This window comes from Aotus nancymaae, unplaced genomic scaffold (assembly GCF_030222135.1).
Source record: "Aotus nancymaae isolate 86718 unplaced genomic scaffold, 86718_ANA_hifiasm-v0.15.2.pri h1tg000058l, whole genome shotgun sequence".
NCBI lineage: Eukaryota > Metazoa > Chordata > Mammalia > Primates > Aotidae > Aotus > Aotus nancymaae.
In genome coordinates this window covers 43,209,851-43,331,166 of record NW_026988472.1, presented here as the reverse complement: position 1 = coordinate 43,331,166, position 121,316 = coordinate 43,209,851, and the positions used below count along the sequence as shown (strand labels likewise).

Sequence of the window (121,316 nt, the reverse complement as noted above, 5' to 3'; positions counted from 1 at the left end):
AAGGTGATGAGTCCTGTAGAAGCAAGAAAAAATAGAGCAGAGAAAGGGAGACTGGAGTGCTGGGTGGAGGGTGAGGCTGTAATATTAAACAGGTGGTCTGCATAGGGCATTAGGAAGATGCCATTTGAAACAGAACCTGGAAATGAGGACATGAGCCAGTCAGATATCTGGGAAAGTTTGCCAAGCAGAGGATACTGCCAATGCAATGGCCCTGGACTAGATGTTGCTCAGAATATTGGAGGAGTAGAAAAGAGGCCAGTTTTAGGAGTGGTAAGATGAAATAGAATAATCATGGGATGATGTTAGACAGTCCTAAGGGACCAGAACAGGGGGGACAAGCGAAGAGTTCAGACTGGAGAAGTGCTAAGATGTGACTTATATTTAAAAGAATCACTCTGGCCACTCAGTGGAGAATAGACTGCAGGGACAAGAGTGGAAGAACAATCAGATACTAGTACAATATTCCCCCGGGGATGGTGGCAACTCAGACCAGTAGGTGGCAGTAGAGGTATTGAAAAGTGGCCCAATGGGGTACATTCGAGGATAGTACTAACCTTATTTCATGAAGGATTGAACGTTTGGTGCAAGGGAAGGGTAAAAATTAAGGATGACTCCATATTCTTTAGCCTGAGCAACTGGAAGGGGAGAGTTCCTATTAGCTGATAAGAGGAAGACTGTAGGAGAAACTAGTTTGGGGGATGAATCAGGAGGTCAGCTTTGGACAAGTTTGAGATATATATCAGATACCCCAAGTACAGACGGACAAGTTGACAGTCAAATATAAGTCTGGAATTCAGAAGAGACGTCCTAGCTCTCCTAAGCATATAGATGGTGTTTAAAGCCATGAGTCAAGTGCATTTTTTAAAGTGAGAGAAAAATACAGGTCCGGCACAAGACAGAAGGACTCTGATTATCTGGTTTTCTTTCTTCCCCTCTCTCTCTCTCAGACAATGGATTCTCCAGGTTCTTTTTTATTTTAAAAATGTAAGCACACGTAAACAAGTTTGCTCACATCATAAAGTCAAATTATCCCATGCCCTGAACCTTTAATTGTTGCTTGCTACGGGCTTGCATGAACAAGCTTTGGAGAAAATTCCTAAAATTCTGAGTAAAGGTGACAGTGCAGCGTATAATTTGAGTAAATTAAGTCATATTACCAAAATAGCAGGTTGCCAAAAATTAGGATGTAACTAAAGTCATGGAAAATACAGAGCCAAAGAAACAGTCAAGAGAAGTAGCAGAGGAAGTGAATGAATAGAATAAGTAAATAAATCTGTGACATTTTGACTTAGAGGAAACCACTCCTCCCAGCTGCCCTTGAGTGTTTTACACCCCAAGAAGGGATGGAAATCCCAAGAGATTGTGCCCAGGTGTTTCCACATTTATACCAACTATATTAGTCCATTTTCATGCTTCTATGAAGAAATACTTGAGACTGGGTAATTTATGAAGAAAAAGAGGTTTAATGGACTCACAGTTCCATATGACTGGGAAGGCCTCACAATCATAGTGGACAGTGAAAGAGGAGCAAAGGCACATTTTACATGGTGGCAAGCAAGAGTGTGTATGCAGGGGAACCGCCCTTTATAAAACTATCAGACCTGGTGAGACTTAATCACTATCATAAAAACAGCACAGGAAAAACCCACCCCCATGATTCAATTACCTCCCACTAGGTCCCTCCCACAACATGTGCGGATTATGGGAACTCCGATTCAAGATGAGATTTGGGTGAAGACACAGCCAAACCCCATCACCAACTCCTCCTTCCCTTACCCTAAGTTTACTTTTTATTCTAGAATCTAACTTTTGCCATATTACCATATATAAGTTGTGGAGTAAATACAAATCGTCATGTGCAAAAGGAAATTAATTAGCAGAGTGTAGAATTAATTTATTTGGCCAGGTTGTTATGCTACTGTTGCCCTGCTTCACCCTTAATTTTTTGAATGACTCCCTACTATATTCCTAAAGAATGGAGAGCTATTTGGAACCCATCGGTGGTTTTAATTTGCTACCAGAATGTAAGTTACACTCTTTTGAATTCTTCTGAAGGACTTCTTGCCCTTCCCCAAATTCCAGTTTCCAAATTGAAATATTAAAAAATATTTCTCCCAAGTTCTTTTTCCCACACTCTACTGTAATTAAACCATTACTTGTGGTTCTCCCCCGCTATACATAAGCTCCTTGAAGATGTAGGCTGCCTCTCTTCTGTAGGTTCTTGTGTCTCCAGCCCCTAACAGAATGCTCAGCACATGGCAGGTTCTCAAATAAGACTTGACTGAACGAATGAATAGAAATGATGCTAATTCCATGTACACTCAAAAGAAAACCTCTTTGAAAGTCAGTAGCTTCACTCTCCTCTGCCAATCCAAGACTTCTTCACATCATAGATACTAACAAATAAGTTGCAGTAATCAACAATTTATAAGTAAGCACAGTGTGTCAACGCATGCCAAAAGGATGATTCCTTTTCTTGTCTATCCATAGCGGGACATAAAATATGTCCTTAGAACTTTACAAAAGAAGACATACATGAGGCCAACAAGCATATGAAAAAATGCTCATCATCACTGGTCATTAGAGAAATGCAAATCAAAACTACATTGAGATACCATCTCACGCCAGTTAGAATGGCGATCATTAAAAAATCTGGAGACAACAGATGCTGGAGAGGATGTGGAGAAACAGGAACACTTTTACACTGTTGGTGGGAGTGTAAACTAGTTCAACCATTGTGGAAGACAGTGTGGCGATTCCTCAAGGACCTAGAAATAGAAATTCCATTTGACCCAGCAATCCCATTACTGGGCATATATCCAAAGGATTATAAATCGTTCTACTATAAGGACACATGCACACGAATGTTCACTGCAGCACAGTTTACAATAGCAAAGACCTGGAACCAACCCAAATGCCCATCGATGATAGACTGGATAGGAAAAATGTGGCACATATACACCATGGAATATTATGCAGCCATCAAAAACGATGAGTTTGCGTCCCTTGTAGGGACATGGATGAACCTGGAAACCATCATTCTCAGCAAACTGACACAAGAACAGAAAATCAAACACCGCATGTTCTCACTCATAGGCTGGTGTTGAACAATGAGAACACATGGACACAGGGAGGGGAGCACTATACACTGGGGTCTGTTGGGGGGAGGGGGGGACAGCGGTGGGGTGGGGAGTTGGGGAGGGATAGCATGGGGAGAAATGCCAGATATGGGTGAAGGGGAGGAAGGCAGCAAATCACACTGCCACGTATGCACCTATGCAACAACCTTGCATGTTTTTCACATGTACCCCAAAACCTAAAATGCAGTAATAAATAAATAAATAAATAAATATGTCCTTAGATTTATTACAAATGGCCAACCAGTATGCACCAGAGAAAAATGGTGGAATAGGGGAGGCCAAAAGTTGTGAGGCTGTCATAATGATGTCAAGAGACACACTTTTTCATTGTGATCTGGGTGTACCACACCTTAGCAAAAACAATCTCTTTTCCATTTCTGGATTTCTTAATAATTTAAACTATATAAAGAAACTCCTTTCCCATCATATGAACTGTTCTTACATATTCTCTGGTCTTCCTTTGTCCAAGTGTTTAAGTTTCATTGCTTATTCTCTGTGTGCTTTGGCATTACCTAATGGTTTCCTGGCTCGTGTGAGAGAAGTCAGCGTCAGCAGTCGGGGCTTGCCGAGATATTTTCTTGTCCTTTCCAGCATAGCGCTCTACAAACAAAGGCAGGGGTTATCACATGTACCCGAGAGCTGCCTGGGAAAAGTGGGAGCTATAGTTATCAAAATTGGAACCTTCACGAAATATGCTTTTGTCTCCGTTTTTGTTGCGTTCAATCAGATCAACAAGTGTTGGCTAAGTGTTGAGCGTGGTTTCCTGTGGGATTGTGTAAGGCTCTGTAGGACAATAAACGTGTTGGGGGCACTGAGTAATGTAGCCATTTCTGACACAGCAGCCAGGAAAATGTGAAACAATTTGCTTCTGCTGGAAACAGGACAGCTGGGGCTTTGTTCCTGCAAGAGCAGACCAACCACCGCGGCAGGACCCAGGCAAGCACGGAACAAGCCGAGATGGTGCGTTTAAGCGGCAGGTGGCTACTCGGTGTCATATTCTATGGGGAAAATAAGTTTAGTTCCTGGTGTTGTGGGGCCTGAAGCTTACAAACCTTGGGTAGTTCATCTTAAGCAAAATAGTGCAACATTTTGAATATGAAATTGCTAGGGCTTCCCCTGGGACTTTAGATGGGACTAGGTAATTTAGAGGCCAATGGGTGAAACTGCTATAATTTCACCATAAATTCACTCCTTGCTCAAAATCTCAGTTAGAGAAGCTATCAGTTTCTGTGTATATCACCACCAGGTCTATCTAGCTTTGTGCTGTACTCTCTGCTAATTTTCTCCATCCTCTTCTTTAGGTATTGCCTTTCCACAGCCTTTCATATTGGCCTCATAACTGCTTCCAAAGAGACATAGAAATGTTCCTCATACCTTCTTTAACTTTGTTTTTATGGTGTTACTTTAGCTACAAATATTTGCTCTTAGGTTCCTGAAGTCTCCCTAAATCAAGTGCTTAGTGTATTTTAGATGGAGATAGATGGGAGGGAGGGGAACCATACGGTCGCACTCACATCCATATAATTTTGAAAGATTTTGTGGGCCACAATGATTTTATTGGATTTGAAAAGTAGTACAAACTTTGTGATCGATGTAAGCGCTTCTCAAGCTTTCTTGTGCACATGGATCACCTGGGAATCTTGCTAAAATGAAGATTTGGCTGCATGAGGTCTCAGGTGGGAACTGAGAGTCTGTATTTCTAATGAGCACCCGGGTGATGCAAGTGCATGGACCACATTTTGAGTCACATCCAAGTATTTACTTGTAGGAAATATGGTGGCACAAATATACAGTCACTAAGGGGCTGGTTCAACTTCATTTTATAGAAGCTCGTCTCAGGATGGAAAGTCTGTGACAAACCTGCCAGGGACCAGTGCTTGTTGACATGACAATATATGAGGAGGTCTTCCTGCCTCCCATTATCTCCTATCCTCAGGAGCTGGGAACAGAGGGATGGGAAGTAAAATTTTATCATTAAGGATCATTATAATTTCATTGTGTTTAGTTCTTTAATTTTGCTATGGTCTTTTTTTAAAACTTTGCCTATGGAGTGATGAAAACGGACATAAATTTTGAGAACATCTACTAGGGTGATGGGCATTAGGCTGCCATTTTCTCTTGACTACTCATAACCCTTTGAAGTGGTTATTGTTTTACTCCCTTTACAGATGGGGAAGCTGAGGTTTAGCTGAATTAAGTAACATGACAGGTTGCACAGAGACAGAGCAGGGATTCAAACACAGCTTGGTGCTTTCACTCACACCAACCTGCATTACATAAGCAGTGTTACATGTTTAATTCAGCAGGAGATGCTAGCTCATGGATTTATTACTTTTTGCTTTTCTCCTAAGAAAGATGCCCAGAGAGAGTGCCCTAGGCAGAAGAGAGGGAGCAGAAAGAAAGAGGTTACTGAAAAGAAGAAAAGACTTAGAAAAGCTCTATGGGGCACTGAAGATTAATCTCACACCTAAAGCAAAACTTAGCTCTAACAGGACTAGCATTATGATTCTTGCCTTCTTTGTGAGAAAGTGATCTTCCCAAAGTGTCTTTATACATTCATTTTGGAGCAATTAAGATATGATGCTCCAAAATGCTGAGAATTAAAGTGTCAATGTTAAAAGACTTCTATCCACATCATGCCAAAATCAACTTTAATTTTCCCTCTCCTACATAATATCATGTGAAATAAGGATCTGTCAGGTTGTGTGAAGCCAGGATTTGTCTCTGGCCAGCATCATAAGACTTTTTTGAACTACTTTACTTGATTCTCAGTCAAACGTTTTGTTCTTGTTTAAAGTTACCATCACAATGTGTTCAGTTATTCAGCAGGAAGATAAGCAGGCCTGGCATTTGGCAAATATTTGAAGATCAAGTTTGTCACAGGGCCCTCCATTTCCCTTCCCGATCCCGCCCCCCTTGGAGTGTCTTTCCTTTCTTTCCCACCCTTCCTGCTCTACTGCCCTCCCACCACATGTGTTATTTTAACATCTTGACACCTACCGAAATCCTCAGCTCTATATGGCATGTAAAGTAAGAGAGGATAACTAAACCAAGTCAAGGGGTAAGGAACTGCTATCCTTATCTCTCAATTCTAAAGGATAAATCTTTAAAGGCACCACCCTCAGCCAGTCAGAGAATACACTACCTGGTTGAGGGAACTATCCAATGGCCATTTAACGAGATATCCCTGTCTCCCTTTGTATCTTGTCTACTGCTCCTCTTCTGTACCAGTGAGAATTTATTCCAACTTTTGAGGTTGTGTGTTCTTACCTATTTTGAAAACGTGGGTTCAAAGTTTGCTATTTAACACTGCCTTTCAGCAGCAGGTTCCTATTGAAAGATTATAGGTAACAATATCTTTCTGATATTTTCGGTAAAATGTCTCTTGCACGTGTCTGTTAAGACTCAAATTTATGGGTAGTCTCACTAAACTATGCCCTTTAACAAAGCTGTAGTATGTTTGGCTGAACACACAAATATCTCCTACTCTGTTTACCGCCAACATGGAGTGGATAGGGTACAGGCAGGACACGTGAAGCTGGCTCCTAGGACCATGCCTCTTAGGTCACTGGTTAACAGTTCTGGCTAAGACACCTAGGCTACTGGGCTCGGGGTTATATCTGTTAAATGGTTTCTAGGGTTCCTATCAGATTTGACATCCTATGACTGCCTTCCTGTTTTTAAGTTAGAGCATTCTCTGGTTTAGGAGGGTCACACAGCCGGCATGTCCTTCTCTAGCATTAATATCATGGTCACGAATACGGGCTGTGGAGTTAGACTGATGGGATTCAAATCCAGCTCCACCCACTAGCAGTGTGTCCTGGGCAATTTATTTATCTATTGCAGCTCCATAATCTATTAGCAGGAAATGATGTTACAACTTACTCTATAGGGTGACTGTGTCACAACCTATCCCATGGGCTGGGAGTATCACAAAATATCCCATAGGATGGGGGTGTTCTGGCCCACCACATAAGGTAGAGGTGTCATGACCTACTCCATAGAGCAGTTGTGACCAGTAAACTCTAAACAGCCTGGCACATAGTGAACCCTCCTTAAACATTGGCTAGGGTCATTATTAGTAAAATCACTCTCATCCTTCAAAGTCTAATTTCAATGTGGCTCCCTTCTAAAATACCTTATTTGGTTACCTTAAGAAAAAAACAGCTTTTCCTTCCTTGGCCCTTTCATAGCACAGTGAATGGACTCTATTCTAGGACTTGCATTTTTCCCCCATCTCTTCTTTTTTTTTTTTTTTTTAATTGCATTTTAGGTTTTGGGGTACATGTGAAAAACATGCAAGGTTGTTGCTTAGGTGCATACGTGGCAGTGTGATTTGCTGCCTTCCTCCCCTTCACCCATATCTGGCATTTCTCCCCATGCTATCCCTCCCCAATTCCCCACCCCCCCGCTGTCCCCCCCACTCCCCCACAACAGACCCCCATGTATAGTGCTCCCCTCCCTGTGTCCATGTGTTCTCCTTGTTCAACACCCGCCTATGAGTGAGAACATGTGGTGTTTGATTTTGTGTTCTTGTGTCAGTTTGCTGAGAATGATGGTTTCCAGGTTCATCCATGTCCCTACAAAGGACGCGAACTCCTCGTTTTTAATGGCTGCATAATATTCCATGGTGTATATGTGCCACATTTTTCCTGTCCAGTCTATCATCGATGGGCATTTGGGTTGGTTCCAGGTCTTTGCTATTGTAAACTGTGCTGCAATGAACATTCGTGTGCATGTGTCCTTATAGTAGAACGATTTATAATCCTTTGGATATATGCCCAGTAATGGGATTGCTGGGTCAAATGGAATTTCTATTTCTAGGTCCTTGAGGAATCGCCACACTGTTTTCCACAATGGTTGAACTAATTTACACTCCCACCAACAGTGTAAAAGTGTTCCTATTTCTCCACATCCTCTCCAGCATCTGTTGTCTCCAGATTTTTTAATGATTGCCATTCTAACTGGTGTGAGATGGTATCTCAATGTAGTTTTGATTTGCATTTCTCTAATGGCCAGTGATGATGAGCATTTTTTCATATGCTTGTTGGCCTCATGTATGTCTTCTTTTGTAAAGTATCTGTTCATGTCCTTCGCCCACTTTTGAATGGGCTTGTTTGTTTTTTTCTTGTAAATCTTTTTTAGCTCGTTGTAAATTCTGGATATCAGCCCTTTGTCAGATGGGTAGGCTGCAAAAATTTTTTCCCATTCTGTTGGTTGCCGATTCACTCTATTGACTGTTTCTTTTGCTGTGCAGAAGCTGTGGAGTTTGATTAGGTCCCATTTGTCTATTTTGGCTTTTGTTGCCAATGCTTTTGGTGTTTTGGTCATGAAGTCCTTGCCTACGCCTATGTCCTGAATGGTTTTGCCTAGGTTTCCTTCTAGTGTTTTTATGGTGTTAGGTCTTATGTTTAAGTCTTTAATCCATCTGGAGTCAATTTTAGTGTAAGGTGTCAGGAAGGGGTCCAGTTTCTGCTTTCTGCATATGGCTAGCCAGTTTTCCCAACACCACTTATTGAACAGGGAATCCTTTCCCCATTGCTTGTTTTTATCAGGTTTGTCAAAGATCAGGTGGTTGTAGATATGTTGTGTTGCCTCCGATGCCTCTGTTCTGTTCCATTGGTCTATATCTCTGTTTTGGTACCAGTACCATGCTGTTTTGATTACTGTAGCCTTGTAGTAGAGTTTGATGTCTGGTAGTGTGATGCCTCCTGCTTTGTTCTTTTTGCTTAGAATTGACTTGGCTATGCGGGCTCTCTTTTGGTTCCATATGAAGTTTAAGGTGGTTTTTTCCAGTTCTGTGAAGAAGGTCATTGGTAGCTTGATGGGGATAGCATTGAATCTGTATATTACTTTGGGCAGTATGGCCATTTTCACGATATTAATTCTTCCTAACCATGAACATGGAATGTTTCTCCATCTGTTTGTGTCCTCTCTTATTTCGTTGAGCAGTGATTTGTAGTTCTCCTTGAAGAGGTCTTTTACATTCCTTGTTAGTTGTATTCCTAGGTATTTTATTCTCTTTGTAGCGATTGTGAATGGCAGTTCGTTCTTGATTTGGCTCTCTTTAAGTCTGTTATTGGTGTATAGGAACGCTTGTGATTTTTGCACATTGATTTTGTATCCTGAGACTTTTCTGAAGTTGCTTATCAGTTTCAGGAGCTTTTGGGCTGAGATGAGGGGGTCTTCTAGATATACAATCATGTCGTCTGCAAATAGAGACAATTTGACTTCCTCCTTTCCTAATTGAATACCCTTTATTTCTTTTTCTTGCCTGATTGCTCTGGCTCCATCTCTTCTTTTTTGAAGCATAGTTGGCACCCACAGTGTGCCAAGTACTTTCACATAAGTTTTCTCATTTAAGTCCTGTAAAGTAAGAGAGTTGTTACCTATCTTATTTTACAGATCAGAAAACTGAAAGTTAGTGCAGGGAAGGGGCTTGGCCAGGATAATACAGCTTATAAATGACAGTTCTGTAACCTCCCCCTGCCTTCCAAGTCTGCCACCCCACAGCAATCTTGCATATTAATTAGTTACGCAGCCTATCTCTCAAGCTTGTACATCGTCACTCAGGGCCACGGACAGCTGATCTTTATTTCTGGAACCAGTCGCTCAATATTGGACACACTGTAGGCTCAAAATCAAGTGTGCCAAATAGAACTGCCAGCCTGAACTTCTTACTCTCATGCCATTGTTTCCTTATAAATTCTAAATAACTACAGTGATTACAAGTCATGTTAATTCAACATGCACCTTTTACGTATGTAAGAGGTTACCTAATGGCTGCTAGCCTCCTTATAAGAAATACTATGTTGATTTCTGCCAGGTTTTTCTTTGCCTCCTCTGCGCCTTAATCTCTTTCTAGTTTCATCTGTTTATGAAAATAGGCAGCCTGGGCTATTTGGTAAGCAAATTGATATGTCTATTCTATGTGGGTGGTAATATGAGAGTCCACCCAAATCCCACCAGCTCCTCTATGGAAATAGATTTCTTGTTAACACTGACTGGGTTTAGGATCTCATTTTACTTTAAAAGGTTTTTTGTTTCACTTTCCCTACTGAATTTTCCTTAAATAAGGGTAACAAGAGCAGGGTTTGCTAGTTGTTGGTCACACATTTGACTTAACAGTGAACCCTGTTTACTTATTGTCAAAATACAAGGGAGGAGATACTGCATTTCTAAAAACTAATCATCAGCAACTATCCAACTACCCTTCTTATCAAGAGATACCACCATAGAAATGTTTTCAAATTAGAATCTAGGCCATATAGAGGAGAAAGAAGTATAAGGAAGGGGCAGAAGTAAATAGAAGGAGAAAGGCAAGTCCAAGCCTGAGCAGAAACCACATGGTTTGTCTTAGAAGAAACTGATACAGAAATGAAAACAGCTTGAGTCATCAAGGTGGGGTTCTTCAAGATTGTTAGGAAGCTTCAGTAGTCCAGGTTAGGGAGTGGAGCTTTGAAGGACTGTTCCTCTTGGATAGGGACCTCAAAAATGTGTGGCTTCAGGTGTTTATTACATGAGAACAACAGATTACAGACCCATGTGCACAGTACGTGAACCTGTCTTTGAAAAAGTAAGCATGTGCACATAAATATTTCAAAAGAAAAACATCTAGAGATGTGCTGTGTTTTTCTTTTCCCTGTCTGTAGCTCTGGGCTTTATAGAATAAACATATATTGCATATGCATCTTAAAATGAAAGCAAAAAATGTATAAAGGGCAGGATTTTGAAATGAACAATCATGTTGAAATTTCACAAGTTATATTTCATCAGATGCAACAATGCTTGTTAACCCTTGGAGGTTTACTGGAGAAGGTGCTTGAGGGTTCAATACTTTCCTTTTTACTCGATGTTCTTCTTCCTTTCAATATACAGAGGCGACTTTGTGAATTTGTCAGTAGTCTCTGCGACTCATCTTATTATTTTTTGATATAAAATTCCAAAAATTCCCATCTTTAGTGTGATACACGTAAAATTTTTCTTTTTCTTTTCTCTTTCTTTCTTTCTTTCTTTTTCTTTTTTTAGAGACAGGGTCTCATTCTGTCGCCCTGGCTGGAGTGCAGTGGCATGATCCTCCCTCTTCACCCTCCCGAGTAGCTGGGACTACAGGTGCACAACACCGTGTCTGCTAATTTGTTAAAAAAAAAATTTCTAGAGACAGGATCTCGCTATGTTGTCCAGGCAGGTCTCAAACTCCTGACCTCAAGCGATCCTCCCTCCTCAGCCTCCCAATGTGCTGGGATTACAGGCGTGAGCCACTGTGCCCTGCCTTAGTGTGAAAGTTCTATAAACAGAAAAGTATGTATATCGGCACATATACTGGGAAAGACTAAATAGTTACTTGATTAGGTGTTTCACATTTTTAAACAATGTTAATGTCACAAATTGATTCAGCATCTGAAAAAAATCAAAAAGTAAATTTTCTATTCAACTAATCAGATCTATTTAATTAGCACTCTGCTTTGAGGAATGACATTTCAGCTATGGATATAAAAAAAACTGACAAGAGTTTTCACAGTTTTCTCCTTCTGCGTCATTAGTAAAAATAGAAATATATAAGTACCCTAAAACTATGTCCGGTATGATGTTGCCTGCCTAAAAGAGGCTTTCCCTCACAAACACTAGACCTTCATTATTTCCGTAAGTCTCCGAGCAAATTCTGTAGAAAATGAGCTTATCTGAGCACATGGATATGTAGAGTTCACAATGGAAGCATACATAAAAGGAAGGCATGCTACCTGCCTCTGTAGGTCCTGCAGGCTCTACTGTACCCTGATCTCTGCCCTGTCTTTACTGGGCAGAGAAACCAGTGACCATGGCAAATAGCACCCATTGGACTCTAAAGAAACCCATTCTTCTTTTGCAAAAGAATTATCCTTTTTAAATAGCTAAAACAATATCCCAAGCAAAAAGTAACCAAGACTTTATTATATTGAATGGATAAGGTTTCCACTACTTCTGTCTAGAAATCAAATAATGCCCTTGGAGGACATTTTAGAAATTAATAAACAATCTTTTGTTTTATGTAGTAAATAATAAAAGCTGGTTTTCTTAATTCCACTTTGAGAGTTGTGTGGTCTATGTCAGGAGAAAAGCTGGCTGGAGCCAACTGTGGTTTATTCAATGCCGGGCTGTATTTCTTAGTCTCCCTTTCATTTCACTCTTCTGCCATAGTGAGTCCATCATACTCTCGGGCCAGTGAGAAGTGCCCTCTAGTGATGGGATGGGTTCACTTAGCGCCCGCCTCCATGCAAACAGAGTAATGCCTGTGTGAGTGCTTCCTGATCAAGACTGATAAGTGGGATGCAAATATCTTCTTTTTAATGCATGTCCCTGAGAGACAGCCAGAGAGAATATGAGTGACGGTGCATCAAAGCGGTAACTTTTTGCTTAGAGTTTGAGAGTTAAAGTTAAGGACCAACACGTATACTTTGGCTGTAGTGAGTCTAAGGTGAGTGAAACCTTCAGATTATCAATAAAGAAAGATCTTAACTATTGGGCATGTGAATGCAAATAATGATACAATTTCACAAAGCAAAGAAGAACGTAAGAAAGTTTGTCTCTCTGGCCTACTGCTCAACATTGCTACTTTTCATGGTCAGAGCTGATAGCAGATTGAGGGTTGAAGCAACCATCTTACTCGAACTAGAAAATTAATTCATTTATTTTTCAGAAATACTTTAAGTTTTAATATTTTACATGATTTTGAAATAAAAACAAGGGTCTTTTTACTTTGTAAATTTACTCATTTTTTCAGTTCTTTTAAATCTCTTTTGATGGCATCTGTTATTGCACCCTCATATATTTTTCTCATTTTATTCTATCCTAGGCATTCACTTTGATTTTAAATTCTCATAGATATTGAAAATTATACCTGTGTCCTTTATGTTAAAGATCTGGTCATGATCGGGGCTGCAGGTGTTATTGACAATAACGTCAGTGCCTCATAGTGGTTTGGATAATTTGATCAAATTACTGGCCATTACTTCATAAATTGTGAGCTGTGTGGAGTTAATTTTTAAAAAATTTTATCATATCCAATTCAATCCAACCAACACATACGGAATGTTTAAAGAGTACAGAGCATTTTGATAAGGTGGTCTGGAGAATGGTGCAAAGATGATGAATTTATTATCCACAGCGGGAGGAGTCAAATGTAGAAAGTGCTTTTTAAAAATCAACATATTTATAAAATCCAAAGCAAAGGCAGTAGAAAAACTGTAGCTACTATGTCATTTATTTTATAATCCTAAATCAGTCTCATTTTTTAAAAAATTAGCATTTATATTATTCTTTAATAGGAAATAGTTGAGGAAATGATACGAAGGTTAGAGAACTTACCTAGATGCTGCAAATACTCATTTTAATTATTTATTTTGTTTAGGATGATAATATGGATACAAAATCTATTCTAGAAGAACTTCTTCTCAAAAGGTCACAGCAAAAGAAGAAAATGTCACCAAATAATTACAAAGAACGACTTTTTGTTTTGACCAAGACAAACCTTTCCTACTATGAATATGACAAAATGGTGAGACATTTATTTTATTGTTTTCATACAATTTATTATTTTTCCTAAGTCTCCACAAAGTACCTGATCATAATGAGAGAATATCAGGTTTCTTAGCTTACACAGTAAAGGTCCGCTTCTATCCACTCGTCACATGACCTTTTCTTAACGAAGGTATAATGAATTCAAGATAAAGGACTTTAAAACATTAGTTAACTTTACTAAGGTAAATTGTAACTTTAGAACAGTGGTTCCCAACGGAGGGCATTTTTGCTCCCCAGGGGACATTGGGAAAAGACTGGAGATATTTTGGGTTGTCCCAACTGGAGGACAGGAACAGTAAGTGCCAAAGGCATCTAGTGAGTAGAGGCCAAGAATGCTAACCATCCTGCAGTGCACAGGACAGTCCTCACAACAAATAAATCACCCAGCCTTAAATGTCAATAGTGCTGAGGATAAGAAATGCTGCCTTAAAACAATGCTAGAAATAAGACTATTCCTGCACAGTTGAGAATTCTACCATAGTAAAAATGCTGAAATACTGTCATAAGATTCAGCCAAAATGAAGATGCTTTGCAGAAGTTAAATCTTGATTTTCCTGAGTATATTAACCACATGGTAGGTGATTTGAAACACATTTCAAGATAATCAAAGAAGATTATTAACCACTGGAATATATGTGTTTGTGTCCACACTCAAGGAATAGATTCTGTTGTCACTGGATTTTGACTATCACAGAGTAATGGGAAGTGGTTCTCCGTTGCCCACCCCCTACCCTAATCTCCCTCTCAAGCATAACCTGAGCTTTATCTTTCCTTGTGCACCATGGTGTATTGCATGAAGTATCTTACATTTTGTTTTTTAATTCAGAAAAGGGGCAGCAGAAAAGGATCAATTGAAATTAAGAAAATCAGATGCGTGGAGAAAGTAAATCTAGAGGAGCAGACGCCTGTGGAGAGACAGTATCCATTTCAGGTAAAGGGAAGAACGACATTGCATTGGGTGGATAGTTATTCCTTTAATTTTTCTATTGTGAACTCAGTATATCTAGGAAAAATAATGATATTTCAAAACAACCTATTAAGACAACAACAAGGCTTGGAATATTCCCAAATGGTAGTTGGGCATTTTGCTAAAATTCTGTCCACCAAGCTGTCCTCCCTGGAGGGAAGGGAAGCAAGACAGGAGTGTAAGTCGCAGAGACCTGACCTGCCTCAGGTCTGATAATCTCTTTTAACAAACATTGTTGAGTGTCTCTGATGTGGTACACAGTAATAGGCATACTATAGGGAATAAAACATTGCCCCTGTCCCAAGGCATTTATAGGGAAGTGGGAAAATAGACTAATACACAGACCATTACAAAGCAGTGTTAAGATGGAGGTCGGCAGAATGCATCCATGGAGTCCCAGGATGTGGAAGCTTCATTTCTCACTCCAAGAGGCTAGAGAGATATTCTATTGGAGGTGACACTCAGGTTGGGAAGGACAAGTAAAATTTAACCCAGCCAATATGAGAAGGGCAGTAGGACAAAAGCAGCCGCAGGTATCAAGGCACTGATGGGTGAAATAGTATGACATGTTTAGAGAGCACTAAGTAGTCCCTATGAATAAAGAAGCCCATGAGACAGTGAAAGAGATGAGCCTGGAGAGGTGACCATACTAAGGAGTCTTCATTTTACACTGATATGCTATGGAGTGTATGCTGACGGTACCGTTTGGAAGTGGCCTAATCTAAGTCATGCCCTACTTTTCTTTTTCTTTTTTTTTCTTTCTTTTTTTTTTTGGAGACAGAGTCTTGCTCTGTGACCAAGCTGGAGTGCAGTGGCGTGATCTTGGCTCACTGCAACCTCCACCTCCCGGGTTCGATTGATTCTCCTGTCTCAGTCTACCGAGTAGTTGAGACTACAGGTGTGCGCCACCATGTCCACATATTTTTTGTATTTTTAGTAGAGACGAGGTTTCACCATGTTGGCCAGATGGTCTCGATCTCTTGACCTTTTGATCTGCCCTCCTCGGCCTCCCAAAATGCTGGGATTACAGCGTGAGCCACTGTGCCCAGCCCCCTACTTTTCTTATATCACAAAAACTTACATTTCTGATCTAAAGGTAGATGGATTGTCTTTCAGATGGCCTGACTACCCTATGCCAGTAGTAGGAAGCTGTGGCTAAAATGACATACAATAATCCAGTTGATTAACAAACCATACTTCCCATTTGGAAAAAGTATTACCAGGCCAGGCACAATGGCTCTTGCCTGTAATCCCAGCACTTTAGGAGGCCAAGGAGGGAGGATCACTTCAGGCTGTGAGTTCAAGACAGCTTGGGCGACATAGTGAGACCTCATCTCTACATAAACATTTTTTAATTGAAAAAAATTACCCAATTGGGAGAACCCAGGGGACAGCATGCTCATGAAAGATGCTGCAAACTCACCTCACAGAGGCATAAGGTGGTCAAAAAAACACAGGCTTTGGAGCCCCACAGAGCTCCTAGTCCAACATTTATACTTGTATAGCCATAAACACATACTCAACTTCTATTTCTCATAGAGTTGAAATAAGATTAAAATATTGAAGTAGCTAGGAAAGAGCCCAGCAGCTAGTAAGTGTTCAACAAATGCTGTGGATATTTACCAACAAGAGTTGAATAAACTAGAAAAGGATCTGGAGAAGATATTGTAATATTCAAACATTTACACATTTGTCTTAAGAAATAGAAAATGATATATTCTGGGGATTCCTGGGATGCCACATGATGAAACAGATGGAAGTAACAGGGAGACATATTTTTACTAAATGTAAGTATGAACTGTATAATGATCAGAATATATGGATATTGACAGAGATGACATAGCAAAGTAAAGAACATTCCATCCCTGAAGGTATTTTTAAAGATAGAGCAGTTAAACATTTTCCACTGGACTGTAAGGAAATCATGCACTGGGTAGGTGAATGGACCAGATCAATCCTAAGACACATGTAATGTCTAACATATTATAATTATCCATGGTCCGGGGCATCCCTGATGAGAACTCATTGTTCATCACTACTATTAGGGGCATATTGCTATAATTTTCCAAAGTATAAGACTGTCTGGGATAAAACAAATTGATGGCTGGAGGATTTTTTAAGCAGATTTTTTTTTTCATCTAATGCCAGAGCTGATGTATACTATATAAGCAAACTCACGGTTTCTTTTGAATGACAAAAAGTTTTCAGGTGCACCAAAGTGAACTATGGTGCAATTATATATAAACACACCAAATATTTTACTTTCCAGATTGTCTATAAAGATGGGCTTCTCTATGTCTATGCATCAAACGAAGAGAGCCGAAGTCAGTGGTTGAAAGCATTACAAAAAGGTAATTCAAAAAAGAAATGTTGAAAGAGGAAGGTCAAAAAAAGTCATAAAAGAGAGTAATCGAGTTTTGTTTTTTTTTGAGGCTTGGTGGAGGAAAGATATGGCAGTAAAAAGACTCAATGCCAAGAAACAATCTACTGATTTTCCTACCAACCTCAGTGAATGTGTCAGACTCATCCTCATTTTTGCATTCTCATTGTTACACACAGGAAGCCTGTGGATCGCATTCCCTGTCCCACACAGAGCCAGCATTGTGCTTTCCCAGCAGCTTAGGGGACGCCAAGCCACCCGCTCTCCACTCAGTATGCTTGCCTTTACCAGGGGAAAGTCTAGGTCATCATGGGGCTATGTGCAGTCTTGTACCAGACTTTTGATGTTTATAGCAAGTTACAGCTAATACTTCTACACTGAGCATTTCCATTTGCCAGCTACTTTATCAAGTACTTGTAAAATATTTTCTTAGGTAACCCTCTTGACAACTCTATGGAAAGGAGTAATATTATTCTCTATTTTTCAGACAAGTGAAGTTTTAAAATGTCATAGGTACAGTAACGAGGGACACAGAACTCAATTCCCTAAACCTGACGTTTTAAGCAATGCACTGTAAATGCTAGGCAAAACTGAAGATTTAATGAAGCTTTTATCCAGTGATTTTTAAGCTGCCCTGGTAACAACTTTTGGTAGAAGGGAGAGAATCATTGTTAATAATTTGGCACTATAGTATTTCCCTCTGTGATATTTTAAAGATGGATAATAATGTGAAGACAATTATTTAACTCAAATGAATGGCTCCATTTGTGAAATTTCAGGTATTAGGCTCCTAGATGGAGGAAGATTTTATTTTATTTTATTTAAGTTTTAGATTATGATTCTTTCTTGGTACACCTCAAATTACACACACTTACTCCACTTTGATGCAAATACACCCTTTTCACACATAGGGCTTAATTTTTCTCCTTGCATAAAAAGGTTTAGCAACCCACTCTTCAGGTAGCAAGTGGTCCATTGGGGGACAGAAGCTTCCCTCTACTCACCACCGATTCATTGAAATGAGAAAGGCAGCCCCCCGCTAGAGTCAGATACACCTACCTCAAAGTCCTGCTTTGCTCTGTCACCTAATAAAATCACCTAACATCTCTGGGTTTCAGTTTCCTGACCTGTCAAATAGAAAATTACCTTTCTTTTCTCCTAGAGCAGTCATGGGCCACAAATGAGACACTCATAAATATATTAAAGTATCTTATGCACAAACAGGAGTCACTGTGGTTACTGTAGGGTTTCTAGGAGGAGCTCTAAGATTCTGCTTCCCATTTCGTCTCCTTTGACGGAATTTCCTGAGCAGTAGGTGCTATGTCCTGTGTGCAGCTCTTGGTCATGCCCTGCTAGATCTCATGTGCCTGAGCAGCTCATGTGAAGACATATGAAATGTAAAAGAAGAGCAGAGAGAGAAGCAAAAACACATCTTCTAGCCCCTCACAAAACTGCTGCGTTTCCATCACTACAGCTGCCATATGCACAAAAAGTGGTTTGTCGCTACGCACAATAAGTGGTTTGTATCAGCTAGTGATGCTTTGGGCCGCAGGTGAAAAGACATCAAACAGTTGCTGAAACAAATCGACTTTTGTTCTTCTCCCACAGTAACAAATGCAAAGGTACGCAGTCAGTCAAGGGCTAGTGCAGCAACTCAATGAAGTCAGTAGGAATGCAGGCTCCTCCTAGCTTTCTGCTCTGTTATCCTTACAGGCTGCTGGAGAGATTCCAAGCCTTCCCATAAGCTCCTTGCAAACCTGTGCTTATGTCACATTATCCAGTACTATGTCTGATGGCCATTAATATTTACAAAGGAGGCTGGAAGACAGTATCTTTTTTTTCCAGCCTCTGTGCTGGAAGATAGTGAGAAAGAAGGTGAGTGGGATTTGCCATCAAGTTGGCCAACCAACCTGCTGCAGGAAAACACAGAGGTCCTCCTGCTCAAATATTCTCCCCTCCAAAGTTTCATTGTGCTACGATGACTCCTCCTGCCTTTTGTGTCTATTATTTGGCTCAAGAATTATAAACTGAGGTAGACACTTAAGACAGAATTTTCCAGATGTTAACCCACACTTGGAAGATTTGGGCTGATTTAGTGGTGACATAGGAGTGTCAACTATCATGATCCTGAATTCAGCTAACCAGATGTGGAAAAAATGTGCCCTTCCTTCCAAAAATTAAAACAGAAAGGGGTTTGGCAGAGAAGTTGGCATCTGTACATTGTAATGTAGTAGAAAAAGCCTGAGGCTGAGTCTCAGATCTGCTATTTATTAAGCTTGTGAACTTGAGCAAGTTGTACTACCTCTCTGTACTTCAGTTTACCTGACTCTGTGAGAGCTGTAATAACAATAGCCACCCCTTAGGTTCTTGAATAGATTAAATGAAAGGATATATGTGAAGGAAAATATGTAAATGTAAAGTCCTGTAGATACATGAATCTATAAGTTCCTCTTACGGTCATTATAAGGTGGTGAGACTGTTGCAACGTGGACTTTTGCATTTGGTTGGGAAAAGAACTAGTTACCCAGGAAACTAAATCCATGTAATGAGGAAATAATAGGAATCCCAACACATGGAGACCAGGAGCTTAGAGAGCAGGAAGGCAAGTACTGTGTCCAATAAGTTGCAATGGCTTTGTGAGACCAAAATCAGAAACTTATGTTTTGTAGTTTTAACTCTTTTTGCTTTTTGTGATTTCTGTCACAATTTCCCTTTAATTCTCATTAGTAAAGTTTTTTTAATGCCAGCATTTTCAGCTAAACTGAACTAAGTTAAATTAAGGGAATGATATCACTAAAGCCCACTGTTTATTGAACACCTACTTACTCGGGGCCAAACACTGCTGAGTGCTTTACATACATTATCTAACAGCCTCCCAACGACCCAGCAAAGTATTATCTCCATACACTTCCTTGAGTTTGGACTGTAAAGAAGAAGCAGAACTCTCCTGGGATCAACATAAGGAAACCTCAAGATGAACATAAAGTCAAGAGGGAAAGAGTTAAAGTCACACATAAAACCAGCCCTTCTCACCCAGAGACTTCTTAAAATATACCAAGATCTTGTAGATTTCTCTGTTGTATTTCAAAAGAGGCTAATTTGTTATAGATTACAATTTCATGTATTTGAATTATACATTGCCCTAGTCCTGCAGCTTTTTAAAATATGCACATATTCCTAGGAAAGTAGCCCCATAAACCATTGATTCCTTAGTATAAACATGTCAAAGGCACAAAAGTCAAAGAAGGGATGAGAAACTGTTGTAAATTAAGGGAAACCAAGTGCCATGTGTGATTCTGAATTGGATCCTCGGTCAGAAAAAAAAGTGAGTGATTATTAAGGCTATTATTGGAATAATTAGAAAAATTTTAAAGATGAAATATATATTAAATAATAAATGTAGTCATAAAAAAAGAATGCATTCATGTCCTTTGCTGGGACATGGATGAAGCTGGAAACCATCATTCTCAGCAAACTAACACAGGAACAGAAAACCTAACACTGCATGTTCTCACTCATAAGTGACAGTTTAACAATGAAAGCACATGGACACAGGGAGGGGACCATCACACACCAGGGCCTGAAAGGGGGTGGGGGGCAAGGGGTGGGAGAGCATTAGGACAAATACCTAATGCATGCGGGGCTTAAAACCTAGATGATGGGTTGATGGGTGCAGCAAACCACCATGGCGCATGTATCCCTATGTAACAAACCTGTATGTTCTGCACATGTATCCCAGAATTTAAAGTAAAATAAAAATTTAAAAAATTAAAAATAAATAATCATAATAATAATATTGTATCCGTGTTAAAGTTCCTGAGTTTGATAATTGTATTATGAGAGAACGTCCTTGTTAATATAAGTTATATACGGAAGCATTTAAGGATGACATTATTTAGGTCATACCATCTACTACCTACTTGCAAATTATTAAGCACAATATAATAATGATTTTAAAATTAAAATAATACATATGTACAGAGAGAAAAAGATAAAGCAAATGTGACAATAATCGGTGAATCTAGGTAAAAGGCACATGGATGCTCATTGTATTAATCTTATTCTTGCAACTTGTCTGTACATTTGAAAATTTTCACAATAAAAAGTAGATGGAAGTGTATGTTTATCTGGGCCTTTTTTAAACTTTTTGCTAAAATTTATCCCCATACTCCCCCTTCTGCCACAGGAAAACACTATGTGCTGTAACCCACTCACTTTCTTCCAGATATATCCCTAAAATCCTAACATCAAGCTGATCTGTATCTGCATTTTACTAGCTATTTTTTCTTCAAAAATGATATGTTACTCTGTTGTTCTCAACATACTCATGGTTAGACTTTTCTTTTTTCTTTTTGGCTTATTAATGTTTGAGTGAAAGACGTATCCTTCGGGAACTATTTGCTCTTACCTTGATTGCTGGCCAAATGGGATTTTTATTGTTCTGTGATAACAGCACTTACTGAATGTGTTTCTCCTCTTGGGCCAGTGCTTGCTAACGTCTTGTTTTCTTCCTGTCTGCTCCTCAGAGATAAGGGGTAACCCCCACCTGCTGATCAAGTACCATAGTGGGTTCTTCGTGGACGGAAAGTTCCTGTGTTGCCAGCAGAGTTGTAAAGCAGCCCCAGGATGTACCCTCTGGGAAGCATGTAATGTGTGATCCCTCTGTTGGACGGGACCTTGGGTGGATGGTGCTCCATTAGGCTAAACCTGCCAGAGGCCAGAAGAGTTTGCCAAAAAACAAGATGTACCAGATTGGTTGGCATCATGAAAATTCACCCTTGCAGATGCTATGTGACAAATGAAATCTCACTCTAGGGTCAATTGACTCATGGCCATTAAGATAATAACAATATTAACATCTGTCATTCTTTCATTTCATGAGAAATATTTTTAAAATTTGAATCATTAATCAAGCAATGAGCTGTTATTTCCTCCCATAATTTTTCCTGGCTCAAGATAAATGCCAAAAAGGTAGAATGTGTTGGATGTGTCACCATGGTTCAAACAGCTAGGTTTCCAACTTGATAAGAAAACCAGCTCTCCCTTCTTATAAATTACAAAAATCATAAACTGGAAAAACAATATTCTTTTTAAAAAATATACAGAAAGATATAATTTAAGTAATACTTTTTATCACCATATATACTAAAATGATGGCCAAGTTTCAGAATATATATTTAAAGGAGTTTGCCATTCTGTATATGTGTGTTAATTTCTTAATGACATCAGAAAGGGCTTGCTTTGTGTGAAATCAGATTCTATCCAGAGTTGTATTCCCAGGGAACAAGGGGGACTTATATATATTTAAAGTTTAAAATTATTTAACATAAAGTTTTTGATAAATACAAAATAGGAAAACTTATTTTGGTAACAGTTTTACCAGCCTGGACAAAATATGCCTGGATTACAATGACTTTAAAGAATTGAATGAGATCAGCTACAGGATAGAATTTCATGAACTGGAAAAGATATAGGCACATGAAATATTTTTTAAATTCACCTCATAACAGTATTGATACCCAACAATCATGTTAATGTTAATATTGGTCATTTTGCCTCCCAAAACCAATTAACAAATACTCATTGTGTTTCACATCCTAATTAGACTATACAATGAATATTTATTAATCTTAATTATATCACATTGCTCTTTATACTCATGACTTACAGTGATTTAATGAACTATACAGATTGCACATGGGTCTTCCCTCCACTGTAAGGAAAGGGAGTAATGTCTGAGGAGTAATGTCTCCTTATGGTATTAATCATTTTCCCCAGTAGTTTAGTCTATGATCTGTTATCATTACCTAGCAGGTCAGATTCCAGCTTTGACCATGCCCTAACTTTCTGGAAGGAGCAGGAAAAAGGCCAGAGAGAGCACTGCCTTGGGATTGCCTTCCTAGGCTCTGTCTGGATGACATTCACCACGTGGGTGCCTACAGGTGCTGTGCCTCTGAGAAAAACTACAGAGTGTAGAGGTGTTGTAGCTCCTGAGCAGCTGTAATACTGTCTATCTGCCCAAGTATAATTTATTCCCTTGACTTCTTCTGCTTAACTACTGGGAAGTCCATGGGCATAGCAACTAAAAGAAAAAGTTGGGTGTCTTTATTTCTTTTTGTCCAAGATGTATTGATCCACCCTCTTTCCAAGATACATAGCCTACACAGAGTTAAGCATTATATAGGAAAGCTACAGAATCAATCCAGATGTTGTGCCTGGATTCACTTAGAGTATTGCTCACACAAACTGGTTCATTCTTTTAATTCATAACATTGAGTGTTTCTCTTTGCTTTGTTTAAAGTTCCTTCTGATATTACTTTGTTTTAATGTTCAGATGCTGATCTGCATATTTCAGTCAATGAAGAGAAACACAGAGTTCCTACCTTCCCAGACAGAGTGGTAAGTCAACATTTTAAAAAGGTTTTTATGGTCAGGATCTGTTAAATAAACCAAGAGTTGCCAGATTCGAGACTAGAAAATGTGGAATTCATTTAGACTTCTCAGCAAAGAGAGAAAAAACATGAACTCTGGATAATAGCTATGGGTGGTATTGAATAGTGGGTTCAAATATAGAACCATTGCAATATCTTATATTTTTGTATTTAATTATTGTGTCTTTTCCTAACCGGTAAGCCCATAAATAGTCACCAAAAAAAATGGGTGCATGTGGGAGAGGTCCTTAAGATAGCATCACACATAACAGGCAGCTGTTATTAGCCGTCATTCTTTCCTTACCACCAACATGGCCAATACTGCTTTACGGAAGCATCCTGGTGTTGAAATAAAACTCTATAGGACAAAAGCAGAAAACTACATAATTCTTTCTCTCCATTATCCCTTCAAAACTATTCAGTGGGCTTTTTTCCCTGCCTCCAAATAGTCTTTGCCAGATTCCATACTTTTGTAGTCATTCTCAAATGATAAAAATTTCCCCATTACTTGTCATGAGAACAGCCTCTGAATTGTACCATCCAATGTTATTTATCACATGATTGCAAACACCATCCCAAGTTAAACATCCTTCACCTAGCTTGGGCCTGCATACCTGGCAGCCTGCTTTTGGGGAGGGATTTTGGAAGGACTGGGATTCATGGCCTTTTCAGAATTAGGTTCAAGGAAGATGAGGTCTAATTTAAAAAAAAAAAAAAAAGACACTCACATGTAGCTGGTCCTATCATGATTTAGTGGTGGTGGTATCTGAATGAGTTTTCCAGCACTGATTCTTTATCTCATGGGAGACTTTTGGGAATTTCCTACTGAGGGGCAGATCCACATGTAATTTTATGACAGGGGAGAGATCTCGATCCTCAGCTCTTGGGTTTTCAACCCTCAATATTCTAAGATGGCTGTCAGCCAACTTTTTCCCGAGGGTGGAGTTGGCCTATAGGAAAACAAACAAAACCTTGATTGCTCTGGCTAATTAAGCTGTCTGCAGCTCTTTCTTGAAGTACAGGCTACTGCTCTCTTTTTGCTCTACTTTCTTGGGTTCATAGCCACAGCCTCCTGTTTTTAGGCTTCCCAGGCAGGTGTGAACCTCCTCAAATGGCAGGATACATACAAAATGACTTCCCAGTGGTTCTCTGGAAGCTCATCTGAAAGCAAGAGGACATCTCCATTCACCTATTGGGTCTATGGTGTCTTGAGTACTTATTTTCAGCTACACACATTTGCATACACTTACTTCTCTCTAAGTAAAAGCCATATAATTTTTGTGAATTAACATGAAAGACAAAAATAATTCATTATTGTAGTAGACTGAATAATGTCCCCCAAATTTCACGTCCATCTAAAACCTAAGAATGTGACCTTATTGGAACTAGGACCTTTGCAGATGTAATTAGTTAAAGATCAAGATGAAATCACACAAGATGAGAGTGAGCCATAAATCTAATGACTAGTAAAAAGATGAGAGGACACAGAGAGATACACAGAGGAGAAGGCCATGTGAAGAACTAGGAAGAGATAGGAGTTATGTTACCACAAGCCGAGGAACACCTGTTTCTTAGTCCATTTGTGTTGCTACTAAGGAATACCTGAGGCTGGGTAATTGATAAAGAAGTTTATTTGGCTCACCATTCTGCAGGCTGTACAAGTAGCATACAGCACTGGCATCTCCATCTGATGAGGGCCTTAGGCTGCTTCCACTCATGGCATAAGGGAAGGGGAGCTAGTATGTGCAGAAATTACATGGTAAGAGAGAAGAAACAAGAGAGAGGGAAGGGAGGTGGCAGGCTCTCTTCAACAACCAGCACTCATGGAAAATCATAGAATGAGAACTAATTCACTACCATGAGAATGGCACTAGGTCATTAATGAGGGATTTGCCCCTATGACCCAAACACGTCCTGTTAAGCTCTACCTCCAACACTGGAGATCACATGTCAACATAAAGTTTGGAGGGGTCGAATATCCAAACCATAGCAACTTGGAACCACGAGAAGCTGAGAGAGGCAAGGGAAGATTTTCTCCCAGAGGCTTCAGAGTAAGTACAGCAATGCTGAAACCTTGATTTTGGACTTCTAGCCTCCAGAACTGTGGAAGAATAGATTTTTGTGGTTCTAATTCATCAAACTTATAGTAATTTGTCATAACAGCCCTAGAAAACAATTATAATGGTTTGGAGTTTTTACTTTGCTATTAGCAACATTGCTGTTTGGGTTTGAAAATATGTTTCAGTCCTGAAGCTTGAAAAGTATGGTCCTCTAAAATACCTAGGAGCAATGTCCAGATTAGGCAAATCTATAGAGACAAAGGGTGATCAGTGGTTGCCTGGGATCAGAGTAGAGATGAGAATTGACTGCAAATAGATATGAGGGATCTTACTGGAGTGATGGACAGACTGGGCTGTGGCGATGGTTATACAAGTTGATATATTTACAAAAGTCACTGAATTCTGCAGTTTAAAAACAGTGAATTACCGATAAAGTTTGTTTTTGACTACTCTAAGAACAGAAGATAATTTAAGAGCCAGAAACCATTGCATCTATTCTCCTGCAGGAAATTCTCTGGGTGATATATTGAAAATTATCAGTTAGGCGAATCAGTGGCTAAGGGTTCATAAGCCTGTTTTGATTATAAGCTGCCCAAATGAACCAGGGATCAGAGAGGGTATCATATAAAGTATGTTTTTCTTTCTTTCTTTCTTTTTTTGGTTGTTGTTTATTTGTTTTTTTACCAGAGTATTAAGTAGAGGGTTTATTTTCTGAATGGAGGAAATGCAAATCAGCTCTCTAGCTGTTCTGTTCGAAGAGATTTCCTTAAATGATTTCCATTTAAGGAACCTCCCAGTGCATTTTTCTTTGGAGATAGCCTATCTCACAGCTCATAAATAACACTGTCCTGCATAACTAAAATTTCCAGAGCATCAAAGCCTTAACCCCAAATAAATGAAATTCCTGAAAAAAGTAAAATACAGTATGAAAAAATATTAAAAGCATCTCTGTCACACATGCACACACACACACATACATATTGCGAATTTTTAACTGAAATATAACATGAACATAGAAAAGTACACAAATCCTAAGTGTTCAGCTTGATGAATTTTCACAAACTGAACACTTCTCTATAATCCACCCTCAGATAAAGAAACACGACATCGCAGAACCCCAGGGACACCCTGATGTTCCCTTTCAGTCACTACTACCGTACAAGAGTAGTTGCTAACCTGATCTATAACATCATAGATTGTTTGCCTGATTTTGACTTTTATATGAATGGAATCATAAAGTGTAGAGTCATTTATTGTGTGTGTTCTTTTTTACAATTTATGAGATTTTTTTTTAGTATGTGGTTGTAGTTTATTGTCATCATTGTATAGAATTCAATTGTGTGAATATACAACTGTATTGGTTTCTTATTGCTGTTCTAACAAATTACCACACAAATTTAGTGGCTTAAAGCAATACACATTTATTCCCTTATAGTTCAGAAGATCATATGTGTAAAATGGGTCTGCATAGCTATGTTTCCTCTGGAAGCTTTAGGGAAGAATCTGTTTCTTTGCATTTTCCAAATCCTAAAGGGTATTTACACTCATTGGTTCCTGGCTCCTTCCCCTGTCTTACGGAACCAAAAGGTCACAGTTCCTCTGCTCTCTGACCTGTGCTTCCATTCTCACGGCTCTCTAATCTCTGACCACCTTATCTCCCTTTTATAAGGGCCCTTTGGATTACATCAGGCCCACTCCCACAAAATCCAGAATAGTCGCCCCATCTCAAGACCCTTAACTTAATTCCAATCTGCAAAGTCTCTTTTACCATGTAAGGTATTCACAGATTCTGGGAATTTGGACATGAACACATTCGGGAGACCATTATTCAGCCTTCAACAACCACATGCTTATTATTTTATCCTCTTGATGGGCATGTAGGCAGTTTCTAGTTTTTATCTAATTAAAATCATTCTACTATGAACATTCTTTTACAGGTCTTTTGGTTTCACTGTTGGGTATATATACATATAATGTATGAGTCATAGGGTATGATGCATGCCCAGATGTCGTAGATTCTGCAAACAAATTTCCAGTGTTGTTGTACCACTTCATACTCCAACCAGCAAAAGTATGAGTTCCAGTTACTCCATATCCTTGCTCATACCTTTCTTCTTTCTTCGCTTCTTTCCTTCTTCCCTTCCTCACTCCCTTCCTTCCTTCCTTTCTCTCTCTTTCAAGAACTGATACACTTTAGTTGTCAGTTCCCAGTACCTGAATCTGTGTCTCACTGTGATTATTAAAATCTCTTCCCCTCCAAAGCTGAAGATACCTCGGGCAGTTCCTATTCTCAAAATGGATGCACCATCTTCAAGTACGATTCTAGCCCAATATGACAACCACTCAAAGAAAAACTATGGTTCCCAGCCACCGTCTTCAAGTACCACTTTAGCCCAATATGACAGCGACTCAAAGAAAACCTACGGCTCCCAGCCAAACGTCCACATGCAGTATATTCCAAGGGAAGACTGCCCTGACTGGTGGCAAGTAAGGAAACTGAAAAGGTAATCCCCAGCTTTCAGATGGGCTGCCCAGCATGTAGAGTAGACACTACCCCACTGTCCTGGACCTGGACAACAAAGCTGTTGATCCAGGCCTGAGGCTGTCCTCTCAGAAAATGTTCAGTGCTTGAGCCAGAAGCCTGGGGAAGCAGTGGTCCCACTGGCGCTGAGAAGTATAGATTTTCCGTTTAGATTATGCAATCTAATGATCTCAATAATACATGATCGTTTTATTCCCTTCCCTTTCTCCTCCTTCTCCCCCCAAATATCTCCACATTTAAAGAATACAGAACCTTTAAAATCTATCCTTTATATGAAAGAGCTTAGGATGGGCTTACTTTTATAATGTGCTTCAGCATCACTAGCCAAATGACAAACAGCATTTCAAGCAAGGCCATGGCTTGCCTTCTTAGAATGCACAACCTCACCTCTCCTGACCTGATTAGTCTTCTCACGGTTTTTAGCCTAAAGATTCCATCTAATGCCAGAATTGAAAATGCCTTGAAGGCAATAAGTAAATTGTGTGTGCATATATCTCTGGGTCTGGCACTGAGTTTGCTCTACACTTGACGCCCAATAAATGTTGAATTGAATTGCAAGATGACCAAATGGAAAGGGTCAAGTGAGTCCCCTTCCTTATTTCCTGCCTCAGTCCTCCTCCCCATGACATTGTCTGTTATCTGCCATCTTCTCACTCAGTTATCAGCATCTCTGCAAGGTAGTCATGTCTGCCTTTCCCCACAGTGGATACAGAGCAACTCTCTCACTCACTGTGTATCTCTTTTCTTAGTTTTTTCACATGTCCTTTTATTCCTTTATTTTTTCCATCCTCATCATTTTTGCCTAAAGCCACTTACTCAAAGTTCCAATAATACAGGGCATACAGAATTTGAAATAATGTAAGTGTATTCTTCCTGATTTTTTTTTTCAGTATAACAAGTCATGGTCCCTTTCATTCCAAAGTGGAGCTAGAGTCCTAGTGTATTAATCTATACCTGGTGCCTGAGGGAAGGGGTTACTTTGGTGTGCCTGTAGCCCACCATTCTTATGGAAGGAGAGGATCAGTAAAACCAGATACAAGGAGAGTGGAAGTCATGTTAATTGTGTTCCAGGTCCCTTCCCTGACAGAAACTCCAGTGATTCATTGAGAGAGGTGTGAGGTGAAACAGACTGACCTGTTTTCAAATAACTAGGAAGAACTGTTGATTCACAGGGGGTTGCTGCTCAGCTACTAACTCATAAATTGTCAGATTCTATCTTTATTTAAAATGTCACCATTTTGTTCATCATGGGTTACTCGCATGAATTTTTATTTTAAAAAATATTTCATTAAAAAACTATTTATCTTGATTACTGACTTTTTGACACTCCCTTAGATTTGCACCTCCTTAGATTTAGTCCCAACTGTGGATTTTCCCTAGAACTTCAGAAAGCTAGTTATTTTAAGAAAGGATTGATTGATCGCCTCTTAGCATGGGCAGCATTGCATTCACGAGTGAATTTTAATAATTGCTAAAAGATCTTCATGGAGCTTGAGTTTTTAAAGTGCAGCCATGATTCTCAGCTCATATATGCGATCATACTTTTATCAACTTTCTGTCATTATTACTATTCCCTTGAGCTTCTTTTTAATCTTTTTTTCTGTTTAGTATGATAATCTATACTCCCATTAGAGCATTTGAATATTACAGAATATTCCATTTACATTCCCCTAAAATGTTTTCTATGCACATGTGGCCATGTGCATACAAAAGCAAGTTCTCACGATACAGTCTTCTTTGACATTTGTTCTTTTCACTTGACATCTTCAGCATTTTTCTTATTCGAATACATGAGGATACACCTGACTTTTACATTTTTAATTTTGTTTAATTTTGGTAAAATATACATAACATAAAATTTACCATCTTAATTACTTTTAAGCACACAGTTCAGTAGTGTTAAGTACATTTACATTGATGTGCAACTTATCTGATTATTTTTAATATCTGTAAAGTACCCATTATATAAATACTAGGTAAACCTAAGTAGTGCACTATTGATGGACATTTTCCATGTGTTTTTAAAAATAACAAGGCTAAATAAAAGCTATTCTAGTGGGCAAGGCTCTTTGGGAAGGTAGAGAGAAAGCCATGTTAGTGCTTGAGGGCTTTCTCTAGGCATTCCTTGAAGTTGAGCCGGTGGAGCATTTCCTTGCTAAGGAAGCTTGTTTCTATGAACTGTGGTTTTGAAAAAAAAAAGTCTGGACTATGAAGGCAAACAGGAAATAGGTCCTACATTCCAGATAAAACAGCCTTTAGACTTTGAGAGGTAGGCACTTCCTCATGCTCTGCTTAATACCCCAAATGAAAGAGATAAAATGATCTATGGCAGAGGATGATGAAAATCCTGCTTATCCATCTGTGTCCAGAAGGAGCAACAAGATCAGCATTTTCAAGAATTTTAATTGTAGTCATAATAGCAAAGAGGAAAATAGGTTATTTAAAAATATGTAAGTGACAGAATGCTTGCATACCTATAAGAAAATCAGGGCAAATCCAGTCAAGATGATTTATTAAATTAATCTAGATTTTCTATTGTTTGGAATCATTATGAGCCATTATTAACAATTTTCTTTTGTTTAGAAATGTTGCCAAACTATCGCTTTCATTCGAATGCCTGAAAGAACCAAAATGTGAAGTAACTCATTAGCTTAAGTTTCCCAAACAAGTAAAATGTGTGGGTCAAAATGTCAAATAGAGCTAAAACATATCTGAACAAAATTGCTTTTGTCATTTAAAATTTATAAGTAGACATACGTTTATAAACTTATGAAATGTCTCTTTTTTGCAGTAGCAGCAGCAGTGAAGATATTGCATCCAGTAACCAAAAAGAAAGAAATGTAAATCAGAGCACCTCAAAGATTTCATGGTAAATCAAATTCAGTTATTCCTGTACACCCAGAATATGCTTTCATTTTCAGGAAAACTAACCAAACTTGCAATAATTTTGCAGCTAGGCTTTATACTTAAGGTAAATATAAACCAAAAAACTCTATGTAGTTTGCCTCTCTGAACCCTGAATAGATGGCTTGTAGGTTCTAATTTTTCTTGCACTGATTCACCCTAGCCAGCATCCATGGCATATACCAGTAGTAGTACAAACATTAATATTTCTGACTCAGGCATCTCTAGCAGGAAGAAAAGCAACCTAGAGTTGAATAACTCTTCCCTAAGAATAGCTATATACACAACCCACTTTTTTTTTTTAGCTTTATACTACAGCCATCTCTGAAGGAGTCTTCATCTACTTCATGAGCCCAGTCTTTGGAAAAAGTCCAAGAAAGACAAGTTCCTGTGGGGGCCTCCTGGGGATCTCCTGTATCAAAGAGCCATTCTCTCATTAAAACTTGGCATGAGTCCAACTTTTGAATGACTCTGTCTTTACTGTCGCTGTGTTGATACCTTCCCAAGTGCAGAAGGAGAAACCTAACAGTCGAAATATTATTTAGGTGGATAAAATCAGGGTGGGATTTCATATTGCATGATTAGGCACTTGGATTATTTCTTGGTGCTTTTTTGCACTCATGTTTTTCCCAACTCTTCTTAAGGGGATTCCCTGAGTCAAGTTCATCTGAAGAAGAGGAAAACCTGGATGATTATGAGTGAGTATTGAAAGTCTTTTGTGTTCTTCTAAAATCAGACATAGATACTTCTACTCTCTTCCTCAAAGACATTAAAACAGATGGCTGAGACCTCAGAAGGCTGTATTTATGTGGGTAAACTCATGTGAAGTTCTGGGCCATTTATCTAGATGACAGGTGACAATGAGCTGGGTTGTTACCAATGAAAATATTTTTCCCAAAACTGGGTTATCTAAATTGGCTGCAAATACTCATTGGATTTGTCATATGTCCAGCATCGCCTTCATTTTGCTTTGTCTTTGTAGATATGGCATAAAATGTTTTTGTTCATTATTTCTTTCCTGGAGACCTCTAATTAAGGTGAGGTTTGAAAGTTCTTATTAACATTGAGTAATAATTTTGGAGAAGTTATTAATGATGCAGTAATTTTACAGGGTAGCACAAATGAGACCATGAACATGGCCATATTTATGTCGACAGATCCCTATTCTTAGGATGACCTTGTCATTTTTATTTATTTATTTATTTTTGAGATCGAGTTTCGCTCTTGTCACCCAGGCTGGAGTGCAATGGCACAATCTTGGCTCACTGCAACCTCTGCCTCCTGGGTTCAAGCGATTCTCCTGCCTCAGCCTCCCGAGTAGGTGGGATTATAGGCACCTGCCACCATGTCCAGCTAATTTTTGTATTTTTAGTAGAGACAGGATTTCGCTGTGCTGGCCAGGCTGGTCTCAAACTTCTGACCTTAGGTGACCCACCCACCTCAGCCTCCCAAAGTGCTGGGATTACAGCCACAGCTCCCAGCCAACCATGTCATTTAACATCAAAATTGGGATACTTTAGAGAGAGAAAAAGCCCACTATTAAAAACTATACTTATTAATAATAACTTAATTGTACATTTAAAAATAACTTAAATAGTGTAATTGAATTTTTTGTAACTCAAAGGAGCTTGAGGGCATGGATCCCCCATACTCCATGATGTGATTATTATGTATTGCATGCCTTTATCAAAACATCTCATGTACCCCATAAATATATATGCCTACTATGTACTCACAAAAATTAAAATTAAAATTATACCTGGACATCAGGCATAAACTGGACTTTTCCAGGCAAATAAGAATGTGTAGTCACCCCCAATATACTGAGAAGGTTGGCCTAAGTGACTATTAAGGTTCTTTCCAAAATCTAAGGGTCTATCATTCTACAAATAGGGACGAATAACTGTCTCCTAGATGTAAAGATTAGTGTTAAGAAGAGGTAGGAATAATAGAGCATATTGCATTTTTCAGACACTTGATACCAAATGGCACAGAATTCACTTGGACACTAGGATTGCATGTTTCCAGTTCTGTTTTTGTACAAGTGTTGTATTATTGATTTATTGGTTACATGTGAAGCGAGGGCTTTTACAAAGTACATGCTACTGTTTTCACTCCTCCTCTCATCTCTAAGACAGCCTGGCCCTAGCCATACCTGTTGCACTGGGGAAGATGTGCTGTACCCTCCATCCCTTTGTGGCATGGTCTCTTCATCACCTTCTAGCTCTCTTCTGGCTTTACCTTCTTCCCTAACATCTATTCTCAGGAAAGCATTGATGGAATAATTCATACTAAGACATCAAAGACTGTGAATGACCAACCCATGGTCATTTTCAAAGATAATTACACTTTAGTGAAGCACAAGGACTTAAACCAATGGCAGTCATCCTCTAATTGTGGATTGTAGTCTTTAGCATTTAAATAAATTGGAAGTCTTTCTCTGATTGAGTAAGCCCAGATATGACCATTTAGACAGTCTCTATTCCCATCTTTTCTAAATGCAAGTGGTGTGTGAGAGACAGACATTGAGGAAATTCTCAGGGAAGACTTGTCCTCTTCAAAATCAAAGAGATACCAAAGGGAGCTCAGGATTATAGAGCTATAGGATCTGGGACTATAGCTCCCAGCTTCCTATTCTATCAGTGTCATGGGAGTATTTGTTTTATGGCCATAACTTCATGAGCAATTCCAGTCAATTCCATGAAAGACAGACGCACTTAGCACTGAGATTTAGATAGAAAATCATGTGTTAAGACTAGGCCTGGCCAGGCATAGTGGCTCATGCCTATAATCCCAGCACTTTGAGAGGCCGAGGTAGGTAGATCACTTGAGCTCAGAGGTTCGAGATCAGCCTGGGCAACACGACAAAACCTCATCTCTACAAAAATACAAAAATTAGCCAGGCATGGTTGCCCATGCCTGTAGTCCCAACTACTTGGAAGGTTAAGTTGGGAGGATCACTTGAGCCTGGGAGGTCGAGGCTGCAGTGAGCCGAGATCATGCCACTGCATTCCAGCCTGTGTGACAGAGTGAGACCCTGTCAAAAAACAAAACAAAACAAAAACCTAGGTGTAGGACTCTGCTGCTCTGTCATTGAAATATTAAAACATTCTTTAAAACAATAAGAGGTAGGACTCAGCAAAATTATATATGTGTGTGTGGGGATATAATGTATAGGGTATATAGGTTATATCACCTTGCCTCTCCAGACCTCTCTCCCGATTCCTGATTTTCTTCCTTATATTCCCCTGTAGGTATATATCCTGTATCATATCCCCTGAAGGGCCTTGTGATTAGTTAGTATTACCTTAAAATGTTGACTAATAAGAAAAACCATCAGTTAATATTTCAAGTGTTAGTTATACAGTATCCACAATGGTAGAGATGCAAGAGACTTTCAAACTTATCAAGATCAACCCTCTCCCTAGTTTTACAGGTGGGGAAGTCCAAGATCAAATGAGGCCAAGTGGCTTGTTCGAAGTCATACAAATACATATTGGAAGTTATGCCTAGAATCCAAACCTCCAAGCTGGCTGGCCTAAGACTTTTTTTTTTTTTTTTTTTTTTTTGAGATGGAGTCTCACTCTGTAGCCCAGGCTGGAGTGCAGCGGCATGATCTCGGCTCAATGCAATCTCAGCCTCCCAGGTTCCAGTTCAAGCAATTCTCCTATCTCAACCTCCCAAGTAGCTGGGATTACAGGCATGAGCCACCATGCCCCACTAATTTTTGTATTTTCTAGTAGAGACAGGGTTTCACCATGTTGACGAGGCTGGTCTTGAACTCCTGACCTCATGATCTGCCCGCCTCAGCCTCCCAAAGTGCTGGGATTACAAGCATGAGCCACCGCGCCCGGCCTAAGGCTCTTTATACTTTATTGAACTGTTCACCAACTGACATCTCTTCCCAAAACTCATACAGAGATTATACAGAGAATCACTTCCCATCCATTCCTGCCCAGTTCTTTGATACCTTCTGCATTGATTTTTTTCCTACAACTTATCCCTTCTACCCTCACTCTCCTCTTGTACTTCTTTCCTCTGCAGATGTTATCTTCTAGCCAGGGGGTCCTCCTACTCCCCCAAACCCATACCGCATCCAACCTCATGGCCTACTTTTACTCATTTCCTTAGTAGGACTTTCTGTCTAAAGCCCAAAGGCCACAGACATTGTTGCCCTCACATGAGAAACAGCTCTTGGCCTGTTGAGCTCCACATATAAAGTAAAAGCATTTGATTTGAAAATAGATGCTATAATCAGATTATTACAAGGAAATTATATGGTTGGGAGACAAGGGCTTTCATCCTTGGCAGCCCTGACTTTCCCATTGGAATATTCTTCATAGATCTAATCTCTAGCCCTTACTCAAAATGATACAATGTAGGAAAACTCAGAAGTCACCTAGAAGAAAACCAAAGATTCCTAATGCCAGCCCATTTAAAAATTAGATGTGCAGGCCCCACCCCAACATCAGAATTTGGTAGTGGCAACTTAAGCATCTGCATTTTTGAAAAGCTCCTCAAATGATTATCTTGAGCAGTTAGGCTTGGAAACCCCTGACATAAGCCAATGACTCATTTTACAGATTAGAAAGTTGAGTGTCAAGTTACATAATCTAAAGCTTATTAATTCTCAAACATAATTTTTTTTTCCTTTTGCAGCTGGTTTGCTGGTAACATCTCCAGATCACAATCTGAACAGTTACTCAGACAAAAGGTAAATAGTCTTGTCTTGAAAACAGCCTCACAGAATCTCTTTGTATTTTGGGGCCCAGAGATTGATGCATTTCTCATAGAAACCTTGCTGTTAATTATATAGTCAAGCCATTGTAGTGCTGCTTGTCCGGTCTGTGGGTTGCCAGGCCCTTTGTGTCTAGCCACTACTTCTGTGTCCATTATCTATTGCTGCATAATAAACCACTCCTAAATTTAGTGGCTTGAAACAGCGGGATTTATGATTTCTCATGATTCTGTGAGTCAGCTGGGCCAGCAGTGCTTAGGCACGTTTTGCTTACAGGCACTCCTGTGGCTGCATTTCGCTGGTAGATTGACTGGGGGCTTGGGTTTAGCTGAGGCAGTCAACTGGAGTTCCACAGTTCTTCCCCAAGCAGCCTCTCCATGTGCCTTCCTTGGACCTCCTCACAGCATGGTGATCTCAAGGCAGTGGTTGAAAAGGACGAGCCCCATGCAAGCACTTATCTAGTCTTCGCTTTTATTGTGTTTGCTAAGGTCCCATTGATCATAGCAAGTCACATGGTTCAGCCTAGAGTCAGTACAGGAGGGGACTGCTCAGGGCATGAATAAGATGATTTATCGGAGACTGCCAGTGTAGCCATTAACCTCAGCTCTGTCACTGCTCATTGGCACCTAGACCAGAGTACAGCAGCTGTGATACAGAATGTGTTTATCTGATTTTATTACTAACTGGTATGGGATGCCAATAGCAAACTCTTTTGATCTCTAAAAATGACACTTTGATATAGTTTAACCTGATAAAAACACTAAACACTACACTTATTTCTTTGAGAGGTGCTAGTGAGAATGTAATGACTTCATTTGATGTTTTGTCACATTTATAGTTTATAATCTGCTCTTTCTGAATGTTGATCTGCTTAGAATTAGCACAAGTCATTGAGAAAGACAACTTGAGTATAGAACTTTAAAAATAATTTATTCTGTATCTTTGGTTTTCTAAAACCTTCCAAGGGCATGATATGGTGATACATGATTCTAAATTTTGTTTCTTAAAGATGAAAACATTAGGCTTACATAAGCAAAACACCCAGAAAAGTATGTGCTAGGCTTAAAGATTAACTGGAAGCGTTCATATACCCTGGGCAGATCTATAAAGAGATTGAATGAGAAACCTGCGCCCTTCGTGACATATAAAGTCGATCTAAAAGGTGTATTTTCCAACCACCTACCATACAAAATCATTTTCAAGAATAATGAAAATATTTTCTGTTCCTTCTTAATTTTTCTTCCTTTTCAGGGAAAAGAAGGAGCATTTATGGTTAGAAATTCCAGCCAAGCAGGAATGTACACAGTGTCCTTATTTAGTAAGGCTGTGAAGTAAGTATGATAAGGATTTATTTCTTTTATCTTTCTGTGTATACTCTTTGAATATGCTGTTGATAATCACATTTTGAGATAAGACATAATCTTTAAACTCTGGAATTTTAGATCAAAGTATTTCTGTTGAGTGTGAACATTTGTAGTTGCCTCCACCACCCTCACCCCACTGTGCTAGCACCCTTGCCCCATTACTTTCAAGAGGCCATTCTCTGGCTAGTGCTCTCTTGCCCAACCCAGGCAAGAGAGTGCCCAGAGCACAGCATACCTCAGTAAATGTTTATTAAAAGACTCCTGGGTGATTCCGTTTCATTCAGGTCTAAGCTTAGAAAGAAAGAAAATAGCAATGGAGCCTCTATACTCTCAGCCCTAGCCACCTGCTGAGCAGAGAAGCCTACTCCAGTGTCTAGTTCTTAGTACTTCCACTGCCTGCAGAGTTAGCAGAAGGTTGACTCTGCAGCTGTGTTCTCTACACAGCTTCCTTCTGGGGCTCTGTCCTCTTTGTGTGGTTAAAAGTTCTTGTTTGAAGTCAAACTTCTAAATCCAAATCCTGGCTCTACTATTTCAGGGTTTTGTGACATTGAGGAAATTTCTTAACCTCTGTGCTTCAAGTTTTCATTTGAAAAGGGAACATAATGATTTTTATGTTCCATAAGTGAAGTGAGTTAATTGATATGTTCTATCCAGAAGTGCCTGACACATAGTAAGCACTTAATAAACTAACAGTAATTACCATTATTTCTGTTGTTGCTGCTGGGGAAGAGTAGTTCTACCTGCTCCACTCCCTGTACCCTAACGCTTGGGCATAAAAGACACCCCACAGTCACGTCATGCAAATCATCATGAGAATCCTCCTCCAGAGTTCTACAAGCCACTTTCTCATTGATAGTTAGCTCTTTTTTTCCTTCTAATCATCCTCCAAAGCAAATAGGAAATCTGTTTTTATTTACACCATATTGCAGATGAGAGGACTGAAGTTCAAAAAGAGCTTATAAAGACCTATTTGGAGCTAATAAATGACTAATTTGAAGCTGTGCTTCCAATAGCCAAGTCATGTTCCTTCATCTACACCTCTGTGTTTACACTGAACCTCCAATGCTTTGGAATGAGAATCTGGTCAAATATTGATTAAGATCTTTTAAAAATTTCTACGTGTACAACCCTTTTTTAGCAGCTAAATCAAATGATCATCTGCCTTGGTGCCTTCCCCATGTGCTTTACCCCACAGTGCATATATGTAGATTTATAATAATTAAGTAATAGAAATGTTACTTTATTTTGGATTTTTTTTACAGAGTGCCTACCTACACTTGAGATAACAGGATGTACTTTGAGTTGTCCAACAGCACTTTCTAATGCCAGAATCCATGTGCCCAGTGTATCTCATATTATTTTGCGCCTGGTAACACCTGGATGCTGGCTAAAGCCAACCTAGTAAGAATCAGGAGAAAACTTTGTTTACTGAGTATCAAAAGCTTTGTGGCCCTCTGGTGCTGCAGTTTCAGAGAAACCTGGTGTCAGATGTCCTCCTAGTCGAGTTTCTTGACTCCAGATTCATTTTTTTAAGGTAGTCAGATAGATAAATCAGCAAATAGGAAAAAAATGAAATGATTACAAAAGCCCTCTTTTATGAAACCTTATCAATGGCCTTTGGTGAATTGTATGCTGTCACCAAAGGCTGATTAAACATTTGCAGCAAAGAGAAGAACCCTTTCTCCTTTTATACTTGCAATTTTTACTCAGTTGATGTTACAACAACAATTTTTAATATTTTTAGCTTTTAAGTTTGTGGGTACATGTGCAGGTTTGTTATATAGGTAAATTCATGTCATGGGGGTTTCTTATAGAGACTATTTCATCACCCAGGTACTAAGCCTGGTATCCAATAGTCATTTATTCTGCTCCTCTTTCTCCTCCCACCCTCCACCCTCCATCCTCAAGTAGGCCTCAGTGTCTACTGTTTTCCACTATGTGTCCATGTGTTCTCATCATTTAGCTCCCACTTACAAGTAGGAGCATGTGGCATTTGGTTTTCTGCTCCTCTGTTAGTTTGCTATACAGCAACAGTTTATTAACTGTTTCTTATATGCCAAGCATAACCACATAGGGTAGCTAGCAAGTGATGAAACTGAACTCAAAGCCTGATTCTTGATCACTATGTCACTGGCTACAATCTAAGACAGGTGTATTATTCCTGATTAGCTTAAATCAACGTGCATCAATTCAGCATTATTTTATAAAAGCAGAGGAAAAGAAAAAAGTGTTTTATGTGGAGAAGGTACACGTTCACATGAGGAATTAAAAGACATCCCCACCTACTTCATCCTGCATGCTTCACTCCCAAAAGAGCCTCCCTCCCATATTTTGGGGTGAGAATACCCAACAGCCTAATTACCTTTACCTCCCTCATTTCCACCTCCATTATTATCCTATTAGAGAATTTCTGTTCAGAATAATGATCCTGAAGAACTACAAGTCTCTCGATCATCAAAGAAAGATTCCAATTTTATACACTTACTAAGGGAAGAGAAGCCTGGAAAGGTGGAATTTTACTGTACATGAATTCTATATGTGCACAAAAAGATACATTGAGTTCAGAGAACTGTCTTCCATAATTACTGTTATGGTTACACCAGATGTCAACACTGAGAAAAACACCAGATATCAAGACTGATAAACCCTCACTAACTTCCCTCTTCAAAATTTGCAAATGCATCTAAAATAATTATTTAACCCTTGCTTAATCAAGCTTCAGTTGTTTATTTAAAATGTTCTAACATTCTTTCTGTTATTAGTGATAAAAAAGGAACTGTCAAACATTACCATGTGCATACAAATGCTGAGAACAAATTATACCTGGCAGAAAACTACTGTTTTGATTCCATTCCAAAGCTTATTCATTATCATCAACACAATTCAGCAGGTAATTTATTTTAATTTTTCTTTTATGGACCCTTGTTGATAAATACCAATTTTCTTGGCTACTACTGATCCTCCTGATAGTCTTAATTATATAAGGAACAATTAAAGTAGGAAAAATGCTCTCAAGTCCTTTGCCTATCATAATTTTAAACTTACATTTCCAGGAATATAACATGATGCCTTCCTTAATGCCAGAAAGAATGAAATTAAGTAAACTGGGTGACTTAGAAAGAGAAATTCTCTTTATAAAAATATTTGTAGGGTTTTTCTGTGTATAAAACAAGAGGATTATAAATGTAAAATATTATGGAAATATAGATATCATTGGATATATGGACCAATTGTCTATTATGACAGGGTTTTTTTGCATGCTGATACTAGCACTTACTAATTATTACATATATAAATAGAAATTATGTTTATGTATACATATTACATTTTTACAGAGATGAGATCATTCTACACATATTGTTCAGCTTGCTTTCTTTACTCAACATGTCTTAGAGGTCTTTTCATGCAAATACAAGGAGTTTACTTAGGTCTATTTAACAAGTGCATAGAATTCTATCATATAGTTACCCCATAATTTATTCATCTAGCCCTCTATTGATTAGCAGTTGGATCATGTTCAATATTTTCATGCTATAATAGATGTTTCTGTGCACAATTCTGTATGCATAGCTCTGTCCATCCATATGACTGGTTCTATAGCCAAATCCCTAGAAATGGAATTTCTGAGACAAAGGCTAAGAATGCTCAAAATGTACAGATTGCCAAATGCTTTTCAGAAATGTACAATTCCAGTAACAACAATTTCTCTCATCCTCATCAACACTGGGTGCTATTAGTCTTCTAAATTTTTTCCTAATCAACTGGTGGAAATACATCTAGAAATACCCTCTGTTTTCTAGAATAGTGCCACTTAAGAGCAGTGACTGGATGAATTTCTAACAGTGATTAAAAATAAGCCATAAGCTCAGCATTAAATTTGTGCTGCTTTATAGGACTTGATTGCATGCATGTAGGCGAATCGGCCACACTTCTGGCTTTCATTTTGGTTCTTACTGTTGTGTTTCTTTTGCCCCAATTTCCTCAATTGTTTATTTTAACCTGTAGTACCTCAGAAGTACCTTTTGGAAAAGGTATTGTACAAAGAGACTTCTCTAAGTGGAATGATTCCACTGCAGAGGATGCACAGAAAACTTCACAGGATATCTGAAGAAAATATTAAGACTTCTATTTAGATTTGGATTTTTACCTCATTCTCTTACATTTTCTGTTTGTGAGTGTATTTTTATAATCCACACCAAATATATATTTTATAGAAATGTACTAGTTTTTACATTTTAATTAATTAATTTAGCTGATTAAAGGTGAAGGATTTTTATCAAGCAGAGAAACAAAAAAAAAGATAAAAGTGAAGGATTTTAAAAATTTGGAGACTACTCATATAAGAATCAGACAAATATATAGAAAAAGGAAGGAGGGGAAAGTACATGTGTGCTAGGTCCCCTGACTTGGAGAGCATTTCACATTTAAAGCAAAAAACATATATACATATATTTTTAATGGGCCATTTCAAGCCACTATTAAATTTTATAATTATTTTACCCCAGTTTTACCATAACTCAATATAAACAATTAAAATGACCATTTATTGAAACCTAGTAATAGGCTCAGTTTTTAAAAATTCATATGGCTTATTATTTTTATCTCCTGTATTGCTTGAATTTTTTGTCAAATGTTTGTGCTATGTGTATACATATTTAAGAATTGGATTGTAAAGAGATAGCAAAAAAGTAGGGGGTGGATTTTAAAAGATTCCATCAAGCGACTAATTTCTATGGGATTTTTAAAAATCACATATAGTGTTTTATTCGTTTAACTTTTGCTAATTAGTTGAGCTAATTAGTCAAGTTAAGCAAATTAATACAACTACAACATGAATGGATTCTCTCTCTGCATCACAATATTCTTAACTCTGCCTTTTCAGCTACTTTGGAGAGAGACTAGTTGTGAGCCAATATTATGTAATGTGATGGGATATGATGTAACAATGTGATGATATGATGCTGATTCCATTGCAGGCATGATCACACGGCTCCGCCACCCTGTGTCAACAAAGGCCAACAAGGTCCCTGACTCTGTGTCCCTGGGAAATGGTATGGGTACATTCTTGGGCTCTTAAACTTGATTTTCCATAATTTTTGGTTGAAATATATGGTTAATTTACTGGGGAAAAAAAGGAGGAAAGACAGGAAGGAGGTCTCTGTTCAGATCGTATCAGGAAGGATTTCCTTTAAAAATAAAAATTCTCTCAACCTAAATCTGTAAGCTTCTAGCACCACCAAAAAGATCATCAATTTGTTTTCTCTTATTAGATCCCATCATTAGCTTCCAGCACCCCATTGTCTGTCCTTCCTTTTTCCTGGATTTTGTGCCCACTCGGCAGAGCCAGTATTTAACCTTGTATGTTAAGATGATCACATCCACATAGATCACAGTTTAATTTGTTTTATTAAAAAAAATCTAACAATGTTTCACCAACCTAAGGACATTGAGTACATTTTGGTGCTGAGCCTCTCCAAGATACCTCTGGTAGGCAAATTGTTTTTACTCTGAGCCTTCTTGTCAAATAACTGTAGCTACTTCAAGAATAGTGTCATCCTGGTCCCATTATCATGTGGCCACAAGATTGCATCATTAAGGGTTTTTTAAATTTATCAACTTAAAATAAAAAGCCTTATTTATATTGTCACTGTGAAACTCCCACTGGAGAGAAAATCACTTCGGAAGCTGTTAGACCCAAAACTTTCTATGCTCATCCTAAAGAATGTCCGTCTTGCCTTGTTAGGAATCTGGGAACTGAAAAGAGAAGAGATTACGCTGTTGAAGGAGCTGGGAAGTGGCCAGTTTGGAGTGGTCCAGCTGGGCAAGTGGAAGGGGCAGTATGATGTTGCTGTTAAGATGATCAAGGAGGGCTCCATGTCGGAAGATGAATTCTTTCAGGAGGCCCAGACTATGATGTAAGTTTTTCCTAAGGAATGGCTGTTTAGCCCTCATCATGGGAGGACATTAACACTAATAGGCCTGCCCTTAACCTTTGCAAGGCCTGGAGCAAAAGTCCACATGCTGTTTCATGGACATAAATATTTAGAAGTTACAAATTGAACTAACCGACTGTTAAATCAAATCAGTCTTATGCTCCTACTTTGGCAAATATACCTTCAAAACAACCTGAAAGGCCATATTCAAATTTAGAATTCCCAAGACTCTACAAAGAAACCAGCCTCTGGTCTGTGGTCCTCCAAACTCCACCCCTCCCTCTTCTCCTCCCACTCCCAACTCCGTCCTACACTATAAGGGGCCTCAGTAGTTATGTGCAAGCAGCATTCAGTACACACAAGCTCCCTTTTTGTCTCCCACAAACAATTATCTAGTGGCTAATGATCTTGGCTAGGGGTAGCATGTTTTACCCTTAAGGGGGCAGACCCCTCAAGGAAGAGTCAGCACAGGTCCTGAAAGAGGTCTCAGGACTACATGGACAGGGGATTTCAGAGTCCTGGTTCTCCAAGGGTGGCTGAGAAAGAGACATATAGGCTCTAAGTAGGCATGTCTCCTTTGCCCTGTGGCCTCCTTGCCCTGTGGAGAGGTGTATGGTGGGATGAAGAACAGAGTGGGGCTACCACCCAGAACTAATGCAGTACTGAAAACTAATGCTCTACCAACAATATCCTTTTCCTTCTTGGTACCTTCCATACAGTCTAATAAAAATCCCTTTCTCACCCTACTTCTCACCTGATAAATGAAAGTACTCTTCCTAATGTGTCTCAGCTCCCATCACAACAGTCTTCAATTCTTGGCAATACATATGTGTTCTCTTTGCCTCTGTGTCTTCTCTCTCTCTCTCTCTCTCTCTCTCTCTCTGTCATCTATATATATATATATATATATTTCTCCCTCTTCTTGACAAAATAGTAAATCAGATTTTGTAGAGTGACCACCATTCCGGTTTGCCAAGGTCTAGGAGGTTTTAGCACTAGAAGTCTTGTGTCCCAGGAAACCTCTCAGCCCCAGGCAAATGAAGACAGTTGGTCACTCTACTTTTACAGAATCAATCAGTATGGTATGAAAAATGATGTTATAGCAGGTTTCTGGTCAAAAATAGTTGAAATTTAAAAATCCTAGCCTGCTAGAGATTGAGAGCACTTTTAAAATTTTTACTCAAACAGTTATGCTGTACAGTGTTTACAGGCATTTCTCTAAGCACTTTATCAATATTAACTCACTCAATCCCCATAAGAAACCTATGAGGATTGTACCATTGTTATCTTAGCTTTACACGAAACTGAAGCACAGAAATGTTAAATAACTTGTCCAGAGTCAACAAGCTGATAAAAGTGGAAAAGCAGGCCAGGCACGGGGGCTCACGCCGATAATCCCAGCACTTTGGGAGGCCAAGGCAGGCGAATCACGAAGTCAGGAGTTCAAGACCAGCCTGACCAATATGGTGAAACCGCATCTTTACTAAAAATACAAAATTAGCTGGGCATGGTGGTGCGTGCCTGTAGTCCTAGCTACTTGGGAGGCTGAGGCAGGATAATCACTTGAACCTGGGAGGCAGAGGTTGCAGTGAGCCAATATCGTGCTATTGCACTCCAGCCTTGGTGACAGAGTAAAACTCCGTGGCAAAAAAAAGCGGGGGAGGGGGGAAAGTGGAGCTACAAACCCAGGCAGACATTCTAGGGTCCATTTCTTTAGTCTTTTTTTTTTTTTTTTTTTTTTGAAACAGTCTCACTTTGTCACCAGGCTGAGTGCAGTGGTGCAATCTTGGCTCACTGCAACCTCTGCCTACCGGGTTCAAGCAATTCTCCTGCCTCAGCCTCCCAAGTAGCTGGGACTACAGGCATGTGCCACCACGCCTGAGTAATTTTTGTATTTTTAGTAGATATGGGGTTTCACCATGTTGGCCAGGATGGTCTCGATCTCTTGACCTTGTGATCCGCCTGTCTTGGCCTGCCAAAGTGCTGGGATTACAGGCGTGAGCCACTGCACCTGGCCTCATTAGTCATACTTTTATGGAAACCAAAGGAACCAGAAAAGTCAGAACAATCACTTTTACCATAATTGCAGAATTATGTGGAAGCAGAGATGCTATGTGAATATAGTAGGCCTTTGGCCCCTGCTGGCTTCATGAGCATATGAGATCTGAACAGTTACAAGGGGCCCCAGTACCTATAAGGGCCCTGTGCTTGGTTTAATGCTCTGCTGTTGCCATCTTGAAATAATACTTTGTGATTTTTAAACAAGGATTCCTGCATTTTCATTTTGCACTGGTGTCTGCAATTATGTAACTGATTCTGCCTGTGTTGCTTGGATTGTCATAAAACTGGGCAGGGGGCCCTTGATATCCTCCTTTTATAGGACAGAAAAATCTGGCAGAAAGTTTCTCACTCAGATTTTTCTCACGCTTACAGGCTCATGGTGTAACCCCTGTGTCTTGGTATAACTTTAAAACATATTTTTGCCGTTACTGAGCTGGGATCCATAAAAAAAATCATAAGAAGTCATTTAAAAAATTTAAAAATCTAATCAAAGAATAATGTCCAACAGTGCCACAATAGGAAAAAGTCAAATCCCAAATAAAGGGGTTCAACTGAAGCCTATCATCTGGGAGGTATCAGTTAATATGGTGTCCCCACTTTGAGCCGCCTGGGCAAAGACTGAATTTGTTCAAGGAATATTCCTTTATTTGGTGATGGACCTTTGTGCCATCACAAGCTTTCCCTTTGAAGGGAGCAGTGTTGGGTACCATGCAGGTCTCTGAAACTGCTAAAACATGAACACCCCCAAGCTCATCACCTTGAGTGACTTGATAAGCATTGTCCCTATAGTTAAACTAAGAAGGAAGAAAATAACTAAAAATTTAATAAATTCTTATTAAAATATTTAAAAGTTCACATGTTAAATTTGGATTTCTTTACACACTTGAACATTACAGAATCATCCTTTAAATTGTTAAAAAAATAGATTAATCATATAAGAACAAATTAATGAGCTTGTAAAAACTGAGTGTCCCTTCTCAAAAAAAGACATTTATGTAGACAACAAACATATGAAAAAAAGCTCATCATCACTGGTCACTAGAGAAATACAAATCAAAACCACAATGAGATACCATCTCATGCCAGTTAGAATGGAGATCATTAAAAAATCTGGAGACAACAGATGCTGGAGAGGATGTGGAGAAATAAGAATGCTTTTACACTGTTGGTGGGAGTGTAAATTAGTTCAACCATTGTGGAAGACAGTGTGGCGATTCCTCAAGGATCTAAAACCAGAAATACTATCTGACCCAACGATCCCATTACTGGGTATATACCCAAAGGATTACAAATCATTCTACTATAAAGGCACATGGACACATATGTTTATTGCAGCACTATTTACCATAGCAAAGACTTGGAACCAACCCAAATGCCCATCAATGATAGACTGGATAAAGAAAATGTGGCACATTATACGCCATGGAATACTATCCAGTCGTAAAATAGAATGAGTTCATGTCCTTTGCAGGGACATGGATGATGATGGTTTCATCATTCTCAGCAAACTAACACAGGAACAGAAAACCAAACACCTCATGTTCTCACTCATAAGTGGGAGTTGAACAATGAGAACACATGGACACAGGGAGGAGAACATCACACACTGGGGCCTGTTGAAGGGGAGGGAGGGGGTAGGGGAGGGATAGCATTAGGAGAAATACCTAATGTAGATGGCAGGTGGATGGGTGCAGCAAACTACCATGGCACATGTATACCTATGTAACAAACATGCACATTCTGCACATGTATCCCAGAACTTAAAGTATAATGTAAAATTTTTAAAAATTTTAAAAATCAACTTCTGCATTGGAACAAAAAATAAAAACCCTATGCAAACTAAAAGACAAATGACAAACTGAGCAAAATTATTTGTAATTCATATTACAGACAAAAGACTAATCTCCCCAACAAGGCTAATACCTCCAAACTCATTAACAACTGCACTAAAGCACGGTTTGTTTGTACAATGGATCACTCAGAGTCAGCTCAGAATGTAAGAGTAAAGTACATGCCAATGCAAAAATGTGTCCAAATCACTGAAATACAGTGTAGAACGGAGAAGAAGGAGTAATTGGAGTTACTAAGTACTTTCAAAAGCTTTATGCTTAACCGTGAAGACAGCAAGAGAGTAAAAGCAGCAGTTCGTGAGCTGTGTGAGGTAAAGGTGATAGGGCAGCACACTGCTAGAGACGCCGTTAGACATTTAGCTCAACCTGTGCATCTCAAAAATGGAAAAAAAAATCAAGAGAGATGAGAAAAGACATCATGAAAAAGGTAATTATGGTAAGAGAATCACACTTCACAACAAGCTTTGCTTGATTTCTTTTAAGCACTAGGCTAGTACAAAATTTAGGATTGATATTACTTAGATTAATAAGAAGTACTAAGGACTCTTCAATCGCAAGATTAAATACTCTCCATCTGGAACATCTGATTACTAAATAAATAGCCCATAGCTACATTACCCTCCATTTTCTTGTACTTAACTTCCTCATTTTAAAAAGGGCACTGGGAAGAGGTACGGTAAAACCATCTGCCGTAATAAAATGAAAATTATCTCATGAAAAAAAACAATGTCCATACCACCATGACCTACCAAAAGTGCTACATCATCTGGAATTTTATATATTTATTATTAAAAAATAATGAAAACAATGTAAAATGATTTTTTTAAAAACGGAAAGAAAAATCAAACCTCATCTGACTTCCCTAACATGGCAATATTTTCATTTAACCTATATCCTCCATATTCTGGTATACTTTTTTATAGAATGAAATATTTAGATGTGAAAGTTAGTAAAATGGAAGTGATTGTTCTTAGAGTGTGGTTTCTTCTAAATAAGTCATGGAAGTTCCCAAGATGCCATGAGACTAAACAGGGTTTCCAGTGCAACAAACCATTGCTACCCTGATTCTCTGTAGGAAAGCTGAATACAGTAGCCACAAACTGCTAAATTGCTGCTGGAGTCACCAACATCTGATATGAGGCAGCATTTTTTTTTTTTTTTTTTTTGCCTCCAAAGCTAATTGTAATTGCAATATAAGATCCTAAACTTTTCCCTCTCTTTCTCTGTTTAAGTGAAAAGGGGGGAAATTAAAACAAACAGGAATCTGAGAGCAACTCTTTTTCAATACATGTAGAAAATGGAGTGTGGAGCATTGAAATTTGAAAATCTGTTATTTCCAGGAAACTCAACCATCCCAAGCTGGTTAAATTCTATGGAGTGTGTTCAAAGGAATATCCCATATACATAGTAACTGAATATATAACCAATGGCTGCTTGCTGAATTACCTGAAGAGTTACGGAAAAGGACTTGAACCTTCCCAGCTCTTAGAAATGTGCTACGATGTTTGTGAAGGCATGGCGTTCTTGGAGAGCCACCAATTCATACACAGGGACTTGGTAAGCAAAACCGTTGGAATTTGGCCACTGGAAAATGGCTCCCACTTCTGGGGATGGAGTCACTGGTAGGGAAGGCAAGAAGGGCATCTTCACTTTTACTTTGCTCACTTGGGACTTGCTTAAGCAAATGACATTTTTACAAAAATCAATGTAAAAATATTTGAAGTATGGAAAGAACAGTGAGAATAAAATAAGTTGTTAATCTCTACATAGCTGCGTTGTGGTATGAAGGAGAACAGATGGAAAGGAAAGACTTTGGCCAATTTAGTGTTTCTCAGAACCATTAAGCCCAAGTTGATCTTTATTTCAGGAAGGGCTTACTTCTAAAGCAGTCATTTGATGCAATAACTGAAAATAAAAAAATTAATAAATAAAATAAAATTTGTGTGTCTTTGGATCACGATGGGAGCTGGGAGTGCTGTGTTTGGTATCACTGGGATTTATCTTTAGAGATTTCCTTGCGCTGAACAGTAGACCTGCATGCACACTAGGCCAGCACGTTCCCTAAATCGCAGGTGCAACGTTTATGACTTCAAAGAGGTGTGAATGCACAGTATCTGGTGGTGGAAAGGGAGATTCTAGAAATTTCTCATCTTTCCTCAATAAGCTAAGATTCTGTGTTTAAGATGTAATACCTTTTCATGTTGTTTGACAAGGATGGATGCTTGGTTGAAAGTACTCATGGGAGAACATTTTTATTTTGAAAAATTGAAAATTGCAAAGGAAAGAAAAGACAACTCTAAAGCATTTGGGGGTTATGCTAGGTAATCTTAGAATTTGCTGACAATTCTACTGAAGAGGAGGAAAATGTCTGACTCTGTGTCAGGAGATTCTTGGTCACTTTCACTACTTGGTGATTTTGTTTTTCCTTTAAAGGCTGCTCGTAACTGCTTGGTGGACAGTGATCTCTCTGTGAAAGTATCTGACTTTGGAATGACAAGGTAAGCCAATTCCAAAAGGGCAACCAGTGAAAGGGGGATTTCCATTCACTTTTGAACACCATCAAAATTGAAGGCCTTGTGGGGATATAGCAGGTGTTCTGAGTTAGGGGCTTAGAAACCTAAGTTCCTCCCATACTGCCTCTAACTACCTGTGAAACATGTTTGACCTTATTTCTTGACTTATAAGATGGGATTGTTCTTCAGAAATTATCTGAAGTCACTTTTAGTTCCTTCAACAATCTGATACTTTCTAAACTTCTAAATAAATTCCATGAAAGATCCTAAATTTAAATACAATATGTTACAGCCACATTATTTGATTTTTTTACTTTCTTTTAAATTATAAATTTTTAATTTTTGTGGGTACATAGTAGGTGCATATATTTATGGGGTACATGTGATGTTTTGATATAGGCATGCAGTGCGAAATAATCACATCATGGAGAATGGGGTATCCATCCCCTCAAGCATTTTGGAGTACTATTTAGCTATTAAAAATGAATGGATAAATATTTATAATTTGTTAACTCAATCAAGGATCTGCCAGTTTTTTTCTGTTTTTCATTTCAAAAAACCTGATGTTCAAATGGGCAGAGGATTCACACTAGGAAAATTTTTATTGTCACATCATTAGATTTTCTGCATCACAAAGTAAGGCATAAAACTAGACTCTGAGATTCTCTTGGTGGGCATTCTACCATCAATTAATGATTTGGGACAATTATTTTGATTATGATAGTTTTGTTAAAGTCTTCTTTTACCTTAATCCTGAATCCTAATACTATTTAAGCCTCAGAGCAAATTTTCATAGTTTTACATAGAAAATGAAGATACACACATTGACCTCTCTATTCAACATTTATTGAATGCCTACTGAATACCTCAGTCCTGCAGGAGATACTGATATGAATAGGATAGTCTCTGCCCTCAAAATGCCCACAGTTTCATCTAGAGGGTAAGTAGATATCCCTGATACTGAGACAAAATACAACTATAAAGTCGTGTTGACTCAACATAAGCTCATGTGATTCTGAAGAGGAATGATGCAGTTTTGAAAAGATCTGAAGAGTTGAGCAAGGCCAGGTTTATATTTAGCAAACACGGCCCTAAAATGCCACAGGAGGATCTATTTTTTAATGTCTTCTCCAAAATTCAGTGTTAGGGGGTGCTTTTTGACCCCTGTGGCACGTACCATGAAAGCCATGGTAATTCTTCTGGGAGCCCTAAATATTGGCAAGATGTCCTTTTAGTTGTGTACTAGCTACCATCACTTCAACCACCATACACTGAGTCCCCTACACTGACACTCCAAATGTGTAGCTTTCTCAAGGGCAAGAAACAAAAATCTGCTCACAGGTCCTTAAAGCAGGGAGAAGCTCCCAGGTCAAGGGAACTGATCCCCACCTTTACTCTAAAAGCAGGAATATTGGCTGCTATGCCAGCATCCGGGGAACACGCTGTCATGTTCTCTGCAGCTTCAGAAAAGGGAGACAAGAGATCTTATTCTGAGTAAGAGATCCTGAAAGCCATGTACCAGGGCCCATTGGTTATGAAGCTCTGTGGCCACATCAATTAGATGCCTGTGACTTAATTTGCTCCTACTAGTTTGAAGGAAGGTTTAAGCCACAAGCATCCCCAAACCAGGAGTGTGCCAAGGTAGTGTCTGGGTATCTGGTAGTGTCTGGGGAGCTGAGGGGTTCTGGGGAGAAAATACGGAAGGTACTGTATGTAATCTTACGAAAGTGTAGTTTATTAATACTATTGTTAATATTTAAAATAATGATCTTTCCAACCAGCTGTTTTAAATTACAGTGAGATCTCTAAAACACTTGGTGTGTAAATTATATCCAAAATTCCAATTGCCATAATTTCTGTTGTTCTATTTTCTCTAAGAGTCATTATGTGTTTGTTTTTGTTGTGGTTTTTGTGGGCAAATATATGATGTTTTCTTTTATTAATACTATTAATAATGTGTATTTATTATAAGAAAAATAGCAGTAGTGTATAAAGTAGAATTGCTGGCAGCAGTGAATCTATACAGGTCTGCAGCAAGTCAATTCCTGCCTCCTCAAAGGAAAGAATTCGTCTGAGGGGCATAAGGCAGAGTGAGAGACTAAGGCAAGTTTTTGAGCAGGAGCGAGAGTTTATTAAAAAGTTTTGGAGCAGAAAGGAAGTAAAGTACACTTGGAAGAGGGCCAAGAGGGCAACTTGAGAGATCCAACTCCCTGTTTGGCCTTTGGCTTAGGGTTTCATACATTGGCATAATTAAAGGGTTTGCATTTCTTCTCGCCTGATTCTTCCCTTGGGGAAGCTGTCTGTATGAGCAGTAGTCTGCCAGCACTTGGGAGGGGCAGCATGCACAGTGTCTTTACTTAGGTTGTGTGCATGCTCATTTGAGGCATTTTTCTTTCACCAGTCGAGTATTTCTAGAGGAAGGTCGTATACCAGTTAAACTCCATCATTTTGCCTCTTAGTGTGCATGTTTGACCCCGGTTGCCCAACTCCTGAGATCTTATCAGGAAGCTGTTGATCACCAGCTTCAGGTATTTTTTATCTATTGAGAGACTGCCTTTCCCTGGAGCCACCTGCGACCAATTATTATTTTAGAGAGATGGTTCACAACTGCCTGACTATCACGTGATGGTCACCTAACATTCCTGGGTTGGGGGTGGGGGACCTCTCCTGCCCTGCTCTTGTCTGCCTAGCTACCTACTCTGACAGAATTTGCCCCTCATTTTCAGTGCTAGGAGTAACCACTGCTCCAATGTTTGGTGGGTATCCTTTCAGACCTCATTCTTAGGTGTATCCAATCATATACACAAATATGCACTTTTACTATTTGTTCCCACAAAAAAATGGAACTACATTATACACACTTGCTTTTGCATATAACCATATACCATGAGCATCTTTTTATCTTGGTAAAGAAGAGTTATCTCATTTTTTAATGACTACATGCTATTCTATTGTATTAACGTGCCATAATATATTTAATTACTCCTCAACACGGGGAACATTGAGGTCGCTTTCATTTTATCATTATTACAAACAAGGAGTTTAGTGAACATTCTTGAACATGTATTTTGGTTTTGATATCTCCATAGAATATTTTTGTTCATCATTATTCATAACAGCAGAAGATTAGAAGCAATCTAACTAGTTAAAAAAATTATGTTTAATTCCTTCCATAAGAAGGAATAATAAGAGGGAATATTATTCAGTTATTAAACATGATGCTGCAGTAGAAATGTAACCACATGGAAAAATGCTCAGGATATACCATTAAAGGAAAAATAAAAGCAAATCTCAATATAACAGAAACCCAATTTTATTCAACTTATATATATGGGAAATATGATCAGAAAGTACAAACAAAAATGTGCCTTGAGTGATAGAATTACAGGTTATCTTTAGGGTGGGTTTCTAAGTAATTTTATTTTTACTTTTTTGTATTTTTTTATATTTACCGAACATTTTACCTTCAGGTTTTGCTTATTCAGTTAGATATCATTTTTAAAATGCTTACGAATCATAAGCAGCCTCCAGCTAAGCCCACACATTGAAAGGAAGGAAAAGTTCCAGAAGCTGAGGCAATCCACTGAGACCCTGGGTGGCTTCTCTGTCCTTCATCGGCCTGTACCACCACAGCTCAAGGTCTGTATTGATGTGTTTTCCCCCATAGGTATGTTCTTGATGACCAGTATGTCAGTTCAGTCGGAACAAAATTTCCGGTCAAATGGTCAGCTCCAGAGGTGTTTCATTACTTCAAATACAGCAGCAAGTCAGACGTATGGGCATTCGGTAAGGATGTGGCCACATAGGACCTGGCCCTGTTTCGTAAGATGACTTCCACAACAGGAAACCACAAGAGTAGCAACATCCATTTTAAAAGGGCCTTGAACGCTTGCAAAATTACACATACAGCCTGAGACAAGCAAGTGGTTGAAGAAGGTGATTTATTGTCTTGGGTTTGGCATTAGGATGTCTTCCGCACATTTTGTAATTTACATCCTGCTAGCACTTTCTCATAAAATCAATGGGGATAAATCTACTCAGAAGTTGAGGTGGAAGGATTATTTGAGCCCAGGTGTTCAAGTCCAGCCTGGGCAACACAGTTAAGACCTTGTCTTTGGAAACATCTAAGAGGATGAAAGTTTTTCCAGTGAAGATTTGAAACAGTTTTTTAAAAGGAGTCATTGAAAGCTAAATTTGAGTTTTTGCTAAGCCCAAAGAGTTGAAGAGTCATCGATTGTCTGCATGAAAGTAATGTGTTAGCCATTCCCTTCTAAGTTGACCAATTCCTAGCGTGAACACCACACATGACTTGATACTTTCTTTGGCTTGTACCTAGTTTCAAGTAGTCTCCTCTCTGTTAAAATTTATATTTTAGATTTGGGTCCAATAAAACTTTAGTTACAAAAACCAACTGACATGGCCTTTGAAGTCAACTTCTGTCACTTACAGGCCAGGTCAGTTGGTTTTTGTAACTAAAGTTTTATTAGAACACAGTCATGCCCATTCATTTATGTATTGCCTATGGCTCATTTTGTGCTACAACAGCAGAGCAGAGTACTTGCCACAGATACTGCATGACCCAAAAAATCTAAAATGCTCACTATGTGGCCCTTTATAGAAAAAGTTTGCTGACTCTTATACTAAGATATCTATATTAAATTTAGTAAAGGTCATTAGAAAAGGGAAATGATTTTTTTTTTTGAGACGGACTTTCACTCTTCTTGCCCAGGCTGGAGTGCAATGGTGCAATCTCGGCTCACTGCAACCTCCACCTCCTGGGCTCAAGCAATTCTCCTGCCTCAGCCTCCTGAGTAGCTGGGATTACAGGCATGCACCACCATGCCCAGCTAATTTTGTACTTTTAGTAGAGACGACGTTTTGCCATGTTGGTCAGGCTGGTCTTGAACTCCCGACCTCAGCTGATTCGCCCGTCTCGGCCTCCCAAAGTGCTGGGATTACAGGTGTGAGCCACCACACCCAGCCAGAAAAGGGAAACAATTCTTAAATTGTGACAACATTTTCTGATATTTTTTCCCTGTTGTGAGAATATCAAGGCTATTTTCAATCACTGTCGGATGGACCCAGGATAAGTAATCCAAATGTGACTGAGTCCTATTTCATGCCTTAGTTTATAAGTGTAATTTGATTTACTGCTTGTCACCCACAAGACTGTCTTTGAAAAGGGGGAAAAATTAGTCATTTGTTTCTCTATGTGACACAATTTTTAAAACTAACTATTCCCTTTGTAAAAGTGGCATGGTTCATTGTTAAAAAAAAAAAAGATAAAATACACACAGAAAAAGAAAAAAATCACAAAGACAGCATTTTGGCGAATACTTGATGCCATGTTGTGCCCATTAACTTCTGTACCTTGTTGCCAAAATTAGTTTTGAGGCTGGGTACAGTGGCTCATGCCTGTAATCACAACACTTCAAGAGGCCAAGGCAGGCAGATCACTTGAGGCCAGGAGTTCGAGACCAGCCTCACCAACATGGCCGAAACCTGTCTCTACTAAAAACACAAAAATTAGCCGGGCACAGTGGTGCACACCTGTAACCCCAGCTACTTGGGAGGTTGAGGCATGAGAATTGCTTAAACCTGGGAGGCGGAGGTTACAATGAGCTGAGATTGTGCCACTGTACTCCAGCCTGGGTGACACAGCAAGAGGCTGTCTTAAAAAATTAATTTTGATAATCATACATTAATTATAAATGATACAAAAAATCAATACCTTTATTTAATAATTACAGCTAGTTTTGAACAACAATAGTATTACCCAGCTTGATTATTTACTGTATGCAATAGAAGTTGGCCCCAGATATTTTCTGGCTGTTTATAAACACTAACTTCATTCATAAACAATATATACCAGTGAGGACACCCAAAATGAATCAGGGCTTCTGATAGCAATTCCCACAAAAAGAACCCCACAGATATTTTGAAATAAGTATGTAGCCTTCCAAAGAGAAAGTTATGAGGGAACTGCATTCTTTTGGATGGTTATTTTAGATCGTGTGTTTTAAAAGAAAAAAGCACTCATAAAACTTGTAAGGTCGCTTTACCATAAATATTTGAAACTGGCTGACTGTTGAAATTCTCTGACCTTGGCCAGCACAGCACAATCGGCACCATTGAGAGAGCACTTGAAACATCTCAGTGCTCTTTTAAGTGCTCTGTGTGTTTTATCCTATTTAATCCTCACAGGAAGTCCATGAGGTGCAAATAATCCATGCTATAGACAGAGAACCTGTGGCTGAGAGGGGTTAAGGAACATCCAGTCTGTAAGTGACAGAAGTCAACTTCAAAGGCCATGACTGACTCACCCCAAATGCCACCCTCCTGACCACCATGACCAGAACCAAGATTTCTTAACCTGGGGTCTGCAATTTCCTGGATGAGTTTTAGGGGACTGTGAACATCCTAAAACTAAGCACAAAAATCCTGTGTATTCACTTTTCCAAAAGGAAGCCCAGTGGCTTTCATCAGATTTCCAAAAGGGCTCCTGACCCATATAAGATTAGGAACCACTGCACCAACAGAAGGGAGAATGTTGTCAATGATTTTATCTTTAAATTTCCACTGAAAGGTAATCTGATTGTACAACGAAATTGTTGCATGCAGCTGCCAAAGCAGAGACAGAAAGGGTGAGGTCATCAATTACTCATTCTTAAGGGTTGGGGCAGGGGCTCACTATACAGGCAGCTGTCACTCTGAGGCTGAATGAAATCCCGGTCAATTCCCAGGAGCAGCTCAAGAATTTTATCTTGGCCCCAAGCTGTTCCTCTGTGGCTGCCCTTGCCATTCACCCATTTTCCAGCAAGCACAGATGTACAGTTATCACGGAACATGGGGAAGAAACCCCAGGCTCCAGAAGGGATGACAGGCTCACCTTCCAAGCCCCACTCATTTCGCTGGGACTCATTTCCCAGGGATCCCTCGCTCTGACCCATAGCCTTCCTGACCTGTTGTGTGAAACTGACTCCACAAACCCTGTACTTTGTGATAACACCTCTCTTCCTTTTTTATTTGGGCCACCTTTGGTGCGGTGCAGGGATCCTGATGTGGGAGGTGTTCAGCCTGGGGAAGCAGCCCTATGACTTATATGACAACTCCCAGGTGGTTCTGAAGGTCTCCCAGGGCCACAGGCTCTACCGGCCCCACCTGGCATCGGACACCGTCTACCAGATCATGTACAGATGCTGGCATGAGGCAAGTGTATTCCCTGGGTGGGCTGGAAGGGGTCCCAGGCACATCGGGGGTGAGTACTGCATCACCACTGCGACAAAGCTTTCCTGAGGGAAAGCACCTGCCATGGAGCAGGAGAAAATGGTCCTCAGCCCCTGTCCTAAAACGTTTGCAATCTAAAACAAGCAATGCAGGTGCCACACAACTTACTCACCAACTTATATCCAGCAGTGTTCTAAGAACATTATAAATATTAACTTACTTATGCATCAGGAAACACACTGAGGTAAGTATTATCATTGCTAAAACTAACAGAAGAGTAAACAAAGGCCCAGAAAGGTTAAGTGACTTGCGCAAGGTCACATAGCTAGTAAGAAGTAGGCTAGCTAGTGCCAGTGTCCCTGTTCTTAACTGCAACACTATAGATACTGCCAGTGTCCCTGTTCTTAAGTCCAACACTATAGAGCTACTCAAGTAGAAAATTTGTAGCAGAGAACATCTAACCACACATAGGGAACACATTATGAACACTATCCTGTCTTCTCTCCCTCTGCCTCCCAAATACTGAATAAAACATTCTATGCAGGTAGAAGATAAGGGTATCTTATGGGGAAGACATGGAGTTGAAGTTTCATGGGATTAATTTGCAAAGCATCCGCTAAGTTCATAGAACTAATGGAGGTTTGTTAAGGAAGTATGAGGCTCCATTTGTGCCCTCACTGAACTCAAAGTCCTGATACACGGACACACACATACACACACAAACACACCACAACAGTGAGACTGAAAACACCAAGCAGTTTATAATCATGTGCCCAAATTAGAAAGACCAGGTTTTTGGCTTGTATTTACCCAAATTAGGAAGACAAGGTTTTTGTCATAACTTTCAATGGCAAAAAAACGCAATTACTTTTGCACCAACCTAATACAAGAAGAGGTCAGAGGAAAGAGAAAGCAGTTTCCTGAGAGAAAGCAGCTTCCTGAATGCATTGGTACCTGATCTGAAGCAGGAAATCTCTACAAAATTTGCTAAGTATGTGAGTGGAGACATTGTAAAAGGGTGTCCAGGTGAGAACAGCACAAGCAAAGGTGTGGAGGCAGGAACGAGCATGGCATGCTAGGCTGGTGCTATCGTTGAAAGGGCTGGAGGTTAAGTTTGGAAGAGCAGGTCTGGCTCAAGTTCTACAAGGGTGAATAACAAGCAGACAAGTGCGAGTCTGGGTTTTTATAGGCAATGAGGAGCCATTGAAGACTTTTCAGCAGTCACATGATAAAAGGAGGCTTTTGAGAACGTTAATCTAAGAGCCCATAGTTCATAATCATTATATGGTACTTCCTCAATGACAAAGTGCCTAATGCCGCATTCATTCATTCACTAGTAAAAGGCAAATCGGTGTAGTGGTGAAGCCTGTGGGTTCTGGCATCAGAATATCTGGGTTGAATCCTTCCCTGAGCACTTACTAGTTATATGAACCTGTACAAACCTATTTTCCAGTGCTTCACTGTAAAGTAATACTTACCTCATAGGATTTTTGTGTTGATTGAATGAATTTTAACATTATAAATCCTTCAGACAGTGCCTGGTACACAGTGCCATTTGTTTGTTATTAATATTGTGTTAATATATAGTTATTAATATATTTACAAAGCACCTATGCACCAGGCAGTATGCTTGGTGCTAAGAATAAATTGATTCATATGACTTAAATAGTTTCTCATCTCTTGTACCTGAGCCTAGACTCCCACTTTCGAAGAGTCACGTAACAATATTTTTTCATTTAGCCTTAAATTATTGCCTGGAATATGAGCACTCTGTAATTTCCCACTCTATAGCATTTGGAACAGTATATAAGATTTCCCCACCTTTTTCTACCCCAGATGTTAACTATGGGAACTATGGATATGGATAGGGATATTCAGACCACAGTGGCCAACAGAGCACTTATGGCAAGGCATCTTGAGGGGGTGGCGATCACCAAAACAATGACCAGCCATACTAAAGGAGAACACTGGAGAAAACAGGAGGAGATGTTAAACTCACCCATCTTGCAGGATGACATTGAAGACTGGTCTTCTGTTGATCTAAGATGATTATTTTGTAAAAGACTTTCTAGTGTACACGACACAATTGTGTCCAACTGTATATAGCTGCCAATTAGTTTTCTTTGTTTTTACTTTGTCCTTTGCTATCTGTGTTATGACTCAATGTGGATTTGTTTATACACATTTTATTCGAACGATTTCATGTTAAACTTCAAATAAATGCTTCCTTATGTAATTGCTTTTCTGCGTCAGGTAGTATATAGCTCTGTAAAAATGTAATTTTAAATAAGCAATAATTAAGGCAGAGTTGATTTTGTAGGGAGTATTAGTCCATAGAGAGAAACTCTGGTCCTTAATAGCCAGCCAGCATCATCCTCTTTCCCAATTTGTAGATGCATTCTATGCTCTTAAGACTTCATCTTCTCCCTGTTAACTGAGATTTCTACCACACCTTTGAATAATGTTTTTCCCCCTCTGGTTATCTGAAGACTGTCCTGAGAGGAAGACATAAGTGTTGTGATTAGTGGAAGCTTTCTAGTAGACCATGTTTATTCTAGATTGTAGTAAAATTGTTAGTAGCTCCTTTTGCTTCGTTCCTGTCTCTGGAAAGCCATTTGGATTACTTTGGTTTTAATCAGTGGTTACCTAGAAAAAGCTTTGTAATCATAACACCATGACTTTAATTCTTGGTAAAAATTCAGATGCACACAGGAAAGGGCACTGTAAACTGGTAGGAGTTATGGTTTAAGAGCATTGAAAGTAGTTATAACTCAAGGATTTTGGCAGAAAGGTATGAGTTTGGTCAAAAGTTAGGTTAAAATTTGAAATAGTGGCAAAATAAGATTTAGTTGTATTCTGTTTTCTCACAGCCACCATAAGACTGAACAAAATATTTTCTGTTTGGGAATTCTGAGGAAGTTGTATTACAGTTAACTGTTAATGCTGTGTGAGTTTAGGAAAAGTCATGATAGTAGATCTAATTTTTAACACAGTTAGTGCATGAACTGAGTAGGTAAACATTTCCATATTCAGACAGGAATAGTGGAAAAGGTGTCTTAGATGTGTTAGTCAATCCAAATGTGACTGAGTCATTAAAGTGGACCTCCTGGTGCATTGAAAAGAAACCATTTTATATCCAGGTGTCAGAGGACCTGGATAAAGAAAAGCTTTGAATTTTGCATTCAGCGTAGTTAGTTGGATTTTGGGACCTTTGCCTCAATGTTAGCTGCTGGGATTGGCATACATGTTCACAGGCAGAGTAGTTGACCTCACACAAATTTATGATTAGGTGACAAGTTGACATTGAGATTGTCCTTTTCCCTGATGAAAAAATGAATAAAGGCTTTTAAAACAACAAACAAAAATGTTGTGTCTAAGATTCTCAGGCAGCCCTAAAGGCTCAGACTGGGTCTGGGTAGAGTTGGTCACTGCCTACAACTAGGCTGACTTACTGCTGTCACCTGTCAGATGAAGAAGAGCAGACAAGGGTTTTTCAGTTGAAGCCCAGAACTTCCCTGGCCCTCCTTACTCTAGCTCCTGGGAATATGACTGCACCATAGGATGGACAGGGGCCCTGAGTTGGGAGTAACTGCCTTCTTCTCACGGTTGGTCCATAAAAGCGTGTGAATTGTGGCAGAATCTGAAGAGAGGTTTGCACAGAGACAACAATATCCAGTTAAAGCATCTTCATCTAATAAGCAGAGCTTATAGACTTGGGTTTTCCCTTCTTTTTTAGATTTTATTTTGTGACTTTCCCAATCCATAAAGAGATTGAAAGAACATTCACAATTTTCATTAGATTTTGATTCATCCTTCTGATAGTTCTGTATGCAAAAACAAGCATGTGTATAGATGTGTGTTTTCTTGTTTCCCTTTCTCTCTTATGAAGAAAAAGTAGCATATGAACTCCTCTCCATAGCTGTTGCCTCACTAGCAATGTAAGAGGGTACCTGTTTTCTTACAATCTCACCAATGGAGCGCACCGTCAAGCTTTTGAATAATTCTTGCCAATCTGATAAGTGAAAACCTAATGGCATCTTAGTGCAGCTTTAATAAAGATATATATATATATATAAAATAGGTTGAGCTTATTATTAGGTTGAGCTCCTTTTCATGTTTTTAAGGATCATTTTGTATCTTTCTGAACTGTCATGTCTTTTTTCTATCAGATTTCAAAGATCTCTACAAATTAGGGAGAGCATTACTTTATCTAAGTTATCAACTTTATTTGATTGAGGGTGGGTGGGTTTTTTTTGACCATGCAAAAGTTTTTCTTAAAATAGTTCAATATATCAATGTTTATTTTTATTGCTTCTGGAAATTGTCATAGATAGGCTTTCTCATGCCCAAATTGTAATGACTTTTGACCAGATTTTCCTCTAGCACTTTTATGATTGCATTATGTTCTATTTATTTTTCTGATCTAGTTTGTGTTTGTTATAGTATGTGGTATTAAATATGGCTGCAAAGATAAAATTTTATGGGACTATTCTGTTTATTTGTTTATTCTGACTATTCTGTTTACAGAAATGCCAGAAGGATGAATCAAAATCTAATGAAAAATGTGAATGTTCTTTCAGTCTTTTTATGGTTTGGGAAAATCACAAAATAAACAGCCCTATTTATTAAAAGACTATCTTATTACCAGGAATGAGATACCACTTTAATGGTGGTGAAATACCACCCTAATACTATACTAGATTTCCATATGTACTTGAATCTATTTGGAGACTTCCTCTTCTGTTCTTTGGTCTCTTTGTTTATGTGCTAACACCACACTGCTCTGATTCTGTAGAGACTTTATGATATGTTTGAATACTAGGTAGGCTAGCACCCCTCATTGCTCACCTTACTTTATAATTTCTTAGCCATTTTTACATATTTTTTAATTCTATAAATAATCAACTTGGTTAGCTTGAAAGAAAGTCATTCATATTTTGGGGGAGATTGTATTTAGTTTATATTTTAAGCTGGGAAATTTGACATCCTTATGATACTGACCTGTCCTAGTGTAGAATGAGAGAGGCTTTTTTTAAAAAAAAATTAAAGACAGAGTCTCACTCTATCACCCAGGCCAGAGTGCAGTGGTACAATCTAGGCTTACTACAACCTCCGCCTTCCAGGCTTAAGTGATTTTCATGTCCCAGCCTCCCAAGTAGCTTGGACTACAATTGTGCACAATCACAGCTGGCTAAGTTTTGTACTTTTAGTAGAGACAGGGTTTTGCCATGTTGGTCAGGCTGGTCTTAAACTCCTGGCCTCAAGTGACCCGCCTACCTTAGCCTCCCAAAGTGCTGGGATTACAGGTGTGAGCCACCGTGCCTAACCTGGAATGCTTTTTTACATAGTCAAGTCTACATTTATGTTTTTTAGCAGTGTTTTAAAGTCATCCTCATTTTAAAGGGGGAGACTTTTATTAGTATTTTTGTTTGTTTGTTTGTTTTGGTGGTGTTGCTCTTATAAATGGGGTTTTCTCTTCCATGATATCTTCTAACTGGTTACTGTAGGTATATGTGAAGGCTATTGATTTTGTATGTTAATTTTATATCCTGCTCTCCTGGTGAATTCCTTTATTCTTTAAGTTGGTTCTAACATTGATACTCTTAGATTTTCCAGGTATACACTAAAATCCTTGCAAATAAAGAAGTTATTGGGGCTCTAATTGTTTTCACCTTCTGATGGCATTGGTTGACACCTTGAACATAATGTTAAGAGTGGTGGTTATAGTGGGCATCGTTGCCTTGCTTCTGACCTCAGTTGAAATGTCTGTTGTGTTTCCACATTTTAAAAGTTGCTATCTTTAGGACTTAGGTATAAATATTTTATATATTTTATCTTAGATCATAACTTTCGCCATCTAAAACATTGGGTTTTTTGTTGTTTTTGTTTAGCTTCCAGAAAAACGTCCCACATTTCAGCAACTCCTGTCTTCCATTGAACCACTTCGGGAAAAAGACAAGCCTTGAAGAAGATATTAGGAGTGCTGATAAGAATGAATATAGATGTTGGCTACCATTTTCATTCATTTTAAGGGAAGTAGCAAAGCATAGTGTAATTTAGCTAGTTTTTAATAGTGTTCTCTCTATTGTCTATTATTTAGAAATGAACAAGGCAGGAAACAAAAGATTTCCTTGAAATTTAGATCAAATGAGTAATTTTGTTGATGCTGCTCCTGACATAACACTTTCCACCCTATAGCAGAAGCACATTTTCAGATTGCAATATAGAGACTGTGTTCATGTGTAAAAACTGAGCAGAAGTGAAAAATTACTTATTGGGCATTCATTCTTTTCTTTATATTGTCACTGTCACAAGAATTAAATATACTACCAAGTACAGAAATGTGGACATTTGCCTTCATATTTCAGTGTTCTCAAACTTTAGTATGCATGATAATCAAATGTAGAGTTTATGAAAACAGATTCCTAGAAACTACCTCCATAAAACCTGGTGGAGGAGGTTTGAGTGCAGCCTGTGAATTTGTATTGTTAGCAAACTCCCAGACGTTACTGAAGCAGTTGTTCTGAACTGTCCTAGGGAACCTCATTACATGGTGGGATATCATTAGGTGGTCCATTATTCAATCTAAATGGCACAATTCTCATCTAATATCCAGATTAGTACAATGACTCTGTATGTCACATATAAAATATAAAACTAAAGTTAAATAATATTAATAAATAATATATTAAATATGTTTCACATAAAGCAAATTTTTAAGATACTAAGGTACAATTTTTAGAATTAATTATTGCTTTCTAATCATCTTGAATCCTTGAGTTTGGGGATCTGGGGCTTCTGGCTAGTTTGATAACTGAAGTTTGTATTTCAGTCTGCTATCTTAACACAAACATGCAGAAGTACTATTTTAGCTTCTCATGCCTATTACATAGTATTTCAGCTTTAAAACTGTACCTGGGATTGCCCTTCCTCACAGCCTGCTACTGAACCCACAGGTTTTAACCTCTTTCTGAGTATTCCATTGTCTTTCTATAATGTCAAGAAGGGAGAGACAGAAATTCTGTGGAGGGCATCATTACAATGAAGGAACACCCCAATTAAACCATGCTGCTATTTTCCAGAGATCAGTCAATCATCTCCTCTCAGAGACATTCATATCCTCTCTCATCCCACTCTATCCTTCAGCCACCAGCTAGTTTCAATGCACTCCCTCTTCCTTATTTGTTTCTTGACATTTCATTAATAATTCCTTCATTTCAACAGATAACTGACACTTGTTAACAGTCTTCTATTTTTTACAGAGGTACACAAATCTCAATTTATAATGAACTGTATGTAACTCAAAATAATCACAGGGCATTTGTATATTTTATTTTTGTAGGTTTTTTTTTTTTTTTTTTTTTTTTTTTTTTAGTATTGATTGTATGATAGGTTCTTTCCTACCCAAGAGAAAAGAAAGAACAGGTGACCCAAACTCTCTTTCTCAATGGACCCAGAGTCCGATGGGGGTGCCAGCTTTTCCTGAACCCCACTCAGAGGATGAGCTCATGCACAAGCTAGGTCTTTCTGGTCTCCTTCTTAAAGATTTTTTTCCTTTCTTCTTCTTCTTTTTGTATTTACCATTTAAAAAAATCCTCTTTATAACAAAATACACGCTTGTTGCAAAAATTCAAACAATACAGAATTGTTTACTATGAAAAGAAGCCAAAGCCCTGCTTAGAATCCCAGCTGCAAAAATCAAGTCAGGCAACAACTTAAGGTACCACTAGAGGTTTATAAGAAAACAAGTCCAGTGATGCTAGGAGGAGCCAAGTAAAAGAACACTATTCATAGTATTTCTCTCTTTTTTTTTTTTTTTTTGAGATGGAGTATGGCTCTGTCACCCAGGTTGGAGTGCTGTGGCGCAATCTTAGCTCAGTGCAACCTCTGCCTCCTGGGTTCCAGCGATTCTCCTGCCTCAGCCTCCTGAGTAGCTGGGACTATAGACACCCACCACCACACCCAGCTAATTTTTGTATTTTTAGTAGAGACGGGGTTTCACCATGTTGGTCAGGCTGGTCTTGAACTCCTGACCTTGTGACCTACCCGCCTCGGCCTCCCAAAGTGCTGGGATTACAGGTGTGAGTCCCTGCACCTGTCAGTTTTTCATAGTATTTCAAACATGCATAATGATTTCTTTTTTTTTGAAACGGAGTCTGGCTCTGTCGCCCAGGCTGGAGTGCAGTGGCATGATCTCAACTCACTGCAACCTCTGCCTCCTAGGTTCAAGCGATTCTCCTGCCTTAGCCTCCCCAGTAGCTGGGACTACAGGTGCATGCCACCACACCTGGCTAATTTTTTGTATTTTTAGTAGAGATGGGGTTTCACTGTGTTAGCCAGCATGGTCTTGATCTCCTGACCTGGTGATCCACCCAACTCGGCCTCCCAAAGTGCTGGGATTACAGGCATGAGCCATGGCACCCGTCCACATAATGATTTTTTTTAATGCCGTATAACTGTGTTTAGTGGTGATTTACAGAATTTATTGTTTTTCTTAAGCAAAGACTCTGCCTATACTCTTTTGGCAGTGATGAAAGAGGCAGACAATGTGGTAAGAAACTTTCCCAAAGGGAAGGCTGCAGAGCAAGTTCAGATAAATCACTTGCTAGGTAAAATTCAACAAATGCTCCTCAGTCTTGCTATTTTCTGACCTGCCAGAAGTCAAACACAAAGTCAAGAGGGTCTGGCAAAATTCGCCTCATATCTACCTGAGTTCATTAAGATACCAACACAGTAGATTTAGCAAGTTGAGTTTCTCAGTTTTTTACTCTATCTTGGGAGTGGGTTTATGAGGAAGAGAGATTGGATCTAAGGCCCCATCTTTACCTAAATGTGGAGAGAGGAGGATTTGAAATGAGGAAGAATAGTTCATTGAGAGACACCACAGAAGAGGAAGCTAGCACCTGCCCTTTCCGGCCTGATCACTATGTTTCTCTGTCTGTGAGCTCCACAATGGCCTTTTTGCATTTGCAATTTCATTGAATCCTTGCTTCCTTATAGCCCAGGGTTTGGCAGTAAAGGGCTTTGTGGGCCATGCTGTCTCTACTTCAACTACTCAGCCCTGTCTGTAGCATGAAAGCAGCCCTAGACAATATGAAAATGAATGGGCGTGGCTGGGTTCCAATAAAACTATATATGGGCACTGAAATTTGAATTTCATATCATTTTCATTTATCTTGAAATCTTTTCTGCTTCCAATTAAAAATGTAAAAATCATTCTTAGTTCACAGGCTAGACAAAAACAGGTGGTGGGGTGGCCAAGCACAGTGACTCATGCCTGCAATCCCAGAACTTTGGGAGGCTGAGGCAGGCAGATCACCTGAGGTAAGGAGTTTCAGACCAGCCTGGCCAACATGATGAAATCCCATCTCTACTAAAAAATATAAAAAATTAGCAGGGTGTGGTGGTGCAGACCTATAGTCCTAGCTACTCGGGAGGCTGAGGCAGGAGAATCACTTGAACCCAGGAGGTGGAGGTTGCAGTGAGCCGAGATCGTGCCACTGCACTCCAGCCTGGGTGACAGAGCAAGACTCCATCTCAAGACAGAGCATGACTCCATCTCAAAAAAAAAAGGTGGTGGTGGGCAGGATTTGGCCCATGGGCCATTGTTTGCCAACTTCCATCCTAGGCCCAGGTACAGGTCCCTCTTTGTTGAGTCTCCAACCTTTCAGAGGATGCTGCTACACAGGAGAAGAACTACAAGCTTTACCTGGTAGGCACAGTGAGGACTGTTCTGGAGAAAACTCCAAAAATAAGCAGGTTTTTCTTTCTGTGTTACAGTTGGACACTATGTCACATGCACATGGGCCCTTTTTGCCATGTCTGAGGAGGCTCATTTGAAGGTGTTAGATGATGAAATTTGTTCCTGTGGAAATTACTTTTGCACTGTGTTGAACCAAGACAAGGACTGAGAACTTCATAAAGACCATTTGGCCACTGCAAAGGATGTTTAGATAGCAGTAGCTTGACAGAAGATTTTCAATATATTAGAGAAGATGGGACATAGGCAAGATAAAAGAAAAAACTGTCCATAAAATGGTTGCTTAGCCAAGGAGTAAATTATATTGTATGTTACCCCAAGCTGTGGGCCCAATGAATGGCAAGATGATGCAGACAGTGATGCGAAATGTTGATTGGATCTCATAAAATAAAGAACCCTATCTCTGCTACCTGGGTATCAGATAATTAAGACATCAAAGATCCTCAAATGACCCTTATTTTGAGGCCATTTTATAGATTATGAAAGTCATACTCTCCTGACTTGGCTAATTGATCCACCATTACCATATAGAATTTATTAAGTACAAAGTCATTCTAACATTATGCTAGTCACCACATAGAATGAGTAAATGGGTAGAGTTCGGATACGCTAATCTATTTAATGTAGTTTTAATCAATCTTTAGGTATGTAGGAAATGTGCTCACACTGGGGTAGGGACTGTGAGAAATATAAAAGCAGCATCAGGTTTGGCTCCTAACCTGATGGTATATACACTGTACACAACTTATTGGGACTAATTTTACAATTGCTTTTTAAAATAAAGCAATTTGAGAATTTGCAATATATCCCGAGACATTTGGATGGTCAGAAGCCCCAGACACTCAGATGATATCTTTGTTCATAGAAGTGAAACGCAGACAAAATGTAAAGAAGCCCCAGAACATAAGTAAGCATAAGGAGTATATAAATCTAGTATTTATTGATTGTCTGCTTTATGCTTAGCACTACTGAAACACTGTGGGCAAATACAAGATTTAAGAGACTGGGTACCCACTTCAGAGGGTGAACATACAGTTGGAATTTCCATTTACTCCACAGTTAGGGAACAGTGGAAATGAGTTTCTATCAGGCTTGCTCCGGGAGTTTACGGAGGTCCCTGGTGTTAGTTTCATGTTGTCAGAGAGATGTTGATCAAGCGGCTTGGAAGTGCAAAAGCAATGTCCTCTACCTGTTCCCTGGATTCTTCTCTCTTCTTTAGACCTGCCACCCTGAAGAAAGCATGATCCATTCCAAACATCACTGTAGGCAAATCACCATACTACTTAGATTAAGTTAATGTGAAGAAAGCACGTCATCCTTCACAATGGATTAAATGAAAGTGAACTACTGCATGCCATTCTCAATCCTTGCAGCTGTACCAGTTCCCAGGCACTGTCCTTACAAGTGATCCATCCATATTCCATACAAGGCCCAACACTTGCTCCCATGATAGATCCTTGTTTTCAACTTCAGAAATTCAACAGACATTTACATTCAGATTATCCCTGAACAGCCTGTGAGACCAAACACACACCTTCCCTATTACACTTTAATATAAAATCCTTATCAGGAAACAAAAGAGAAGTCAAATCCAGAGACAGAAATACATACTGAAAGCCATGTCAATGAAGATGCTCTCTCCTTGGCTGTGTTGTCTCTGAACAGAGTCACAGTTTTGACATTTAATGACATTTTTATCATCTCATATTTTCTCTACCATGAAATTAACATTTACACACAACAAAATCACCTCAAGAAGAAAAACATCAATTTTTCTAAAAGGAGGTCTGAACTTCATCACTGTTTTCGAATCCTGGATTATCTTCTCCTTTATCAATATCAATGTCGGCATAAGGATTTTCTTCACTTCTTGCTTCATTTTTCCTGTGAAATAGAGCAAGGTCACCTTAATATAGTGACGTTAAAATTACTTGTATTGATGAAGAGCAAAAAGTTTGAGGGCAGTCTGTGTTAAGGAGGCTAGAGAGGGGGAACAGGAAGTTTCATAAGTTGTTGATGTGAGTATAAATTGGTATGGCCACTATTGAGGGCAATTTGGCAATATGTATCAAAATTAGCAATTACACATATGCTTTGATCCAGCTTACCCACTGCTAGGATTCACCTTATAGATATACTGGCACACACAGGAAATTAACTATATTAAGCCATCACAATTTTTTAATAAACACAAATATTGGAAACATAAAAATTCACCAGGCCAGGGGCGGTGGCTCATGCCTGTCATCCCAGCACTTTAGGAGGCCGAGGTGGGTGGATCACGAGATCAGGAGTTCAAGATCAGCGTGGCCAAGATGGTGAAACCCCATCTCTACTAAAAATACAAAAATTAGATGGGTGCAGTGACAGATGCCTGTAATCCCAGCTACTCGGGAGGCTGAGGCAGGAGAATTGCTTGAACCCAGGAGGCGTTGCAGTGAGCCGAGATCATGCCACTGCACTCCAGCCTGGGCAACAGAGTGAGATTCTGTCTCAAAAAAAAAAGAAAGGAAGAAAGAAAAGAAAAGAAAAAGTTCATCAATAGACGTCTGGTTAACAAAACTATGATCCATCTGTGAAGTGGGAAATTACATTGCCAGAAAAAAGGAAAAGTTCTTCGTGCAACTAATGTGTAATGATCTCTAAAACACATCAAGTGGGCTGGGTGTGGTGGCTCACATCTATATAAATAAAAATTTAAGGACCTCTTCAAGGAGAACTACAAACCACTGCTCAAGGAAATAAGAGAGGACACAAACAGATGGAGAAACATTCCATGCTCATGGTTAGGAAGAATCAATATTGTGAAAATGGCCATACTGCCCAAAGTAATTTATAGATTCAATGCTATTCCCATCAAGCTACCAATGACCTTCTTCACAGAACTGGAAAAAACCACCTTAAACTTCATATGGAACCAAAAGAGAGCCCACATAGCCAAGTCAATTCTAAGCAAAAAGAACAAAGCCAGAGGCATCACGCTACCTGATTTCAAACTATACTATAAGGCTACAGTAATCAAAACAGCATGGTATTGCTACCAAAAGAGAGATATAGACCAATGGAACAGAACAGAGGCTCTGGAGGCAATGCCACACATCTACAACCATCTGACCTTTGACAAACCTGACAAAAACAAGCAATGGGGAAAGGATTCCCTGTTTAATAAATGGTGTTGGGAAAACTGGCTAGCCATGTGCAGAAAGCAGAAACTGGACCGCTTCCTGATACCTTACACTAAAATTAACTCCAGATGGAATAAAGACTTAAACATAAGACCTAACACCTTAAAAACCCTAGAAGAAAACCTAGGCAAAACCATTCAGGACATAGGCATAGGCAAGGACTTCATGACTAAAACACCAAAAGCAATGGCAACAAAAGCCAAAATAGACAAATGGGATCTAATTAAACTCCAGAGCTTCTGTACAGCAAAAGAAACAATCATTAGAGTGAACAGGCAACCAACAGAATGGGAAAAATTATTTGCAATCTACCCATCTGACAAAGGGCTAATATCCACAATCTACAAAGAACTAAAACAGATTTACAAGAAAAAAAGAAAACAAACAAACCCATCCAAAAGTGGGCGAAGGATATGAACAGACACTTTTCAAAAGAAGACATATATGAGGCCAACAAACACACGAAAAAATGCTCATCGTCACTGATTATTAGAGAAATGCAAATCAAAACCACACTGAGATACCACCTCATGCCAGTTAGAATGGTGATCATTAAAATATCTGGAGACAACAGATGCTGGAGAGGATGTGGAGAAATAGGAACACTTTTACACTGTTGGTGGGAGTGTAAATTAGTTCAACCATTGTGGAAGACAGTGTGGCGATTTCTCAAGGACCTAGAAATAGAAATTCCATTTGACCCAGCAATCCCATCACTGGGTATATATCCAAAGGATTATAAATCGTTCTATTATAAGGACACATGCACACGAATGCTCACTGCAGCACTGTTTACAATAGCAACCCAAATGCCCATCGATGATAGACTGGACAGGGAAAATGTGGCACATATACACCATGGAATACTATGCAGCCATAAAAAAACGATGAATTCGTGTCCTTTGTAGGGACATGGATGAATCTGAAAACCGTAATTCTCAGCAAACTGACCCAAGAACAGAAAATCAAACACTGCATGTTCTCGTTCATAGGTGGGTGATGAACAATGAGAACACATGGACACAGGGAGGGGAGCATCACACACTGGGGTCTGTTGGGGGGAGCGCAGGGGTGGGGAGGTCGGGGAGGGATAACATGGGGAGAAATGCCAGATGTAGGTGAACGGGGGGATAGAGGCAGCAAACCACATTGCCATGTGTATACATATGCAACAATCCTGCATGATCTGCACACGTACCCCAGAACCTAAAGTATAATTTAAAAAAACTTTTAAAAACCATTAAGTGGAAAACAAAACAATATGCAGAACATTGTTTATAGCCTGCTAACATTTGTATACTTAAAAATTATATATATATGCACACAAACACACACACATATATACACTAAAAAAGCATATATTTGTATACTAAAAAGGATATATATATATCCAAGAAAAAAGAAAAAAATACTATATATATGTGTGTATGTGTGTATATCTCTCGAAGAAACTGATAATTTTGGTTGGCTTTGGGAGGAGAACTTGGAGGCAAAATGTGATAAGGAAGATTCTTCATGTTCACCTTTATATTTTTTAATTTTAACCATATGAATGTATTATATATTCAATGCCTAGTTTTTTTAGATGAAGCTATTTTGGGGAACCGAAAATCTCTATAGTGAAGAAAATTGAGCAAAACAGACTAGCACATATCGAGATTCAATCAAGAATATGTTTAAATAACCTGATGTATACATAGAGTTTTGTTAGGTGCTATAAAATATTAACCTTCATTTCATAAGCCCAGCAAGAGTCAATTTCTCAAGGTCAAAAGCGAAATAGCTAATAGCAAAGAAAACTAGAAATCGGGTCTGTAATAATTTAAATCCTCAATGAACTTTGATCTTCAGTTCAAGAAGAAATTGGAGCGTGCCTGACCATGAACCAAGAGAATGATACAGAGTCTGAGCTACCCCATGAGAAATAAAGGTGAGTAAAGAGTAGCAGTTTGGGCGGGCCACGGTGGCTCATGCCTGTCCCAGCACTGGGAGGCTGAGGCAGGCGGATTGCTTGAGCTCAGGAGTTCAAGAACAGCCTGGGCAACATGACAAAACCCTGTCTCCACAAAAAATACAAAAATTAGCTGGATGTGGTGGCATACTCCTGTAGTCCCAGCTACTCAGGACACTGAGGTGGGACGATCACTTGAGCCTGGGAGATCAAGACTGCAGTAAACTATGATTGCACCACTGCACTCCAGCCTGGGTGACAGAGCAAGACCCTGTCTCAAAAAAAAAAAAAAAAAAAAAAAAAAAAACAAGAGGAGCAGTTTGAAAGAAATCTCAGAGCCCATTCTTGAACAATTTCACAGTTCAAACCCATCAGCAATTCAGTCTCCAGGGTCACTTTTAGACTGAAAAGGATTCAGCAGTGAGAACAATTCCATGAGCCCACCCATAGCTGCTGAGTTTGCAGTGCCTCTTTGTAGAAGGGAAATGACACTGTGCCTGGGATGGAGTGTATTAGGGCAAGCTAATAAATCCCCAGACCAGATACTTACTGCGTGGGCTTGCTAGGAAGGTGAACTGCTGATGACATCTAGTAAATTGCTATGAAATTCATCAGAGTATTTAGGTGCAAAATTGTCCAACTAAGTAATTGGCCTATACAATCTACCACTCACTGAAAATTTTCCAGTTACTGTTCTCTAAATCTTTCTGTTTTCGGATAGTCTAGGAAAGGCCACTTACTTCTTTCGATCTCTGATCCCAGTGATGATCAGGATGACAATGCCAACCACTACCATTCCCATCACGACTCCAAAAACAATCAGCCATATGGTAACAGGGGACTGGTAAGGAGGTCCAAGTGTTGGCTGTATCCCCAGAAACTCCAGGCTGTTGTCATTCAGACGGAAAGCATCATTGATTCGGCTCCGGGACATCCTATTTGCAAAAGCAAAACACAGCAAAGGAGCCACTTAGACAAAATAAAATCGTGTGTAGTTATTTACTCTTTATATCATTGTTCCTGAAAGGTTTTAACAGAGCTTATCATAAGAATATACACCTAAAATCACAATGAGAGCAAAGTAAATAAGGTCCAATTAAAGATATAAGTTTTTGACAAGTATGCATCTTTCATGCCCTGCAACCTAGATTAGGTTTATCAATGGCTTCACTGGAAAATTTGGTTGGCATTTATTCATTTGCGACTACTGTGTTTAAGGGCAAAGTTAGCATATTTGGCAAGAATTTCCCTTTTGTCAGAGTATATCTACAATGACTTTATATCAAATAATGGGAACGGATAATTGGATACACCTCTTCTATTATACAAGTGAATCAAGTCCTATGCCCAAGTCTCTATCATACTATTTTCCAAATAAAAGGTGTTGGCATTCAAAGGTAGCACTGGAGAGGAACATAAGAAAGGGACCTTTGCCAATTTCTTCAGCAGTGGGATGGGAAATGGCTGACTTTTATGGAGGCAAAAGGACAAAGATTGTTTAAAAAAAAAAAAATCAGTGATATGGAGACTATTCTGGATCAAAGACCAAAGTGTCTGGCATCTCATCTGCCTACCCTTGGATATAGCCCAGGTCAGAAGGTCAGAGTCCACCAGAGAGGGAGAGAAGTCAACGCAGAATTAGTCAGATAACTCCTGGCAACCTCAGCCTGAAAAGATCTGAAAAGCGTTATCCTGGAAACAGAATTGGAGGTCCCCTGTAGTTTGCAGCTGGTTATCCATGAAGGCTGAGCTTTTTCATAAAGATCTCAACTAGAAGTTTTCCCTAAGACAGACTTAAGTCTTCTGGAGGCAGTAAGTCAGTCTCTGGGCACAGTTGGGTCATACACCCCAACCAAGCCAGATTTTATAGGCACACCCTGCCCAGCAGGTCTTAGATCTGCTCCAAAGATAAACGGGACTCTGATGCAGCTCGAGAGGGCCACCTAGTGAGCTGCCCAGAAGCAGTAGGTATATTAAGCCTTTTTATGATGACAGGAAAGCAACTACAAGGTTGATCCATTCTTCACTCCTGCTGTCTGTTGTGGGAAACAATTGAAGCAAACTGGACAAACTGTTTCTTCTAAACATTCATGGCAAGTCCCTCACCTAGCGTAGAGGCCAAGCAATACCTAAGGAATCCTGTGCTTGCCTACCTTGTTTCAGGCTTTAGGCAATTAAACGAATCCTACATCAAAGTCCCTAGAGCAAATGATGGCAATACCTGTCCATATGGCTTCTGTACTTACTATTTTCCATGAGTTCTAGCCAGACCTTCTTCAGCCAGCACTTGCTTCCCTTTGCCTGAGAGCATTCTCAGAACACAAGATCTGCCCTGCCTGCAGGGCTGAAATACTGGGGAATTAATGCCACCTGGAAGCAGTTCTTAGCTAATGACTGATAGAAACTGGTAAATAAATACTCCAGCTCCTTCAATCTTCTGATGGGACAATTCAGGTGCACATTCTACACAGTCTCTCCAGATTTCCTAGCAGTACTAAAATCTAGTTGCCCATAGTGGTAACTTGCTTGATAACATGTAATCTATAGTCTTCCTTCCATTCTGTAAGGGCCTACATCTGGGGGAACTCAAATCAAGATTACTCCCTTGCTGCAGGATCCTTCTGAAATTACATGGAGTTTGTGGCATGAGGTAACACATGTAAATGACTCAGAACAATGCTTGGCACACAGGAAAAAACACACAAAATACTGGCTATTGTTATATTTGGTAACCCCCTCATCACTAGATGAAACTAAAATATCACCTGATGGCCTCTTCAACTTCAATTCTAGGAATGATGTCAGACACATTTTGAGGTGCAGTGACAAAGAAATTAAAGGAGATTCTTGGTTTCAAATCAGCCACTCGGACATCCTCCTCCCTGTAGAGAAACAAAACAAACATCTTCACTTGTGGCACAGGGGACACAATAAAGAGAATGAAGACCTCCCCTGCTGGTGAAAAGAAGATTAGAGAGAGGATCACAGGGTAGAGAGGCATGGGGGAGGACAAACAATGGGAGGATATAATTGTCAAAAACAAAAACATTAACGCTGCCCAAAGCACATGAAATCAACTACATAAAAACTGTGATATCAAGTCTTCACACTATTTGTTCTGCCTTCGTATAAAACCCACAACTTTTTCAATGATAGAAAGATTTCAAACTGAAAACAGCAGGAGAATCAACAAGGGATAATTGGTGGCCCAGGATTGTGGCAAACAATGTAACGGGCAGAGATGGCTCAGTACCACATAGAGACTTACACCCACAACCTGGTCCTACCCAGCAGAAAACATCGTGTTGCACCCGTGGATGAAGGTAATGAGTGGGGTCTACCATATGATGTGATAAGACTGTGCTCTCATAGCTGTCAAGTGGTCCTAGCACAAAATAAGGTAGATCATGTGGCTCATAGCCCTTGAGTGACTACCCATCTAACTCAGCATAAAAGCCAAAGTCCTTAGAATGGCCTTCAGGACCCACATGACCTTCCGTCTTTCCCTCCTGCCCCCATACCCTAACATCATCCTGGCCACATCTCCACTTATCTTCTGATCTGCTCTAGACACACTGGCCTTGCTGTTCCTTCAACAGGCCGAGAATATTCCTTCCTCAGGGTCTGCACCTGCTGTTTCCCCCAGATGAGACACTTTCCCCATTGTCTGCATTGCTGGCTCACTCTCTGTGTCTCTCTCTCTCCTGCTTCATATACTTGTTCAAGTATTAGTGATGTCTTTTCTGACCATTTTGGTTAAAATTGAACTCCCCCCTGCCCAACATACACACACACACACACCAGCCCTCCCCAGACCCTTTTCTCTTATATTTTTCTCCCTATCACTTAGTACCTTGTAATTATACTATATTTCACTTACATATTACACAGACACACACACAGCATACATACTAGATTATAAGATCAATGAAGGCAGGGAGTTCTGCTGTTTTTTTCTTTCAGTGCTGAGGGTGTATGAGAGCATTCTGAGAAGAGAGTGACAGCTGTTTAGTAAAAACAATACTCTCGCAATCTACAGGTCAAATATGCCACGATCAGCCTTCTATGGAGTCACCCAAATTCCAAGATACCAAAGAAGAATAAGTTACTAGGAGATTTTTATCAATTTCAGTTGAAGAAAAGTTTAGGCAGAGTATCTCCTCAGACTCAAGAGTAAGAGAAATCCTGGTTAGAGTAACTTGAGAACCCAGCAAATCAACTCACCCAAAAGGAATCGTCTGATTTTTGACTTTAAAAAAATATTCTCTCATGGCATATGCAATAGATGACCGGAACAGGTACATTTCATTGTCGTTCCATTCATACTGCAAATTCAGAAGACAGACCACTCAGCTGGACTCATAAGACACATTTATAATCTGATATCTTCAAGAATTATTCTTACTATTCCAGAGATTCTTGCTATTCATTAAGTCAGTGACCTTCAATGGGAGTATGCATCCATATCACTTGAAGGATTAGTTAAAACATTGAGTCCTGGGTCCACCCCTAGAGCATCTGATTCAGGAAGCCTGCGATGAAACCCAAGAATTTACAGCTCTAACAAACTCCCAGGTGGTGGTAATACTGCTGGTCACGCAACTATGCTTTAGGAAATATTGGGTTAATGAGTCCTTTTACTTTAGTCTGGTGTAAACTGAAATGAACACCCTGAGTGTAGGTTTACAGACAGGAGTCAAACAAAAGTTGTGGGGTTTGTAGTAAAATGTCTGTACATTGTGGACAAAATACTTTTTACTATTTTTATGGTAAGTCCTCAGAAATGTACTTATCTATAAGTGTAAAAGAAAAACTTAAGTTCAAATAAAAAATAACCCTTTGTCAACAGCAAGCTAATCTGTTTGTGCTTGTTTTCCAGTGCTAAACAAATAGCTTATGTTTGGATAGCTTTTAAAGACTTGAAAGCATTCACTCTTTCCTCCAGTAGCTGGCAGTAGGAATCAATAAATGGCACTAGTTTGATGCTTCTCCTTTCCTTTTAAAAATTATAATATTTCATAAAAGAATTGTTACATTCATTTCAGCTTGGTTTCATCCAGGTTTGGGGGATTCCTTTAATAGTAATAATATTAATATTATTACTAATAACAGTCTGGCTACTATTTCTATAAATATAAAATATAAACGATTTTAAAGGCTGAGTTCTCAGAATAATGCCATAGATCCAATTGGACTTCACTAGAAATAGCTTGAACTGAGCAGATATTCTAACCCTGATGTATAGATGCACTAAATATATGATCTCGTTTCATCAAAACAGATTGTTTCTCAGTGAATTGGCCTCAGAACATTACACCATCAAACCCTCTGAACACTATTTACCAACCTTCACTGCATGGACAAAAGAACGAGTATAAATGTCAAGAAAAAAGATAATTGAAAAAGATCCTGATCTGCCAAGACTAAAATTTATTAAGCCAAGGAAGAGCTAATAAAAATATGACAGAGAAATAGTCCCACAATCACCCAGTGACCAAGAAATAAGAAGTTGAACTCTATTAGCTGGGCATAGTGGCGCGTGCCTGTAATCCCAGCTACTCAGGAGGCTGAGGCAGGAGAATTGCCTGAACCCAGGAGGCGGAGGTTGTGGTGAGCCGAGATCGCGCCATTGCGCTCCAGCCTGGGTAACAAGAGCGAAACTCCGTCTCAAAAAAAAAAAAGAAGAAGAAGAAAAAGTTGAACTCTTACAGATTGGAAAGCAATGCTCTTCCATTTTCATTTTTTCTTTCTTGAATGTTCATGGTTTTACTCCTGAGTTATTTATGTTTTGATGTCTTATCAATGAAAATTATACTAAAAGTATTGTTGAATCTTGGACAATGTTTAATTTTTCAGGAAAGGTAAGGGGGTAGAAACACAATCTTTGGATCTATCCAATGCAGACAACAATTTGCTGTTGCATCTTGGACCGTTTTATCCAATAGTCCCAGATTGACTTCTAACCCTGCAAAGCCTTCAGGGTGCCAAGCCCACTCTCAGGCTTTTGAGCCCCATTGACCTGAGACTACTCTTTCCTCTCCTCTTTCCCAGTCAAAGCTATTACTTCCTCAGACTACATCACCTGAGACAGGTGTTAAGGAGAGAGCAATAGTAAATAATTCACATAAAGGTGTAAATAATATAATTTCCTGCAAAATATTTTGTTACTCCCAAAATGCATCTCTCTAAATAAGTGGTTCTTCAAACTTTGCTGTGACTAGAATCACCTGGGGAAATTTAAACACTCTTGATGCCAAACTCTTGACTCCATACCCAAAGCAATTAAATCAGAATCTCTGGAGGTGTATAACCCAGGCATTAGTATTTTTTAAACTCCCATGTGACTCCACTGTGCAACCAAGTTTGAGAAGCAGTGTTCTAAATTAGAGCTTCTCGGTCTTGATTGTATGTACAAATCACCTGGAGACTTGCTAAAATGCAGCTTCTGATTAAGTGTTCCAGGGTTAGGCTTGAAATTATGCATTTTTAAGAAGCTTCCAGGTGATTCAAATGCTGCCTGCCCATGGGCCACACTCTGAGTAAAGCCAGGATATAGATGATTGACTAAAACAAAACAAACTAAAAAAACTAACTGTACTGCTTCTAAAATCAAACTACCTTTCTAAATATAACCATGTTCTCTTTCTAGAATGAAAGTAATGATGACAAGAGTCAATTGAAAGGATTGGTATTTGATATTTAAGGATTGATACAGATGTTTTCTCATTGATGTTCATAACCCCTTCAAGGTAATAAAAAGTAGGAATAGCTTATCCAATAAGGAATGGGTTACTTTAAAAACCCAAAGCCAACGCCGGAATCTGGGACTTATAGTTTTGAAGAGAACCACATGGCCTCTCCTCTTTCAGCTCACACTGAAATGGGTTTATCGTGTCCTATTTAAGTGAAGACAGTGCACTCAAAAATAATGAATTCACTGCCCAGAATACTCACTGCTTGATCTCCAAGAGCTGATTTTAGGCTTATCCTCACTTTGATGCTTTGGTCAGTATCTGATTAAAGAGAAATCACAGACTGCTGATTACAGATAACAGATTGCCCACATGTGCTTATTTCCTTTTCCTCCCAAGATCCCATTAAAGTGATAGTAAAGGGATCTTTTAAAGGTATCAACAGACTTTTTGAGAAATGATGAGAGAGGGGTAACTGCTTTCTCAGGGACAGCAGGCCATGACCTAATTTGTATACAGAGGGAGCACAGACCCACAAAGAGCCAGAGAATTCAAAAGAGGGTTGGGATTCAAGCACAGGTGAGGGTGGGAAAATAAAACTGGGTTGAAAACAAGAGGAATGGAAGTCAGGGTGTGATTAAAACCACTTTGGAGAATAGTTGATCCTCCTACCCCATGTGCCCTCATTTAGACAGTCACTTGGAGGCTGTGCTTCAGAAAAACAAGAGGTAACCAAGAAAGAAGAAGTGGAATCTAGGAAGCAGTGGGATTCAACCCAGGAGAACAAAAAAGGTTGGGACAGGAAGATGTAAGACTCCAAGAGGGAAGTCTCTGGGGGAAAAAATGAGACTGAAAAGAATAGATATGTTGAAATTGTTGGGGAAAAAACAAATACAATGTAAATAGCAAATTAGGTAAACAAAAAAATTCAGGCAAGTAGATACTTCGGGACAAACAAAAAGCCACATAAGAAAGGACACAAAATAGTACATTACTTGGTTCTTTAGGCATAATGATGTAAACATTGAAAACTGTTTTATTAAAAATCATGATAAGGCCTTATTGGAAGAGCAAGAAGTGGAAGTGGAAGGGTAGAGCAAAGCGAAGGTTTAAAACTGAGCAGTAACAAAATTGCAATGTAAGCAAATTATTTAAAACATGAAAGTGACTACCAGAAAGAAGAGATAATAGCATTAAAATTGTTAAAAAAAAATTTGTCTTTGGAAAGCAGGATTCAAGTGCAGTTGGTTGGAGACAGTTATAATCTATATTTAAAAGATGAGACTAATAAAACAAACTTGAAAGAGTGTGTGCATGTGCATGCATCTGTGTGTGTTTGTCTGTATAGTTGCTTTCACTATGTCTCATACATAGGTGCTCGACAAATGCAATTTTTCTCCTATAAAACGGCAATTGTCACCATAGCAGAGAAAGAAGCAGGTACTATAGAGAGAGAAAACATTCTCAGTTGTGTCACAAGTCCTCATGAGACAGGGACCAAAGGAGAGTAGAGAAAGTAGACAGGGAATGGGTGTGAAACATGTCAACTGGGTGTACTTACATGGACTCCAGCTGGTACTCCATCCCACAAAAGAATTCTTGTTCTGGTCTTTCAGCCAGGTAAACAAGGGCTCAAAGTAGTTGAGCAGTGGTCTTACATCCATATTCTTTGCTCCTACAACATTTTCCAACGCTAGCGTCCAGGGTTCTGATTTTCCAAGCCTCAGCATATTGCTACACAAAAAAGAGGGGTGTTGGGAGGAGGTCTTGACGTGTGCGTGATGGAGTATATCTTGTTTTCTGGGAGGCAATGGCAAGAAACACCGAGCCATCCCCAGGCAGAAAACTGCTAGAATAGTAGGTAGTATGTACCGGTCACGCACTAGTTAAACCAGCTCCCAAAACACAGGATATTTGACCTTGTCCCCATTGCTGACTCGCAAAGAGGGCTTTCCAGCTTATTTCCATTTTAGTAGTGAACAGGCACTATCTGCCTGTTTAGTCTATCTTTATTCTATGAAGAAACACTGAACACCTGCTTTTTAAAAATAATCACTTGTTCACAAAGAATAAATACATGGGTTAGAGTCTGCTCTGGGCTTTCAGCTGGGAAATGCTGTTAGTCCCCTGATGGTCCCACTTTGATCCCACTTTTGCACTCTATTTGTTTCTGTTTATTAATTCCTTCAGCACCGCCTGGGTTGGGGTCTCTAAGACCAAGTTGGTCTTGGCAGAGGGGGTTCGGGGCCTTTTGAGGGATTCCAGATGTACATATATTTACATCTATGATCTATGGCTTCTCTTTGATTTGGCTAAATTTGCTCCTGGCAGATAACAAAATAATGCATATTAATGGATATATTCCTTCCTCAACTGCTCTTTCCTTCCAATTACCCCAGGGAGAGCTGTAGTTACGATAGGAAGAAAAGAGGTGGCCCATCCAATCGTTGCCTGGTCTAGGTTCCTGTCTGACCACCAATTAAGTGTTTGGTTTGCAAATGAGGACATTTTGAGGCCAAAAAATTTTCTTTTTGGAACAAAGAAATCAAATTCAAACCCAGGCATGGAAATAAGTAATAATGAATACTAGGGGAAGTTCAACATTTTCAGGTATTTCTTACAGCAGTTTCTGTCCAGCTTCTGTAGAACTTGAGATGTCACATTTGTGCAGAGGACCTTCATGTTTAGCTGCTTGACAAAGCGCTTCTTGAAACTGGAATTGGTAAAGGGTCCTTGTGTAATATCTGTACAAGAGACAAAGAAACAAAAAAGCAGTCCCATTTTATTTACCATCTTAGAGTCATAGATTGGGGCATATATTTAAATTCTGGGACCCAATAACCAAAGAGATACTGATCAAATCTCTTTCTCCAGACATTAATGCTATACCCATCATAACCTATTTGCGTTTTATGTACTCATTGATGAACATGGCAATGTTACTACCTTAAATGTCAGCTCACATTTGTTTTGTGTTTTACAGATTAATAGCCCTTTCACACAGATAATCCGAATCCATCCTTATAACAGGTCAATAACATTGTTTTCATTTGACAAATAAACTGAGGTCCAGCAAATTCAAGGACTGGGGTTACTAGGTGAAGAACATATGTTTTTGGACTTCAAGTTAAAAATTTTCTTTCTATTACAATGCACAATAAAATGCCAATAACAAGAAGATAAACAAAACTACTTTTTATTTCTCTCAGTGATATTATTGATTTCTTGATGAGGGGAACAATATCTCACAAAAGTTTAATTTAAACCAATAAACTGTGTTAGTTTAAATTGAATTGAAACTGATCATCTATACAGACAGTCCCCAACTTACAATGGTTAGACTTCTGATTTTTCGACTTTACAATAGTGCTTTCAGCTGTGTATGTTAATGGTAAGTACCATTCTGTTTTTCACTTTCAGCACAGTATTAAATAATTAAGTGAGATATTGAACAAGGGCTATTATAAAATAGCCTTCGTGTTAGATGCTTTTGCTCAATGGTAGGCTAATGTAAGTGTTCCAAGCACATTTAAGGTAGACTAGGCTATGGTTTGGTGTTCCATAGGTTAGGGGTATTCAATACATTCTTAAGGTATTTTCAACTTATGATGAGTTTATTGGCAGGTAACCCCATTGTAAAGCAAGGAGCATCTGTATTGAGCTTCGTAGTTATGGGTAGAAATAGAAAAATTATAATGATCACTTCATTTATCCCTGCTTTTCGTCATTATTAGCACAGCTGTCCACAAACCCTAGAAGTTAAACAGAAACAAGAAAACTGTAATTTACCGAATGAATGAGTAATCATTAGAAACATGGAACAGAGATGCAGGGTCACAGTATGTTTCATCATGGGGCACAGGTTCCACCACCCCAACTATCTCTCGCCTTTGGGGAGAAAAGAAAACAATACATTAGCTGTGGATCACCCATCACAAGCAGGTAAAGTTGGGCATAAGTAGTGCAGTTTCATCAATCTTTTTTTATTTTTTTTGAGATGGAGTCTGACTCCATCTCCCAGGCTGTAGTACAGTGGTGCGATCTTGGCTCACTGCAACCTCCGCCTCACGTTCAAGCGATTCTCCCACCTTAGCATCCCAAGTAGCTGGGATTACGGGTGTGCACCACCACATCTGGCTAATTTTTGTATTTTTAGTAGAGACAGGGTTTCACCATGTTGGGCAGGCTGGTCTCGAACTCCTGGCCTCAAGCGATCCACCCGCCTCGACCTCCCAAAGTGCTGGGATTACAGGCACCACCGCATCTGGCCAATCAATGGTATTTATATTGGAATTGGTTGTCGGGTGAAATAGAAGCAGTGTAAAAAAATCAGACAGTAGAGCTCAGTATGTGGTTATCTCTTAGTTTTAATTAATTCAGCCAGAATATACCCTTGGAAAATGGTTATGTCTTCAAAAGAATAATTTAATAAAATTTGTAAAGTGCATTGCATGGCCAAAAATGTACAGTGGAAGCCCTAATAATTCCTCTCAGGTGCCACAGTCCATGTACCCCTGGCAGACAGAATTTAATAAAATTGAAATCTTACTTATTCTCCAAGCCTACCTAGCTCAAGCATTCCCTCCTCTGTGAAGCCTGGCCCTGATCCCATCCACCTTCTGGCAGAATTAACCCCTCTATCTCCCTTAGCCTTCTCTAGTTGTGCCTCCTTTGCCATATATCTCCCCATTTTGTAGTTATTCACCTATAGTAACTTCTTGCCCTACAGACTTGAGCTCCTAGAGGGTGGGGCTGTGTCTTGGTCTTCTCGCTAATTCCAGTGTCAAACATGGTGCCTGCCACTAAGGAAAGAATTCACTTATATTTGTTGAACAACTAAAGGAACAATTAGTGCATTAATGACTCACTCTAAGGATCTGATTCCATGTACCTTTAAAATAAGCTAAGAGGGATCAAAAGATTAATCTGGCCAGAAAAAAAAAAAAAAAGGTAGCAAAATCACGTATTTGGCATTGTTTAAACTGAATGCATTTTTCCTTTAAAATTGCAGAATCATTGTAGACATAACTTTAGTAATATTTAAACACTAGAAACAGTTCTTATAGTTGCTACCTCTTTCCTGTCAAGTAAGATTTATGCTAACAGAGAGAATCTTGACAGAAGAAGGGTGCTGTTTTAAACCTGTGCATGTGGAACTGCTTGTTACACGTGAGTTCTTCACTTCAAAAAGAAAACATAAGAAAAACAAAGAAAAAATAATCGACAAGGATCTAAGATGGTAAAAGGTAGATTTCTTTCTCCTTTCCATTCTCTCCCTCCCTCTCTCCTTTCTTTCTTTGCTTCTTTTTCTTTTTCTCTTATAACTCTTTCATCCAAAAACCTATTTATTTCATACTTGCATATGATAGGCACAGTGTGAGGAACTCGTGACACAGCAAGGAGTAATGTAGTGCTACAACTATGGAAATGGTCACTGTTACCCAAATGTTTCAGGTTCTCTCTAGCTTGGAATTCTCTGTGTTCCCCTCCACACCCACATCTTTCTCAGGCCTTAACTTAAATGCCTCTCCTCAACTGACACTCCCAGTTGGGCTTTGTATCTCCCCTGGACACTCATGGATCCTGTGCCCTCCCATCACAACACTACACATTGCAGTGGATTAATTTTCCACATCCTGCCAAAAACTAGACGTTTTTGGGGGTCAAGGACCATACCTGAAATTATTAGCATTGGATCCCCAGTGCTTTGCCTAAAATGTGGGGTCAGCATTTTTGTTTAAAAGACTGGATAAAAGAATATGTAAAATGAATAAACTGATCACTTTCAACATAATATCATGGTTTAATGAATGACCCGATACTTAAGAATATAGATTATGAAGTAGTGTCACCTGATTCAAGGAAATTTTATCTGAGAAGATGGCACCCGAATGGAGACTAAAATATAAAATATAAAAAACTGAAAAATACAAAAAGGAGTTAGTTAATGTGTGCCTGTGTGTGTGCGTGTGTGTGTACACACCAGTTAAATTCTTTTATATACAGAGCAAAGTCATTCGAAAACATTTTACTGATTGCATATTCATTGACTTACTTCATCTCCCACCACTTTTTCATCCATTGCTCTTTGGGAATCTCACCCTTAAAGACCATCCACCTCCACTTCTCCAACATATAAGTAAATGGCAGAGTCCCAACAATCGTGAGTGCTTGTTTGAGCAGGAAGTTTATTTCTGTTTCTGAAAGTAAAATGGAAAAGGATAAATATTACGATGAAGATGACAGTGGATGTTTTGTGTTAAAGAGAATTTTCCTAATCTCAAAATATTATTCCTCAAGATATACTTACTATAAGGATAATTACATGAGAAAAATTGACAGTACACATAATGATATGTATATATTTATTTTCTCAGCTAAGAGATTTGAAGTAGGTTAAAATCTTGGGACAGAACAGGTAAATAAAACCCCAAAGTTACTTCTAATCCTCATTTTCTTCATTAGTTTCAATTTCCTCCCTTAAATACCTCTTATCAGAGTTCATTAGAGCTATTTCATCCACTTTCCCAGTCACACTGTTTATTCTGGAAAGCTCCATGAAGTCAGTGACTGTTAATGTCTCATTCAAGACTGTATAACCTAGTCCCGTGTCTGCTATGTGATGCCTTCTGTGAGTCTTTGTTAAATAAACAAATACTAAACAGATTTAGTGAAAAGCCTGTAAGCCAGGGAGGGGAAATAAAACAAAAGAGCCTCCCTAGAGGGCACCAACCACTGGATGGTGAAAAGTACAATGTACTTTAAATGTATGGATATCTTCCTTACCAAGAATTTAAAATGCTTTAATAAATCATGTTATTTCATTTTATTCTTTATTAGTGACATAAAGAGGCAGTGGAGCTCATCTCTAGTGTGCAAAGGCAATGCACTGAAATGTAAGCAGGGGATGTTATCTACTTTTCACATCACTGTGTCTCTAGTGTCTAGAAAAATGTCTTGCACACAGTATGTGCTTGATAAATATGTTTGGAAGAAGAAAGAAAGACAAAGAGGGAGGGAAGAATGGAAGGAATAAAGGAATTTATTTAGCATTATTCACAAATCAGAGACAGAGTCAAGAAAAAAAGCAGGAGTTTTCCAAATCAGCGGTTCAATCATGTCTAATACTATCTTTGTTAAAAAAAAAAAAAAAAAAAAAAAAAAAAACTTTTATTTTAGGTTCAGGGTTATGTGTGCAGGTTTGTTATATAGGTAAACTCATGTCATGGGTTTTGTCGTACAGATTATTTCATCACTGATCTAATACCATCTTAAGGAACATAGTCATCAACCATTTTTACCTGCTGTTAGGGAATATTTAAAAATACTAAAATAGAAATTCCGTTTGACCCAGCAATCCCATTACTGGGCATATATCCAAAGGATTATAAATCGTTCTACTATAAGGACACATGCACACGAATGTTCATTGCAGCACAGTTTACAATAGCAAAGACCTGGAACCAGCCCAAATGCCCATCGATGATAGACTGGACAGGAAAAATGTGGCACATATACACCATGGAATATTATGCAGCCATTAAATATGAGGAGTTCACATCCTTTGTAGGGACATGGATGAACCTGGAAACCATCATTCTCAGCAAACTGACACAAGAACACAAAACCAAACACCACATGTTCTCACTCATAGGCGGGTGTTGAACAAGGAGAACACATGGACACAGGGAGGGGAGCACTATACACGGGGGTCTGTTGGGGGAGGGGGGATAGTGGGGGGGTGGGGAGTTGGGGAGGGATAGCATGGGGAGAAATGCCAGATATAGGTGAAGGGGAGGGAGGCAGCAAATCATACTGCCATGTATACACCTATGCAACAACCTTGCATGTTTTTCACATGTACCCCAAAACCTAAAATGCAATAAAAAAATAATAATAATAATAATAAAAACTAAAATATCTGTTCATTGACTTGAATTAATAATATTTAAAAATTAGGAAGCAGGTATGGTTACTGTTAACTACCTTTGTTACTCTCTTCATGGGAGGATGCTGCTACTGGTCTATAATGCACTAGGACTGTGCTTACAGAAGCTATTTCAGACACGATGACATGCCTTATGCTGGCCCACTCCCAGGCCCTTGTGGGATTACCAGGGATCTGGAGCCAGAGATCAAGGCAAAGTGAATTGTTTACTCAAGGATGGAGCTCATGATCTTGACCTCATCGACCAAATGCTCCAGACAGTGGAGCTGATCTTTATGTCACAAATAATAAAATGAGAGGAGAGAATACATGGAAGAGAAGAAGGTATTAGGCTCTATTTGTCCTCCTTTTATGAGGAAGAATCAAAAGCCATGACATTCTCACCGAAGAAATTGGATCTCCTGAACATTTGTCATGTTCCATCTAAAAGGAAATGGGCTGCCTCCAGCAAAGATGTTGAAGGATAGCACAGATCCAACGGAATGTTACAGGGGAAATTCACACTTCAGCAGGATGAACAAATGTTTCAATCCCTTCTAATCTTGATATTAAACCACCTGTTCTTTAAGAATTCCAAAATTTCAACCTATACTTTGCTTTGCATAATATTATGGAAAAGACTTTAGACTAGGGCTCTTATTCTGGTTCTGCCACTACATTGCTTTTTGACTTCAGGCTACTTTCCCTCTCTTGTCTTCAGTTTACTCCTTTATAATGTGGTTTTTAGAATCTATTCCAACTCTAAAGTTCTGGGAAGTTTTCACCTAGAAGCAGAGAGGTTTAGTTAGAATGCTGACAGTAATGGGACAAGCCATTTCACTTCTGTGAAATTGTTTCATCATCTTTAAGAAAAAAAACTTCTGTTAGACATTTCACAGGATCCCAAGTCCATTCATTCAGTTAGCTATCTTACTCCCTTTTCAATAAAACAAAACCAAAAGTTGACATGTTCTGACATATACTTAAATTTTTTCACCAGTAGTAATTTCCAGTTACCTTTCCGGTTTCCTTATACCTTATGTGGCAAAAAGTAAGTATTTCCTAGGTAAGATAGCAAATACCTTTGCCCATATCAGATTAAAGAACCTCCAAAACAAGCCATGAGAAAATGTCCATACCACTGTCTTCTTGAAAATCGGGTGACAGAAGACCAATGGATTTTAAATGCTTAGGTGTGGCTGCAGAAAGTGACATGATTTCCCCAACAGCTTCATGGAATCCTTCATTAGCTCCATTTCTTAGCAGAAAAGGTTGTGCAGCATATGCCATATCATACTGTATGTGCCCCATCTCATGATGAGCTGTCAGGAAGTCATCCATCGTCGTCTTTGTGCACATAAGGATCCTGCGTGAAAATGGACAAGAAGAAAATGAATCTCGCTGACTCTCTTTTAACCATTACAGTGGAGTTGTATGAGGCTTTGGTAGCATGAATCATCTTTCCAAGATTTATTTACCAGTGAATCTTGAGTACCTACCTCTTATGTCCTAGAAACAGTACTAGTTGCTCAATATAAAGCAATGGTCAGGGGTGAATCCTTTTCTCTTGCTCATAGACTAACAGGAAGACAGATAAGCAGAGTTCTCTGCTACAAGACTTCTGAGGCAAACTCTATAAGTGATCAGTACACACAACCTTGGGCATAAAAATGAGTGAATGTAGGCACAGTCCCTTAGAAGCATCAAGAAGGGCATAACTGAGGATGCAATAAGCAGTTTGGATCTTAATCAATGTGTAGGAGTTTTCCCAGTAGACAACACAGAAGTTGACATTCCTAGTGCTCAATAAGAAAGGCTTAGGGGTGGGGGGACAGAAATGTGGCATTCAGGACACTACAAGCTGTTTGGTATTGCCAGGATAGAGAAATAGTAGAAGGGGCTGCAAATTGAAACTTGGGAATCATTAGCATGTAAGTCGGGAAGCAGATGTTATGGCCCACGGAGCAGGAATAGAATGCAAGAAAAGAGGACCAAAGATAAACCTTTAGAAGGTCCAAGTGCCTAAGGAGTGGGGAGAGGAAGATTATTCAGGGAAGACAGAGAAAGTGCAATCAAAGAAGTCAAGGAAGTCTGGAAGAGAATAACAATGTAGAAGTCATTCAAAAAAATAGCATTTGAAAGACAACTCGTAAGTCTTGTCTAATGCTGCTATAGCCCAATGGGATAAGAACTGCATTTGGCAATAAGATGGTGATCCTTTTTAACTTGGCAAGAGCATTTTCATTCAGGTGGGTATAGGGGTCATATTTCAGTAGATTCCCAAATTTATTTCATACCACTTGGATCATGTCACTACTCCCTCCAATATCCTTTGAGGCCTCCTCATTGCTTAAGAATAAACTCAGCCACCTTTTATACACCAATATGTCACTGTAAGCCAAAAACTATCTGAGATAGGTCTCAATCAATTCAGAAGTTTATTTTGCCAAGCTTAAGAACATGTCCAGAAAAAAAGAACACAGAATTTAACAGTCCGTGGTCTGTGCCTTTCTCCAAAAATAATTTTGAGGGCTTCAATATTTACAGGAGAAAAGTGAGCTGGAGGAGATAATGGGAGGGCATGGTAATCCACACATTGCAAGAGAAAGGGAGCAGGTAGGGAAATAGTCAATTACGTATTCATCTCATGCTCAGTAAATCTGTTTTCCTTTCACAACCCCAACCTGCTTTTCTAATTTGATTTCTCTATATTCTCTTTTGAAATAATTATAAGAATAACTAATATATATTTACTGCCTACTGTATATAAGATTCTGTGCTCAAATCTTACTTATACCTTCTCATTTTTAAGTCTCATTCTAGTACTGGCATCAGTAAACAATAGCCTGCTGGCTGGCCATCTGTTTTTATAAATAAATTTTTATTGGCACGCAGCCACATCCATTTGTTTGTGTATTGTCTATGGCTGTTTTCATGTCACAAGGGCAGAGCTGAGTAGTTGCAACAGAGATCTGCAAAGCTTAAACTATTTACTATCTGGCCCTTTCCAGAAAAGGACTGTAGAGCCAATCTCTACCCTAGTCAATGCTGGTGGGGCCCTGCTGAGACTTTATCCACCATCCCCTAGTTACGTGAGTCACAGCTGAGAAGGGCCAATAGCTGCTCCCTTCACTGCCTTTGGCCAAATGGGGGTTATGCTCCCCCATACTGTGGGGCAGTCCACAGCCAAAGACTAATATAAAATCTAGCCCCCTTGTCTTGAGGTGTGACCTAGTCTGTGGCTCAAGTTACGCTCCAGAGAGGAGCTTCATGGGATAAGGCTGAGGCCAAGTTTCCAGCAAAGATCACATCTTTATTTACCTCCCTCCTTTGTCCCAGCCTGCTTCCCTCATTCCCCTCTACCTGAGAGCTCTCCTCAATGAAGCACTTGTATAGCGATCTCCATTTCAAGCTAGGGAATCCAACGTAAGGCTCTCACAAGCCTACAACCTGGGAATTTCTATTCTACTTTATAAAATAAGGAAACTGAGACCAAAGAAGGTTAAATACCTTGTCCAAGGTTGCACAGTCATTAAGTGACACACCTAGGATTCTGAAGCCTGTGCTGATTCTGCCATATTACACAAACTTTCCTTCACATATTTCTCATTCTAGCCTAACTTGCCGACTCCAGGACACAGGTCAGGTCCTGCCTCTCCGTGTTTGATCCTGCTGTTCTCACAGCCTGAGTCCTCCTCCCAACTCTGTGTATCTGAATCCTTCTTGTTTTTCCAAACCCAACTCAAATCCCACTTGTAAAACACTGTCTGATCCTAACTCCTATTGCAAGTGTGGTCAGTTTTCTTCCTGTTCTCCATAGAGCATGCTCTGTGTCTCTCTTATGACATGTACCACTTTCTCCCTTCTATCCAAGCTTATTTATTCACCTATTCTGTCTTACTCACAAGAGTGAAAATGGAGGGGAAGATCAATGTTTGATTCACATGTCCATCTTTCAAAAATCTTAGCACCAAATATTTCCTGATATGGGTGCAACCATCCCCATTACCATACAATGCCAAGGGATATTTCAAAGAAAGCAAATTGTCTGAAGGTTCAAGTTAGGGCCTGCTGGCAATCCTCTTTTCCTGGGAAAACCCAAAGGTGCTCTCCTAGACTCCCAGCCTTAGTTCAAGGAGAATTAACTTATCTTTTCTGTGCTCAGAAAGGCAGAGAAAGAATTCAATTTAAATTTCAGCCTGCCTCTGTTGTCTCCCATTTAGTATCAGCTGTGTAAGTATCAGCCCCTCTACCTGAAGTCTTGCTTCCCCAGATCCCAAGCTGTGGGGTGGCAGACTACTTTCTGACCATCTCCTGGCTCAGTTAGCATGGAATTTTCCCAGAATCCTTGAGTCATATTAGGAAGACCAACAGATGCAAAGAACTTCTCGGCCTCCTTGAATATTCTCTGTGCATCCCAGGCCTGGGAAAAGAGAACAGTGTTAATTCCAGCCATCAAAATAACTGCATTCCTAAATTAAGTAAGCCAGGCACAGAAAGACAAATACCACATGTTCTCACTTATGTGTGGAATCTAAAACAATGGAACTGGTAGATGCAGAGAGTGGAATGGTGGTTACAGAGGCTATGTGGTTGGGGTCATGGGAATACGATGGTCAAAGTGTACAGTCTCAAACTGGATGAGTAAGTTGGTTTTATCTTTTTGAGATCCATTGCACAGCATAGTAAATATAGTTAATAATAGAACATTGTACATTTTGAAATCACTGAGAGTACATTTCAAATGTTCCCACTGCAAAAAAAAAGTGAGATAATTGATATGTTAATTAGCTTTATTTAATTATTAGACTTGGTGGAAGACGTAAACTATAAGGTAGATCTGAAGGCGCAGGCTTTTGGAATCGAAAAGGCCCAGATATGGCCTAGCACCAATGGGTAGTTGGGCTTTGGCTTTATGATCTGTATGAAGTCCAAATTTTCAGAATGTTCTAGAACTATAAAGAGGCAGCAGTAGGCATCTGCCACCCAGAAAACTATTCTGGGAACAAGTGCCTCAGGAGCTGACCAAGCATGCTTAGGAGATAAGGCTTACATCAGGTAAGCTAAGTTTGTGTAATTGGCAGCTAGTCTATGAATCACTTTTAGTAACGGAAAACTTCCTCTCATATCAAAGACCAGTCAAGTCTGGTTTTTCTCCTCTGTCATCTCTGGGAATAAGAAACAGGATATGAGACTATCGATGGTTTAAAAAATTACTGAGCCTTAAGGATTTACTCTCTGGCACTTGATATTGATGAGTATGACATTCTTGAGCAGAATGAACCGGTACCAAAACAGTGTATGTTAGGAAATACAGTTAACATCGGTTGAATGAACAGTGAATGAACAAATAGAAAACCAGACTGAAATTATTAGGAGTTATGAGTTCAATCCTTAGTTGCCAATGACTGTCTTTGTGACTTTGAGCAAATCATTTACCTGAGCCTCATTTTCCTCACCTATAGCATGGAGCTGTCACAATACCTATCCTGAGTCTTAAAGATGACAATAGAAGAGATGGGTGTGAAGACCCTTTAGAAAGATTAAAGACATACATCAAGATGATCCTATACTGCTCCTCAACTGCAAAGTGGAGCTAGAACAGCTGCAAGAGTTTAGAGGCCCTTGAAACCTCACATTTTATTCTGCAATAGACTTTTCCTAGGAGTATGTTACATATGTGAAGATGTTCACTGCATTGCTTCTTACAGATTTAAAATTATTAACAAGCAATGTTGACAATGTACAAATAGCAAAAATTATGGTGCAATTATCTGTAGAAATTTTATAAGGCAAATAGAAGTATAATTAGGCATTCTACTCAGAAATGTAGAATTTTAGTTGAATAAACAAAAATACATAATTATAACTATAATATCATTTCATTAACAGAAGGGAACACAGAGAATTTTTTTTCTTTTGAGATGGAGTCTCGCTCTGTCACCCAGGCTGGAGTGCAGTGGCCCAATCTCGACTCACTGCAACCTCCGCCTCCTGAGTTCAAGTGATTATTCTGCCTCAGCCTCCTGAGTAGCTGGGACTACAGGTGCACGCCACTATGCCAGGCTAATTTTTTTTTTTTTTTTTTTTTTTTTTGTATTTTTAGTAGAGACGAGGTTTCACCATGTTGGCCAGGCTGGCCTCAATCTCCTGACCTTGTGATCCACCCATTTCAGCCTCCCAAAGTGCTGGGATTACAGGCATGAGCCACCACACCTGGCCTGAGAATTTTTTAACTTAAATTTTAATTTTAGATTCAAGGAATCCATGTGGAGGTTTGTTACAAGGGAATATTGTGTGATGCTGACGTTTGGGTTTCTATTGGTCCTATCAACCAGATATGAACATAGTACTCAATAGGAAGGTTTTTAGCCCTTGCCGCTCTTCTCTCCCTCCCTCCTTTTGGAGTCCCCTGTGTCTATTGTTCCCACCTTTATGTCTGTGTATACCCAAGGTTTAGCTTTTAAGTGAGAACATGTGATATTTGGTTTTCTGTTTCTACATTAATTCACTTAGGATGACAGACTTCAGCTGCATCCATGTTGCTGCAAAGACACAATTTCATTGTTTTTAAGGCTGTATAGTATTCCATGGTATATATCTACCACATTTTTTTTATTCAGTCCACCATTGATGGGCACCTAGGTTGATTCCATGTCTTTGCCATTGTGAATAGTGCTGCAATAAACACACAAGTGCAGGTGTCTTTTTGGTAGAATAATTTGTTTTCCTTTGGGTGTACACCCAGTAATGGGATTGCTGGGTCGAATGGTAGTTCTACTTTTAGTTCTTTGAGAAATCTCCAAACTGCTTTCCATAGTGCATGACCTAATTTACATTCTCGCCAACAGTGCATAAGCGTTCCCTTTTCTCAGCAGCCTTGACAACATGTTATTTTTTGACTTTTTAATAGTAGCCACTCTGGCTGGTGTGAGATGGTATTTCACTGAGGTTTTGATTTTCTTTTCTCTGATGATTTGCAAATATTTTCTTCCATTATGTAGATTGTTTACTCTATTGCTGATTTCTTTTGCTGTACGGCAGCTCTTTAGTTTAATTAGGTCTCACTTGTCAATTTTTGTTTCTGTTGTAATTGGTTTTGAGAGCTTATAAATTCTTTGTCTATGCCAATGTCCAGAAGAGTTTTTCCTAGGTTTTCTTCTGGGATTTTTATAGTTTGAGGTCTTGTGTTTAGGTCTTTAATCCATCTTGAGTTTTTTTTTTTTTATATGGTGATTGGTAAGGCTCTAGTTTCATTCTTCTGCATCATACTTTTATTTGTCTTATAAAATTTCTTCAGATAATTGCACCATAATTTACTCTTTATGCATTGCTGAACCTTTGCTTGTTAATAGTTTTAAATCTGTAAGAAGCAATGCAATGAACATTTTAACATACATAACATACTCCTGGAAAAAGTCCACTGCAGAATAAAAAGTGAAGCTGCATAACCATATATGGCTAGCCAGTTTTCCCAGCACCATTTATTGAATAAGAAGTCCTTTCCCCATTGCTTATTTTTGTTGACTTTGTCAAAGATCAGATGGCTGTAAGTGTGTGGCTTTATTTCTGGGATTCTCTGTTCCACTGGTCTATGTGTCTGTTTTTGTACCAGTACCATGCTGTTTTGGTTACTGTAGACTTGTAGTATAGTTAAAAGGTAATGCGATGCCCCTGGCTTTGTTCTTTTGGCTTAGGATTGTTTTGGCAATTCGGGCTCTTTTTTGGTTTGATATGGATTTTTGAATAGCTTTTTCCAATTCTGTGAAAAATGATGATAACTTGATAAAAATAGCATTGAATCCCATTGCACTCCAGCCTGGGTAACAAGAGCGAAACTCCGTCTCAAAAAATAAAAAAGCATTGAATCTGTAGATTGCATTGGGCAGTATAGCCATTTTAACGATATTGATTCTTCCAATCCATGAGCATGGGATGGTTTTCCATTGGTTTGTGTCACCTATGATTTCTTTCAGCAGTTTTTTGTACTTCTCTTCGTAGAGATCTTTCACCTCCTTGATTAGATGTATTCCTAGATGTTTTAATTTTTGTGGCTATTGTAAATGAGATTGTGTTCTTGATTTGGCTCTCAGCTTAAACATTATTGGTATATATAGAAATGTTACTGATTTTTGTGCATTGACTTTTGTATCCTCACACCTCACTAAAGTCATTTATCACATCTAGGAGTCTTTAAAGTTTTCTAGGTAGAATCATATCATCAGCAAAGAGAGCTAATTGGACTTCCTCTTTTCTTATTTGGATGCTTTTTATTTCTTTGTCTTAAATGATTGCTCCAGGTAGAACTTCCAGTGCTATGTTCAGTAGGAGTGGTGAAAGTGGGCATCCTTGTCTTTTTCCAGTTCTCAAAGGGAATGGTTCTAGCTTTTGCCCATTCAGTATGATGTGGGTTTGCCATAGATGGCTCTTCCTATTTTGAAGTATGTTCCTTCAATGCCTAGTTTGTTGAGGATTTTTATTATGAAAGGATGTTAGATTTTATCAAATGCTTTTTCTGTATCTATTGAGATAATCATATGGTTTTTGCTTTTAATTCTATTTATGTGACGAATCATATTTGTGTATATTGAACCAATATTTCATTCCAGGAATAAAGCCTATTTTATTATGGTGAATTAACTTTTTGATGTGCTGCTGGATTCAGTTTGCTAGTATTTTACTGAGGATTTTTGTGTCTACATTCATCAAAGATATTGGCCTGTAGTTTTCAGTTTTCATTGTGCCTTTGCCAGATTTTGACATCAGGATGATACTTGTCACATAGAAGAGTTAGGGAGCAAAACTTCCTCAATTTTTTGGAATAGTTTCAGTAGAATTAGTACCAGCTCTTCTTTATATGTCTGGTAGAATTCAGCTGTGAATCTATCTGGTCTGAGGCTCTTTTTTGGTTGGTAAGTTTTTAAATCATTGATTCAATATCAGAAGTCATTATTGGTCTGTTCAGGGTTTCAATTTATTCCTGATTCAGTCTTGGGAGGTTGTGTGTTTCTAGGAATTTATCTGTTTTCCCTAGATTTTCTAGCCTGTGTGCATAGAGGTGTCCATAGTAGTCTCTGAGGATCCTTTGTATTTCTGTGGGATTGGTTGCAATGTCACTTTTGTCATTACTGATTGTGCTCATTTGGATCTTTTCTCTTACTCTGTTAATCTAGCTAGAGGTCTTTCCATCTTGTTTATTCTTTTAAAAAAACTGACTTTTCATTTTGTTGATCCTTTGTATGATTTTTTAGGTCTCAATTTCATTTAGGTCTGCCCTGATTTTAGTTATCTCTTTTTTTTTTCTAGCTTTGACATTAGTTTGTTCTTGTTTTTCTAGTTCCTTTTGGTGTAGTGTCAGATTATTAATTTGATATCTTTCTAGGTTCTTGATGTAGGCATTTAGCACTATAAACACTCCTCTTAACATTGCTTTTGCCACATCCCAAATATGTTGGTATGCTTTGTCTCTGTTTTCATTTGTTTCAAATAATTTTTTGATATCTTTCTTAATTTCATTGTTTACCCAAAGTCATTCAGGAATAAGTTGTTTAGTTTCCTGGTTATTGCATGGTTTTGAGAGTTCCTCTTGGTATTGATTTCTATTTTTATTCTACTGTGGTCTGAGAATATGCTTGGTATGATTTTAATGTTTTGAATTTATTGAGACTTGCTTTATGACTGAGCATGTTGCCAATCTTAGAGTATGTTCTGTGTTCAGATGAGAATAATGTACATTTCATAGTTGTTGAGTGGAATATTCTATAGATGTCTCTTGGGTTCAATTGGTCAACTGTCAAGTTTAAGTCCAGAATTTCCAGAATTTCTTTGTTAGTTTTCTGCTCCAATGGTCTGTATAACACTGTCAGTGGGGTGATGAAGTACCCCACTATTATTTTCTGGCTAAGTCTTTTCCTAGGTCTAAAAGTGCTATGTTCATGAATCTGGGTACTCCAATGTTGCGTGCACATATATTTAGAATAGTTAAGTCTTTTTGATAAATTGAACCCTTTATCAATATGTAATCACCCACTTTGTCCTTTTTTACTGTTGTTGGTTTAAAATCTGTTTTTTCTGATACAAGAATGGCAACCCCTGCTCTTTTCTGTGGTCTATTTGCATGATAGATTTTTGTGCATTCTTTTACTTTGAGCTCATGGGTGTCATTACACGTGAGATGGGTCTCGAAGACAGTAGAAAGTTAGGTCTTCTTTTTCTTTCCAATTTGCCACTCTCTGTCTGTTAGGTGAAGCGTTCCTGTCATGCTGTTGTTAGCTGGTTGCTTTGTAGTCTCGATTGTATAGTTGCTTTATTGGGTCTGTGGCCTATGTACTTACATGTGTTTTGAGGAACCCAGTACATTTAAATAATTAAACCAAAGTAGTAAGAAAGGTGTTGCTTAAAATTGTTTTAAAGATTATTGTAATATATTTAACACTAATAATTTTTAAATATGCAAAAATCCCCTCATTATATTCTTGTTTTTACTATCCATAGAGATTACTGGCAGGTTACCTAGCAATGACAAACTTCGGAAAGAGTGACACCAACCAGTTGATAATTCCACATCTTACTGCTTAATGGAAAACTCAGGTAATCTCCATTTTAAATATCTTTCAATGAGATCAATACTACACCTGCAATTCAAGGTATCTGAGGTCATTGTAAACTGCTTTTCCATGAAAATATAGCTACTTAAAAAATAAATTTCAATTAGCTTAAATTTTTTATTTACATGGTTTAAATAAAAATAGAAGGATGACATAGAAATAAATGAAGTTGAGAATTTAGATTTAGTTTTTAAGGGCTCTCTTTCCTACCTGTTTCACCATTTCATCAGTAACATCGATGTTTGGTTTCTGTCCAAAGGGAACTGTCAAAGAGTACAGATTTGTCCAAAATCTACCCCACATATCACCTATTTTTAAGAAATAATCTGTTAGTATATGACAGAAACAGCAGAAATATAGACACAATTTATTAAATTTATAGACTATCATTGAAACTGTAAATTAGAAAGAGATTTCTATACTCCACCATCCATGGTACAAAATATTACAAATTAAGCTGTTAGTAATTCCTAGTGTTGGCTTCAAAACAGATCACATAAAATCATCATCCAGGAACTTTACTCACTGGTAACCGAATTCCACTTTTATTCCTGTACTAGTGTACTTAATTTGGTGACTTTGTAAACATCAAACAAATGTTGAGTTGTACTCCAAGGCCAGGGACCCTAAAAAAGAAGATGTATCTAGAAAAAGTCAACCTAATAGCAGGACCAGAATCCTGGTGCCAAAGAAATAGGGCAACAAACTTTATGAAGAGTACTCCTGTAATCTCAGCACTTTGTGGAGCTGAGGCAGGCAGACCACTTGAGATCAGGAGTTCGGGACCAGCCTGGCCAACATGGTGAAGCCCCATCTCTACTAAAAATACAAAAATTATCCAGGCATGGTGGCTTGAGCCTGTAATCCCAGCTACTCAGGTGGCTGAGGCAGGAGAATGGCTTGAACCCAAGAGGCAGAGGTTGTAGTGAGCTGAGATCAGCCACTGCACTCCAGCCCGGGTGACAGAACGAGACTCCATTTGAAAAAAAAAAAAAAGTACTCCATAAATTTATATTTTAAAAGATAAAATCTAATAGTGATACATGTGAAGTCCTATGCTTAAATTTTAAAGAAAAACCTGGCCGGGCGTGGTGGCTCACACCTGTGATCCCAGCACTTTGGGAGGCCAAGGTGGGTGGATCACAAGGTCAAGAGATCGAGACTATCCTGGCCAACATGGTGAAACCCCGTCTCTACTAAAAACACAAAAATTAGCCTGGGGTGGTGGCACGCGCCTGTGGTCCCAGCTACTCGGGAGGCTGAGGAGGAAGAATCGCTTGAACCCAGGAGGCAGAGGTTGCAGTGAGCCGAGATTGTGCCACTGCACTCCAGCCTGGCGACAGCGCAAGACTCTGTCTCAAAAAAAAGAAAAAAAAGAAAGAAAAAAGAAAAGGAAAACCTATCCATCATAAAAACATATGTGTGACATCAAGCTAAAGCACAGTCCACATGTGAAAGACCAAAAGTGATGCAACAAACAGTATGACATGGCTTCTGAAGCATAAATGTGACCTTGAGCTAAATCAATAGAAGTACAGTGTCTAGAACAAAGGCAGTCATGGTACCATGTCTTTCTTTATGTTGGCCAAACCTCATCTGGAGTAACTGTTCGTCCCTGAGCATGATAATTGAGGAGGGATATTGACAAAGTATAGCTCATCCAAAAGAGAGCAATTAGAAAAGTAAGGTTTTAAGGAATGGTTGACAATGTATAAGATATTTAACTTGACAAAACAAAACAGTTTAAAATGTATTGTGGCAAGTACTATGCTGTATCTTATATAACAGTTATTGATGAATAACCTCATAGCATGGAAATAGGACTAATGAATGGAAGGCATCAGAAGGGTGTTGCTTAAGTTCCACATAAGGTAGAACTGTGTTACATTGGTACCATGTAGCAATAAATTAGTCTACATTGGAATGAAGAAATTATCCCATCACACCAGAAAGGGTTAAGCAGAAACTGAATTACTAAATAATGCTTGTCATTGACATTGTAGAAAGGATTTCCACATTACTTTAGAGTTAAGTCTCCACAGGTCCTTTCTCTGCATTCTCTCCTGACAGACAAGGTTTGGCTGTGGAGGAGATTAGCTTCCAGCAACTTAGCTTGGCTACAGTAGAAATACTATGTATGCATAGCATGAAATTTTCAAATATTTATATTTCATTTGGCCTCAGCTGCTGTGGTGAAAGAGGGGAAGATGGCCACTTTCTTTCATTCTTCGCTCATATGATTCCAAGCCAAGTATTTTTCAGCAAGAGTAATTGGCAATTTCCCCAAATTATAATGAACTTAGAATGAACTTAGGAAGCTTTTGCCCAAGCTATACCTTTCTGTTACCCTTGACCACACCCAGCCAATCAAGCTTTTTTCCTCTGACAATATGATACTAAAATCTCAAATTCCACCTTAAGAGCTTAGCCAACCAACTTAAATACTAAAAATTATTTTCCCCATTTCCAGTCTCATTTGAGCCTGGAATTCTTTCTCTAGTTATCTTAAGTAACCCTTTATCCTTTGAATTGCAGCCAAAATAACTCTTTATGTACAGAAAAGTAATACAGTAGAGAACTATTTAAAATAAACTTTTGGTTGAAGAAAATGCTTTCAAAATGTGGTTTCTATCATGTTACTAATCACTTACAGATTTTTTCAAAAGTTTTATGTTAAGCCTCACTCAAAGAAGGCAATCTTATTGTTAGAAATAGCAAAGCGCCAAGTACACAAAGAATTCATGGGGCTTCTTACCAAGCAAATGAGCAGGGAGGCATCCAGTTGGACTAATATAGGAAGGGTAGGCATTCATCAACTTTGCCCTCACATAGGCATGAAGATGTTCATATAATGGTTTAATCTGAAAAGTGCAGGAAGAAAGTTTAAGACCAAGAGTAGACAATTCTAATTTCCAGTCTGCAACACTAGAAATAGGAGATTATTTAAACAAGTAGAATTTCCCCAAATTATAATTTCTTCTCTCAAATTTCTCGAGAACTTTAAAAGCATTCCTTCTTCCTAGATATTGATGATTACTAGCTCCACTGCATAAATCAATAAACGTACTTGAAGAACACAGGTCCCAAAATAAAAGCAGATGCAAAATGTATATATTCATTTTTAAGATTGTTTTTACTTTTTTGTTTTTATTCTTCCTTTGTTTTTAAATTGAGGTATAATTTACATACTATAAAATTCACTCATTTTCAAGTGTGTAGTTTCATGAGTTTCCATAAATTAAAACTACTGTGAAACCATCACCACTATCTAGTTTTTCAACACTTCTATAACCACAAAAATTTCCTTGTGCCCATTTGTAGTCAATTCCACTCCTACCTCCAGCCACTCTGAGTACATCAGAGTCTGTTTATCCATTCACTAGTTGAAGGACAGCTGGGTTTCCAGTTTGGAGCTTTTATGAATATTGCTGCTATGAACATTTGTGTATATCTTTCTATGGATAAGAATATATGTTTTCATTTATTTCATGTAGAAACTTAAGAGGCATATGGTAAGTGTGTGTTTAACTTTTTAAGAAATTTCCAAACTGTTTTCCGAGGTGACTGCCCCATTTTACATTTCTTCCAGCAGTGTAAGAGGGCTCCAGCATCTCCACATTCTCCCCAATACTCGGTATTGTCCGTCTTTATAATCATACCTATTCTGGTGGGTGTGGAGTGGATTTTCATCATGGCTTTAATTTGCATTTCCCTAATAACTTTTTATTTGCTTATTTGTCATTTGTGTAATTCCTTTGATGATGTACTTATTCAAGTCTTCTGCTCATTTCCTTTTTGGGGAATTGTTTGTCTTACTTCCGTTTTTGATACCTCTGCCCAACTATGGCTGTAACAGAGTAACTCACATCAGAAGTTTGAAGGTGCAGGTAAAGGGGAGGCATGGAGCCAGAATGAAGGGAAAACATCCATGGGACCTTTCTGTTCACAAAACTCTCTCTTCCCTGTGAGGACTACCAAGTTAATAGTATCAATTTTTCTGAGGAAGAAAGCAAAGTCTATAGCTCTGCTAACACAGGAAGACAGTGCCAGCCCCAGGTAGCTCAATAAGATCATTCCTACTTATAATTTAGAAGGCCATTTCTTCTTATATTTCATTCTCATAGTCTTTCTATTGTTAATTAATGGTCAGTGACTGAAAGGAGGAGGAAAGCAGACAATTCTGAACATCTGTAGGGGCTGTTCTATTATTTTCTAAAATCTTTTCAAACTCTAATATTCCATTACTTTATGAGGCCTGGGAATGGCTGACCAATGTGTTAAGAACAAGCCAGAATGCCTTTAGTCACTGTCTCTCTTTCCAATACACTGCCCCTCAACTGTTTGTGTGTACAGTTCCTTGGTTACCTCTTCAAAGGTACGTTCCACATCTTCAATCAACTGGTTGCGGTAGTAGTCATAGCCATCTACCCCATTTACTTCATAGTCTCCTCTCCAATAGTCCCCATAGTCTTCATAATCTGGTTTTTTTTTTTAAGAGAAAGGGAAGAACATAAGGGAAAGAAAGAGAGAAAGTGCAATATACATAGATTAGCCTTGCTGGGAGGTTAAAAGAAATGTAAAGACATCTCATTTTTATTGTGATAAACATTAACTCAAAGGGATGCAAACAAATAATAACATCTCTGTTTAAGCACTTGCTCTGCACCAGGACTTTAAATGTGTTATTTTATTTAATAAGCATAAGAACTATATAAAATTGTAATTATTATAACTTCCACTGTGCAGAGTAACAGCCTGTTTATTTTTAAATAAATTTTATTGTGTATATTTAAGGTGTACAACATGATGTTATGAGATACATATATAATAAAATGGTTACTATAGCAAAACAAATTAACATATCCATCATTTCATATAGTTAAGCATTATCTTCCCATGGAAGTGCAGCTAAAATCTACTCATTTTGCAAAAATCCTGAATACAAAGCACTATTATTAACTATAGACCTTATGTTGTAAATTAGATTTTTAGACTTGTTCATCCTACATATCTGCTACTTCGTATCCTTTAACCCACTTCCCATATCCCACCCCACTGCACCTCACCCCTGGTAATCACCGTTACTTTTTCTCTGTATATTTGATTTTTTTTTAGAATCCACTTTTGAGTGATATGATGTCAGATTTTCCTTTTTATGTCTGGCTTATTTCACTTACTATAATGTCCTCTAGGTCTATCCATGCTGAGGTAAATGACAGCATCTCCTCTTTTTAAGACTGAATAATATTCCATTGCATATACATACCACAGTTTCTTTATCCACTCATCACTTGACAAACACTTGGGCTGTTTCCCTATCTTGGCTATTATGAATAATGCTGCAATAAGCATGGCAGTGTAGATATCCTTATGAAGTGGTAATTTCATCTAATTTAGGTATATACCCAGAAGAGGGATTGCTGGGTCATATGGTAATTCTATTTTTAATTTATTTAGGACCCCTATACTATTTTTCCATAACGGCTTCACCAGTTTATATTTCCACCAACAACCTGTGCTTAGAGTCATTAAATCACTTGTCCAAGATCACACAGCTGGTAAGTGAAAGAAGCACACTCCTAGTCTCTTAACAGTGGATGTCTACTGTCTTGATACATCAGTTTATATCTTTAGCTTTAAAATATGTAACTGGATCTCTAAGTGTTTAAATTCTCCTTTTGTTCAGGGCCTTGTAATTTTTAGATCAGACCCAACTCATCTTAGACTTTGCCACAAGGGAACTGTGTTTGCAAATTATACGTATCAATAGCATGATTCTATGTGCTTCCTTTAGCATCTCACCATCAGGAAACACAAGCTTATGTTAGAATATTAGCTAATAAAGTTTGTAAACATAATTTAATAATTTTTATTTTTACATTCACATTGGCAATTGATGATCGGGAAGATGAAAAGAGAAATAAATATTTGTATGAAAGGACATCCAGGATATTGTTTTTAAAATGGTGATAAGCAATTGTCTCCAGCTTGCCTAAGGCTTAAGAATATTGAATTTAAGTGGCAGTGGAAGAAATTTTAAAACAACAAATGGGGAAAAAAGTCTTCCTTACTCAACCTCAGCAGGCAGTGAATCATCAAAGCACAATGTCAATCATGATACCATGACATCAGCTCATTATTCTGGGAGGAGAAGAAGTTAAGAGATAAGGAAATTCCTTCTTATGTTAAGATTTTTATAACCACATAATTTAAGATATATACTGCAGGAAATAATACATTTTCAGCCTAATCTGATTTTTTTTCTTTCTGGGGCATCACACTAAGGTAGACACACAAATGACCTTTGAAAGTGAACTGTGGGGGCTTTAGACAAAAGACAGTGACTCTGTCTCTCGTCATGAGAAATGGGATCCCCTCTTAATCCCCAGACTCTCTCAGGAGCTTTTATGGGCCCGAGATTTTCCTGGATTACTTATAATTCATAATTCCTGGATAATTTATTTTAGGCCTTATAGTTGAGTCTCATTCTTGAGCTTCTTGAATTGTAGAATGCCAGTGCACCTTTTTTTTCCCCCCAGTAATTTCTTTCTAAAACAGGTAATCTGAATTGTTCAGGAGATGATTGTTAATTGAGGGGTATCCCTGATATCAAAGGGCAGGCTTGGGAATGCAGAAGAAATAGCCCCGAGGCCACACAGAGAGCTTCAGGACCTCTACATAGCAGCAAACTTACGATTTGCTCTTGCCATTTCATTTTTCAAGACCACATACTCTTCATATAATGGCCTCAGCTGCTTGCCGATCTCAGATCTCCAGCCTTCCCAAGCCCAGAGCCTCTCATTGTAGTCTGTACTCTTTGCCATTATTTCATTTAAACCTGTTATCCCAAAGCACCCAAAGAGAAGAAAAGATGCATTTGTAAAACTTTTATTTGTAAACAACTACACTGACTTTAAAGAATTAAAAGTAAGGTTGGCAGACATTAGGTCATAAAGTGATTAAATAAAATCTCATGATTCATTCATTTCCTTGCCCTTATAGTTCCAAAATATGTCTGCAAAGGAAATAAACCACTGAAATAACTTAATTATTAACTCAATTAAATTAAGTAATGTGATAAAAATTTACAAGGAAGTTTTACTAAAAGTTAAAAGAGTATCTATGTGTTGAAACATATACTTGCAATCATTTTTAAAACTTGGGAGAAAAGTGAATTTGACAATCATTACTCAAAATTAGTAGCCCACCTGGTTCAAGTAATAAACATTCCTGTGGATAATTCGGGTTGCAAACTTTTCCAATACTGTAGATGGTGCTCATTGTGTTTATAATTGTGTTCAACTGCAAATTAAAGATAATAAACAATGTTAACAATGGAAATTTTGCTGAAGAGAATGCTAATATAAACATATCCTTTTGGCCACATGATTTTTTTGATTCCTCAAAATACAGCAATTTACTTCTTTGCCATGTATCTTTCTGTATGTAGAGAAGGCATAGCCCAGTTAAGTTTCCCCACTGTCAACTAGCACAAAGCTCTATAAGCACATAATAAATATATATGGAGTAATTGAAATAACCAGATCTACCAAAACCCAAAGAATTTTTCTTATCTACACATACGCAGAGAAGTGCATTTTTTTCATTCAGCATTTATTGAAACTGTAATATGTCCTACACTCTGACAATTTGGAAATGAACAAGTCAAAGACCACAAGGTCATAGGACAATGAGGCAGCCATGAAATCAATAACTATTAATATGTAACAGAATGACAAGTGCTATAACTGTCACCAAAAAGTGATGCAATAGTATAGGAGCAGGGAGAAATTAATAACTAATAACCTGGAGATTCAAAGAGGAGGAAACATAGAGCTGTGTCTTGGAGAAGTAGGCATTGGTCATGTAGAGAAGGGAGGTAGAAAGCAGAGCCTAAAAAATAAAAGGAGGTTGGAAAAGACAAAGCACTCCCAGGGAACGGTGAGATGTTGAATGAAACTGGAGCAATGGTGTTCATTAGGGGAAATGAAAAACATGAGAATGGAGAGATAAGCAGGGGCCAGACCATGAGGGACCATCTATGTCATACTAAAGTGTTTAAACTTTACCCTGTAGGTAAAGTGAAGGTGACAGAGTGAAGCAGTGCTACTCCAGGTGTAATCTGTGGAACACTGCACATGAGCAAATAGTTAGTTTCCATTCTGTGATAAGTACAGGAATTAAGAGAATAAATGTTTATAAACTTTTGAAAACAATTTGCTATTTCCATGATATCTAAGCATGTAATCGATGAACTTAACCAAGTATTCATCTGCAATGGATTGGAAATAAAGGAATAAAGGAGAGAGAAAGGAAAGAAGGGAAGGAGAGAGAAGGAGGGAAGGAGGAAGAGAAGGAAGGAAGGAAGGAAGGAAGGGAGGGAGGGAGGGAGGCAGGGAGGGAAGAAGGGAATGGTTCTCTCCCTCAGATTGATTTAAGAAGCACTGGATTGAAGGATCTGTTTCTCCTCCTATTTCCCTTGGGCTCGGCCTTGAGAGTCATTCTAAAACATAAAATAGATCCTCCGCTTAAAACTTCCACAAGATCCCATTGTCCAAAAGAATAAACCTAAATCCCTTACCATGGCACAAAATCCCTCATGGTCTCTCTCTACCTCTTCTTCAATCTCCATTGCTTCCTCTCCGTTGACTCTAAGCACCCTTGAGTCCCTTCTCTTACCAAACACTTTAAGCTCTTACATGCATTTCAGTGGTTTTCAGTCCTGGCTGTATATTAGAATCATCTGGAGATTTTTAATAAATAGAATTTTCAGGTTCCACCTAAGCTAGACCAGGCTGTTTATATGTGAATGGGCAAGATTTCTCATAGTGTCCTTGTGTGGGGAAAAAAATGGAGAAACATAGAATGGATAAGGTAGAGTGGATTGATAATTAGTTGAACAATTGGACCCAAAGAATGCAGAAAAATAAATGTTAACTTGTAGAAAGATACATTTCACATGGCTTTATCTTTGCCCTTTTGATGCACTTTCATTTTTTTTATATCTATTCTATTGCGTTTTAGGTTTTGGAGTACATGTGAAGAACACGCAAGATAGTTGCATAGGTACATACATGGTAATGTGGTTTTCTGCCTTCCTCCCCATCACCTATATCTGACATTTCTCCCCATGTTATCCCTCCCCAATTCCCTACCCTCCACTGTTCCTCCCCTAGTTCCCCCCAACAGACCCCAGTGTGTGATGCTCCCCTCCCTGTATCCATGTGTTCTCACTGTTTAACACCCGCCTGTGAGTGAGAACATTTAGTGTTTGATTTTCTGTTCTTGTGTCAGTTTGCTGAGAATGATGGTTTCCAGGTTCATCCATGTCCTTACAAAGGACATGAACTCATCATTTTTTATGGCTGCATAGTATTCCATGGTGTATATGTGCCACATTTTCCCTGTCCAGTCTATCATCGATGGGCATTTGAGTTGGTTCCAAGTCTTTGCTATTGTAAACTGTGCTGCAATGAAAATTTGTGTGCATGTGTCCTTATAGTAGGGCGATTTATACTCCTTTGGATATATACCCAGTAATGGGATTGCTGGGTCAAATGGAATTTCTATTGCTAGGTCCTTGAGGAATAGCCACACTGTCTTCCACAATGGTTGAACTAATTTACATTCCCACCAACAGTGTAAAAGTGTTTCTATTTCTCCACATCGTCTCCAGCATCTGCCGTCTCCAGATTTTTTAATGATCGCCATTCTAACTGGCGTGAGATGGTATCTCAATGTATGATGCACTTTTATTTTTATATACACAGATTAGAACATACAAAGTTCCAGAGGACAAGCAACTGAGAAAGAAGAATTTCTTTTTAAATAGCTAGATATTTTAGATTAAAAGTATTTCAATAGGCTATATTGCAGTCGGCAAACTATGTTCTGCAGACCAAATCCTGTCTGCTGCCTGTTTTTGTAAAGTTTTATTTGAATACAGCCATACTCGTTTATTTACATATTAGCTATTGCTGATTTCCTGATACAACAGCACAGTTGACTAGTTGCAACACAAACAATGTGGCCCACAAAACCTAAAATATTTACTATTATCTGTTCCCTTACAGAAAAAAAAAGTTTGCTGTTGATACTGTGGACAAAATCATTCTTTGTTGTTGGGGGTCATCTCACACATTGTGAAATGTTCTGCAGCATCCCTACCCACTAGATGTCAACAGTATCCCCCAGTTGTGGCAACCAAAAGTGTCTCCAGACATCGTCAAATATCCCCAGAGGACTAAATCACCCCCAGTTGAGAACCTCTGGCATAAACTAACTGTATTCTTGAGGCTACCTGATCCTTCAAGAAGGTGACCTAACACTAGGGGGTGTCCATACACACCACAGTGCTAGGGACAATCTCAGTTTAACTCTGTGTTTGAATATAATTATTACTAGTGTCTTTCACTCTCAAAAATATTCCAGTTTGAATAATAAATTATATGGTCACCTTACCTAGGCATAGAGAGAGCTTTTTGTAATGTCAGCATTAATATCTTTGCAAATAAAGGAAGCTGCTGTAGGTGATACTGATGTTTAATATTTCCCAAATATTTCAACTCTTGGGATCAATGCTAAAATGTTCACAAACGTACCCGTTTGCTCTTGTCTTCTGAAAGCACTGAAGATCCATTTTGCTGAAGAGCCTGCAACTGAAGCTTGACTGTGAGATTCTGAATTTCTTGTAGTGGATACGTTTGGGCAAGTTTGGACTGTTCTTTGAAAAAGTCAGACCATTTCTCCCCAGCAACATTCTGAAATGGTATAAAAGAAAATTGAAGTTGGAATGGCACTGCTTGATCAAAGAGAACAGAAGATATAGTCCAAAGAATATCGGGTGAAACATTTAATATTTCCTGAGTGATTTAGTCCTCTGCTGAAGGTCAGTGTTTAGGTTAAGAGTGACCAGGCTACTTTTGACCACTCTCTCTGGCCTGTTGCCTGTTTTTCCCAAGGGTCCTGTCCCCAGAACTGGAAGTGAATTCTCACAGATAATCCACATTGTGGGGCCCCGGAATTTTTAGCCTTAGTGCTGTGATGTGGGTGAGTTGGCCAAAAATTGAAAGTCGAGTGCTTTAAAAAGAGAATCCAGTAGAGCCCACAGTGGACATAATGAGAATACAGCCCCCTAATAACAATGGGAACCATAAGAAATGAGAACCAGTTCACAGTAACCTCCTAGCTGCCATGACTTAGCCCAAGGATTTTGATCTTCAGTTAGAATTCCCAAAGAAGGCTTCCCAGAAAATGGCCATTGGTAGCCATGGTGGTTTTCTACCAGCAAAAGAAATCATCAAGCAGGTGATGATGCCAGGACACATTTCCCCTCCCCCCCATCTTGAACACCAGTTGGAAAGTGGACTTCTCCACACTACTCTAGTGTAGTCTTTTCTCAATGTACAAATTCATTTCCATTTACCAAAGTCCAAAATGAGCAACTACTTGGTATACTGTACTGCTATAGACCATACAAAAGACAAAGCATGTGAGGAAAGTAAGAGTTCCACTCATGGACTCAAATACCTTAGCCTCTCTGAGTCACAGTCGTTTTATTCGCAAAATGAAAGTAATAATAGTACTTACCTCAAAGGACTGTTGTAAGGATTAGAAGAATTAACAAAAAGTGAAATGCTTACAAGAGTGCCCAACATATCCCAAGCATTCAACAAATATTAGTTATTTTATTATTTATTTATTATTTATTATTATTTTATGATTTATTTGATATTTTATTATATATAGGGAGAAGTACTTGTCCTTACATTGCTTTCAACTTTATCAGACAGATAAGATATGCATTATAAATGTTTCATTAATGAAACATGAGTATATAATAATGTATGAATTATGAGTGGGCCAAGCAGTTTCTGTTGCAAGAAAGAAGAAATGCATGTAGGTGACTATATTTGGCCAAGCCCTCATGAAGAAGTTGCAACATAAGACAGACCTTAAAGTAGGTAGGAGTTGGATGAGTAGAGAATATTTTGCAAAATAATTTACCTCATTTAATTTTCTCAATTAACACTATGAGGTAGAAAATCACTCTCTCTCTCCTTTTTTATACATACAGAAAGGGGCTCATAGAAATAAACAGTGGAGCTGGCAATTAGCTACCAGCCTCTGATCCTGGCCCTGTGGCAGACAGACTCTAAGAATGCTCCCATGATCCCTGCCTTTGGTGGTCACGCCTTGTGTGATCCCTTCCCCATAAGTATGAGCAGATCTGTGCTTTACTTCCAACCAGTAGCATACAACACAGGTGACAGGATGTTCATGTTTCTGTTATATAAGATTTTAACTTTGATCTTCACAGAAGACTCTCTCCTTTGCTGACTTGCAGCAAGACGCCATGTTGTGAGCTAGCCTATGGAAAGGGCTACATGGCAAATAATTAAAGATGGCCTTTGACCAACTGCATTAGCTTGGAAGTAGATTCATCCCCAGTCAAGCCTCAGAAGAGACCACAGCTCTAGCCAGCACCTTGAATGCAACCATATGAGACTTAGAAACAGAAGATCCAGCTGAACCATGCCTAGACTCCTAGCCCACAGATACTGTGGGATAATAAATGTGTATTGTTTTAATCTGCTAAGCTTGCAGTAACTTTTTGCACAATAGATAACTAGTACAGCTCCCACAGGCAGAAGTTCAGTCATGATTGCATTTTCCAGACCAAGGAATTTCACTTTTACCCTCTGAGAATTAGGCAGTCACTGAAGGTTTTGAGTACGCATGTGACATGATGGAAATGGTGCACGGAAGTGGCAGTAATGAGCCACACAAGACATAAAGAAAATAGTGGCAGTAAAGATGGAAAATAGGCTGTTTGTGGTGGTTCATGCCTGTAATCCCAGCAACTTTGGGAGGTTGAGGTGGGAAGACTGCTCGAGCCCAGGAGTTTGAGACAAGCTTGGGCAACATGGCGAGACCCCATCTCTGCAAAAAATACAAAAATTAGCCAGGTGTGGTGGCTCTCACCTGTAGTCCCAGCTACTCATGAGGCTGAGGTGGGAAGATTGCCTGAGCCTGGGGAGGTTGAGGCGCAGTAAGCCATGATTGTGCCACTGTACTCCAGCTTATAACAGAGTGAGACTGTCTTAAAAAAAAAAAAAAAAGGAAAGTAATTTCTTTCTTTACTGAACACTCACAACCTCTCAGAAACTGCTTTTGATTAATCTTCACAACAACCTTGTGAGGGAGTTGTTATTGTCTCAATTTTACAAATAAGGGAAATGAGGCACACAGCTGCTAAGTAACTTTCCCTAGGTCATACAGCTAGAAATTAGAAGAACCAGGGCATCAACCCAGATGTGTTTACTTCCAAAGCTAATGCTCTGAACTATTATCCTGTAGATTGTACTTGACACATTATAGTCTTCTCTCTAATATGCAGGAGTGGGAAGAAGTGAGCTATGGGAAGAGGAGTTTGGTCTGCAGCACAGACTCATCTATGCAACCCACCTGACACACTTCTCAATCCCTACCCATATTCACCCAATCCAGATGATTTACTGTGAAGGAAAATTTCTGGTAAAACTTTCATACCAAATCATAGGAACAATTTTACTCTCAATCTACAGGAAATAATTCATAATCTCTCAAAGACCTCAGTCTTAGCACACTGTTTATCATACTACATGTGGGAATTTTGAGGCTATCCGATTTTATTTTATTTATCACTACCATTCTACACATGTTATAATTATATCACCAAAAAAAATCACTTTATGTTGCCTTGCATTTTGGCCCCTAAGGATGTATTATTCCTTGCCAAGCTATTCTTTTAATATTATTTACAATTTATTACAATTTATTCCATATCTTTAGCCTACAGCTCCCAAGCCTAAATAAAACAGACAGCTTAGCAGTTATGCAAAGAATCGGTTCATGCATACCTATCAGATAATTTAGTAGTCAATAGCTATATGTAGGCTGAATGATGAATGAAATGAAATATAGCAGCTTACATAGCCCCTGGCTTGAAAGGAGCCATTACAGATAAAATTGGTGGCATTCCACACTATCTCTGGCCAAAGGCAGGAGAGAAACAACTAAAACTGCAACAGTTTCTGTAGCCATACAGGGAGATTTGGGAGTAAGGCACACATTGTTCGAGATAATCACAAGAAATTAAAACATTCTTTAAACCCCATCTATAACTGTAATGGATAACATATTCCCAACCTGTGAGAGATCTTTTGTAATTTCAAGGACTGTAGGTGTAAAATCCTAAACTATATTTTAAAAAGTTCAAAGATACTCTGCTCTTTTTGGCCCTAACTATATGCATAAATTAAATATATGATTTCTTAAGCCATAGGTCTGGTGGTCTCTACCCAACTTGTGATAATTGTATTTAAACTATTAAAATCCTTTTATGATAAGTTGTTCGAGATTTAAAGTATTGACAGCTTATTTTCTCTTTTTCTATAGCTCACTATTGCCTAAACCAGGCTATATACTTTTAGTAACCTCTAAACAATTTCTTCCCTTGTAGGTGTGAGAGTTCCATGAAGATAGAAAATGAAAAACTGAATGGAATCTTTAGCATCTATCCAGTACCTTGGAGTCCAAAAATCTCCCAGGAAAACCTTCACCCTTGGCCCCCATATGCCAGCCCAGTTTCCAGATAGAGCTGTCAAAACTGCATCGGGTTCAAAGACAAAAGATGTCTTGGTTATTTTCTAAATATACTCAGGTACTTGCATATTAAAACACACACATGCACACACACACACACACACACACACACACTCCATTTAACAAACTAAGTAATGTAAATTTTAAGAATGTGAATTCCATAACTGAAGCTTGGGATTTAAGAAATTATTTTTTTCTTTATTTTAGATGGGAGATTTAATATTTTAACATTTAAAATTTTTAATATGTATGAACATTTTTATTTTTTCTGAATTTTATCTCATGGGGAAAAAAAGTGCACGCCCCTGAATTTTATTCTATGTGCTGCACAGTGATCTTCCCTGACTCTTGTACCTGTAGGAAGGTGTTCATGTGTATTTAGGGGCATGGGACAGACGCATTAGAGACAGGGATGAAGTTTCCTTGGGTATATACAGAATAGCAGTTTAAAATTAACTCATGCCCTGCTCTGAGTTCACTATGACACTATCCCTGGAGACATAAATAGGTCCAGAAATGGGGCATGCCCAAGGACCCTAGGGGCCCTGGCAGCAGAGGCAGAAGAAGCTCTAGAGAACACAAAAAGAGTGAGTGTGGTAGGCGAGATGCAATGGCTCATGCCTTTCATCCCAGCACTTTGGGAGGCTGAGGCAGGAAGATTGCTTGAGCCTAGGAGTTCAAGACCAGCCTGGGTGACAAAGTGAGATCTCATCTCTACGAAAAAAAAATTTTAATAAGGTTGGAAGATCATTTGAGCCCAGGAGGTCAGACTGCAATGAATCATGATCATGCCACTACATTTCAGCCTGGGCAACAGAGTGAGACCCTGCCTCAAAAAAAAAAAAATATGAGCCTCATGCTCTCTCTTCATGGCTTCTGCAAACTCACCAAGAAATATCTACAGTGTCCTTGCTTTTGTTTTCTAGCCAGGAATTGCTTGATCCCGAAAGTCTTGTAAGAAGACATGATGAGAAATGGAGTCAACCACACATACCACAATGGCAGAGAAAGGGAGAGAGCTTTGGAAACCTGTTTTTACCAAACTTTTTTTTCCTTATCTTTATCTGATGGACTTCTCTACACTTCTACATTGGCAGCTTTATGACACTGTGCTGATCAAGTTTTGATGACTTCTATTATTTTGAGGTATATTCTCACAGCTTGACATAAGGATCACCACATTAGATCAGATCCATAGGCTGACAAAAATAGTCTGACTTCTGCAAGTTACACCATAGGACAATACGGGAATGGTAGATTACCCTCAATCATGTCGCTCTGATAGAATATGAACATACACATGTCATGCAGCCCAAATTTCCCTTCCTGCATCAGTTCTTTATTGCAACACTAATACTACTTAACAAACAACTTTGTTTGTTTGTTTTTTGTTATATAATACCACATAACAAGCAACTTTGTTATGTAGTACTACATAACAAAAGGCATTTGTTATTACTGAATAACAAATAACAAACCTCAATGGCTTAAGTGGTTATTGAAGAAACAATATTTTGGGTGGCAAAACTATGCTTTTGTTATAATATAAATCGTTTTTCCAAATACTTGTCTGTGTATTAATGAGCTGCCAAAAATCTACTTCATGGCATATTATAAATATTTATTTTATGGAAGAATGTTTTTCAGATTTTGCAAATCTTCTTTGAGGTAAAAAGCCTATCACAAAAACCAAGATTAGAAGTACTAAGTGGCCTTAGAAATATTAATGGTAGTTTCTTTCTCTCTCTCTCTCTTTTTCTTTCTTTTGAGATAGGGTCTCACTCTGTTTCCCAGGCAGTGGCACAATTTCAGCTCAGTACAACTCCTGGACTCAAGTAATCTTCCTACCTCATCCTCCCCAGTAACTGGGACTACAGGTGTACACCAACACACGCAACTAATTTTTGCAATTTTTGTAGAGACAGGGTTTTGCTATGTAGAGTTCGTTGCCCAGGCTGGTCTCGAACTCCTGAGCTCAAATGATTCACCCACCTCGGCCTCTCAAAGTTCTGGAACTACAGGCATGAGCCACCGCACCTAGCCAGTAATTTCAAGTATTTACTTATTTTCAATTAACAGTGCGTTATTGATCAGCAAATGTTCAACACTGGGGATTACAGAGGAAGTTATTTACTCTAAGAAGTTCATTCATCATTAACCCCAAAAAAGATAAAATTGATCATCAGAAAGTCTCATTAAAATAAATCTACACTGTGTTTAATTTAGTGAGTCAGTGCATATAGTCTTTTCTTAAATAAAGTTGACTGATCTCTCAGCACTTAAATATGGAAGGATACTGTTTTGGGATCTGTGAGAGAAGAAATTGCTAAATCCTTGCACTTGTTAAACAAAGTGTCTAGCTTTCCCAGAACATTCTGATATTTGTCAGAACTGGTTTAATCACAGTTTTTGTTGTTTGTTTTTGTTTATGTTTATGTTTTGGAAGGATCTGCCTGGATTCTGTGACCTTTGGGAGTCCCTTGGAGCTCTGTGACAAAGACGAAAGGAATTCCCAAGTCCAGCCTTACCCGAGCCCTGATTAGCTTAATTACTAGTTAGTTCTTTCACTAAGCCTCCAGTTGCATTTTCAGTTGATATATCATGTGTAGAGAATCTTTAGATATTCCTGTTGACATTGTAGGCTAAAAGAAAATATTAACTCAATAACTGATGGCATTTCCATGAAATGCCTTGAAATCCTGACTGTGATGAGAATTATGGTGGTAACTTTATAAAGAATATTCATTTGTTTCCAAGCATCTGGATTGAAGCCAGTGAATTATTTCGTAACAATTTCCCGAATGAACCCCAAGGTCAATTAAGTTTAGTTATCTGGGGCTCCAGAATCAGAACTATGGAGGCAAACATCCAATCTCACAACTCAGAGCATTTCTTTGATTTCCCTTTTCAGTTTCATGATCAGTAATCTAATCTTTAAAAAGCAACAAATAGCCCTACAGAGCCATGAGAACTCACCATGTTTTGAACATTCTCTTCGGTAATATTGGTGTTATAATTCCAAGAAGCAAGTGAATTTTCATGGAACAGGTCTTCAGCTTCATGGTTAAACTTGTCCAAAAATATCTTGGCCTGTTCCTCTATGGTAGACTGAGCAGCAGTTACAGCAACAAGGCTGAGAAGGAGCCAGAAAGAGCCTGACATCGTCCCCTGTGAGCCAAGATCACATCCACTGAATGACTTTCCCTAGACGAAAACCTCCTTATGAGATTTTCTCTCTTATCAGCCTTTGAACTTGGGTTGGGCACTGAGCAGGAAAGACCAAAAAAAGAAAAGAAGAAGAACACAGTAAACAATCTGCTGAACCAATATAAAGTTCATCCTGGAGAAGACAGATATGTAACAGATTTTAGAATAATTTTTTAAAGTAAATAAAATAAGAAAACGTTATTCTTTAATTCTTTTTTTTTTTTAATAATTTTTTTTTTTAAATAAAATAAGAAAACGTTATTCTTTAATTCTAAGGAACCTTAGCTCTCCTGTCACTTTATGGCCAAATCAAAACCAGTACTTTCAGTTAATATTTTCCCAGAAAACTGTTAAAGATACACGGAAAATGTTATAATTTTACAGTCACCAGAGAGGTCTAAAATTAGAGATCATGAAGATAATGTTGTTGTTTGTATGGTTTTCAGACAATTTCATAAATAGTTATCTCTCATTTATTTTTATTTCAAGGTCATATTCACAGAAACTCTCTACTTGGATAACATTTTCCCTTCCAAGTACATGACTTTGCCCTTGTCTTTATGGAATTCATATTTCTGATCAGTTTTAATTTCCATGGCCACTTTTTAAAAATTATGACTACTCTCCACTGCACAGGTCTGCTCTCCTGATCTGCCTTTGCAAAACTTAAAAAGGCTCATTTCATATTTCTCACACTGGTTCTACGTGTGACTGCTTTGAGTGCCTCCTTCTCTTTCACTTAGCTATTCAAAACTCAGTCAACGTCACGTGGATGTAAGAAAGCCTCCATATGGTATGAAATCCAAACAGTGTCTATGTCAATCCCTGGTGCTCTGTAGCCATGGGATCACAACAACATAGAATTCAAAGAGATTTTAGTGATCATCTCGTCAAATCTCAGAAGTGAGCTCAATGTTGTCATTACCAAGGTGTATGTATCAGTGCCACAGATCAAAGAGAGGAGCACTTTAAATTGCAGCGTTCATGGGCCTGCTTGACTATGATTGTGAAACTTTGATACAGAGAAAATGTTTCTTCACCCAGAAAAACAAGTCTTCCAGGTTCAGTTGACATTGCAATAATCAAGCCTTTAAAAAAACGTCCACTGCTTTTCCTTATTCCAAAGTTTTGTATTGGAAAAAAATGATTATAAGTAACTGTTCAAAGTGCTTTGTGTTATATCTCATTTAAGCATCACAAAAAAACATATAGGCAAATATTTTATCACCATTTTATGAATTATGAAACTGAGTTTAAATAACTTGCTATAACTTACTGAGCTAACAAATGATGGAATCAGGACATGGATCTATGTACTCTGATTCTGGAGTATAGGCTCTTAACTAAGTTGTAGTCAACAGTCTAAGACTAATAGTGGAGACATAGATAGTGGCGTGGCAGAGGGCCTTGTGCTTCAGTGAAGATGATAGATTTAGTTACACTGCATCAAAAAGAGGTGGACTCTTACTTCCCTTGATGTGAATCAAAATATACTAGCCTTTATAAAGCAGTTCACAAATTTAAGTAATAATAATACGGAATTTTAAATGAAAATGAGATGAGGGTAAAAAAATATCAGTGCAGAAATTTCAGAAAGGCTCCTCTCACATTCCAGGAAGCCTAAATCCAATCACTTCTTGCACACAGTATGAGAAAAAACAGGATAGCACATGAGTCTTTGAACAAAAAGTTCAAATGTTACTTTAAAAAAAGCAGAAATAAATTTCTACATAGGTAAATTCCTGAATGAAACATGTGGGTTTAGTGGAAAAAATGGGAGTAGTCCAAATTCAATTCACTGAGGCAGAAAATATGAGGCAAGAAAATGGTAGAAGCCCAGAAACTTTGAGAAGCAAGGGAAAAGGGAGAGTTGTCTACACTGATTCTGTAGAAAAACTAGCCCAGAATGGCAAGCACTAACTGATTTATTGGAATTTTTGTTCACACTTATTTGAGACGATATCAATGTTCTGATAGTTACCCAGAAGCGTTCTCTGTGAGCCCATTCTGAGAATGGAAAGAATTCACTAAAAACTCAGGGTATGAGACTCAGAAAAACAATTGGCCTAAAGGAATGTACTGTCTTTGAGAAAAAAAAAAAAAGGAGAATCAGAAAAAATTAGAAGACCAGAGATGCGGGAAAGATGTTCTATTTTTCAATAAGATTGAGGGAGGAGGTGGGTTTCATAATGGTAGAGGGAGGAGTTTGACCTTATCACCTAGTAAAGTTATAAAGTATAATTTTTAGAATGTGGTTTGCACTTGGAAAAATATATCTCTGGTCTATTAGGAATTCACCATGAATAAGTCAGATGTTGCCTGACCTATCTCCCCTTTGATAGAATATAATAGTAATATATATATGTGTGTGTATATATATATATATATATATATCTCCAAAGACATAGTGTATCTTCCGTTTCAATAAGGGATTTAACAAAATGTAAAATGCTATGACTAGATCGAAATGTCTCCTGAAACAACCACACAATACAGGATTAGGCAGTCCTCTGATAAACAACAATTCATGTCCAAAACAACAAGAATCTTGCTTCAACCATTGTTTATTGACTACCTACTATATGCCAAATACTATTCTAGAAATTGAACATAAGCTAATAAATATTGTATTACATAAGGTGAGGACAGAGGGAAGACACAAATAGTTTGTGATAAATGCCATGACTTATAATAAGCAAGAAATGGAAGATGGAGAATTATGGGGTGGGGAGAGGAATTTTCTATAAGGAGGGCCGCTCTGAGAAGGTAACATTTGAGCAAAGCCTCGAGAGAAGTGATGAAAGTTGTGCAGATATCTGGGCAAAGAAGTTTTTCTAGACAGAGAGAGCAACAAGTATAAAGGATGTAGGCAGATTTCAAGAACATCAGAGGTCTTTGTGACTGGAGCTCAGTGTGCAGGGGAAAGTGGTAGGAGGTGAAGTCGAGGAAGAAGCTGGGGTCATATCAGGAAGGTCTTAAAGACAATTAACTGTGAGACTTTAACTTTACTCTCAGCAACATGGGAAGACACTGGAAGGCTTCAAGCCGAGAAGTGATCTAGCAGAAGGTTTAGCAAGGTCACTCTGGCTGCTGTTTAGAGAATAGACTCTAAAGGGGAAAGAATAGAAGCAGGGAGACTAGTAAGTGAGCTACCGCAGCAGCCCAGTCAAGCTGGTTGAATAAAAGCTTACTATGAGCTGCAAATCCAACTAGGAGGCCCAGCAAAAGATACTGGTCCTGTAAGTACATCTTATACTATATTAGAGTTTGTTAATATAAGCATTAGATACAAAATAATCTAGACCATCACATTCATTTCTGTGAACCACAATTTCAGAGACACACAAGAGAGTATCCAGAGGAAAATGAATAAGAGAGTAGATGGATCTAAAATAATATAATTTGAGGAATGGTTTAGACATAGAAGAGAAGACAGGGTGGACAGCTTTCTTCCATCATGGTACTGTCTAAGAAGAAGACTTAGCATAGTGGATTTACTCTGTCACTTGTTAGCTGTGTGCCTTTAGGCAGGTAATATCCTCCCTGCACCTAATTTATTTCAAAGCCAATGATAGTTTTATATCCATTTTGTAGGTATGCCATATTACATGAATTAATACATAAGAACACATAGAATAATGCTGTAAGCCTAGTAATAAAAGCCACTGGAAATGAAAGGAGCTGTATAATAATTAGGGAACTTCCACACTAGAATGTTTAATCAAACCATCTGCAAGGTCATCTTTTAAAGACATTGCAGCAGACAGAGATTGGCTGGAAGTGTGACTCAAAGGTCTATTTGGACTATAGGATCCTGTATTGTAGGAGAAGTCTGCTAGTCTGTGCTGAAACAGCAGGATGGAGGAGCTCACCAATGGAATGAGTAGAGTCAATTATGAAAGGAAAGGGGAGTCAGCCAGTAGCCTACATGAGCCCAGCCATGAAGAACCTCTCAGGGTGCTTTGATCACCCAATCATGGTCAGGTCCTGGTATAAAACTTCCTACATACAGAGAAGAGAAAACTTGAGTCTGTCACTGCTACCTTGAGGAAGAAGGGGAAAGTCATAAAGGTAAATGACTCCCTCTCAATATTTACAGATGTTGTCTTGGTCGGGTGCACATGCTTTGTACCTGGCTCTGTACATAAAGTCTTCACAACAACTTTACAGGTAGAAATAGTGAAATCCATTTTATAATTAAGGAAACCAGGTGCTCCCATGATTAATTCAAACTTCCACAACTGATAAGCAATGGGGCTGCATTTTCACCCCAGATTGTTTAATTGTTTCTCTCCACAGAGTCATGGGTTGTCTGCTAACCTCATGTATGTCTAATAAGTCCTCATCAGTCTGTCATATTCTAAGAATAAGCAGGCCCACATAAGCAAAATTAAAATATACTACTTTGTTACACCACTTATGCATTTGTAAACCATTTTAGGTAGAAATTTTTCTTCAATATATTCCATCTTGATAGGGATGTTGCCTGGACATTATTTTAGAGTTATTTTTCAGATGACTCAGTGTCATCATCTTAAACAATATTTACTGGCTAAGCTATAATATAACAATTTCTTCAAGGCTTTACATTAAATGGCTCCAAACAGTTTTATTGCTATTAATTCTGCAGTTTCTGCACATTCTGAGTTCACAATCACTTCTTAGAGTATCAACTTTTAGTAGCCCTGCCCTCCACAAATCTCCTCCCTGTTTCTGATCTGCTATCTGCTAAAACCTAAATAGAAACTAGATAGCCATGGAGTACAACTAGAAGGCTCCCTTTTCATAGGCTGAAACCTGAGGGTGGATTTTTATTCTGCTAGAGCAAAGTACATAGACTTTGAAATCCATATTTCCCTTACTGTTCAACTTTTTATATCCTTCCAACTGAGTCACAAATGGTGAGGTTGCTAAATACCTATAGGAGAAACCTCCTCCAGTTCCCCAAGTTGGCGGATAACTTTGGTAAACATCAGAAAAGAAAGGATGTCTTGTTCAATTAATTATTGATTGAGTAATGCTGCTGACAGAACCAGGAAAGGTATCAGGAATACAATGCATAGAGAAATTCAAAACTTTCCCTGGTCAAGAACTATTTGCATTCGGTACAATTGATTTTGACCACATGTTTATCACACAAAGTGAATTTATAAGTGCTTTACAGAAAATAAATAACAAGTTGGCCTTTCAACCCAAAGGAAAAGCTAAAGCTCTTTCCTGTTTACATTTTAGTTGCATAGTAGTCCCTTTTTTCCCTAAAGATACAGCAGAGATAATCTTCATTAACCAATCTGATAAATAGTTTCAATAGACAGAGTTTAAATTTGTGAGAATAAACAGTGGATTCCAGGAAGGTTATACTGATTGTTACTGGCCTGAATTTTTGACAGCACAGTGCTTGCCACAGTAACCCTAATTTATTTTGATTCTTAGACTGTACAAAATATCAGGTAGCACTAGAGCAAGGAAGTCACTAGTACAAATTCACATCTAAGACTTTAAAAGCAAAACATGAGCATTTATCCTAAGTGAGATGGGATCCATGGTAGAATTTGAACAGAAGAGTGATATGATGTCACTTAACATTTAAAAGAAATCTTGGCCTAGGCACAGTGGCTCACACCTGTAATCCCAACACTTTGGGAGGCCAAGGTGGGAGGGTCTCTTGAACCCAAGAGTTTAAGACCAGCCTGGGCAACATGGCAAAACCCTGTCTCTACTAAAACTACAAAAAATTCATCAGGTGTGGTGGTGTGTGCCTGTAGTCCCAGCTACTTGGAAGGCTGAGGTGGTAGGATCATGTGAGCCCAGGAAGCTGAGGATGCAGTGAGCCATGATCGCACCATGGCACTGCAGCCTGGGCAACAGGAGTGAGACCCTGCCTCAAAAAAAAAAAAAAGAAAGAAAAGGAATCCCTCTGGCCACTATATGAAGAACAAACCACATATGGGGCAAGACTACAGGCAGAGAGACCACTGAAGAGGCTATTGCAATAATCCACTTGAAATATAATGGTGGCTTGGTGGTAACAGTAGAGTTAATGAGATGTGAGTGAATTTTGAAGATATTTTAAAAGTAAAGCGAACAAGATGTGCTGGTGAATTGGATGTAGGCTATGAAAGAAACAGTCAAAGATCACTCCAAAGTTTTTGGATTGAACAACTAGGATGAAATTGGCATCAATTTAAATGAGAAAGGTTGCTGGTAAAATCGGCTTAAAGGGAAGACTGGGAGTTTAAGTTTATGATAACTGTTAGTAACCCAAGTGTAGATGTTGAGAAGGCAACTGGATGTACAAATCTGGAGTTTGGCAGAGATGTCAAGGATGGAGTTACAAATTTGAGAATTGTCAGCTAGAGATGGTTAGTCAAATACTGTCTCTCAACTAAGACTAAAAAGAAAAGATCTTACCTCTTCAAAACCCCAGTGTACTGAAAACTATTAAGTCCAGACCTCAGGAGGGAAGTTGGAGGGATAAATAGGGAAAAAAGTTACTTGAAACAACTCTCCTTAGAAGAGCCATCTGTGAACAGAGACCTCAGAAATAACACCACATATCTACAACATCTGATCTTTGACAAACCCGAGAAAAACAAGCAATGGGGAAAGGATTCCCTATTTAATAAATGGTGCTGGGAAAACTGACTAGCCATATGCAGAAAACAGAAGCAGAC

At 38.7% G+C, this 121,316-nt stretch overlaps 2 protein-coding genes across 3 annotated transcripts; one reads left to right on the top strand and one right to left on the bottom strand.

Annotated features, from left to right (window-relative positions):
- Nucleotides 1-3,957: 3,957 nt before the first annotated feature.
- Nucleotides 3,958-63,342, top strand: BMX (BMX non-receptor tyrosine kinase). 2 transcript variants are annotated; one of them, XM_012434695.2, is made up of 19 exons: nt 3,958-4,100; nt 13,528-13,674; nt 14,524-14,628; nt 16,934-17,015; nt 21,571-21,690; nt 23,379-23,443; nt 27,798-28,039; nt 30,869-30,946; nt 31,626-31,679; nt 35,641-35,695; nt 36,971-37,050; nt 39,846-39,973; nt 42,060-42,134; nt 42,827-42,998; nt 48,268-48,484; nt 49,361-49,425; nt 53,108-53,226; nt 56,492-56,649; nt 62,559-63,342. In XM_012434695.2, the coding sequence occupies exons 1-19, from the start codon at nt 4,098-4,100 to the stop codon at nt 62,631-62,633; spliced, it is 2,040 nt and encodes a 679-aa protein (XP_012290118.1). In that variant the 5' UTR covers nt 3,958-4,097; the 3' UTR covers nt 62,634-63,342. The 2 variants fall into 2 exon arrangements, with proteins under 2 accessions (XP_012290118.1, XP_064220580.1); XM_064364510.1 differs by lacking the exon at nt 3,958-4,100 and adding an exon at nt 4,106-4,117.
- A 3,999-nt stretch (nt 63,343-67,341) lies between these two features.
- On the bottom strand, nt 67,342-114,814 carry ACE2 (angiotensin converting enzyme 2). The gene is made up of 18 exons (XM_012434682.3): nt 114,412-114,814; nt 107,391-107,549; nt 103,998-104,091; nt 103,484-103,627; nt 101,155-101,267; nt 99,545-99,650; nt 97,000-97,097; nt 90,436-90,605; nt 87,322-87,548; nt 84,311-84,455; nt 82,045-82,143; nt 80,877-80,999; nt 79,817-79,989; nt 78,518-78,576; nt 75,788-75,888; nt 74,329-74,445; nt 72,304-72,498; nt 67,342-68,311 (listed from the first exon to the last, which is right to left on the bottom strand). The coding sequence occupies exons 1-18, from the start codon at nt 114,595-114,597 to the stop codon at nt 68,203-68,205; spliced, it is 2,418 nt and encodes an 805-aa protein (XP_012290105.2). The 5' UTR covers nt 114,598-114,814; the 3' UTR covers nt 67,342-68,202.
- Between the last annotated feature and the right edge of the window lie 6,502 nt (nt 114,815-121,316).

Bases quoted from the DNA above. Each gene is read 5' to 3' on its own strand.
- ACE2 (XM_012434682.3), bottom strand. From the start codon at position 114,597: ATGTCAGGCTCTTTCTGGCTCCTTCTCAGCCTTGTTGCTGTAACTGCT. The intron at 101,268-103,483 runs GTAAGTTTGCTG...AAAAAAAACCAG, and splicing joins TGAAATGGCAAGAGCAAATC to ATTATGAAGACTATGGGGAC. The intron at 72,499-74,328 runs GTGATATTTTAG...TTTTGCAAATAG, and splicing joins GAAGTTGAAGAGGCCATCAG to GATGTCCCGGAGCCGAATCA.
- BMX (XM_012434695.2), top strand. The intron at 17,016-21,570 runs GTAATTCAAAAA...TCTGCTCCTCAG, and splicing joins GTTGAAAGCATTACAAAAAG to AGATAAGGGGTAACCCCCAC. The intron at 31,680-35,640 runs GTGAGTATTGAA...TTCCTTTTGCAG, and splicing joins GAAAACCTGGATGATTATGA to CTGGTTTGCTGGTAACATCT.